The sequence below is a fragment of the Oncorhynchus masou genome, chromosome 27 (genome assembly GCF_036934945.1).
Source record: "Oncorhynchus masou masou isolate Uvic2021 chromosome 27, UVic_Omas_1.1, whole genome shotgun sequence".
NCBI lineage: Eukaryota > Metazoa > Chordata > Actinopteri > Salmoniformes > Salmonidae > Oncorhynchus > Oncorhynchus masou.
Window position 1 is genome coordinate 46,245,532 of NC_088238.1, and position 121,896 is coordinate 46,367,427.

Below are 121,896 nucleotides of genomic sequence, written 5' to 3' on the forward strand. Positions count from 1 at the left end.
CTCTATTTGTGTTGCTTGTTGACACAAAAGCAGAAGCATTACTATTATAATGAGATGGAGATAAAGGAGAAGAGAAATTAAGAGATAAAAAAAAGGACTTGGTCACTCGTTATTGCAAAACCACTTCCTATCACACTCACTCACTCCTAATGCTGCCTACTTGTAATTGTTGAATTCTAATACAAAACCTCATCCACTTCCCTCAGCCCTAGTTCACTATGTGTAAACAATATGGAGAAAACAATCCTTTCCAGAAGCTTATATTACACCTTATATTACAGCTTATCCCTTTCAGGACTGTGAGGTGGAGTCAACAGGTAGAGAGGGGAGGAAGCATGGTTTTCATAATGAAATCAAGCCCTGGACAAAAGAGAGAAGTAATTCTCTCAACAAAGAATTACAGAAGTGTTGTGGCTACAGGAGGAAGCAGTATGCCACCTGACAACAGAGCCAATAGAAAACGTGTGTTGTAATTGTTATTGCAAATGATGCTGTATGCCACCAAACATAACCGCGTGCTTAAGGACCCTTAGAAACAAATAAACACACCAAAGCCCCTGAGCAGTGTGTTCATGTGTGTGTGTGTTACCATTAACAGTGTCTCTAGCTCATTGAGGTAGATCTTCTCACTGTCCAGGACCGTTCTCAGGACCATGAGCCTCCTAACCAGCATCTCTTCCAGGGTACGCAGGACCTTAAAGGCAGAGAAAACACTCTGCTGTAAATGTGTGTGTGTGTGTGTGTGTGTGTGTGTGTGTGTGTGTGTGTGTGTGTGTGTGTGTGTGTGTGTGTGTGTGTGTGTGCGTGTGCGTGTGCGTGTGCGTGTGTGCGTGTGCGTGCGCACAGGTCTGACCAATAGGAGAGGAAGGCGCCATTTAAGGCGCCATAGGGCAATAACTCACGGGGGTGTCGGGCAGGTCCATGCTGTCTGTCTGGAGGGGGGAGAACACATCCTCCTCTGGAAACACATCATCCTCCAGTGGATCAGGCCCTGTACCATCTACAGCCTCCACTGAGATAGAGTAGAAACACACACATCATTTACACAGAAAGAAAACATGCATACAAACCCACATTTATGGCAAGACACACAGTAATGTACTTGCCTGGGATATGCTGTGTCTCAAGGTAATCCACTGCCTCCTTGAATAACTCCATTGCGCTGATATAACTGTAACAATATCCGTGGGTGTCTGGGTGAGGCAACTGGGAGTGTGTATCTACAGAGGCGAAATAAATAGAACACGCGTAAGCAAGCAGCCGTTAAACTTCCTGTTTCAGTGGAACAAAAAACGAGGGGGGGGGGGGGTGATAGCCTATCAGGACTGGAGTGAAACATTTGTGAAGCAGTATTGTCTGACATTGAACTGTCTGGTCCAATATCCAGTAGCCTAATTTGCCGAGTAAAAAAAAAAAAAAGACTACTTAAACTTTACACAGGATGAGAGCAGTGAGCACAACTTAGTTTGACGTCTCGACTCACCATGTTGGTTAACCATAATTTTGATTTTAACCATACTCTCGAATGCAGCACCTTGGACAGCACAGGCAGGAAACGGGCGGCATGCACACATGCAGCAGCAAGACTGTGACCCAGAAACACTTGTGATACTGATGACAAGAAAAACAATAATTTCAGCAGTAACTCGCTGCAATTGTAAAATTATAGTAAAACTACTGACATGCTTTTGCAGAATATGTTTTTTCTTATACACAATGATAGCCTATGGTTTAGATATAAAAGATGAATGTCACTGTGAACCAATTGCTTATTATAGGGACGGTAAAGGGGTTCTTTACTTATGCAACAGGGCCATCTTGTGGTCAACCTTGTGATTAACGTTTTTTTTTTATCTGATCAAGTTGATCTGGGCTACGTCATGCCTTGTTTTATGATTCTATTCACCGTTGCGTCGAAGTTACATTATGACATCACATAGCATCGTGAAGTTAAGTTCTCTGTCTTGTGATAACAATTCTAGAATGGCTGGTTACTGTCATGCGAACAGATACATTCAGAAGTCTATTTTATAGATTTTTAGATCCGGTTTCATTTGATTCTCTATCTTCAGAGCATCTTCTGGGAGATAAGGGGAAGAGAATATTGGATCATTCAAAATGCACTACCATCTATATAATTAAAGGGGCTTTATTGGCATGGGAAACATGTTAACATCGCCAAAGCAAGTGAAATAGGTAGTAAACAAAAGAGAAATAAACAATAAAAATGAACAGTAAACATCACACTCACAGAAGTTCCAAAAGAATAAAGACATTACAACTGTCATATTATGTATACAGTGCCTTGCGAAAGTATTCGGCCCCCTTGAACTTTGCCACATTTCAGGCTTCAAACATAAAGATATAAAACTGTATTTTTTTGTGAAGAATCAACAACAAGTGGGACACAATCATGAAGTGGAACGACATTTATTGGATATTTCAAACTTTTTTAACAAATCAAAAACTGAAAAATTGGGAGTGCAAAATTATTCAGCCCCCTTAAGTTAATACTTTGTAGCGCCACCTTTTGCTGCGATTACAGCTGTAAGTCGCTTGGGGTATGTCTCTATCAGTTTTGCACATCGAGAGACAGACATTTTTTCCCATTCCTCCTTGCAAAACAGCTCAAGCTCAGTGAGGTTGGATGGAGAGCATTTGTGAACAGCAGTTTTCAGTTCTTTCCACAGATTCTCGATTGGATTCAGGTCTGGACTTTGACTTGGCCATTCTAACACCTGGATATGTTTATTTTTGAACCATTCCATTGTAGATTTTGCTTTATGTTTTGGATCATTGTCTTGTTGGAAGACAAATCTCCGTCCCAGTCTCAGGTCTTTTGCAGACTCCATCAGGTTTTCTTCCAGAATGGTCCTGTATTTGGCTCCATCCATCTTCCCATCAATTTTAACCATCTTCCCTGTCCCTGCTGAAGAAAAGCAGGCCCAAACCATGATGCTGCCACCACCATGTTTGACAGTGAGTATGGTGTGTTCAGGGTGATGAGATGTGTTGCTTTTACGCCAAACATAACATTTTGCATTGTTGCCAAAAAGTTCAATTTTGGTTTCATCTGACCAGAGCACCTTCTTCCACATGTTTGGTGCGTCTCCCAGGTGGCTTGAGGCAAACTTTAAACAACACTTTTTATGGATACCTTTAAGAAATGGCTTTCTTCTTGCCACTCTTCCATAAAGGCCAGATTTGTGCAATATACGACTGATTGTTGTCCTATGAACAGAGTCTCCCACCTCAGCTGTAGATCTCTGCAGTTCATCCAGAGTGATCATGGGCTTCTTGGCTGCATCTCTGATCAATCTTCTCCTTGTATGAGCTGAAAGTTTAGAGGGCGGCCAGGTCTTGGTAGATTTGCAGTTGTCTGATACTCCTTCCATTTCAATATTATCGCTTGCACAGTGCTTATGATGTTTAAAGCTTGGGAAATCTTTTTGTATCCAAATCCGGCTTTAAACTTCTTCACAACAGTATCTCGGACCTGCCTGGTGTGTACCTTGTTCTTCATGATGCTCTCTGCGCTTTTAACAGACCTCTGAGACTATCACAGTGCAGGTGCATTTATACGGAGACTTGATTACACACAGGTGGATTGTATTTATCATCATTAGTCATTTAGGTCAACATTGGATCATTCAGAGATCCTCACTGAACTTCTGGAGAGAGTTTGCTGCACTGAAAGTAAAGGGGCTGAATAATTTTGCACGGCCAATCTTTCAGTTTTTGATTTGTTTAAAAAGTTTGAAATATCCAATAAATGTCGTTCCACTTCATGATTGTGTCTCACTTGTTGTTGATTCTTCACAAAAAAATACAGTTTTATATCTTTATGTTTGAAGCCTGAAATGTGGCAAAAGGTCGCAAAGTTCAAGGGGGCCGAATACTTTCGCAAGGCACTGTATATACAGTGTTGTAACGATGTGCAAAAGGGAAAATAAATCAACATAAATATGGGTTGTATTTACAGTGGTGTTTGTTCTTCACCGGTTGCCCTTTTCACCCAGTAGATATGGTAGTTTATCAAAATCGCCTTTGTTTTAGAATTCTTTGTGGATCTGTGTAATCTGAGGGAAATATGTGTCTCTAATATGGTCATACATTTGGCAAGAGGTTAGGAAGTGCAGCTAAGTTTCCACCTCATTTTGTGGGCACTGTGCACATAGCCTGTCTTCTCTTGAGAGCCAGGTCTGCCTTCGGCGGCCTTTCTCAATAGCAAGGCTATGCACACTGAGTCTGTACATATTCAAAGCTTTCCTTAAGTTTGGGTCAGTCACAGTGGTCAGGTATTCTGCCACTGTGTACTCTCTGTTTCGGGCCAAATAGCATTCTAGTTTGCTCTGTTTTTTTGTTAATTCTTTCCAATGTGTCAAGTAATTATCTTTTTGTTTTCTCATGATTTGGTTGGGTCTAAATGTGTTGTCCTGGAGCTCTGTGGGGTCTGTTTGTGTTTGTGAACAGAGCCCCAGGACCAGCTTGCTTAGGGTATTATTCTCCAGGTTCATCTCTCTGTAGGTGATGGCTTTGTTATGGAAGGTTTGGGAATCACTTCCTTTTAGGTGGTTATAGAATTTAACAGCTCTTTTCTGGATTTTGATCATTAGCGGGTATCGGCCTAATTCTGCTCTGTATGCATTATTTGGTGTTTTAAGTTGTACACTGAGGATATTTTTGCAGAATTCTGCATTCAGTCTCAATTTGTTGTTTGTCCTATTTTGTGAATTCTTGGTTGGTGAGCAGTCCCCAGACCTCACAACCATAAAGGGCAATGGGTTCCTATAACTGATTCAAGTATTTTTAGCCAGATCCTAATTGGTATGTTGAATTTTATGTTCCTTTTGATGCCTTGTCTCTCAGATCGTTCAGAGCTTTGTTACCTGTGGCGCTAATGTTTATGCCAATGTATGTATAGTTTTTGGGTGCTCTAGGGCAACGGTGTCTAGATGGAATTTGTATTTGTGGTCCTGGCGACTGGACCTTTTTTGGAACACCATAATTTTGGTCAGGGCCCAGGTATGGCAGAATATGTGCAGAAGATCTTGGTGCTGCTGTAGGCCCTCCTTGGTTGGTGATAGAAGCACCATATCATCAGCAAACAGTAGACATTTGACTTCAGATTCTAGTAGGGTGAGGCCAGGTGCTGCAGACTTTTTTAGTGCCCTCGCCAATTCGTTGATATCAATGTTGAAGAGGGTGGGGCTTAAGCTGCATCCCTGTCTCACCCCATGGGAAGAAATGTGTGTGTTTCTTGCAACCTCACACTTTTTGTTTGTGTACATGAATTTTATAATGTCGTATGTTTTCCCCAACACCACTTTCCATCAATTTGTATTTTTATTTATTTATTTTACCAGGCAAGTCAGTTAAGAACAAATTCTTATTTTCAATGACAGCCTAGGAACAGTGGGTTAACTGCCTGTTCAGGGGCAGAATGACAGATTTTTGCACCTTGTCAGCTCAGGGATTTGAACTTGCAACTTTTTGGTTACTAGTCCAATGCTCTAACCACAAGGCTACCCTGCCGTATAGCAGACCCTCATGCCAAATTGAGTCGAAGGCTTTTTTGAAATCAACAAAGCATGAGAAGACTTTGCCTTTGTTTTGTTTTGTTTGTTTGTCAATCAGTCTGCTGTTAATGATAATGCAGAGGATTTTCCCAAGGTTGCTGTTGACGCATATCCCACAGTAGTTAATGGGGTCAAATTTGTCTCCACTTTTGTGGATTGGGGTGATCAGTCCTTGGTTCCAAACATTGGGGTAGATTCCAGAGCTAAGGATGATGTTAATGTGTTTTATTATAGCCAATTGGAATTTGTTGTCTGTATGTTTTATCATTTCATTGACGATACCATCAACATCACATGCCTTTTTGGGTTGGAGGGTTTTTATTTTGTCCTGTAGTTCATTCAATGTAATTGGAGAATCCAGTGAGTTCTGGTAGTCTTTAATAGATGATTCTAAGATTTGCATTTGATCATGTATATGTTTTAGCTGTTTGTTCTTTGTTATAGATCCAAAAAGATTGGAGAAGTGGTTTACTCATACATCTCAACTTTGGATAGATCATTCTTTGTGTTGTTGTTTGCTTAGTGTTTTCCAATTCTCCCAGAAGTGGTTAGAGTCTATGGATTCTTCAATTACATTGAGCTGATTTCTGACCTGCTGTTCTTTTTCCGTAATGTATTTCTGAATTGTTTTAGTGATTCACCATAATGAAGGTATAGACTCAGGTTTTCTGGGTCTCTGTGTTTTTGGTTGGACAGGTTTCTCAATTTCTTTCTTAGGTTTTTGCATTCTACATCAAACCATTTGTCATTGTTGTTAATTTACTTCAGTTTTCTGTTTGAAAGTTTTAGATTTGATAGCGAAAGCTTAGAGGTCAAATATACTGTTAAGATGTTCTACTGCCAAGTTTACACCTTCACTATTACAGTGGAACATTTTGTCCAGGAATATGTCTAAAAGGGATTGAATTTGTTGTTGCCTAATTGTTTTTTGGTAAGTTTCTACACTGCATTCCTTCCATCAGTAGCATTTCTTAATATTACTCAGTTCCTTTGGCTTTGATGCCTCATGATTGAGTATTGCTCTGTTCATGTAGACCGTGATTTTGCTGTGGTCTGATATGGGTGTCAGTGGGCTGACTGTGAACACTCTGAGAGACTCTGGGTTGGGGTCAGTGACAAAGTAGTCGACAGTACTACTGCCAAGAGATGAACTACAGGTGTACCTACCGTAGGAGTCCCCTAGAAGCCTACCATTCACTATGTATATATCCAGAGTGTGACAGAACTGCAGGAGTTGTGACCAGCCACGGGAAATACTTGCGTTTACCCGCTGTATGGACACCAGAGTTTAGACACACTGTGTTTGGGAAAAAGTGGACTCCCGTTTTAAGTCCATAAGGAGTACGGTCTGTGTCTCGTGTATGTCCTCAGTGGGTATGGGGGGTTGTCAGGAGGGCTATCAGGGTGGATAACAGTGGGGGGGGGGGTGCTCAGAGGGGTAAGATCCCCTGGGCTTGGGGTTCTTCATTTAACTGTCGACGTAGTCAGGGTCTGGGGTGGACGGTTCTGCTGTGGTGTCAAGACTTTTGTCAGGAGCTGAGGCGAGCTGTTCTGCTGGCTTCTTTGTGGGGGTGGCCACCTCTCTAGTGGGTTGTTCTCTGTCACACGCCATCCCCTCTCCTCCAGAAGTCTAGCAGTCTGATCCTTTCCTCTAGTGCTCTGTTCTTCTCCTGCTCCTAATCTTTCTCCTCTAGATGTTGTCTCACCACAGTCCAGAGTGCAGATATGTCTCTCTCCACCTCCAGCTCTCCGGGTCTGGTTAAGGGGGTGTTGTTGTGCTGGACTGTTGTCTGGGTCTGTACTGACTGGAGTGTAATCACCTGCTGTTCCTGCTCCAACTTCCTTATTTCCAGCTGGGTAAACATATCCTTCATTTCAACAAGGGAGTAGTACACTGTGCTGGGAGGTTGACTTTCCTCTTGGGGTTTCTCATCTGTGTGGTTATATAATGAAGAGGTCTGGTCTGACCCGCTCGGGGTGGGGGTATCTTTCTCAAGGGAGAGCCTCTCCTGCTGAGCTAATTCTTTGATTAGGTGAAAGTCTAGCTGAAACTGTTTGAGGTTGCCCTGTACCAATACTGTTCCAGACTTATAGCAATTCATATTAGCTGACTCAGAGTCCTTGTTGTCTAGTATCCTGAGTTTCCACCCCTGGGCCGGCTGAGAGTCGGGCCACTCGGCTGAGAGTCAGACTTGGCTGACGTCATGTGGCCCTGGGCCCCCTTCAGCAGTATTACTTATGGCTAGGATGCGGGGACTGAGCTTGGGTCGATTCCGGTGTGAGTTATCTGGCCAAAATGTATTACTTGGCCCTCGGGCCATTAGGCCAACTCTCAGGCAGATGATTACACGGGCTGCTTTATATAATTAACATTTCGTTATTTCTTTTTCCATATTTTCTCATTGTTTCTGTGATTAAAAAAAAAAAAATCACATTTAAATGAAATTCCTGTCCTGTGTTGTATTTTAGTATTTTGATACTTGTGCAAGGCAATTGATAAGCATTAAAACTTTGTGATAGGAGCCTCCCGAGTTGCGCAGTGGTCTAAGACACTGCATCGTGTTGCTACAGATGCTGGTTCGAGACCCGTGTCGACTGCGAACGAGAGACCCATGGCGGCAGGGTAGCCTAGTGGTTAAAGTGTTGGACTATTAACTGAAAGGTTGCAAGTTCAAATCCCTGAGCTGACAAGGTACAAATCTGTTGTTCTGCCCCTGAACAGGCAATTAACCCACTGTTCCTAGGCTGTCATTGAAAATAAGAATTTGTTCTTAACTGACTTGCCTAGTAAAAGAAAGGTAAAAAAATTAAAATGGCGACGCACAATTGTCCCAGAGTTGTCTGAGTTAGGGGAGGGTTTGGCTGGCCGGGATGTCCTTGTCCCATCGTGCTGTAGATACTCCTGTGGTGGGCCAGGCGCATGCAAGCTGACATGGTCACCAGATGCATGGTGTTTCCTCCAACAATATTTTTTTTTTTGTGGATGGGTATTAATTTCAATGTATAAAATGTATAATAGTAATATTTAAAATGAGTAAATCGGTTCATTTTGTATACATTTATTTAAATTTGCATCGGGATGCTTCTGGGGGGATTCTGGTAAGATTCCTGCAAAGCCTGAATTCTGGGCAGTCATTCATTTTGATTCTGGACCGAGTCCGACACTCGATTCTGGGCTGATTCAATCAGTTCCGGCACCCAGGAAGCGGGCCGCTTCTGGGCCGATTCCTCATTGCTAGCTGGGAAGGCTCGACAGGTGCTCAAGATACGTGCTTTCAAGACCATAAATCACTATCATCTCTTTGCTACGAATGTATATTTTATAAGTCCAATAATATTCTGATACTCTGTGATAATATTTAATCTCCATCAAGTGCATACCTTGGCATCCAGGCCTTATTAGGCCAACTTGTAACCTAGCCTATTGATAGAAAGATGACTGATAGCTAAATGATGACAGATAGCTAAGATGATTCATTCGATGATATCCTTCAATCTCTCTCCTTTCTCTTAGGGCTGTTTTGCTGTGTGTGTATTTCAGAATTGGTCAAATACAGTCACACCATTGGAGAATCTGCCACGCCTTTGCCTCCACGGACCATCTCAGCAATTCTCAGCCGCAGTCCGCACACAGTGCACTTTCCCTAAACGGCCTGGAGGGGGTGGTATTGCTACACTCAGGTATGGCCCAAGCACCGAGCCATGGATTTCTATTCTCTCTCTCTCTTGTCTCTTCCTCTGCCTCTCTCTCACTCTCTTATTATTTCTGGGGTGTATTTTATTAGGGTCCCCATTAGCTGTTGCTAATGCAGCCGCTACTCATCCTGGGGTCTCTCTCTCTAACGTGAATGTCCTTGAGTGGCTTTCATCGTCTTCTTTACTCTTTTCTGTGGATGGATGACCAGCTTTTTACACTCACCAATCCTTTCACCTTAACCCTGTATAACGTTATGGGACACTCCCTTCCTAGCTCCTCAGAGTCATTTCTCGCTCTCTCTCGCTCTCTCTCGCTCTCTCCCTCCCTCTGTTTCCGGCTTTCCCTTCCCCCACTTTCTCTAAACACATACTCATTTCAAGAGAGAGTAAAGTCAACGATACAACACACCCATTTTACTCAAACTACACAGGAAATGGGAGAGGAAGGGGTTAAGGAATTCTACAAATGCACTCAAATTCAAAGCCCCTTGAGCCTTTGTGTGTGTGCGCATGTGTGTGTGTCTGCCTAAGTGCTTGTGTGTGTGTGTGTGTGTGTGTGTGTGTGTGTGTGTGTGTGTGTGTGTGTGTGTGTGTGTGTGTGTGTGTGTGTGTGTGTGTGTGTGTGTGTGTGTTACAAACGGTCTAATGTCCCCATAATGATGTTAGGGTGTATACACTAATGCACTAATGACGTAAACAGAGGAGATGGCTGTTAAATAAAATCTCCCATCTCTGCTCACATGAAAAGTTCAAATCAAATCAAATTGTATTTGTCACATGCTTTGTAAACAACAAGTGTAGGCTAACAGTGAAATGCTTACGGGCCCTTCCCAACAATGCAGAGAGAAATAAAATAGAGAAATAATAGAAAAGTAAAACACGTAATAATACAAGTAATAATGGATACATAATGAGGTCACATACACATATTTAGCAGATGTTATTGAGTGTGTGTGAATGCTTATGTTCCTAGCTCCAACTGTAATACTTAACAATACAACACAATACACGCAAATCCAACAAATAAAAAGAAAGGAATTAAGAAATATAGACATTACAATGAGGAATGTCAGAGCCAGGAATATAAATATACATGTAAAGTGCCTTCGGAAAATATTCAGACCCCTTGACTTTTTCTACATTTTGTTACGTTAAAGCCTTATTCTAAAAGGGATTAAATAAATAAAAAAATCCTCAGCAATCTACACACAATACCCCCTAATGAGAAAGTAAAAATAGTTGTACTTTTTCTTTGCTAATAAATTAAAATAAAAAACTGAAAAACTTTATGAACATAAGTATTTGCTATGAGACTTGAAATTGAGCTCAGGTGCATCCTGTTTCCATTGATCATCCTTGAGATGTTTCCACAACTTGATTGGAGTCCACCTGTGGTAAATTGATTGGACATGATTTGGAAAGGCACACACTTGTCTATATAAAGTCCCATTGTTGACAGTGCTGGTCATAACAAAACCAAGCCTTGAGGTCGACGGAATTGCCCACAGAGCTCAGAGACAGGATTGTGTCGAGGCACAGATCTGGGGAAGGGTACCAAAACGTTTCTGCAGCATTGAAGGTGGTGGCAGCATCATACTGTGGGTGTGTTTTTCAGCGACAGGGACTGGGAGACTAGTCAGGGTCGAAGCAAAGATGAACGGAGCAAAGTACAGAGAGATCCTTGATGAAACCTACACCAGAGCGCTCAGGACATCAGACTGTGGCAAGGTTCAACTTCCAACAGGACAAAACCCTAAGCACATAGCCAAGACAACGCATAAGTGGCTTCGGGACAAGCCTCTGAATTTCCTTGAGTGGCCCAGCCAGAGCCCGGACTTGAACTCGATTGAACATCTCTGGAGAGACCTGAAAATAGCTGTGCAGCAATGCTTCCCATCCAACCTGACAGAGCTTGAGAGAGCTTGCAGAGAAGAATGGGAGAAATTCCCCAAATACAGGTGTGCCAAGCCTGTAGCGTCATACCCAAGAAGACTCAAGGTTGTAATTGCTGCCAAATGTGCTTCAACAATGTACTGAGAAAAGGGTCTGAAAACGTATGTAAATGTAATGTTTCTAAAAACCTGTTTTGCTTTTTCATTATGGGGTATTGCGTGTAGTTTGATGAGGGAAAAAACTATTTAATCAGTTTTAGAATAGGGCTGTAACCTAACAAAATGTGGAAAAAGTCAAGGAGTCTGAATACTCCAAAGGCACTGTATGTGATGGTGTGTATAGATAGACAGTATGGACAGTATGTGAATAGAAAAGGTGTGTTCAGCAGTAGTTATATAGGATGAGTATAATACAGTATATACAGTTGATGTCAGAAGTTTACATACTCCTTAGCCAAATACATTTAAACTCAGTAAAAATTCCCTGTCTTAGGTCAGTTAGGATCACCACTTTATTTTAAGAATGTGAAATGTCAGAATAATAGTAGAGAGAATAATTTATTTCAGCTTTTATTTCTTTCATCACATTCCCAGTGGGTCAGAAGTTTACATATACTCAATTAGTATTTGATAGCACTGCCTTTAAATTGTTTTACTTGGGTCAAACGTTTCGGGTAGCTTTCCACAAGCTTCCCACACTAAGTTGGGTGAATTTTGGCCCATTCCTCCTGACAGAGCTGGTGTAACTGAGTCAGGTTTGTAGGTCTCCTTGCTCATACACGCTTTTTCAGTTCTGCCCACATATTTTCTATAGGATTGAGGTCATGGCTTTGTGATGCCCACTCCAATAACTTGAATTTGCTGGCCTTAAGCCACTTTGGAAGTATGCTTAGGGTCATTGTCCATTTGGAAGACCCATTTGAGACCAAGCTTTAACTTCCTGACTGATGTCTTGAGATGTTGCTTCAATATATCCACATCATTTTCCTGCCTCACGATGCCATCTATTTTGTGAAGTGCCCCAGTCCCTCCTGCAGCAAAGCACCCCCACAACATGATGCTGCCACCCCCGTGCTTCAAGGTTGGGATGCTGTTCTTCGGCTTGCAAGCCTCCCCCTTTTTCCTCCAACCATAACGATGGTCATTATGGCCAAACAGTTCTATTTTTGTTTCATCAGACCAGAGGACATTTCTCCAAAAAGTACAATCTTTGTCCCCATGTTCAGTTGAAAACCGTAGTCTGGCTTTTTTATGGCGGTTTTGGAGCAGTGGCTTCTTCCTTGCTGAGCGTCCTTTCAGGTTATGTCGATAGGTCTCTTTTTACTGTGGATATAGATACTTTGTACCTGTTTTCTCCAGCATCTTCACAAGGTCCTTTGCTGCTGTTCTGGGATTGATTTTCACTTTTCACACTAAAGTACGTTAATCTCTAGGAAACAGAACGAGTCTCCTTCCTGAGCGGTATGACTGATGCCTGGTCCTATGGTGTTTATACTTGCGTACTATTGTTTGTACAGATGAAAGTGGTACCTTCAGGCGTTTGGAAATTGCTCCCAAGGATGAACCAGACTTGTGGAGGTCTACAATTCTTTTCAAAGGTCTTGGCTGATTTATTTTGATTTTCCCATGATGTCAAGCAAAGAGGCACTGAGTTTGAAGGTGGGTCTTGAAAACCACCCACAGGTACACCTCCAATTGACTCAAATGATGTCAATTCGCCTATCAGAAGCTTCTAAAGCCATGACATCATTTTCTGGAATTTTCCAAGCTGTTTAAAGACACAGTCAACTTGGTGTATGTAAACTTCTGACCCACTGGGATTGTGATACAGTGAATTATAAGTGAAATAATCTGTCTGTAAACAATTGTTGGAAAAATTACTTGTGTCATGCACAAAGTAGATTGTCTTAACCGACAACTATAGTTTGTTAACAAGTCATTTGTGGAGTGGTTGAAAAACAAGTTTTATTGACTCCAACCTAAATGTATGTCAACTTCCGACTTCAACTGTATATATGAATTGGGTTAAACAGAATGTAAACATTATTAATGTGACCAGTGTTCAATGACTATGTACATTACATGGCCAAAAATAGGTGGACAGCTGCTTGTCAAATGTCTCATGCCAAAATCATGGGCATTAATATGGAGTTGGTTATCATTGTCTCTGATTGGGAACCATATTTAGGCAGCCATATTCTTTGAGTGTTTCGTGGGTGATTGTTCCTGTCTCTGTGTTTTCCACCAGATAGGGCTGTTTTCGGGTTGTTTGTTATTTTATTAGTTTAATCGTGTATAGTTTCCTTATCAAATAAAATGAATCACAACTACGCTGCATTTTGGTCCGCTCCTCCTTCCCACAACGAAAGCCGTGACATCAAGTACTATTTTGTTTTTCAAATGCTTTGTTTGATAGAGTCTGTCTGGAGTGTCAGGTGACAGGCACTTTTCGGGACTATTTCATTGGTTATATTATGCCAGGCAAACTCATTAGAGTGCAGCTAATGTTTTTGAAAGACAACAAATACTATTTTAACTCTGTCTGGTTAAACAATGACGACAACTGACAAGAAGAAATAGAGCAAATGTTGATACTTTTAACCTCAACAAAATGCAGACAGATTTATGATCATTTGGAGATGTGTGTTCTCTACTAACTCTCTTTCAGTTCCTAGTGCTGGCATCTTGCCAGGTTTCTCTCAGAAAACATTCATGAAATGAAGACTGCAACCAGACTCCATCCTTAGTGATCAAGAGCAAATTGCCCGCTGGGTACACCACACCCATTCAACATGGAAACTTGGGTCTTATTTGGTTGAGATGTTGATCAATAAGATTTCCACCATTATTCACCCACTCAAAAAGATAGCTAGAAGTTTGCTGAAATTCAAATGTTTCGAATGTTGGTTGTGCTTTCAACCATCTGAAAGCACAACCAAATTACAGTGGAAAAACAATGTTGGATATTTGGTTTAGTTGTCATCTAAATGTGTTATCACTGCGCTTTTAACCAATTAAAAGCACAAGTTAACGTGTTATCACTGTGCTTCATCAAATAGCAAAAACAAATGACCTGGATTTCAGTTGAGATGAAATCAAATCAATTGTTATTCATCACATGCTTCGTAAGTAAGAGGTGTGGACAAATAGTGAAATGCTTACTTACGGGCCCTTCCCAACAACGCAGAGTGAAAGAAAATAGATACATAAGTAAAACACGTAATAATAAAAGCGAAAATAGATACATAATGAGTAATGATAACTTGACTATATACAAGGGGTAACATGCAGGGAAACAAGGGGTAACATAACTAGGATTAAAGTCACTGACTGATAAAGAGAGAGAAGGAGCAATTGAAGATATGGCCAGTTGGAAATGATTTACAGATGGGCTTGAAGGAAGGGGGAGGGGAGAAAAAGAAGTTGAGGCAACAGATGAGAGCAAATTGCATGGGAAGGAAAGCAAGAGAACAGTTATGGTGAAAGGGGTCACCTGTGGGAGAGACTTCTGAGGAAGAGAGAGGAGAGAAAACAGCAGACATTTTTAGTCTGTTGTTATTTCAGCCTTTCCAATATTATCATCATCTCCATTTCAGAGGAGTTCCCTTCCTATTGCTTGCTAAAAATAAAATAAAGAGTGTTATTAGTCTTATTAGTGTTGTTTTAGTGTCTCCTTTATGCAACCAAATGAAATGGTGATTGCTGAATATGACGATGAAAACAAAAAGTTTGTTTGGTGAAAACAATTGGAAAATGGGACTGGAGTGAGGTGTGTTGGTAAGATATACCAAGCTGACACTCAACAAGTAGCAGTGAACCAAGCTGACACTCAACAAGTAGCAGTGAGCCAAGCTGACACTCAACAAGTAGCAGTGAACCAAGCCGACACTCAACAAGTAGCAGTGAGCCAAGCTGACACTCAACAAGTAGCAGTGAACCAAGCTGACACTCAACAAGTAGCAGTGAGCCAGGCTGACACTCAACAAGTAGCAGTGAACCAAGCTGACACTCAACAAGTAGCAGTGAACCAAGCTGACACTCAACAAGTAGCAGTGAACCAAGCTGACACTCAACAAGTAGCAGTGAGCCAAGCTGACACTCAACAAGTAGCAGTGAACCAAGCTGACACTCAACAAGTAGCAGTGAACCAAGCTGACACTCAACAAGTAGCAGTGAACCAAGCTGACACTCAACAAGTAGCAGTGAGCCAAGCTGACACTCAACAAGTAGCAGTGAACCAAGCCGACACTCAACAAGTAGCAGTGAGCCAAGCTGACACTCAACAAGTAGCTGTGAACCAAGCTGACACTCAACAAGTAGCAGTGAACCAAGCTGACACCCAACAGGTAGGAGTGAGCCAAGCTGACACTCAACAAGTAGCAGTGAACCAAGCTGACACCCAACAGGTAGGAGTGAGCCAAGCTGACACTCAACAAGTAGCAGTGAACCAAGCTGACACTCAACAGGTAGGAGTGAGCCAAGCTGACACCCAACAAGTAGGAGTGAACCAAGCTGACACTCAACAAGCTGTAACAAGTGAACCAAGCTGACACCCAACAGGTAGGAGTGAGCCAAGCTGACACTCAACAAGTAGCAGTGAACCAAGCTGACACCCAACAGGTAGGAGTGAGCCAAGCTGACACCCAACAATCAGGAGTGAGCCAAGCTGACACCCAACAATCAGGAGTGAGCCAAGCTGACACCCAACAATCAGGAGTGAGCCAAGCTGACACCCAACAATCAGGAGTGAGCCAAGCTGACACCAAACAGGTAGGAGTGAGCCAAGCTGACACCCAACAATCAGGAGTGAGCCAAGCTGACACCCAACAATCAGGAGTGAGCCAAGCTGACACCCAACAGGTAGGAGTGAGCCAAGCTGACACCCAACAGGTAGGAGTGAGCCAAGCTGACACCCAACAGGTAGGAGTGAGCCAAGCTGACACCCAACAGGTAGGAGTGAGCCAAGCTGACACCCAACAGGTAGGAGTGAGCCAAGCTGACACCCAACCAAGCTGACACCCAACAGGTAGGAGTGAGCCAAGCTGACACCCAACAGGTAGGAGTGAGCCAAGCTGACACCCAACAGGTAGGAGTGAGCCAAGCTGACACCCAACAATCAGGAGTGAGCCAAGCTGACACCCAACAGGTAGGAGTGAGCCAAGCTGACACCCAACAATCAGGAGTGAGCCAAGCTGACACCCAACAGGTAGGAGTGAGCCAAGCTGACACCCAACAATCAGGAGTGAGTGTGTTACCTATTTGTACTACTGTTGTATGCACAAATCAAATGTTATTGGTCACATACACATATTTAACAGGTGTTATTTTGGGTGTAGCGAAATGCTTGTGTGTGTGTGTGTGTGTGTGTGTGTGTGTGTGTGTGTGTGCGTGCGTGCGTGCGTCCAGCTCTCTACTGTCCCAGCGCTGCACTTCCAACATAATGGATGGAGAGAGCAAAAATAAATGAGAAACACAGTTTTGTCTTGATTGAAACTGTTGAAATCAATTGTTTGACACCTTGACCTTTTCAGTAAAGGGAGGTAGGTAAGTATTTACGATAGCCTGCTGTATGCTAAATGAATGGTTCACACTTTGGCCTCTTTGGAGTCACATGCAGTAGCGGTGCGTGGGTATGTTCACTGGGGAAGCATTGTAATAATTGTTTGTTTGCTCTATAACCTGTTAATTCATATGACTTGAGATTGTGATACAGTGACGGGAAAAAAGTATTTGATACCCTGCTGATTTTGTACGTTTGCCCACTGACAAAGAAACGATCCGTCTATAACTTTAAATGGTAGGTTTATTTGAACAGTGAGAGACAGAATAATGACAAAGAAATCCAAAAAACGCATGTCAAAAATGTTTTAAATTGATTTGCATTTTAATGAGGGAAACAAGTATTTGACCCCCTCTCAATCAGAAAGATTTCTGGCTCCCAGGTGTATTTTATACAGGTAACAAGCTGAGATTAGGAGCACACTCTTAAAGGGATTGAAACATAAGAACACTCAACTGAAAGGTGGTTGGCATTTGAATCACGGGTTACACATTTAGTCATTTGGCAGGCACACTTATCCAGAGCATTAATATTAAGGTAGCTAGGTAAGACAACCACATATCAGGACTAGGAAGAAAAGACAAGTGCACAAGAAGGGCAAGTACATGGTAAGCTGTTGAAAATGTTTTAAGCCTGACATGAACATTCAATGGTTATTCAGACATTAATGATGGTATAGCATTTCTCTCCTAAAGACACATCTGAAGTATACAGTACATTCAACACACAGTATGGTTGCTATAGATTGGAGTGGTATTATATGCATGGCCCTCATTCATGGACGTCACTATTCAGCCATGATAGCAAAATTATGGAAGTGTGTTCTTTTTCAAACAATAAAATGCAAAGAGTACGCCCCCATGTTAACCGTCACGCAAGATAAGGAACAAAAAGTTAAAGCACTTGCTCAACATTTCTGGTGAAATTGCACTTCTTGCTTGGCCATCTAGTTTACCACTCTCTTTTCTGGGTCCTAAGCCACGTGAAGCTGTTGGGTGACCATGTGAACCTGCTGGATGCCTGATGTGGTCCGTGTCTTAACCTCACGAGCCATCTGGCACCAGGCACAAGCATAGCAGCAACACACCAACCCGACGTCCACGCAGGTCGAACCCTGAGAGGGGGGAGAAAGAAGGAGAGATGGATAGAAAATGAAAGCAGAAGACAAGGACACGTCAAGAGGACAGAGTTAAAATGAGGATATGGATAGAGGACAGAGTTAAAAGGAGGATACGGATAGAGGACAGAGTTAAAAGGAGGATACGGATAGAGGACAGAGTCAAAAGGAGGATACGGATAGAGGACAGAGTTAAAAGGAGGATACGGATAGAGGACAGAGTTAAAAGGAGGATACGGATAGAGGACAGAGTTAAAAGGAGGATACGGATAGAGGACAGAGTTAAAAGGAGGATACGGGTAGAGGATAGAGTTAAAAGGAGGATACGGATAGAGGTGGAGAGAAGAATAGGGCGTATAGAAAGATTCAGAGGAAGAAGAAGAGAGATATGGTTGTAGTTAATTCCATATTTAGCGTTATATTTAAAGGGGAATCAACACTAAGAACAACAACATTTCCAAGCACACCAATGATATTTCTTCACACCTCAAACGTCTGATAGTTTCCAACACCATTTCCCCTCAGAAGGGTAAATGAGAGGTGCTGTGGGTACCACCCCCACCTGCCCCCGCACCCTCTGTTCACACTCACCCCCGCTTCCCTGCTTCCGTCTACCCTCTTTCTCAACCCATCCCACCCACTTTCCCCACCCACCCTTCCATCTCCCAGGGCTCGTACTGTACCTGGATGCCATAGCGTTCTCTCATGGAGGAGCGCATGCAGCAGGAGACAGCCATAAAGGCACATGGGTCCAGCAGGGGCATACAGGCACACCAGCCGTAGTGGGAGGCCGTCTGACACTGAAAACAGGGGAAGCACCAAGTGGCACAGCAACCTGGAGGGGGGGGGGGCACAATTCAAGGTCATCAGAGTATTATGTAATAAGTACGTACTACTTGATGATTCATATGCAGTAGATTACAATGTGTCATAACAAACTTTTGTTCCGAGTGAAAAATAGAGGAAAAACAATACAAAAATGTATGTAAATAAACTCATTTTCAACACATACAGTTGGAGTCGGAAGTTTACATACACTTAGGTTGAAGTCAATAAAACTTGTTTTCAACCACTCCACAAATTACTTGTTAACAAACTATAGTTTTGGCAAGTCGGTTAGGACATCTACTTTGTGCATGACACAAGTCATTTTTCCAACAATTGTTTACAGACAGATTATTTCACTTATAACTCGCTATATCACAATTCCAGTGGGACAGAAGTTTACATACACTAAGTTGACTGTGCCTTTGAAAAGCTTGGAAAATTCCAGAAAACGATGTCATGGCTTTAGAAGCTTCTGATTGGCTAATTGACATAATTTGAGTCAATTAGACGTGTACCTGTGGATGTATTTCAAGGCCCACCTTCAAAAGAAATCAGCAAAGACCTCAGAATTTGTTTTTTAGACCTCCACAAGTCTGATTCATCCATGGGAGCAATTTCCAAACGCCTGAAGGTACCACGTTTCTCTGTACAAACAATAGTACACAAGTATAAACACCATGGGACAAAGCAGCAGTCATACCGATCAGGATGGAGACTCGTTCTGTCCCTTAGAGATTAATGTACTTTGGTGAGAAAAGTGCAAATCAATCTCAGAACAACAACAAAGGACCTTGTGAAGATGCTGGAGGAAACCGGTACAAAAGTATCTATATCCAAGTAAAACGAGTCCTGTATTCGCATAACCTGTAAGGCCGCTCAGCAAGGAAGAAGCCACGGCTCCAAAACCGCCATAAAAAATCCAGACTACGGTTTGCAACTGCACTTGTGGACAAAGATCGTACTTGCTGGAGAAATGTCCTCTGGTCTGATGAAACAAAAATAGACCTGTTTGGCCATAATGACCATTGTTTTGTTTGGAGGAAAAAGGGAGAGGCTTGCAAGCCGAAGAACTCTATCCCAACCGTGAAGCACGGGGGTGGCAGCATCATGTTGTGGAGGTGCTTTGCTGCAAGAGGGACTGGTGCACTTCACAAAATAGATGGCATCGTGAGGCAGGACAATTATGTAGATATATTGAAGCAACATCTCAAGACATCAGTCAGGAAGTTAAAGCTTGGTCACAAATGGGTCTTCCAAATGGACGATGACCCCAAGCATACAGTGGGGCAAAAAAGTATTTTGTCAATACTTATTTTCCACCATAATTTGCAAATAAATGTATTAAAAATCCTACAATGTGATTTTCTGGAGAAAAAAAATCTCATTTTGTCTGTCATAGTATAAGTGCACCTATGATTAAAATTACAGGCCTCATCTTTTTAAGTGTGAGAACTTGCACAATTGGTGGCTGACTAAATACTTTTTTTGCCCCACTGTACTTCCAAAGTTGTGGCAAAATGGCAACAAAGTCAAGTTATTGGAGTAGCCATCACAAAGCCCTGACCTCGACCCTATAGAAATATTGTGGGCAGAACTGAAAAAGTGTGTGCGAGCAACGAGGCCTACAAACCTGACTCAGTTACAACAGCTCTGTCAGGAGGAATGGGCCAAAATCCACACAACTTATTGTGGGAAGCTTGTGGAAGGCTACCCGAAACATTTGACCCAAATTAAGCAATTTAAAAGCAATGCTACCAAATACTAATTCAGTATATGTAAACTTCTGACCCACTGGGAATGTGATGAAAGAAATAAAAGCTGAAATAAATCATTCTCTCTACTATTATTCTGACATTTCACATTCTTAACATAACGTGGACATCCTTTATAACCCAAGACAGGGAATTGTTACTCGGATTAAATGTCAGGAATTGTGAAAAACTGAGTTTAAATGTATTTGGCTAAGGTGTATGTAAACTTCTGACTTCAACTGTATATATTACCTCATCATAATTTCTTCTCTCGTTTCTCCCACTTCCTCCCACTCAGCCTCTCCCTCTTTCCCTCAGTCCCACCACTAAGTGCTGGGTATGGTTGAGACAGAGTGAGTCAGATCTCAACTCTCCCTCTCTTCTTCACTCTCCAGCTCTCTCGAGAGCTCTCAACAACTACAGATCAATAACGGAAAACCATCAACCATCAACCGACCAGTGGTGGAAAAAGTACCACATTTTCATACTTGTAAAGTAAAGAAACCTTAATAGAAAATGACTCAAGTAAAAGTGAGTCACCCAGTAAAATAAACTACTTAAAACTAAGTAAAAGTCTAAAAGTATTTGGTTTTAAATATACTTAATTATCAAAAGTAAACTCAGCAAAAAAAGAAACATCCCTTTTTCAGGACCCTGTCTTTCAAAGATAATTCGTAAAAATCCAAATAACTTCACAGATCTTCATTGTAAAGGGTTTAAACACTGTTTCTCATGCTTGTTCAATGAACCATACGCAATTAATGAACATGCACCTGTGGAACGGTCATTAACAGCTTACAAATGGTAAGCAATTAAGGTCACAGTTATGAAAACTTAGGACACTAAAGAGGCCTTTCTACTGACTCTGAAAAACACCAGAAGAAATATGCCCAGTGTTCCTGCTCATCTGTGTGAATGTGCCTTAGGCATGCTGCAAGGAGGCATGAGGACTGCAGATGTGGCCATAGCAATACATTGCAATGTCTGTACTGTGAGACGCCTAAGACAGCGCTACAGGGAGACAGGATGGACAGCTGATCGTCCTTACAGTGGCAGACCACGTATAACAACACCTGCACAGGATCTGTAAATCCGAACATCACACCTGCGGGACAGGTACAGGATGGCAATGACAACTGCCTGAGTTACACCAGGAATGCACAATCCCTCCATCAGTGCTCAGACTGTCCACAATAGGCTGAGAGAGGCTGGACTGAGGGCTTGTAGGCCTGTTGTAAGGCAGGTCCTCACCAGACATCACTGGCAACAACGTCACCTATGGGCACAAACCCACCGTCGCTGGACCAGACAGGACTGGCAAAAAGTGCTCTTCACTGACGAGTCGCAGTTTTGTCTCACCAGGTGTGGTGGTCGGATTCAAGTTTATCGTTGAAGGAATGAGCGTTACACCGAGGACTATACTCTGGAGCGGGATTGATTTGGAGGAGGATGTTCATGGTCATGGTCTGGAGAGGTGTGTCACAGCATCATCAGACGAAGCTTGCTGTCATTGTAGGCAATCTCAATGCTGTGTGTTACAGGGAAGACATCCTCCTCCCTCATGTGGTACCCTTCCTGCAGGCTCATCCTGACATGTCCCTCCAGCATGACAATGCCACCAGACATACTGCTCATTCTGTGCATGATTTCCTGTCATGTCAGTGTTCTGCCGTGGCCAGCGAAGAGCTCGAATCTCAATCCCATTGAGCATGTCTGGGACCTACCTGTTGGATTGGAGGGTGAGGGCTAGGGCCATTCCCCCCAGAAATGTCCGGGAACTTGCAGGTGCCTTGGTGGAAGAGTGGGGTAACATCTCACAGCAAGAACTGGCAAGTCTGGTGTAGTCCATGAAGAGGAGATGCACTGCCGTACTTAATGCAGCTGGTGGCCACACCAGATACTGATTTACTTTTGATTTTGACCCCCCCTTTGTTCAAGGACACATTATTCCATTTTTGTTAGTCACATGTCTGTGGAACTTGTTCAGTTTATGTATCTTGTTATGTTCATACAAATATTTACACATGTTAAGTTTGCTGAAAATAAACGCAGTTGAGAGTGACAGGACGTTTCTTCTTTTGCTGAGGTTAGATGTAATTGCTAAAATATACTTAAGTATCAAATGTAAAAGAAAAAGTAGAAATTATTTCAAATTCCTTATGTTAAGCAAACCTGACGGCACCATTTTCTTGTTTTATATTTCTTTCGTGATAGCCAGGGGCACACTCCACATTCAGACATAATTTACAAACTAAGCATGTGTGTTAGGTTAGTCCGCCAGATCAGGCAGTAGGGATGACCAGGGATGTTCTCTTGATAAGTGCGTGAAATTGGGCAATTTTCATGTCCTCCTATGCATTCAAAATGTACTTTTTGGTGTCAGGGAAATTGTACGGAGTAAAGATTTTTACTTTAGTACTTTACACTGCTGCAACCGACTAATGAATATACAATAATTGTAAGGCAGGGATGGCATCAAATGATTTCAGTTCTCTCCTGTTCACTGTCGCTGTTCATCAGGGCCGCAATAGGTGATACCAATATATCCGCCCCACGCAAAACTAGAATAGTCCCAGTAAGCAAAATTATGTTGAAAAGACGTAAAAAATACATACATTTGAAGTCGGAAGATTACATTAGCTTAGGTTGGAGTCATCAACCACTCCACACATTTCTTGTCAACAAACTATAGTTTTGGCAAGTCGGTAAGACAATCTACTTTGTGCATGACACAAGTCATTTTTCCAATAATTGATTACAGACAGATTATTTCACTTATAATTCACTGTATCACAATTCCAGTGGATCAGAAGTTTACATACACTAAATTGACTGTAACTTTAAACAGCTTGGAAAATTCCAGAAAATTATGTAATGGCTTTATAAGCTTCTGATAGGCTAATTGACATCATTTGAGTCAATTGGAGGTGTACCTGTGGATGTATTTCAAGGCCTACCTTCAAACTCTTTGCTTGACATCATGGGAAAATATTTTTTTGCCAAGACTTCAGAAAACAAATTGTTGACCTCCAGAAGTCTGGTTCATCCTTGGGAGCAATTTCCAAACGCCTGAAGGTACCACGTTCATCTGTACAACCAATAGTACGCAAGTACAAACAGCCATCATACTCAGGAAGGAGACACGTTCTGTCTCCTAGAGATTAACGTACTTTGGTGTGAAAAGTGCAAATCAATCCCAGAACCACAGCAATGGACCTTGTGAAGATGCTTGAGGAAACAGGTACAAAACTATCTATATCCACAGTAAAATGAGTCCTATATCGACATAACCTGAAAGGCCGCTCAGCAAGGAAGAAACCACGGCTCCAAAACCGCCATAAAAAAGCCAGACTACGGTTTGTAACTGCACTTGGGGACAAAGATTGTACTTTTTGGAGCCGTCTGATGGTCTGATGTAACAAAAATAGAAATGTTTGGCCATAATAACCATCGTTATGTTTGGAGGAAAAAGGGGGAGGCTTGCAACCCGAAGAACACCAGTACAACCGTGAAGCATGGGGGTGGCAGCATCATGTTATGGGGGTGCTTTGCTGCAGGAGTGACTTGAGCACTTCCAAAATAGATGGCATCATGAGGAGGGGAAATTATGTGGATATATTGAAGCAACATCAAGACATCAGCCAGGAAGTTAAAGCTTGGTTGCAAATGGGTCTTCCAAATGGACAATGACCCCAAGCTTACTTCCAATGTTGTGGCAAAATGGCATAAGAACGGTAAGTCATGGCTAATATAGCCGACAGCTATATATGTTATTACTTTACTTGTGTATCATATAAGCTAGCGTAATGTTAAATCAATGAGCCTCCACACAGTCAGTCAGTGCGGGAACGTGATCATTGCACCCAAGATTGAGCTACAGCTGGCTAGGCAGTTGGAAGCCTAAATCCTGCCTGATGTTCCTATAACAAGGTTGGGCGATTGTGGTTGGGCGATTGTGTACAAGCCTACATCGCCCGATTGCACACCATTGCGATCCTCGATAGTCGATCACTATTGGGGGGGAGGGGGTTCTTTGTCATGGCTACCCATGTATTTCCATGGATATATAAAGTTTATTTGGAAAATAATAAATCTATGGATATTTTTAAAGGCATTCATGATTTGCGTAAATGTAATATACTAACTATTACTCTTGTTAAAAAAATGAAATGGTATTACGTTTGGTGAAGAGCCCATTATGACTTGTTTAGGACTCGAAACTCAAAGTTAAAGACTTGAGACTTGACTTGATAGTTGACGGTCTTGACTTGAGACTTGACTCGGACTTGCCTGTCTTGACTTGGAACTTGAGTGCTAAGACTTGAGACTTACTTGTGACTTGTAAAACAATGACTTGGTCCCACCCCTGCAAAGCCCTGACCTCAATCCTATAGAAAATTTGTGAGCAGAACTTAAAAAGCGTGTACGAGCAAGGAGGCCTACAAATCTGACTCAGTTACAACAGCTCTGTCAGGAGGAATAGGCCAAAATTCACCCAACTTATTGTGGGAAGCTTGTGGAAGGCTACCCGAAACGTTTGAACCAAGTTAAACAATTTAAAAGCAATGCTACCAAATACTAATTGAGTGTATGTAAACTTCTGACCACTGGGAATGTGCTGAAAAAAATAAAAGCTGAAATAAATCATTCTCTCTACTATTATTCTGACATTTCACATTCTTAAAGTAAAGTGGTTATCCTAACTGACCTAAGACAGGGAATTTTTATTAGGATTAAATGTTAAGGTGTATGTAAACTTCTGACTTCAACTGTATTTTCCAGACCTTGAAGTTAGGTCCAATTCAGGATCTGAATGAAAGGTGAAATGGTATTTTCCGTATGATTTAAAATAAAAACTTTCCATGACATTGAAAATATGTATTTTCTGGATGTTGAAATCAGGCTAATTATTGGGTTCTGTATGAAAGTTGAAAATAAGTAATTTATAGACATCTATGTTTAGGCCAAATCAAGGCTGGTCCAGACCGGACAAAATCTGAACCAAACATAGACGTCTATGATAGACCAAAAACCAATGTCCATGGATGTGGAAATCAAGGCCGGTCCAGAACTGCATAAGAAAAAGACGTCCACAAGGCGTTGGTGTCAGTCTGTGCTTACTGAGATGTAGCCTGAATTGAATTGCATGAATTCCCATCTATGTGGTCAGTCTACCGTTTGGAAGACCCCAAAAACGACATCCAGACAGGACCAAAAAAACATGTCCCTAAGACATCAGCTTGTGATCACGTAGGCCCACAGTTTGTAAAACCTGCCATTGCGTTGACTTTATTAGTCCTGATTCCAGTGACTAGTCAATTTGGTCATTTAAGCTGTGAATATCAGCTACACAACTTTAGCAGGAGCCTATTTGCAATGTATTTACACAGCAGGAAATGCAGAAGTTTTTTATGTTTTGCTGTGATCAGCTTGTCAAAAATGGACAGATACAAACTTGAAACCACTGATCATGACAATGGCGTGAAACTCCTGGACAACAGTTGTGATTGTCCATTCCATATTGTCCATTTCACTTTTACCTGTCCTGTTTTTAGGATATGTTTGTTAACATGACAGCCCTCGTCAATCTGCTGCCATATCGCGTTTAATGAGCGGGCGGGCGGTGATGTTCATGTAAAATGTCTAAATGAAACAAACTCTGTCCCTCCCTGTAACGCTGAACATTCATTGACATTCCTGGAGCGCAGCCCCCCTTGGTCTCCATGGTTCCTGATGACGTCACCCCTTTAGCTCTGGCTTTGTGTTTGTAATTCTCCAATCGGGTTCTCCTTGACCCTCCAACCACCCCCATTTCCCTTCCAGTAAATGTTAAATTCGCACAGGAAAACACAGCTCAGACCCCTCCCCTGGTAGGCCTGCAGTTTTCTTTTTTCAATTGAACTATATAATGAATATGTATGCCTACTCTGAAATAATCTAAAAAAAAATGTAATAATAGAAATATACATTACAAAATAAAACATACACCTAGATCTGGGTGTGGAGATGAGCATATTATGGAAGTGACTCGATATGACTTACATGTGCCCATGTCAGAGCAGCAGTCAAACAGTCCTGTGCTCCATTGCCCTGAGCTCTGGGTGGTGGTTACAGTGGTAATCTGCTGCTGGACAGCCATAGCTACACCACAACACACCCAAGGAGGTAGGGAATGAGGAAAGGAGAGCGTGAGAGAGAGAGCGTGGGAGAGAGAGAGGGAAGTAAGACAGGAGGGAGGGAGAAAGGAAGGAAGGAAGGAAGGGAGGGAGGGAGGGGAGGAAGAGAAGAGCTTACATTTAGTGGGGAGAGAGATGTACTGGGCTGATAAGGGCTTTTAAATGCATGAAAGGATGTAGTTAGATATTATACATTTGCATGTTAAATGGTTAACTACTATCTTGAACAATAATAATTTCTAAGTTAAATCATGTTTATAGTAATGTATTTATTTAAAATACATGTTGTAACATTTCCAAAAATGTTTTGTTGTTGCTGCAAACAGCATGTGCCTGTATCAAATAATGTCGGACATTCATATTGAATAATACATTCATACGAAAAATAAAAACTATTGAAAAACAAAACGTGCTACTCATTTATATTGCTTATCTTGTCGAATCTTGAAAGTTTTGTAAATAAAATGCAACCAACCAGGAACACTTATTTTCTAAATAACTACTAAAGTTTATATCCATCTCTAATCCAATAGTTCCGGTTTCTAGTGGGAAAAGTGTAAACTCATCTCATTCGATGTAAACAAAAATACCTTAATAAGTCATGCAATATGAAAGAACGTACTCTATAATACATGAATATACATTTACGGAATTTGTAGTCTTACCTTTCTTAGTATTCAACTGCAGCCTGAGTAGAGAAAGGGTGGACACTGGTTGCAGCAGAGTGAACAACTGTGTGCAGCAGAGTGAACAACTGTGTGCAGCAGGCTATTCCAAAGAACCGATGAGCACATCTATAAGGTCAATGCGGAAAGCTGTAAGATCGGTTCCTGTTATAAAAGTTGACAAAGGTTACAATTTTGTCTCTGCCTAAATCCACCATATTGTAGCAAAAAACCTTCAGGAGTACTTTAATTATTGTGGGTCCAGTGACATTTTGATGTATATCAGGACGATATTATTTTGATATAATACTTACTCATATTATAATTGTTAGGGTCCTCCTCTTTATTGTCAGGACAAAAATATTTTCACGATTTCAGTAATATCTTCAAAATCAATAAATCAAAACAAGTTGTTGGGTTCATTTGACCTGATAAAGTTAAAATCATGTTGAAAAGTCATAAAACATACATTAAAAATGATAGTGTTGCTGCTTCCTGTTTTTATTTTTTATTGTTGGTTGAGTGTCAAAATACCGCTTTCAAGTATCCAAATTCATAATCAATATCCTGCAATAAGTCATGATATTTTGAAGACCAATACATAAAAGTTACTCGCTACACACACGTCACACTTGTGTTCAGATTACTTGTATTTTTCTAAATTAGTACCTTATAATATACACACGCACCAATATTTACCAAATGGTCACTCAAGACTGGAATTGATTAGCTTGTTCTACTGTAATCAATAGCGTGCTCAAATTAATCAGTCACATCAAAATGGTATATCAATCAATGGAACTGGGACCGTTTACGCTCTTCTAACAGACAAATCTTAATTATATACCACATATATGTCGATAGATGACAACTTGTCGTAGCCATTTATCAATGTAGAGTGCATTCAATTTAAGAATTATTGAGTCTATTGTGTTTTTGGGAACCTTCAATGCTGCAGAATTTTTTTTGGGGGGGTACCCTTCCCCACATCTGTGCCTCGACACAATCCTGTCTCGGAGCTCTATGGACAATTCCTTCGACCTCATGGCTTGGTTTTTGCTCTGACATGCAGCGTCAACTGTGGGACCTTATGCAGCAGGTGTGTACCTTTCCAAATCATGTACAATCAATGTAATTTACCACAGGTGGACTCCAATCAAGTTGTAGAAACCGCTCAAGGGTGATCAATGAAAACTGGATGCACCTGAGCTCAATTTCGAGTCTCAAAGAAAATGGTCTGAATACCAAATTCTGTGGGGTTCGTTTTTATCGTTATGGGGTATAACTTAATAATCAAATCCATGAAGTCCCACTACCGGCGCATATGACATAAACACAGCAAGCACCAAAAATATTGATATGTTTCAAGCCTTCGATTTTGTGAGATTGTAAAGACTATATACTTCAATACTAACGTCACCAATTTGAGGTAAAAAAAATAAAAAAAATGTGTACTTCCTATGCGGCAACTTTGGTTTTAGAAGTGGGGGGGGCTTCATAGTATTTATTTATCTGGTCTGATGACACCAAGATTGGATTATTTCGCCTGAATGCCAAGCGTCAGATCTGAAGGAAACCATCCCTATGGTGAAGCATGGTGGTGGCAGCATCATGCGTGTGGGGATGTTTTTCAGCGGCAGCGACTGTAACACTAATCACAATAGAGGGAAAGATGAACAGAGAAAAGCACAGAGAGATCCTTGATGAAAACCTGTTCCAGAGCGCTCAGGACTTCCAACAGGACAACAGCTAAGATAATGCAGGGGTGGCTTTGGGACAAGACTCTGAGTGGCCCAGCCAGAGCCCTGACTTGAACTCGATCGAACATCTCTGGAGAGACTTGAAAATAGCTGTGCCGCTGACGCTCTCCATCCATCCTGACAGAGCTTGACGGGATCTGCAGGGAAAAATGGGAGAAACTTCCCAAATACAGGTGTACCAAGCTTGTAGTGTCATAGCCAAGAAGACTTAAGGCTGTAATCACTGCCAAAGGTGCTTCAACAATGTACTGAGTAAAGGGTCTGAATACTTACGTAAATGTGATATTTCAGTTTTTGATTTTCAATAAATTAGCAAAAAATTCTAAAGAATACTGTTTTGCTTTGTCATTATGGGATATCAATTTTAGAATATAAGTTAACAAAATGTGTATTAAGTCAAGGGGTCTGAATACTTTCCCAATGCACTGTATAGTATGTGGTCGTAATTCTGCTAAAACTGCACTAGATGGCAACGTCCCAACTGTTTTAGGATCGTGCTTAAAAGAGCCTTGCACGTCACTTAACGTCACACATGTTCTTCCGCTGTTAGTCCTAATTTGAATTGAATTTAAAAAGTGACTGTATCGAATTTATTGTATTGGAATATTTATGTTTATTGATAAAGTAAATTATGTATGTGGTAACATAAAGGGCCTGTGCCCCTCAGAGTAAAAGTCCGATCCTGTATCAGAGCAGCACACGTTGGTGGAGACATGTTATTGTTTAGCATGAGTTTTGGTTATTTAGATACCCAAAAGCATAGTTTCCAGTTGAAGATGGGAAAAGTACTATATTGAAATGTGAGCATCAGGCACTGTGCACACTCGCTCACTTTGTGATTGACAAACAGCCAGACAGAGAAAGAGGAGGGGGCTGGGGGTGGGGGTGAGTAAGAGAGAGAATTCTCTCACTCAGACTAGACCATTGCATTGAATGTCTTGGAAGTACTCGGATTGATGAGATGATCACTCAATTTTTACACGTGTTGGAAACTATGAGAAGAAAGAGGCCACGATGAAAAAATCCAATACCCCAAATCCAGTATTAAAAGAGGGATAATGTCAATACCAAACGGGACCGTAGAAACGGGCGCAAAGGACTACACCTATGTACGGGTTTGTGCGTCGACCGTCTCCTTCATAATATTGGCGTTCTTCAACATCGTCATTAACTGGACTATAGTGCGCGAGGAGCGACTTCGGGGCCATGCGCGCTTTGTGTTAGTTTTTCATCTGTTGGTGTCAGCTCTGGTGTACTTTGGGATGTGCTCTGTTTTCTACCTCCAGATTTACCTCGGCGCCAGGCTGGTGGCATCCATCTGTGTGGCCATGGTAACTGTCCTAATCACCAGCGCGTCCAATATACTCCTGACTCTCACTGCTATGGCGCTGGACCGTTATTTTGCTGTCTGTCACCCTATGAAGTACAGTTCTGTCTGGCATTGGCCCTGGTTAGTTGGACTACTGACGTGGGGGCTCGCGCTGGTTATTCCCCTCACTCTGCTCCCCAAGACGGAGCTGGACGCAACTGGTCCAAATGGGGAATGTGGACGGGAACAGCTGAAGAAAGGTGAACTGAAAAAAATCTTGCTGATATCTGTGTGTACGATATTGATTCTGTACAGTTATGTAAGGATACTGTTTGAGGGGCGAAGGTTGGGGGTGATAAATCGACGCAATAGTGTCGGATGCAAGACCATCGCCCTGCACTTTACTCAACTCGCCGTGTACATCCTCCCCAACTTTGTGCTAATAGTTATCCAGAAACAAGAACACCTTCAGTCGGGGACCAAAGAACTGTCAGCGGTGGTGAGCTTTGCCTTCTTTAGTTTGGCGCAGTGCATAGCACCAATCGTCTACGGTTTGCGTAAAGAGGAACTCTTGGAGCAGGTGCATCGCCGGTTCCCTTGTTGTTCCCGCCACCTGAAAAGCGTTCTCGAGTGGACCGTGCGTGCCACGACGCCTCGTCTGCATCCACAGCCACGGTATGTGTTAAAATATTTGTGGTTAAGATAAATGCCAAAATGTGTTAGTCACTTTATGCACACTCATTTGTCGAGCCCAGTGACTTGGAGAATGATGAATGGATGAATACTGAAAGACATTATGCATGACTAAATACTCACTTGTGTAGGCCAACCAGAAACAGTACGGATTATTTAAAAAAACGTATTATTTTATACTGTATATTCTCTGACAGAGTTAAGAAATGTGATAGCTGTCATTTGCTGTGTTTACTGCTTCCCCTTTTTTTACTTCAGTTTTGGAAAATGTGGGATGTGAGACTACAGACAAAGCTATTCTTACCTTAGTTGAAAAAAATGAAACAATAATGTCTCTGACAAACATCACATGGCTTCGGAGACATCTTGTTTTACTCAGATGCATGTTTGGCTTATTTTCCACAGGGAAAGAACATTGACATCCCAGACACTCATCTCACTGGAGCCTCCACAGACACCAGTATAAGGGAAGAGGGAGCCCTCACTACTAACTCAACTACCCCTGTAACAGACCCATCAGTATGTCTCCAGTGCTCCATAGGCTGGGCTAAATACGTTTTGTACCAGACTGATACTGCCACCCAAATGCCATGGAGACGCTGGTGGAATGGAGGGTGTAGCAACTAGACATCGCAACACATTTGTGAGCATATTGTATATCCATACAGTGTGGATTCACCCTCTTTTGCTGATTCATTCATACAGTACTTGAATGGCTCAGTCGGTAGAGCATGGCGCTTGCAACGCCAAGCGTCGTGGGTTCGATTCCCGCTGGGGCCACCCATATGTAAAAGTAGTGGCCCCAGCCGACTTGTAAGTCGCTTTGGACAAAAGCGTCTGCTAAATGGGATATATTTATTATTATATTAATATCCAGCATCTGCACAAAGCTGTGAAAGTGCTTCTGTTCTACCCAGGATGTAGTGACTTTATAGGAATGGGTATCACTATGAACATACCGGCCCCAGACCTGTATTATGTTAACTGTACAGTGTCAGAGAAGAGTCCAACGAGGTTTTGACTAATTGGACTGAAAATATACCGTACAAAACAGTGGCACAGCCAGAGATTTGTTGGTGGGTGGGCCAAAAATATACACTACCGTTCAAAAGTTTGGGGTCACTTAGAAATGTCCTTGCCTTTGAAAGAAAAGGGAAAAAAATTGTCCATTAAAATAACCCGCAAAACACCAGTCTCAACGTCAACAGCGAAGTGGTGACACATAAGATGGGCAAAAGAACACAGACACTGAACTCTGCCCAGAAGGCCAGCATCCCGGACTCGCCTCTTCGCTGTTGACGTTGAGACTGGTGTTTTGCGGTTACTATTTAATGAAGCTGCCAGTTGAGGACTTGTGAGGCGTCTGTTTCTCAAACTAGACACTCTAATGTGCTTGTCCTCTTGCTCAGTTGTGCACCGGGGCCTCCCACTCCTCTTTCTATTCTTGTTAGAGACAGTTTGCACTGTTCTGTGAAGGAAGTAGTAGACAGTGTTGTGTAGCTAGCTAACACAACATAGTTAGCTAACACAACGTGCCATTGGAACACAGGAGTGATGGTTGCTGATAATGGGCCTCTGTACTCCCATGTAGATATTCCATAACAAATCAGCCATTTCCAGCTACAATAGTCATTTACAACATTAACAATGTCTACACTTTATTTCTGATGAATTTGATGTTATTTTAATGGACAAAAAATGTGATTTCTAAGTGACCCCAAACTTTTGAACAGTAGTGTATATATTTTTCCTACAATAGAGGAAAATGTGTAGTTTTATAGCTCATTTCATTCTATTCTACACATTTTGCCATGAGGCTTAGAGAAATTTTATAGCTAATTGAAGCAACAAGCTAATTGAAGCAACAACGAAAAAAATAGGTGTGTTGATTGTGATAAAGGCACTGGATTATGAGCTGTCTGGTGTGCTAAATGAAGAAATGAAATAAACCGTGACATGGTGTATATATAGCCATAGAAGCACAGTGACATTATGCCTCAATGCAGTCATATTCGTGGCTTATTGGGGATGTAGCTTTCAGTTAGTTATTTTTGGCAACCCACCCCGTGAGTGAATGTCATTCCAGTGAATCTGTTTTTATATTTCATCAAATCTGACTAAATCAGTGTTTGCTATGAATTGTATCTTATGGTGTTTGCAAGTTTAGGTAAAAAGACAAATAAATGTCCCGTTTGGAAACCAGACAAGTAAAGAGCATTTTTTGCTCAATCTCATTGGGTGGGTGTGGCTCCCCTGCGCCAACTCCGCTCGTACAAATCCCCCAGAAGACTCCAGAATTGACTGCATGAGCATTGTGCAATTTAGCCTATTATGCAAAAGTTGATTCCTTTCATGATAATTGAAGCAGCAATTACTTTTTTTTTGTGAGATAAAGTCAAGACAATACGTACTACTTGAAATGAAAAGACTCCAATTAATTCAAGCAGAAGCCAGATTGAACATTATTGCCTACCCCCACCATATGGACCCGTGACAGATTTTCAGTAATACAAGAGTTAATACTGTGAATAGCATGTGATCTGGAGCAGTAGCAGCTCTGCGGTTGAGCTCGCGTCACTTCAGGTTGTCAGATTTGGCGCTCACTGTACACTCAGACAAGGGGAAATTCTCAACGGCAAACCGCAAGAGTTCCTCATTACTGGCGCAGCAGACAGCCTACATGCAAAAACACAACCAAACTATGATTCGTAGTGCACATTCACAGAGGATGAAGCAGGGGACAATGTTTGGCATCGACACATTATCAGTCTTCACACACCACAACTCATTCCTGTAATTGCCTGGTTAGGTTCAGTAAACGAGGATGTTGATGAGGTGAAACTAAGATTAAGGTTCAGATGAGTGGACTGGAGGGGTTTACCTGCTCAGACCCACATTACACAAGGTTTTAATCCTGGACTATAAAGTGCTTTTAATGAAGACTTGTCTCAACATGTTTTTTTTGTTTAGGTTAAGTGTTAGTTTGAGAGAAAGGCCAAGTACACTAACAGAATTACACTGTTATGAATACTTTGGGTACCACCAGGTGGCATAAGGTATAGATGAATCGCACTGTTCTGCACTCTGTTCTGGGCAGCCTTCTCCAATTCATTCCACCCCACGCTGGATCTTTTGTTGTCTTCTTCTAGCTCTCGCCTCCAGGTGTTTCATGGCCGCCCTCTTTTCCGTTTCACATGTGGGGAAACATAATACATAACAAAGGGTAGCATTTATCAAACAAACAACTTTTAAAAGGGCAGTTCAAGTGACTATACTTCAGTTAGACATTGTATTTATTTTGTCAACACATCACAATATCTCCTCTAAGCCCCCTGGTGCAGTGCACTGGCCAAGCCTAGAGAAAATAAGCAAGACAGCTCAATTTGCAGAAATGTTCCAATGCTACATTCTGGTGCAGACAGACAGAAGACAGAGATTTCCTTCCAAACCTTGAACATTACAGAGGCGTCTACCATCATGCGACTGCTATGAGAACAGACACTGGCCAAATGTGTGTGTGTGGTTTCAAAAATACCTGACAATTCTCCAATGAGTCAGTTTAAACTATTATCTTCACTTAATATGTATGTAGTACGCACCTGATAACAATACTAAATATTGTTGTTCCTTGCAATCAAAATATTTAAAAACAGCATTGAAATGAGCACTGTAAGGCTAGCAGACATTCTGGGGGTAGAACGGGGCAGATAAGGGCCATGTAAGAATCCTGCGATGGCATCAGAAACTATGTAGCAAAATGTCCATAAAATCTCGATGCAGAAGACAACTAGGAAAGCTGCTGTTACTGCCAATATTACTCGGCAACGTGCAATCATTGGACAATACACTAGACGAGGTATGATCACGAATATCCTACCGACGTGACATCAAAAACTGTAATATCCTATGCTTCACGGAATCGTGGCTGAATGACGACATGGTTATTCACAGCTTGCGGGATACACGCTGCACCGGCAGGATAGAACAGCACACTCCGGTAAGACGAGGGGGGGGGGAGGGGTCTGTCAATATTTGTAAACAACAGCTGGTGCACCAAATCTAAGGAAGTCTCTGGATTTTGCTCGCCTGAAGGATAGTATATTGTGATAAACTGCAGGCCACACTACTTGTCTAGAGAGTTCTCAGCTATACTTTTCGTGGCTGTTTATTTACCACCACAGACAGATGCTGGCACTAAAACCACACTCAGTCATCTGTATAAGGAAATAAGCAAACAGGAAACCACTCATCAAGAGGCGGCGCTCCTAGTGGTCGGAGACTTTAATGCAGGGGACCTGATCACCGACAACGACAAGACAGCCTATAGGAAGGAGGTCAGAGACCTGGCCGGGTGGTGCCAGAATAACAACCTATCCCTCAACGTAACCAAGACTAAGGAGATGATTGTGGACTACAGGAAAAGGAGCACCGAGCACGTCCCCATTCTCATCGGCAGGGCTGCAGTGGAGCAGGTTGAGAGCTTCAAATTCCTTGGTGTCCACATCAACAACAAACTAGATTGGTCCAAACACCCCAAGAGTCGTGAAGAGGGCACGACAAAGCCTATTCCCCCTCAGGAAACTAAAAAGATTTGGCATGGGTCCAGAGATCCTCAAAAGGTTCTACAGCTGCAACATCGAGAGCATCCTGAACGTTTGCATCACTGCCTGGTACGGCAATTGCTCAGCCTCCGACCGCAAGGCACTTCAGAGGGTAGTGCGTAAGGCCCAGTACATCACTGGGGCAAAGCTGCCTGCCATCCAGGACCTCTACACCAGGCGGTGTCAGAGGAAGGCCCTAAAAATTGTTAAAGACCCCAGCCACCCCAGTCTCTACTACTGCATGGCAAGCGGTACCGGAGTGCCAAGTCTAGGACAAAAAGGCTTCTCAACAGTTTTTACCCCCAAGCCATAAGACTCCTGAACAGGTAACCAAATGGTTACCCAGACTTTTTGCATTGTGTTCCCCCCCCCAACCCTTGTTTTACGCTGCTGCTACTCTCTCACACACACACACACACACACACACACACACACACACACACACACACACACACACACTTTTTATTTCGCACCATTGGTTAGAGCCTGTAAGTAAGCATTTCATTGTTGTATTCGGCGCACGTGACAAATACACTTTGATTTGATTAGATTAGACCCTATTACAGTTTATTGAGCTAATATTAATTTTAGCTGAGGAAACGACTGCACTTTGGTCATAGTAATGGTAGATGTGAAGGAATGACATTACCAGCACATTAACTCCACAGAAAACATTTCCTGTTTAAGAAACTATGAAAGTCATTTGAATTTCTAGCTAACGTGTAGTTCTTTCTCGAAATCAAGTCACAAAGAGGTACTGCACAGCATTTTGCGATTTGTTTCCAAGGCAAAGATTTTATAACTTAACGGGTTAAGTTGTTGCATGCACCGTGTGAATTAATATGGACTGAAACTAAGCAGGACTAACCAATCACACAAAAAGGCATGAAGATATACATAGAAGCTCAGCTTTCAATACATCAATGAATCTAAACAAAATAGCCTTCATTTTAAATTATCCATAGAATGGCTATGGGAGGAATGCTTAAAGTCTCTGTGTCTCATTGACTTAAATAATTCTATAAACATAAGTTAACACAGTCAGCTTACTGGCGATGCGGAGAGTGCATTTGATAAACAGATCATCTTGCTTGCAGTGTTACACTAGGCTAAACAATCATATATGTATCATAGAACGATCGTGTTGACATCACGTACATATGAGCTTTAACATTCATGGTGCATTTAGGAGCTCCAACATCAAGTTCCAGAATTGGATTACAGATTCAAGACACATTGACAGTACTGTCATTGCGTTGGCCAATTAATAATAACAAGTATACATTTCTCAGGATGGAATCGGGTGTCATATTCAGTCCCTTGGCACTATATGGAGGATGATATAACGGATATAAAATGCACAGAGCAGAGGTGAAAGTGAAGAAGAGAAGGAAGTCAGAGGTGGAGGTCGGAATGTAAGAGAAACAGAGTGCGGCTGTAGTTAAAGAGTGAGTGGAAAGGGGAGATGGAAAGAGTTGGGAGTGAGAAAGAGAGGAGGGAGAGCTAAGAACAGGGATGAGAGGGGGCATTTAGAAGCCCAGAGCCAGAGGGGAGACCGCTCCTCCGTTTTCCTCCACGACTGTAGAGATGGCCCTCAAGTTCTTGAAGATCTGCTCGGCATTGCGGGTGCGCAGAGTCTTGATGTTCTGCATAATCCTCTCACGGGCCTGGGAAAGGGAGGAGAGAAAGTGGAAAGAAGAAGAGGAGAATGTTAAATGAGCACGATGAGAAACAGAGAAGGCAAGAGGAGTACTTGTCTTTATCTATAATCAGACAGAACATTGCACCTGCACATCTCAAAATACCAGTTCTCACACAACATCTTCTCATGCTGGGCAGAGGGATAGCCCTGACTCAGGGAAGATGACACCCTGGGAGAGGAAAGAAGGGAAGGGGATAACCTAGTCAGTTGCACAACTGAATGCATTCAATCAAAATGTGTCTTCCACATTTAACCCAACACCTCTGAATCAGAGGGGTTGGGTTAAACCGAAGTCCACCAAACAAACATGCACAGTGTGATGACGAACGTGTGAGGTACAGAGACAGAGATTGCGTATGTGTGTAGCAGTGTACTAATTTATACCGAGACAGGACGACCACTATGGCGTACAGGTCAATGGCACTGGCAGCAAGTCTCTTCAGCACAAACAGCGCATCTGTACCAACAACAGTCAAACACCCTTCTGATTGACACAATCACACAACAACCATGTTCACCACTGCAGGCCATCCAAGCCACTGTCCTAGCAGCACCTATCCAGTCACGTGGACAGCGCTCTTAGTCACTCAACTAGGATCCTCCTGCCATGTGCCCCAATCTGCCTTCCGACACATAGAGACAGAAGGATGGAGGAACAATGCATGATGTTCGTAATATATGAGAGAGAGAGAGAGAGAGAGTGGCCTGCTTGGTGTGTTCTCCAGCCAAGAGTCTTCTGTAGGCGTTTTAGCTGGTTATCAGCATTCTTTACACACACAAACCAACAAGTCAACATTTCAAGTTGAATCTAAGCTAAGCTACTACTAATATTCTTACTGCGTGAAGCTCAATTTAACAACCTAGACATCTTTATTTATGGAACTATCCCATGAACAGTGAACGGTTTGGCCAGTTGGATGTAGAACCAACAAGTTTTATTTTTTTATTTAACTAGGCAAGTCAGTTAAGAACAAATTCTTATTTTCAATGACGGCCTAGGAACAGTGGGTTAACTGCCTGTTCAGGGGCAGAACGACAGATTTGTACCTTGTCAGCTCGAGGGTTTGAACTTGTAACCGTCCGGTTACTAGTCCAATGCTCTAACGCTCTAACCACTAGGCTACCCTGCCGCCCCAATATGATGCAACAGAGCCTCCGTTTGCAGTGAGTATGTTGTTGTCGCTGACAGTATCACTCTGAGAAGACACAGTGAACTGAGAGGAAGCAGAAGAGGAACTATCGCTGCTCTGAAAGTAGACTGAGTGGTACATACTGTAGTGTCTATTGGCTTCGTGTTCACACTGGCCAGATGTACCATGTTATTAGAAACTGGTTACCAGCATAATTGATATACCACGGCTGTCAGCCAATCAGCATTCAGGGTCGAACCACCCAGTTTTATATTCTACTAATACTAAACTGAGCTGCTGTATTCCTGATTAGTGGTCAACAGTACAGTGCAGTACAATAACTTAGAGATGATGACCTACAGCAGTTGTCACAAGCTCCAGTACAAGGGAGCTACCTGGCTTGCAGGCTTTTGTTTCCAGTCCATCAATAATACACTTTATCGATTAGGCTTAGTTGAAGATTGTGTATTAGTGCTGGGCTGGAATAAAAGCCTGCACACACAGGGTCTTTCCTGGACCAGGGATGGTGAGCAGATTAATGATCTGTTTTTATTACATTTTTATTTAACCAGGTTAGCAATTGAGAACACATTCTCTCTTACAATAACGACCTGATCAAGATAGGGCAAACATTTTGCTTGGTATAATTTGGGCTGTACCTTTTATTCTATGAGCTGGGGCCAAGAGGTTTTAAATACATACCTTTACAGTCTGTGACCTACATTTTAGAACAGCAAGGCTCGTCTCTTGCTGCTGTATCATCTTCAACAATCTTTCACAACTTTTTCCTAGGAACTTGTATGTCATTTTCAGCAATGTTTCCATGATGCCTAACAGCAGTGCCTTGTTTCAACATGACAAGGTTTCTGACGTGTGCGTTGCTGTTTATTCGGGTGGGTCTAATCCTGGAGGCTGATGTGTTAAAAATGCATTCCAGACGGTGTCTATTCCACAAGTTATCACCAGGCTAAATCTTTGACATTGTTGGCTAGCTCCTCTGAACAACAGCCTCATAACAACGGAGCATATTTTCTATGCCAGGGGAAATCGTGCCTCATTAGCTCATTGTTATGGATGTATACAAATAAATGTCACTTGAAAACAGCTTAAACAAATGAAGCTACTGTTGTTATTCTGTCTGCACTGTTTGAAGTGACTGTAAGTTAGCCATAGTTGGCTAGCTAGCAAGCAAGGGATAAGAACGTTGCCAGCCACTGGGTTGCATCCATAGATACAGAACAAAAAGACTGGACAACTGGGTCTCGTCTCTGGCAACCAAACTAATAGAGCGAACGACCAGCTGGCTTGGGTAGCAACCCTTGAGCTGTGTTTGAATACCCATACTAACATACTGTATACTACATATTTAATTCATATACATATTATATACTATTAGTTCATTTTAGTATACTGTAAACAAACAGTATCGTTTCAGTTGAGTGTACTAAAGCTTCACCTGTCTACCTGAAGTTGATGCTATTTCTATGCTACCTCTTGCTAGCTTGTTAGCATAACAAATGACTACCGAAACATTTTACGATTTCGGTTCTGCTCGTAAATTCAATCTGGATTGCCACAGAAATAATGTGGTTGTGTTTATGAAGGCATTGGTTAACATTAGGATATGGTTTGTATTTATTTAACTAGGCAAGTAAATTAATAACAAGTTATTATTTACAATGATGGCCTACACTGGCCAAACCCAGACCACGCTGGGCCAATTGCATGCTGCCCTATGGGACTCCCAATCATGGCAGGTTGTGATACAGCTTGGATTCAAACCAGAGAGTCTGTAGTGATGCCTCAAGCACTGAGATGCAGTGCCTTATACCGCTGCGCCACTCGTTTATGTTACTGTAGGCTACATTTACAAAATATGAATAATACGAAAATAATAATATATATATTAAAAATAAACAAATAATACAAATCTAAACTTCAATTTATTTTATTTGTGGAGTGCCTTTATTACAATTATGAAAAAGAAAGCATGTGTTGGAACACGTAACAGCTTATTTTTATAACAAAAATACCCCTACCATGGTCAAGACACATTGTCAAATTATGAAAAACATCAGCAGCCTAAACATCATTATAAACGCCAAGTGGCCTTGATAAATAGTAAAACTCAGCAATAATGGAATTATAATTAAATTTAAGTGTCCATATGACAGCAGTCAAAAATAGTCAATTATTGTGAGCTGGTGCTTGTTTGCGTCTTCACGAAATGGCATCAGTTGGGTTTCATTTAGCTGTTATCCCTTCTAAACAGTTGACACGTTGTAACTTTCACTTTCTTGACACATCTTTGTTTTGTAGTGCGTAAATAGTCTCCGGTTTTCTCATTTCATTATTGTGACCCAGTCGCCTTGTTTTTCTTCAGCAAGGTTGCAACTGCTGTGCAGGTTACTTATTTTGCGTAGAGAGGAAGCTCCCATCTCACTTGTTCATGTTCATGGTGCAAGCCAGACTTGTTTTCTTTGCAAGCAATGCCATTGACAGTGAAGTGAATAAATTGTCTATGGTGACATTTCTCCCCTTGCCAACATAAGATGCATGATCACTACATTCTCCTACAATCGCTCAGCTGCTGCGGATATTTTTCCAGATATTGAAAGCCTTTAAGCATGTATAATTACGCACGCTCTCACTGTGTAGCATACTCCAAGTAGGCCAGAGTAGACTGATAAGACTGCTTTGAGTAGGTGGACTGATATAGGGTACATAACATTTGATGATTATAATTAGTGAATCAATACAATAGAATGTCCAGCCCTGTTCTTCATTCACAGTTGGTTGTTGCATACAGTAAATTAGGCATCGTTTGCTTCTCCTCGCTCATCAACTCACCCCATCATCCTTTACTTAATTGATTTATTCTGTTTTGTGTGAAATTAGTTTCGGTATAGTTTCAGGGTCAGTTTCAGGGCAATTATCGGGGTGATTATTAGCTGGACACAGCACTTTCAACTGTCAGAAGGATCAGAACAGACCCTACTGTCAAGGAGGAGGGGAAACTGGGGGAAAGCAATTTTTTAAATGACATGCCCTCCTAAAACTAGTTCTAACTCCATTTCTGTGTGATATTAAGATTCTATCACTAACCATGTGTTATACTGTATAGTCTTCTTTAGAAAAAGTAAAGGACAGAGGGTGACATGACTTAAATAATGGCAATCCCCAAAACATGTAACCAAAACCCAGTATTCAAGCCTGTCTCTCAAGATGTGATGTTTCTTATTGTTCACAATCCTCTTTCTCTGACAAAGCGAGACTAAGTATAAGCTTCCTCAATTTGTGACAATGAACAATAGTATTTGTGTCACTCAATTCAACCTTTTATAGATTTTGGGGTATTTCTTTTGGAAACCCCAATAGGTAGAAGTCAAAGCACAATGGTGGCAAGGAGAACTACTCTATTACTGTGGGTTAAGAACACATGAATATATCGTGAGGACTTTTTGCAGACTTTTTTCTTTAGTCAGATCCCTCTCATGCTCATTAGGACCTGTCTCCCTCAGGCGGACCATGCTGTCAACGGGATCCAGTTTGACAACAAGATCCACATCTATAGAGCAATCCAGGAAAAGGTGGCCCACATGGCCATGATGTACTGTCACAGAGGACAGGCCACCGCACACACAACACACAACACACACACCCTCTAATTTTCATTGGCTAGCAACTAACACTGTTGTGGTCCATGCAGTCCAGATTGACACTGCCATCCGTAAAATCTTCTGCCTCTGTACATATTCAACCCTATCCATTGGACAACAATGTCTGCCATCTTGTTTCTCTGTGTTTGTCTGTGATCTTCCTTATTATGTGGAAGTCTAGCTGTCAACAGGGGAAGTGGAAATGGCTGTGTCAGAGTTAACATTTAGGGGGACAATTTACTGCCTTCTTTAGAAATGAATGATCCTGTGGTGTGTGTGCATGTTGACACTTTCTCTCTCTATTTAACAGTAAATAGTGTGGACAGTTACTGATGAGTGAATTCAGTTCATGGGAGGCATGGGCTTCATGAAAGTGCGATGTCTTGCCAATTCTGAGCTCACTCATAGGTTATATTTGTGGTTAACCCTAGAACCGCTAAAGCAGTCAATTTGACTGCACACAATGTATTTTTTTTATTTGGGGCATTTCATCAGTGCATTTAGCAACAGAGGAAGCAAAGGCAGACTCGAGACCTTAACCAAGTGCTTTGTGTTGGGGTGAGCTGCAACCACCACCCATGCATGAGCTGTGAGCTGAAGGATTGCCTCTCAAAACAGACAAACAACCACGATTCCCATCTAGAACGGGGGCTAGAAGTAGCAAAATAACCAAATTACCGAAAAAGACCCACCACAGAATACACTTTCACTACAATGTCTTTGTTTATGGTAACTAGGGTGTTTGCTTGATTGCATATCATTTTTGCAGTTGTACTGTGTACTGTTCGTTAGTAACATGATTGTCTGCTGTTTTTCGCCACATTTTCACAGCTCCTGCAAATGAATAATCTGAAATAATGAAATAACAAATACATAAATGTAATCACGCTGCACCCTAAAGCTTCCACAGGATATGGCACTGTAGAACCAGTGCCAACCTGTACAATGTATGGTGGGGAAATTCCATCCCACCCACTACAAAGGAAACAAGAGTGACAAAAGGATGGATGGAGGCAGCAGACTGAAGAGAAGATACTAAAATATGTGTTAGTTTACCAACAAAGTGACAGACTGAGAGGAAATGAAAGAGAAAGCATTTCTGCTGAATGGAAGCTAAGTCAAATTCTACCAATTGACAAAATATCATGTCACAATATTTTTCACATTTTTGACAGTTTGACAGGTATTTTATGTTTTAATAAAATAATATGCTTTATGAGTAGATAATGACCCTAGAGTAGAAACAGAAATTAAAAGTTATTTAAATTGGTCTTTCTCCATTCTGAATGTTTTATATTGTTCAATCCAACTTCAAACAAAAATTATTTTCAGCATTTTCATCCATTTCTGCATTTTTGTTATAATTTCCAGACTGTGCTCCACAGAGCTGCATAATACAGTCCAAAAATCTATGCCTAAATAATTGGTGAAGTGTTGGAATCATGGAAACAAAATGATTAATCTAATTCTATAGTTGGAATATAGTGGGCAGCACCTTTAATACATTCTTTGACATGACAATAAATTAATAAACCAGGGAGGAATTCTTGACAGGGTAGGAAGCAAAGTGTTGGTCAGTGTTTCCAGGGACGCTAATCTGATGTTACATCACATGTTTTCTTATCACTTGTAGCTATCTAGCTAACATATTCATGATTCACCTATTACGCTCTGATTTGGAAGATACCGCACAAACAACATTCTTATGTAGGCCTACACCAGCACTGGCACCAGGCTGTATAGAGCCCCACAATGGAGACATCATAGTACCCATAAAACCTAGCAGTGAAACAGGGAAATGGTTCCAATCGTTTTTCCACCTTTCATTCAAATAAGGGCTGTGTTTTGAGTAAACTTACCCTAGTGTGACATTTTGATAACCATGTAAAAGGTGACTTTTATCAATATATTCAACTTCATTTACTCTCATATTTGAAAACACTCATTAGCATCAAAGTAGACATCATGAAGACTACACATCCCTGCGAGCTCCTGCACGTCATCCCGAGCTGACACCTTTGCTCACAATTATTGTGTCAATTTAAAACCTGCACAAGACAGTTCAAATGTTAATTACAAATGTTGCTAACATTAGATAGCTAATCCAGAGATACGTACCTTTGCCTCGATTTGACAGTCTTGTCCAGATCATCATGGCATTTGTAGTTCTTTATGACAGCGACATTAGCAGCTAATTAGCATTTAATTTTGGGTGGATAAATACAGGCGAATATGTTGATTAAAAGTCACCTTGTTCTAGAGAAATTTACACGGTTGCCGAAATGTCACGCCAGGATAAGCCTACATGAAAAAGTTTGCTATGACTTAGTACATTTAGCAAGCTAGCTAGCCAGTTATCTAGCGAATAGCTTTTGCAGCTAACAATTTATTTTAGCTAGAACTTGCTAAGAAAAGAAAGACTAGCTGACAGTAGTTTGCAGACAGTAACTAAAAGTGTAATTATAGAATGCTTGTAGAAAGCAGCATCGTTCTCACAAACATCTTTCTGCATTTGACCATGGAGACAGCAGAATGAACGGCAAGAAAGCACTCTTAACTCCGTGGTTGAGCAACTGCTCTCTCCTTGAGTGACATGGCTTGGTGTGCGAAGCAGCATTCAGCAGGAGGAGAGAGAGAAAGACAACTCAAGTAAACCGTAACGTTGGACATTACACGCTCCAGAATTGCATATCACATTTAACAAAACAAACAATACCGTCTAGAAGGTAAAGTAAAAATCAAAACCGGTTCTTTTATCAATACTGAAATAGTAAAATAAGGCAAATGCCCAGACCCACATGGGTGGGTTCCAATCTTAAACCATAAGACCTAAAAGAAAGGTGGGGGAGTCACATGTCCATATTATTTGCTCTACACTAGTCCAATGTGTTTAAACTAGTGGTCAACCTAGTGAGTACAAGTGTAAAATCAGGGGTGGGTTGGTGGGTGGTTTAACTCAAGTCAAAACTCATTATTACTGATAACTTACAGCCTTGCTGATGACTCCCTTCATGGTGCTGAAGAGGGCAGTGGCCATGCCCGAAGCGCCCATTGTTCAGGATTCATAGCCACCTTCACCGCCACGCACCTCGCCAAGAACGCAGTCGGAGAACACCTCCGCCATGTTGGACGCCTTGATGCTCATCTTCTTCTCTGGGGGACCACTGGGAAGGATTAGAAGGAGGAGAAGAAGATGAGGACAGGGGTAGAGAGGGCTCAGGGATGGCGGGCAAGGTTGGAAGAAAGAACAGAGGATTTGTGAGAAAAAAAAACAGATTTTCCACTTGAAAAGGTCAGTATAACACATTCATCTCCTTATCTCTTAACCATCTATCCCATCCCATCCCATCCCTTGCTAACTGTATGCCCCACCCATCTAACTATTTACTGTGTCATTCCTCCAAAGCTCCTCTCCACCTGATCTTGTCCTTCATCTCTCCCGCCTTTTCATCTTTCACCGGGGTCTTGGCGAATACTGTGAAGATCTCAACCTGGCCCCCATTGTTATGAGGGACAGTAAGACAGGCGAAATGTAAAACATTGATGCCCGGGATGAATGTGAATGTATAATGAACAATCTAGACTAGTGTGATCCAGATCTTGCCTCCATTGAACGTAAATTATTCTCCGTAGGGCAAGTGTACTGCTATTGTCTTAATAGAAGTGGCGTCAGAACCACTGGCCGGCTCAGTCAGACAGAACGCTGCTATTCTATCTCCCACACACACACACACACGGAGGAAAGCACAACATTTATCAGACCCACACACAGGCCCTATTTGATCCACAACACCATACATAGGTTAAGCCAGTCTGAAGAATAGTAGTTGAACGGGATTAACTAAGCATTCACACCAGTCTTTCTCCCCCAAATAATTCTAGCTCTAGCTGTCATGAAAGAGAAGTAGATACTCATTCACTGTTGATGGCTTCCACTGTTTATTTAATGCCACGTTTCAACCTATAAGGTCTTAGGCTGGTTCTTACCTGTGGCTAGTTTGGGCAGGTACTTTTCTTTCTGGGCAGGGTTGCCATACAGCAGGATGGCCTTAATTCCAACCCCCAGGTCATCCATGCCCACAATCTCCACCAGCCTGGCATACCGGTGGAGGAGACAGGATTCATGATGTCAGTGGATCACACAACATCAACTTGGTTTAGAGCTGGGGTCTCAAAGTCTGCTCCTAGAGAGCTACTCTGCGTGCAGGTTTCTGTTCAAGCCTGTAGCATAGCAAGTACTGTAGCATAGCATCTGAGTCATCTGACCACTTCTGTATTGAGCGAGTCACTGGTACTTCCCGCCCTGTGGCGGGCCGGGCGCAGTGTGTGCTAACCAGGTCGCCAGGTGTTGGATGCGCGCTGTGTTAAAGAAGCAGTGCGACTTGGTTGAGTTGTATTTCGGAGGACGCATGACTTTCGACCTTTGTCTCTCTGTAGCGATGAGACAAGATGTTAACTGCTAACGATTGGATACCATGAAATTGGGGAGAAAAGGGGGTCAAAAAATAAGAAACAAATCTTCCAAGAATGTGCTTTATGTTCTGGTCTCATGAGGATTTTGGAGTCATTGAAAGGGTTGTAATCTACATTTCATGGCGGGGAAACGCCAGTAAGTAGCTGCACCATTCTCCTTTCACCACTTTGCTGCTGTCATTGCAATAACTTGATGAACTTCCAAATGGTGACGTGGGTAGTGCCAAGAGTCACCAAACATGTTCGATGCCAGCCCTCCTCTCCGTTGTTGGTCTTTGCCAAGCCTTGCAGGACAGCATCGTAGCATTTCCATAATTCTGAAAATAAAAAAAGAGACAGAAGCAGATTAGCAACCATGTAATTGGCCTTTGGCATGCTGTCATCAATAATAAGAATAATAAAGCCGTTAGTAAGTGGCTGTTCCACTGGATGTAATAAGAATAGTCGCTCTGGATAAAGCTAAATGACTTAAATGTAAATGTAATTAGTGTTCATTTGAAGGCGTGTCCACATACCTTTGTATATACAGTTGTGGCCAAAAGTTAAGAATGACACAAATATTAATTTCACAAAGTTTGCTGCTTCAGTGTCTTTAGATATGTTTTGTCAGATGTTACTATGGAATGCTGAAGTATGAGCATTTCATAAATGTCAAAGACTTTTATTGACAATTACATGAAGTTGATGCAAAGAATCAATATTTGCAGTGTTGACCCTTCTTTTTTAAGACCTCTGCAATCCGCTCTGGCATACAGAAAAGAGGTCCATACAGAAATTTGCCAAGACCGGTGTTGAAGAACTTGACTGGCCTGCACAGAGCCCTGACCTCAACCCCATCAAGCACCTTTGGGATGAATTGGAACCAGTGATGGCTGGTGACTTGAAAAATTGAGGAGGATGGCAAACCGACAGTATAGGCACGGAACGCACAGAAATTACTAAGTGTATTTCAAAACTCGTCAAAGACTAATTATTTTAACCTAAAGCATTTAATAAAGACATTTATAGTATAATATTATGAGGAATAGGAATGAGAGGGCTACTTACACAGTGTTGGAAAGGGATCACAGCAGTGATTGAATGAGGCGTGAATTGAGGTGTTCAGAGACTTGACCACTGCAGGACAGGATTTGACTGGGAAGACAAAATACTATAACACAACACACTACACAGTTTGACAAAAGAGCTAAGAATGAGTTAGTCCAAGCAAGGAGTAAAATCATTGATGCGTAATAATGTGATTGTGTTTGTGTATGTGATTGACTCTACAAACAGTAATGAGACAAATTTGATAGGAGTACTCACAGTGCTTTGAGGGGAAACTTGCAATGTGTCAGTGGATGAGCAGGCGCACGAGATGAGGCTTCAGTTCATGTCGGGAGAAAGTTGACAATGGTAGTGGAGTGGATTAGTCATCACCTCTTAAATCAGGGAACACGAGGGGACTTAGCTGTAAAAAATGTAAAACATTTATTTAAAAAAATTATTATTTTTATTTCACCACCTTTATTTAACCAGGTAGGCTAGTTGAGAACAAGTTCTCATCTACAACTGTGACCTGGCCAATATAAAGCAAAGCAGTGCGACAAACAACAACACAGTTGTTTCACATGGAATAAACAAACATACAGTCAATAATACAATAGAGAAAGTCTGAGGAAGTTGGATGGGCTATTTACAGATTGGCTATGTACAGGTGCAGTGATCTGTGAGCTGCCCTGACAGCTGGTGCTTAAAGATAGTGAGGGAGATATGAGTCTCCAGCTTTAGTGATTTTTGCAGTTCGTTCCAGTCATTGGCAGCAGAGAAGTGGAAGGAAAGGCGGCCGAAGGAGGAATTGGCTTTGGGGGTGATCAGTGAAATATACCTGTTGGAGAGCTTGCTCCAGGTGCGTGCTGCTCTGGTGACCAGTGAGCTGAGATAAAGTGGGGCCTTACCTAGCAACGACTGATAGATGACCTGGAGCCAGTGGGTTTGGCAACAAATATGAAGCGAGGGCCAGCATGAGTGAAGGATGCTTTGTTGCGAAATAGGAAGCCGATTCTAGATTTAATTTTGGATTGGAGATGCTTAATGTGAGTCTGGAAGAAGAGTTTACAGTCTAACCAGACACCTAGGTATTTGTAGTTGTCCACATATTCTAAGTCAGAAGCGTCCAAAGTAGTGATGCTGGACTCTGGATTCTGTGGAGAAACCGTACCCATTACATGAGGAAAACTGTTGTAATGAACACTTATGAGTATGGTGGGCTGAATTTTCTGGACATTACTACCTTAAATAATACTTTTAAGATCAATTGGATAAAATAATTTAGATAAAACAATTAAAAATTCCTGAAGAAGACTTAATTTTAAGATCCAACTTTTATGTGGAATTTTATTCCTCATCATGTCTTTTCTACTTTTGGTGGCCTTAACTTCATGTTGGTTTGCAATTAAAATATTGACAAAGTTCCAGTGAGACTTTGCTTTTCATCAGCAGGTTTTCTTGTCATGGTCCTTAATTTACAAGCATCGTTTTTCTCCACACAGATATTATATATGGACTAATCGGGATATATTGTATAAAAATACTTATTTGTTTTTAGAATATTGGTTCCGAAATATTATCCTATTGGTGAGCCAACTTGTAAATGCAGAGTTTTTTAAAACTTGGTTATAAGGAATTCTTATCACTTTACAAGGTCTGTCGTGGATAATTGCAAGATTATGTTATAATGCTTGTAAGATTATATTATAATCTTTGTATTACATTATAATAGTTGTTACATTCGACAGAATAGAGTATTGTGTGTGTGTTCGACTGAGGATGGGCCTCTATGAGATAGCACAGACAGAGGAGATTTAGGATTTCTTTGGGTAATAAAGCCTAAAGAACATTCCAGATAGTAAAGGTAATGTTTTTGTGCTATACCGTACCAGGGTGAGACAGGTTCCAGTTTGGAGTAGGAGGGGCCAGACACTGGTCTTTACAATGAGAACTGTTGACACATCAGTAACTGTCTGCTATGTTTTATAGATATCTTTCATACAAATCTTAACCTTTGTGAACTGTTCCTATGATCTGTGGTTCATCATGTAAGTTGAGAGGGGTGTATCTGGCTATAAAAGATCTTTGTACTTTTCTAAGGTTCATTAGAAATGGTGCATCATTGAAAGTGAAAAAGGCTATTTCAAAACACTTTTTAAAAATATGTAGTTTAAGTGTAACTCTGACTGGTGTGTGAAGTTTGTAACTTTATTCTCATTTGGTAAAGCAGAAAAGGGCCACCACAGGTCCCTGTAACACCTAAAGATTTTGCAATTGTTTCAGATGCCATTCCCTCATGTGTTGCTTTGTTATTCAGGGTCGTGTCAAGACCTGACCCTCAGAGCATACCTTCCATTAACCCTGTTGACTCATCAGTAGGGAAGATTTGTTTCTCTTTGGTGTTTTCAACAACAGAGCAATACAAACCTTGTTTCAGTAGGAGGTTGTATCTATACCTTATGTAATGCCTTATTGGAATGGTTTGATTGATATTATCTTTTGGAAAAAAGCTTGGATGTTGCCACACACTTACCTACTTATTAACAAAATTAAGGAATTTTCCTTTAAAATTGTTCATAAATATTATCCTGCCAACCACTTTGTGAAGAAGTTTAAGGAAAACACAAACTCAAATTGTACCTTTTGTAATGATCATCCAGAAACAGTGTTGGTTTTTGGCATTGCAGACAGCCCTATCTTTAACAGGTTTTAATTAAAATTAAAAATAAGTTAGGGATCTTGAGTCCCATTTGGGAACTTTCCTCCCACGTTCATTAGCTTTTGGAATGTCATTTTCACAAATGTAAATTTACAAACAAAAACAAAAACTATATTTTAAAAAATGAAATTTAACAAAAACACATTATACAAGTCCATGTATGTCAAATGAAAGATAAACACCTTGTTTATCTACCCAGCAAGTCAGATTTCTAAAATATTTAACCTCTTAAAACATAGCACATTTATTTTGTCAAACCACCACCGTTTTAGACAAGATAATTTGTCATAGCCAAGATTGAACAAAATATGCAATCAACAAACTCAGGATTAAAAAAGAATAATTCACTAACCTTTTGAAATCTTCATCAGATGACAGTAGATGGCATAACATGTTACAAGTACATTTATGTTTTTTTTTAATAATATGGCTATATATATATCCATAAATCTCTGTTTACAATGACAGCATTATTTTCAGAAAAATTGCTACTCAAATGTCCTGAGAAATGAAATTGGTGCGCAAAAGTCACCTGGCAGATAGACAAGCAATACACATCATAAACTTTAACTAAATATGCATGTTTCTACATATATATAGTTCCGGCAGAAGATACACTTCTTCTAAATGCAATTGCTGTGTTACATTTATTTTTAACGTTACAGAATGCGCATTTGGTATCACTAGGCTATAATATGAAAACATCGGCTCTTCAAAGAAATGATAGCATTATGGTTATCTCTATCTTGGAGTCCTAAACAGAAACCCAAATTTAACACATAAATATTCAATTTCTATTTGCATGTTTTTCCATCAGAAGACCTGGAAGGAATTATATTTTACGATTTTCAAAACAGCGTTTAGCTAATTGTGAAGTCGGATGATGAGTTTCGGTTATCAAACATTGGCATAGCTCAAATGAAATGCAGCCAAAAGTCAAGTGGATGCGCACCAAAACGTCGAAATTACATATTATATGTCGACTAAACTTGTCAAACTATGTTCATAACCAAGCTTTAGCATGTTATAAAGGTGCACAACAATCCTGAGGACGAACAGAAACACAAGCATCGTTTAATCAATCTTGGAAGAGAGAGATCACCCGAGGAGAGCGCGCATGAATGTGACTTTTTTTTCGCGTGACCGAAAGGTTTCGGGCCGCCAAAACTCTCGTGAGCGTGTGGTTCTCACAATGAGAAGCCCCATTGAAAGCAGACATCGCGCTGAAGACATAGAAACTGTTCCCAGGTCTGTAGGTGCTTGGGAAGGGTGGGGGCTATAACGTCAAAGTTGGCCCAACTTTTATGATGACAAGAGAGAGTTTGGGAGAATGACTGCCCTGAGAGTTCTGCTTTACATACAGACATAATTTAAACGGTTTTAGAAACTTTAGAGTGTTTTCTATTCAATAATATTTTTTATATGCATATATTAGCAATTTTTGACAGATTTCTTTTCTGTTTAATATGGGCACGCAATTACTCCAAAGGGGGCAGCAGACAGCCCTATCTTTAACAGGTTGGTCCATGTGTAATGTGATATTGCACCCCCTAGCCCAATTGTCCTTTGTGTATTATTTATATATACTTGTGTTCCCACATGTACTTCCTGTATTGATTACCGTAACACGTTCAGGTCAATTTTGCAGGACTTTACATGCATTTAATTTATAAAGTATAAAGTGTTACATATTCAAAGACAGTTTTCTGGGTTTTCACATTATAAACAAGTCTTATTTTAGACAGAAAAACGTGTCCAAGCACTTGTTTCTCATTATCGTCGTGTTTTTTTCCCAGTTCCTGTAAAAAGTACAATTCCTGTAAAAAAAGAGAAAGTTTTTTACCCATAATACATTACTAAGAGAAGATCAAAGATGGCATCAAGGTAAGCGAGTCTTCTCTCTTTTATTATGTTTTAATTTGATAATTGTCCTCTTACACACCATTTATCCATTTTAGATTACCATAACGGTGTAATATTTATGTTTGAGAATAATTCTTGAAAATATTTACAGTATAACAGATTAGAAAGAGCATGAATTGATGATGTAAGTTTTTTAGCTGAGTCATAATGGCTTGGTTAGCTAAATTTGCTATTGGCCTTCTCATTACCGTAATGCTCATTTATCAATACCATGCCATATGGTTGTCTGTTACAGTAATTCAAAGTTCAGTTACGGTAATGATAGAAACTGTTTCTGATGCATGCACAATGTAACTCCATCATACTATGTGCGCAACAGATACACTGCTAACCAAACAACAGTTCAAGGTGCATGCACACTTGAATTAAAGGGCAACCGCACTGCAATTATTTACTTTTTTCATGTTTTTCCCAGACCTAGAAAAAATGGTCTCCTGATGGGGTTTAAGCATTGTTAGCACATCCAATTTTGTTGTTATTTTATTAGAAGTGTGATTTTGAGAGCAAAAACCTGAAGGAAAAAAAAAAGAAAAAAATAATTTTTTAAAATAATTTTTCAAAGGCACATTACAATTAAAAATCCAAAGTTTATCTGTTGTTTTTAGAACACCAAAAGTGGTGTTCGGTCAACAGATGTCCCCATCCTAGACCATATGTTTTGTAAATCCGGCTCAGCTATAACAATGCAAACAATTCAAAATGAATAAAAAATAATTTCCAGACTTGTGGTGTTTATCTTTTCCACTGACCACTAAACTTATTGGTGTTCTATTAGATTGTAATCTGTCATGGTCCAAGCATATTGATTCTATTGTTGTAAAGATGGGAGAGGTTTGACTGTGATAACGAGATGGTCTGCTTTTTTTAACATCACATGCAAGTCCTGCAAGCTCTGGTTTTGTCACATCTTGACTATTGCCCAGAACAGAGCAGCACATCTGCCCCTCAAAAGTCAATAACATGCAAGTCAGTCTCTCCTGGTTCAGAATGAAGGAGAGATTGACTGCATCCCTGATGGTCTTTGTAAGATGTGCTGAAAGTACCAAATTGTCTGTTTGGCCAGTTAACACATAGCTAAAAACCTATACCTACCCCACAATACATGTAACTAGGGGGTCTCGTCACAGTCCCCAAGTCCAGAACAGAGGCTGGGAGATGCACAGCACTGTATAGAGAAATGACTACATGGAATTATCTTCCACCTCAGGTAACTTAGGAAATCAAAATCCGTTTTAAAAACAGATAAAACAAACCCTCAAGGAACAATGCGGACTGAGAGAGACACACATAAACCCAGACATTCTTATAATTAGACTTTTTTTATTTTCTCCTTTTCACAAGATGAATACAAACCCCAAGCCAGCTGTATGTCTCAACGCCAACAGGAAAAGATCAACACCATATAATTTCCAGGTCTTATTTGGTGCTTATCCTTTTCATTCATTGTGGGGTTTTTGCATATAGGTGTGTCTACACAATAAATGGCATGGGATGTGGATTTAAATGGATAGTTAAATAAACCAACATGTAATTTGTGTTAATTTTATTTAACCCTTATTTTACCAGTTAAATTGACTGTAGTCATTCTCATTTATAGCAATGACCTGGGGAATAATTACAGGGGAGAGGGGTGATGAATGAGCCAATTGGAAGCTGGGGATGATTAGGTCGCCAGATTGGGAATTTAGTCAGAACACCAGGGTTAAAACCCTTACTCTTAAGATAAGTGCCATGGGATCTTTAGTGATCACAGAGAGTCAGGACACCTATTTAACATCCCATCTGAAAGACAGCACCCTACACAAAGCAATGTCCCCAATCACTGCCCCAGGGCATTGGGATATATATTTTTTTAGACAAGAGGAATGAGTGCATCCTACTGGCCCTCCGACACCACTTCCAACAGTATCTGGGTCTCCAGAGACTGACCAGGACCAACCCTGCTTAGCTTCCGAGGCAAGCCAGCAGTGGGGTACAGGGTAGTATTCTGCTTGCTTCCTTACCCTGTAAGCAGTCTATTAACAAGAGAACACAGCAATCCTTGCTTGGGTTTTGTTTACCTGGTCACGGTCTCCATCTTTTTAACATTGATAGCACAAAACCAATTTAACTGACTATCTGTGATATTAGCATATTTCACATTTCATGTCCAAATCATCTTAAACTAACTGTATTGAGCTAGACAATCAATTTTTGGCACTGGGATGATTTGGACATGGAATGTGAAAATGCTTATAAAAATTAGGGATATCCACTTGCAGTGGTTTTGTGCTATAAACCAAAGCATGGACTGCTGTCTTGCCTTGTCCATTGACTGCTTACAGGGTAAGGAATCCAATGTACGTTTGTAATTTCGGGGTGATCTATCCCTTTAAGTCTACTTTTGAGACATAATACTACTTTTGAGATGTGCAAACATGTGCCAAAATTTACATTTTTTGAGTGTAATGCCCCTTTAGTGGACGTGCAATAATCTAGAAACGTGCAATAATCACAGAAATCCAGCGCTGCTTGAGCAGCACAGAAGAAAGGAAAGAGAGAGGTATAGAGAGAGGAAAAATTGCAGTCATGAGTGGTTTCAGAGTTGGAGTGCTGATCTATGATCGATTGCAGAGCTCCCACTCCGGACACTCTTAAGCAGTGCAGTTAGGGTCCTCGGGGGAAAAACTCATTTCTGTGCCTGAAAGAAGAACACACAAAAAATAAGCCCAAAATGCACCACTAAAATGAGTCAAATCACATTTCCTATATCTCTTTTCCACTCAATCAATCTAAACACATTTACATTTGAATCATATAGCGGTCACTACTATCCAGAGTGACTTGGTGTTAGTGCATTCATCTTATGATAGCTACAGTAGGTGGGACAACCACACATCTCGGTCAGAGTAAGTACATTTTTTCTCAATAAAGTAGCTATCAGCAGTCAGTGCTAGCAGAGTGCTAGCTGAGGGGGAAAAAGTCAAGTGCGAGTTCACAAAAGGAAAGTGATTTCGTATTAAAAATATACACTGCTCAAAAATATAAAGGGAACACTAAAATAACACATCCTAGATCTGAATGAATTAAATATTCTCATTAAATACTTTTTTCTTTACATAGTTGAATGTGCTGACAACAAAATCACACAAAAATTATCAATGGAAATCAAATTTATCAACCCATGGAGGTCTGGATTTGGAGTCGCACTCAAAATTAAAGTGGAAAACCACACTACAGGCTGATCCAACTTTGATGTAATGTCCTTAAAACAAGTCAAAATGAGGCTCAGTAGTGTGTGTGGCCTCCACGTGCCTGTATGACCTCCCTACAACGCCTGGGCATGCTCCTGATGAGGTGGCGGATGGTCTCCTGAGGGATCTCCTCCCAGACCTGGACTAAAGCATCCGCCAACTCCTGGACAGTCTGTGGTACAACGTGGCGTTGGTGGATGGAGCGAGACATGATGTCCCAGATGTGCTCAATTGGATTCAGGTCTGGGGAACGGGCGGGCCAGTCCATAGCATCAATGCCTTCCTCTTGCACGAACTGCTGACACACTCCAGCCACATGAGGTCTAGCATTGTCTTGCATTAGGAGGAACCCAGGGCCAACCGCACCAGCATATGGTCTCACAAGGGGTCTGAGGATCTCATCTCGGTACCTAATGGCAGTCAGGCTAACTCTGGCGAGCACATGGAGGGCTGTGCGGCCCCCCAAAGAAACCCACACCATGACTGACCCACCGCCAAACAGGTCATGCTGGAGGATGTTGCAGGCAGCAGAACGTTCTCCACGGCGTCTCCAGACCCTGTCACAAGCTCAGTGTGAACCTGCTTTCATCTGTGAAGAGCACAGGGCACCAGTGGCGAATTTGCTAATCTTGGTGTTCTCTGGCAAATGCCAAACGTCCTGCACGGTGTTGGGCTGTAAGCACAACCCCCACCTGTGGACGTTGGGCCCTCATACCACCTTCATGGAGTCTGTTTCTGACCGTTTGAGCAGACATGCACATTTGTGGTCTGCTGGAGGTCATTTTGCAGGGCGCTGGCAGTGCTCCTCCTGCTCCTCCTTGCACAAAGGTGGAGGTAGCGGTCCTGCTGCTGGGTTGTTGCCCTCCTACGGCCTCCTCCACTTCTTCTGATGTACTGGCCTGTCTCATAGTAGCGCCTCCATGCTCTGGACACTACGCTGATATACACAGCAAACCTTCTTGCCACAGCTCGCATTGATGTGCCATCCTGGATGAGCTGCACTACCTGAGCCACTTGTGTGGGTTGTTGACTCCGTCTCATGCTACCACTAGAGTGAAAGCACCGCCAGCATTCAAAAGTGACCAAAACATCAGCCAGGATGCATAGGAACTGAGAAGTGGTCTGTGGTCACCACCTGCAAAACCACTCCTTGATTGGGGGTGTCTTGCTAATTGCCTATAATTTCAACCTGTTGTCTTTTCCATTTGCACAACAGCATGTGAAATTTATTGTCAATCAGTGTTGCTTCCTAAGTGGAAAGTTTTCACAGAAGTGTGATTGACTTGGAGTTACATTGTGTTGTTTAAGTGTTCCCTTTATTTTTTTGAGCAGTGTATATTTTGGGGGGGCGCTGTGGGATTATTTACGATACTATTTGAAGATGTAGCATTCCAGACATTTTTAGAAGATGGGCAGGGACTCTATTAAGACGACATATACTATTATACAGACTACTGGTGTATATATATATATATATTATTTTATTTGATGACGGGAACATGGTGGTATGGTAACACAATTACAGGACAGGTGGTGAGGGTAGGTAACAACATCTCCTCCCCACTGATCCTCAACACTGGGGCCCCACAAGGGTGCGTTCTGAGCCCTCTCCTGTACTCCCTGTTCACCAACGACTGCGTGGCCACGCACGCAGATGATTGTGGACTTCAGGAAACAGCAGAGGGAACACCCCCCTATCCACATCGATGGAACAGTAGTGGAGAGAGTAGCAAGTTTTAAGTTCATCGGCATACACATCACAGACAAACTGAATTGGTCCACTCACACAGACAGCATCGTGAAGAAGGCGCAGCAGCGCCTCTTCAACCTCAGGAGGCTGAAAAAATTGGGCTTGTCACCAAAAGCACTCACAAACTTCTACAGGTGCACAATCGAGAGCATCCTGGCGGGCTGTATCACCGCCTGGTAAGTCAACTGCTCCGCCCTCAACCGTAAGGCTCTCCAGAGGGTAGTGAGGTCTGCACAACGCATCACAGGGGGCAAACTACCTGCCCTCCAGGACACCTACACCACCCGATGTTACAGGAAGGCCATAAAGATCATCAAGGACATCAACCACCCGAGCCACTGCCTGTTCACCCCGCTATCATCCAGAAGGCGAGGTCAGTACAGGTGCATCAAAGCTGGGACCGAGAGACTGAAAAACAGCTTCTATCTCAAGGCCATCAGACTGTTAAACAGCCACCACTAACATTGAGTGGCTGCTGCCAACACACTGACACTGACTCAACTCCAGCCACTTTAATAATGGGAATTGATGGGAAATGATGTAAATATATCACTAGCCACTTTAAACAATGCTACCTTATATAATGTTACTTACCCTACATTATTCATCTCATATGCATACGTATATACTGTACTCTATATCATCGACTGCATCCTTATGTAATACATGTATCACTAGCCACTTTAACTATGCCACTTTGTTTACATACTCATCTCATATGTATATACTGTACTCGATACCATCTACTGTATCTTGCCTATGCTGCTCTGTACCATCACTCATTCATATATCCTTATGTACATATTCTTTATTCCCTTACACTGTGTATAAGACAGTAGTTTAGGAATTGTTAGTTAGATTACTTGTTGGTTATTACTGCATTGTCGGAACTAGAAGCACAAGCATTTCGCTACACTCGCATTAACATCTGCTAACCATGTGTATGTGACAAATAAAATTTGATTTGATTTGATTTTCACTGTCTGTGTTCTGAAAGAGGGAGAGAATGTAGAGAAAGAGGAGAAAGTACCATAGATTTCCTCTTCACTCCAGTCGCTGCCTCCCTCCCCACACCATTTCGTATAGACTGCTTTAAGCTTGACTCTGTACTGGCATCTCTGGTCATATGAAACCTTCCCTGGTACATGTTCCAATTGTATTTCCTTACCCTGGAAGAAACATACACAGAACCATGAGTGGAACTCAAAGTGTACTATTTGACTGACACACCCATGCACGCACACACACGCACACACACAGCAGATGTCCAAAGCCCTTTATTCTAACACATTCAGTAGGTCTGTAAAAACAATGCAAATACTGTCCAGTGACTAAAGCTCTATTTTTATTGTTGTAATTCGCATACGTGACTGGTGTCATGTTGACAATAGCAGAACGCCCAACCCCTCATCTGACACATATTCTGTCTGCAGCCAGCTAATCTTTAGGCCTCATTATCTGTGTATGTGTTTATGGATCATTAAGTATTATTACAAAACACAGGTTCGTAAAAGTTCCCTGTTGCAAAATAGATTTTTATCTCCGTGAGACTAACCTGTATAACAATGGCAGGACTGAGTGGCGTGCAGTGCCTTTGGAAAGTATTCAGACCCCTGGACTTTTTAGACATTTTGTTACGTTACAGCCTTATTCTAAAATTGATTAAATTGTTTTATTTCCCCTCATCAATCTACACACACTACCCTATAATGACAAAGAAAAATTTGGTTTTTAGAAAAAAAAACTTCAATATTACATTCACATAAGTATTTAGACCCTTTACTCAGTACTTTGTTGAAGGACCTTTGACAGCGATTACAGCATCGAGTCAAATCAAAATCAAACTTTGTCACATGCCCTGAATACAACAGTGAAATGCTTACTTACAAGCCCTTAACCAACAGTGCAGTTCAAGAAAGAGTTGAGAAAATATTTACCAAATAAACTAAAGTAAAAAATAATAACAAGTAATACAATAAAATAACGAGGCTATATTCACGGGGTACTGGTAACGAGTCAATGTGCGGTGGTACAGGTTAGTGGAGGTAATTTGTACATGTAGGTATGCTTGAAGTTCATAGATAATAAACAGCGAGAAGCTGTAGTGTAAATGGGGGTGTCAATGTAAATAATCTGGTGGCCATTTGAGTAATTGTTCAGCAGTCTTATGGTTTGAAGCTGTTAAGAAGCCTTTTGGTCCTAGACCTGTTACTCCGGTATTGCTTGCCTTGCAGTAGCAGAGAAAACAGTCTATGACATTGGTGGCAGGAAGCTTGGCCCCAGTGATGTACTGGGCCGCACGCACTACCCTCTTTAGTGCCTTATGGTCAGATACCGAGCAGTTACCATACCAGGTGGTGATGCAACCAGTCAGGATGCTCTCTATTGGTGCAGCTGTAGAACTTTTTGAGGATCTGGGGACCCATGCTAAATCTTTTCAGTCTCCTGAGGGGAAAAAGGTGTTGTCGTGCCCTCTTCACTTGGTCTTGGTGTGTTTGGACCTTGATAGTTTGTTCGTGATGTGGACACCAAGGAACTTGAAACTCTTGACCCACTCCACTACAGCCCCGTCGATGTTAATGGGGGCCTACTCGGTCTGCCTTTTCCTGTAGTCCACAATCAACTCCTTTGTCTTGCTCACATTGAAGGAGAGGTTGTTGTCCTGGCACCACATTACAAGGTCTCTGACCTACCTACAGACTGTCTCATCGTTGTTGGTGATCAGGCCTACCACTGGTGTCGTCAGCAAACTTAATGATGGTGTTGGAGTCGTGTTTGGCCACACAGTCGTGGGTGAACAGGGAGTACAGGATGGGACTAAGCACACACACCTGAGGAGCCCCAGTGTTGAGGATCAGCGTAGCAGACATGTTGTTGCCTACCCTTAACACCTGGGGGTCCTTAGCTTAGCGATGAGCACTATGGTGTTAAACGCTGAGCTGTAGTCAATGAACAGCACTCACATAAGTGTTCCTTTTGTACAGGTGGGAAAGGGCAGTGTGGAGTGTGATTGAGATTGCGTCATCTGCAGATCTGTTGGGGGTGGTATGCGAATTGGAGTGGGTCTAGGGTATCTGGGAGGATGCTGTTGATGTGAACCATGATCCGCCTTTCAAAGCACTTCACGGATACCGACGTGAGTGCTACGAGGTGGTAATCATTTAGGCAGGTTACCTTCGCTTCCTTGGGCACAGGGACTATGGTGGTCTGCTTGAAACATGTAGGTATTACAGACTCGGCCAGGGAGAATTTGAAAATGTCAGTGAAGACACTTGCCAGTTGGTCTACACATGCTTTGAGTACACGTCCTGGTAATCCATCTGGCCCCACAGCTGTGTGAATGTTAACCTGTTTAAAGGTCTTGCTCACATCGGTTACCGAGTTATCCCACAGTCGTCCAGAACAGCTGGTGGTCTCATGCATGCTTCAGTGTTGCTTGCCTCGAAGCAAGCAGAAAAGGCATTTAAAAAGAAAGGAGGACCAAGGCACTCTCCATATAATTAATTAAAATGCCTTTATTTGTATGGCATGTTTAAAAGAAACAAAGTTTACATGAAGAGTGCCTTGGTCCTCCTCTCTTTTTGATGACCAATTTACCACTTTTACCAAAGAGCACCTTCTAGCTACCAAAATGTACTATTGTGTACCTTAGTAGCGCTTCCCTTCCTCATCTTTCTACTAGAAAAGGCATTTAGCTCATCTGGTATGCTCGTGTCACTGGGCAGCTCATGGCTGGGTTTCCCTTTGTAATCCGTAATAGTTTTCAAGCCCTGCCATATACGATGAGCATCAGAGCCGGTGTAGTAAGATTCAATCTTAATCCTGTATTGACGCTTTGCTTGTTTGATGGTTCGTCTGAAGGAATAGCGGGATTTCTGATAAACATCCGGAATAGTGTCCTGCTCCTTGAAAGTGTTAGCTCTAGGCTTTAGCTCGACGCGGATGTTGCCTGTAATCCATGGCTTCTGGTTGGGATATGTACGTACGGTCACTGTGGGGACGATGTCGTCGATTCACTTATTGATGAAGCCAATGACTGAGGTGGTATACTCAATGCCATTTGATGAATCTGTAACATATTCTGGTCTGTGCTAGCAAAACAGTCCTGTAGCGTAGCATCCCCGTCAGCCGACCACTTCCGTATTGAGCGAGTCACTGGTACTTCCTGCTTTAGTCTTGTTGGATATGATGCTAGAAGCTTGGCACACCTGTATTTGGGGAGTTTCTCATATTCATCTCTGCAGATCCTCTCAAGCTCTGTCAGGTTGAATGGGGAGCATTGCTGCACAGATATTTTCAGGTTTATCCAGAAATGTTAGATCGGGTTCAAGTCTGGGCTCTGGCAGGGCCGCTCAAGGGCATCCAGAGACTTGTCTCGATTCCACTCCTGCATTGTGTTGGCTGTGTGCTTAGGGTTGTTGTCCTGTTGGAAGGTGAACCTTCGCCCCAGTCTGAGGTCCTGGGCGCTCTGGAGCAGGTTTTCATCAAGGTTCTCTCAGTAATTTGCGTCGATCCTAACTAGTCTCCCAGTCCCTGCCGCAGAAAAACATCCCACAGCATGATGCTGCTACCACCATGCTTCACCGTAGGCATGGTGCCAGGTTTCCTCCAGATGTGACGCTTAGCATTCATATCAAAGAGTTCATTCTTGGTTTCATCAGACCAGAGAATCTTGTTTCTCATGGTCTGAGAGTCTTTGGGTGCCTTTTGGTGAACTCCAAGCAGGCTGTCATGTGCCTTTCACTGAGGAGTGGCTTCCGTCCGGCTACTCTACCATAAAGGCCTGACTGGTGGAGTGCTGCAAAGATGGTTGTCCTTCTGGAAAGTTCTCCCATCTCTAGATAGGAACTCTAGAGCTCTGTCAGAGTGATCATCAGGTTCTTGATCACCTCCCTGACCAAGGCCCTCCCCCGATTGCTCAGTTTGGCTGGGTGGCCAGCTCTAGGAAGAGTCTTGGTGTTTACAAACATATTCCATTTAAGAATGAGGGAGGCCACTGTGTTCTTGTGGACCTTCAATGCTGCAGACATGTTTTGGTACTCTTCCCCAGAGCTGTGCCTCGACACAGTCCTGTCTCGGAGCTCTCGGAGCTCTACGCACATTCCTTCGAAGTTATGGCTTTGTTTTTGCTCTTAACTGTGGGACCTTATATAGACAGGTGTGTGCATTTCCAAATCATGTCCAAATAATTTAATTTACAGCAGTTGGAGTCCAATCAGGTTGTCGAAACATCTCAAGGATGATCAATGGAAACAGGATGTACCTTATCTTAATTTTGAGTCTCATAGCAAAGGGGCTGAATACTTATGTAAATAAGGTATCTGTTTTTATTTTTGTTAATTTGCAAAAATGTCGAAACCTTCTTTCTCTTTGTCATTATGGGTTATTGTGTGTAGTTTGTTTTCATGGATATATAAAGGGTGACATAAATAAATAAAAATATCCACACATCCAGGGCTTACCAGAGACTCTTGACACTTGTTGTATTTTAAGATGAAATTCCAGCAGTGGACAGCGCCTATGTCCGGAGTGTCCCAGCTCAGGATGAGATTCCTACCTTCCTCTGTGATCTTCACCTTAGGGGCCGGGGGCTTGACTGAAGGGAATCAGACATATAGTATAACATTAGATAAATGAGAGTATTATTAATAAACAGTATTGCATACTTGAGAGAATAGTCGTATCATATAATTACTCACTGGTTGGTCTACTTTCATAAAGATATAGCTTTTTTTATATTTTGACGACTGTCACGAACGTCGTCTTGAAAATGACCGGACCAAGGTGCAGCGTGGTCAGCGTACATTTTTCTTTATTTTTAAACGTCGCCAACAAAACAATAAACAAAAACGAACATGAAGCTCCGTAAGGCTATACATGAATTAAACGAAGACAACAACCCACAAATGAGAAAAGGCTGCCGAAGTATGATTCCCAATCAGAGACAATAATAGACAGCTGTCCCTGATTGAAAATCATACCCTGCCAAAAACAAAGAACCAGAAAGCATAGACTTTCCCACCCGAGTCACTGACCAAACAAACAGAGAATAAAAGGATCTTGACGGTTAGGGCGTGACAAACAACATTTGTACTGACTTCACTTCCTGAGGTAAATGTGTTTTGAATGTTTTTCAGATCATACCATGAGGATATTGTAAACATTTGTTTTTAACTGTTAAAAAATGTGGTATGGAGTTATTCTTACCATGATATCTAGGAAGCACCAGGAAGTTATTCTGTACAGATAAGCCATCGAGAGTCCCATTGACCTTGAAGTAGACGTCATATTGAAGGAAGGATCCTCTCAGGTGACATCCTGTCCTCTGACCATCTCTGTACTGGTACTCACTGCATGCTGCTATGTGGGAGGGACCAAGGTACCTGAAACATAAGGGATGAGAGGGATGACAATCTGTCACTGCTCAGTTAAACCGACACAGCTCAACTGACAAATATTCAGTGTTCCAGGAGTTATTTTACCAGTTCTGTTGTTATCCGTTGAATTGGGTAGGGATGTATTAGGGGATTTTGACAGGAAGTAGAATAGTTCTCACCCATAGTAGAGCTGGAGGTCTGAGGCCTGATTGGCTGGGAGCCAGCTGCAGTTCATGGCCTTAGAGGAGTAGAGGGAACACTGGAAGTTCTTCACCAACTCTGTTATAAATAAATAAATATATATATATACTGTAGTCTGTTCTCTCTCAAATATATATATATATATTTGAGAGAGAGAGAGAGAGAGAGAACAGACTCATGGCAGACTACAAAAATAGGATCTGACAAAGAGAGAGATGGAGATTTAAATGTTGACCTATTAAGGTTTTCCATCCAGCATAGCCTTAAGCTGTGTGGCTGTTTGCTCACCCCTTTGTTCAATATTTGATTGGATGTACAGTACCTACCGTAAACTAGAATTAAATGCAAGGGAATTTCAAACATGTAAAACAATATTAAATCGCAGCACATTGTTCATATTACAGTAGACACATTGGATACAGTTCAGAGGGGTTCACCTGTCCCAATTCATAAAGGGAAAACTCCTTCCACTTAAGCCAACTTTTCACTCAGTCATGCAATGATTTCAGAGGGAGACTAAGTGAAAATTCAAAGTTAGGATTTGCCCCAGTGATTGTTACCTACCTGTGGGTTTAGTGATGGATTTGCTGACAGGTTTGCTTATGGTTCTACCTGTACAGTGTTTGGGGTTTGTTTGCACTGTGTAATTCACTGCATCTTCTGTAGAGAGTCTATACTCTTTATACAACTTGAAAGTTGTCTCTACTTTGGGTCTCCTCTGCAAAGAAAAATGTTATTTGTAATTTCAAATTCAGTGTTTTATCTTAGATTAATATGGTGTATATTAATTTGGCCGACAGGTTAACATCACTTCATAGCAGATGTTTCTCATACTTTAAGATGTTATAATTTATAAAGTAGCTATAAGAAAAGTTTTGAAATTGGTGAATAAATATTTTACTTGGCTTTTGATATAAATTTAATTGCGATTCATATTTTGCATTTGATTGTTTTCTATTATATGCGTGAATATGTGTCCCCATTCAGTCTATGCGTGCAAACCAGTCTGTAGTTAAATAAATTCAAATTAATATTTGTATTAAAATAAATGTCCCTTTCGTTGGCCCGGGTGAAACAGTCGACTCACCTCTCCGATCGTTGTAGTGATCATGTAGTTCACCTTGCACGGCGCGTATACATTATTTGGTGCGTTCCACGACAGCTTTATACGGAATTCAGACTCCCACGTCAATGACAGGTTGAGCGGCTCAGGGAGAGCTGAAGAGGTGACAAGAGACGAGCAGTGTAAACTACTCTGTATGGCAATGTGATGACCGACTGCTATATATATTGATCCACAAATCTGTTTGGAGTATGCCCTACTTAGAATTTCTGAACAATATGACTTACGGGGGCAAAGTAACAACAACAAGCATAACCCATATGCTTTATAGTTAGGCTACATCAAAAAGAATAGGCAAATAATCATAGCCCGTGTCAAATTAACGTTACAATGGATGCAGATTTGGCTCGGGAATCCAACATGTACTTTCATTTTAAAAGGCTTTCCTACTGAAAATGATTAAACAACTTCTGCCACATACAGTAGGAAAGGTAATGTAAAGTTCACACAATTGCATTACCTTTCTCAGCTGCAATCTCTGTTGAGACGAAACTAATAAAGTATTGTAGAACCAAGATACATTTCAAATGTTTCAAAATCATGTTGTCCTGCATGGAATTCCAAAGGTAAGGATCTCAGAATTGTCAAGCAGTGGTCTCCCAAACTGAGAACAATGCAACTGCCTCAGATCTGATTGGTCACAGGACAGTGATTGATGTCTCGATCACAGTCTTATGAATTTTGTCTTGCTGCTTTTTGCTCTACGTCTTGCTTGTCCTATGTTGCTATTGTCTATATTGTAATTGTTTTTAATAACCTGCCCAGGGACTGAGGTTGAAAATTAGCCGGCTGGCTAAAACCGGCACTTTTCCTGAAACGTTGATTAATGTGCACCGTCCCTGTAAAAATAAAAATAAACTCAAACTCAGAGGTTATAAAAAGATCCGGAGTACTGCTGGTAATTTGTTCTACCTGAAAAGTGATGAATATATATACTGCTGGGAATAGGGCAGGGCAGTGTGTGTGTGTGCAACCAGACATGTTGATTCTTGCCAAAGCAGGATTCATGCAGATTAATCTCAAGTCATTATCTTGTTGTCGGAAAACCAGCTGGTTGCCACATCAACACTAGCTAACCTTTCCAGCAAGCCCTTCACAGCGAGGTGGCTTCTTACAGGCAGAAGGCAAGTTCTTAACTGACTTTTAAAGATGGAATCCTTAATGCCTTTACAAAAAAAGATTGCAGTTTTGAAACTGCCATAAAAGTGCAGTAACTGAAGTCAACTATTGTATTTTGGACATCAAGGTAAAGAAGGTTTGAAGTTGGATATTCAACGGATATTCGCGCTTTCAAATGTAGTTTGAAAGCTATTGACTTGAGCCACAGGCTCCAAATTAGTGTCATTATGTTGGAAAGATTGCGCAGGACATTGCACAGGTCTATTTTCACGATTTGGACATTAATTCACTTTCCAAAGCTAATAAACATGTGGAAATGTGAGCAGCATTTTTTATTCCTAGTTGAATTAGTTAGGGAGCGTGAACAAGGTACAAACTCTTTTTACATTTGAATTTCAATAGCTCCTTGGTCATGTGACCTACTTGACCCAAACAAGGTTCAGAATGTCCACTGACTAGACCTTCATATCACACACTCTGATGCTTGTCTACTTTCATCTCATGCTATTAGACTTAAATCTGGAAGCTTTGCAGGCCTTCATTTCACATGGGTGTTAAACGTTTAAGTTAAATGTTCCAGCCTCTCAATAATTATCTTTCACATGGACACTGAAAAGATCCGCAAATGGCTGTATGTGGAATGGATCAAGGACAAGAGGTGTTCGAACAGAGGTGCATAAATTAAGGGGCACAGGTAGGCATCATGAAAAATAATGTTTCATATGCTCTTTTTAAATCACAGTAATAGGCAGTGATTTGTTAGAGTGAGCTTGATAAGGTGAAATAATTATTTTCATAGTATCACTTTCATATACTGTATATTAAGACAGATCCTTCTACGTTGAGTATTAGAACACAGTTTACATAACCTGATAATGACTTGATTTGAGTGCATTCACAACAAGCCACCTGCAGACAACTTACAAAATGCAACAGTGCATTTGAGGGTCGTTTTTCTGATGAAAATAGTTATTTGATGCATGGCCTACTATTTCTAACTGGAAAAATACATTCCTACGTCTTGTGAGTAAAGTCCTTTTTCCAAAATTGATTTAGGTACATGTTTGTGAAGAGGTATGAGGGTTGTGATATGGGTCATTTAATAGCAAAACCATTTAAGGGATCAATACATTTCTACATTGCTTCCCCAGTACTGGCATGAACCATCAGGCCAAGTGTTTTTGGTTGACCCTGCTGGACAGAAAGAGAAGGAGGAATGGGAACACGCTGCATTCAAATTCAGGTCTTAGTTATTCCATTGTACTGGATCTAATACATATTAGCATTTTACCTACATTCATGAGTGTAATATTGTTTTGACATACTGTGAAAAACTCTTGGCTGCTGGCTGTGTCACTTTCAGACATGCGCAGACCAGACTGAAAGGGGAAGGGTAGCTCTTGACTTGAACCACAGGGTTCTCTGTAAAGAGAACCCCTAACAAAAGGCACAGACACACCCCTTGACTTTCAATTGGCACCGTTGACCGGTATGTATATTCTCTCCTTATTGGCACTTTAGTCAGACTGTGCACCACAGAGCAAGAGGTATGAGGAGAGACATCCTCCTTTGTATTTATAGGAACAAATATTTCCTTACACTTTGGATCCTATTCTTGGACAGTTAGAAGACACAATGCAACATTTATTTTTTATTTTTTACTAATTACTGTCCATGAGTAACCTCAAACTTGTTGCCACTTTATTGGCCCAAACACCCACAGACCCACTCAATTCTACCAGTAACGAGTCTCTCATGCCCCTATGAACGGGGGAGAGGGCAATAGCTTTTAATCGAAACCAGTCCTTTTATACAGGAGTACACTAACCCTTAATTGGGGCTCTTTTGACACACAGTAGCAGTTTCCCAGATAAGAAGTCAAGAAGATCAAAAAGTAGATCGTTGTAAGGGTGTATTACATACTGTGCTGCCACATTGTCATATCCATTCTGGATTCTGAGTGGCAAAATCAGTCAAAAAATGCCTCTATGTACAGTGCCTTGCGAAAGTATTCGGCCCCCTTGAACTTTGCGACCTTTTGCCACATTTCAGGCTTCAAACATAAAGATATAAAACTGTATTTTTTTGTGAAGAATCAACAACAAGTGGGACACAATCATGAAGTGGAATGACATTTATTGGATATTTCAAACTTTTTTAACAAATCAAAAACTGAAAAATTGGGCGTGCAAAATTATTCAGCCCCTTTACTTTCAGTGCAGCAAACTCTCTCCAGAAGTTCAGTGAGGATCTCTGAATGATCCAATGTTGACCTAAATGACTAATGATGATAAATACAATCCACCTGTATGTAATCAAGTCTCCGTATAAATGCACCTGCACTGTGATAGTCTCAGAGGTCCGTTAAAAGCGCAGAGACAGAGAACATCATGAAGAACAAGGAACACACCAGGCAGGTCCGAGATACTGTTGTGAAGAAGTTTAAAGCCGGATTTGGATACAAAAAGATTTCCCAAGCTTTAAACATCCCAAGGAGCACTGTGCAAGCAATAATATTGAAATGGAAGGAGTATCAGACCACTGCAAATCTACCAAGACCTGGCCGTCCCTCTAAACTTTCAGCTCATACAAGGAGAAGACTGATCAGAGATGCAGCCAAGAGGCCCATGATCACTCTGGATGAACTGCAGAGATCTACAGCTGAGGTGGGAGACTCTGTCCATAGGACAACAATCAGTCGTATATTGCACAAATCTGGCCTTTATGGAAGAGTGGCAAGAAGAAAGCCATTTCTTAAAGATATCCAAAAAAAGTGTCGTTTAAAGTTTGCCACAAGCCACCTGGGAGACACACCAAACATGTGGAAGAAGGTGCTCTGGTCAGATGAAACCAAAATTGAACTTTTTGGCAACAATGCAAAATGTTATGTTTGGCGTAAAAGCAACACATCTCATCACCCTGAACACACCATACCCACTGTCAAACATGGTGGTGGCAGCATCATGGTTTGGGCCTGCTTTTCTTCAGCAGGGAAGATGGTTAAAATTGATGGGAAGATGGATGGAGCCAAATACAGGACCATTCTGGAAGAAAACCTGATGGAGTCTGCAAAAGACCTGAGACTGGGATGGAGATTTGTCTTCCAACAAGACAATGTTCCAAAACATAAAGCAAAATCTACAATGGAATGGTTCAAAAATAAACATATCCAGGTGTTAGAATGGCCAAGTCAAAGTCCAGACCTGAATCCAATCGAGAATCTGTGGAAAGAACTGAAAACTGCTGTTCACAAATGCTCTGCATCCAACCTCACTGAGCTTGAGCTGTTTTGCAAGGAGGAATGGGAAGAAATTTCAGTCTCTCGATGTGCAAAACTGATAGACATACCCCAAGCGACTTACAGCTGTAATCGCAGCAAAAGGTGGCGCTACAAAGTAGTAACTTAAGGGGGCTGAATAAATTTGCACGCCCAATTTTTCAGTTTTTGATTTGTTAAAAAGGTTTGAAATATCCAATAAATGGTCGTTCCACTCCATGATTGTGTCCCACTTGTTGATTCTTCACAAAAAAATACAGTTTTATATCTTTATGTTTGAAGCCTGAAATGTGGCAAAAGGTCGCAAAGTTCAAGGGGGCCGAATACTTTCGCAAGGCACTCTATGTGTATACATTTTCCCCCAAGACAGAACTGCCAAAGGGGGTGGAGTTGCAATCTACTGCAGAGTTCTGTCATGCTATCCAGGTCTGTGCCCAAACAGTTTGAGCTTCTACTTTTCCAGAAGTAAGTCTCTCACTGTTGCAGCTTGTTTACAGAGCCCGGGACACCATATGTGAATTCATTACCCCCCATTTATCGTCAGAGTTTGTACTGTTAGGTGACCTAAACTGGGATATGCTTAACACACCGTCCATCCTACAATCTAAGATAACTGCCCTCAATCTCACCCAAATTATCATGGAACCCTCCAGGTACAACTTCAAATCTGTAAACTCAGGCACCCTCATAGATATCATCCTGACCAACCTGTCCTCTAAATATACATCTGCTGTCTTCAACCAGGATCTCAGCGATCACGGTCTCAATGCCTACGTCCGTAATGGGTCCGCGGTCAAACGACCACCCCTCATCACAGTCAAACACTCCCTAAAACACTTCAGCGAGTAGGCCTTTCTAATCGACCTGACCCGGGTATCCTGGAAGGATATTGACCTCATTCCGTCAGTAAAGGATGCCTGGTTATTCTTTAAAAGTGCTTTCTCACCATCTTAAATAAGCGTGCCCCATTCAAAAAATGTAGAACCAGGAACAGACATGGCCCTTGGTTCACTCCAGACCTGACTGCCCTTGACCAGCACAAAAACATCCTGTGGCGTACTGCATTAGCATCAAATAGCCCCCGCGATATGCAACTTTTCAGGGAAGTTAGGAACTTATCGGCAGACTCAACAGCCTTGGTTTCTCAAATGACTGCCTTGCCTGGTTCAAGGGTAGCCTTGTTCAAAGGTAGCCTAGTGGTTAGAGCGTTGGACTAGTAACCGGAAGGTTGCAAGTTCAAACCCCCGAGCTGACAAGGTACAAATCTGTCGTTCTGCCCCTGAACAGGCAGTTAACCCACTGTTCCTAGGCCGTCATTGAAAATAAGAATTTGTTCTTAACTGACTTGCCTAGTTAAATAAAGGTAAAATACATAAATAAAATTGGAGGGCATGTTGTCCGGGCCTCTGGCAGTCTCTATTGGGGTGCCACAGGGTTAGATTCTAGGGCCGACCCTCTTCTCTGTATACATCAATGATGTCGCTCTTGCTGCTGGTGAGTCTCTGCTCCACCTCTACGCAGACAACACCATTTTGTATACTTCTTTACCTCTGTGGACACTGGGTTAACAACCCTCCAGACAAGCTTCAATGACATACAACTCTCCTTCCGTGGCCTCCAATTGCTCTTAAATACAAGTAAAACTAAATGCATGCTCTTCAACCGATCGCTGCCTGCACCTGCACACCTGTCCAGCATCACTACACTGGACGGTTCTGACTTAGAATATGTGGACAACTATAAATACCTAGGTGTCTGGTTAGACTGTAAACTCTCCTTCCAGACTCACATCAAACATCTCCAATCCAAAGTTAAATCTAAAATTGGCTTCCGATTTTGCAAAAGTATCCTTCACTCATGCTGCCAAAAATACCTCGTAAAACTGACCATCATGCCGATCTTCAACTTCAATGTCATTTACAAAATAGCCTCCAACACCCTACTCAATAAATTGGATGCAGTCTATCACAGTGCCATCCGTTTTGTCACCAAAGCCCCATATACTACCCACCACTGCGACCTGTACACTCTCGTTGGCTGGCCCTCGCTTCATACTCGTCACCAAACCCACTGGCTCCAGGTCATCTACAAGACCCTGCTAGGTAAAGTCCCCCCTTATCTCAGGTTGTTGGTCAACATAGCAGCACCCACCTGTAGCACGAGCTCCAGCAGGTCTCTCGCTCTGGTCACCCCCCAAAACCAATTCTTCCTTTGGCCGCCTCTCCTTCCAGTTCTCTGCTGCCAATGACTGGAATGAACTACAAAAATCTCTGAAACTGGAGACTCATATCTCCCTCACTAGGTTTAAGCACCAGCTGTCAGAGTAGCTCACAGATTACTGCACATAGCCCATCTATAATTTAGCCCAAACAACTACCTCTTCCCCTACTGTATGCATTTATTTTGCTCCTTTGCACCCCATTATTTTTTATTTCTACTCTGCATATTCTTCCACTGCAAATCTACTATTCCAGTGTTTCACTTGCTATATTGTATTTACTTCGCCACCATGGCCTTTTTTGCCTTTACCTCCCTTATCTCACCTCATTTGCTCACATTGTATATAGACTTACTTTTCTACTGTATGTTTATTTTACTCCATGTGTTACTCTGTTGTTGTATGCGTCGAACTGCTTTGCTTTATCTTGGCCAGGACGCAATTGTAAATGAGAACATGTTCTCAAATTGCCTACCTGGTTAAATAAAGGTGAATTAAAAATAAATAAGTCTGGTTCTTAGCTGTGCCTAGTTTGGGCAGGTACTTCTCTTTCTGGGCAGGGTTGCCATACAGCAGGATGCCCTTGAAGACGATGAACACCCAGGGTGATGCCAACGCACAGGTCGTGCATTGGGAGGGAACTACTTGAATTTGCCCAATAACTTCAAATGAAAAATGTGAGTTTCTAACGGTTTCTGTTGCAAAACGCTAGAAACTCACGTTTTTAGTCTGAAATTCTGACTAATGAATACACCCCGGACTTTGGCAGCACAAGAAAGTCTGGTTTCCTTATTTCAAAGTGGGAAGAGTCAAGAAAAGAAATGCATTTTCTTTGAAGAAGTTATCATAGCGCCATCTACTGTTCTGGAAAGTTGGTGGACATTAATATTTCTCTAAAATCCATTTTACATTCACAAGATATTGTAAAAAAAAAAAAAAAAGTATTTCATTTTCAGTCTATTACAAATTTATTCTAAAATACAGAAGCAAAAAGTGACAATAATGAAATAAAACAAGAAGGACACCAAGGTGACACTGCTATACTTCATTTAGCACCTTTATGGTTCGGTTATACATCATCGTTGTCATCTTCTATATATTCCTTCGTACAAAATGGATGCTAATGTGTGTCATTAACATACAAAATATGAGGCAAGAGGATGAGGGGGAATCACAGTTATTTGAAGAGAAAACTCATGATTCAATCCCAAAAGTACAGTTTTTGGTGTGCCTTCGTCAGCCTGAAGTACCATTTCTTATGCCACATAGTCCTAGACATGGTTACAGTACATGGTACCCATTCTTGTCATTTGAGGTCTTTATCCTCTGATTGCCAGACAGAAGTTTGTCTGTCATTGTTTGACCTATAGCTTCACAAGTTCACTATTCTATACTATTGCATTTGCATGGAAGTTATTATAGATATATACAAAGGCAAAAATAATACAATAAAAACTAGTTGGCACACAAGTTCATGAAAAAAATGGGCTTGATGAGACATAATACATTTCATACATGTCTTTTAGGAGGCTAATGGCTGAAAATAAGGCACTTATGAGTCACGTGATACAGCCCCAAATGCCATCATCAACACATGATGATCAATTTCACCTATAAAAGAGGAAGTGGCGCCCTCTACTGTCCGAGTCCTCTCAGTACACTTGGCGACAGCTCATTTGGCCAGTCCGTTACTTCAGTCGTTTCAATGAACCACCACTACAGTTACTCACACCCACCCAGTCAGCCAAACGCTATTAACTAAATGTTGGAGATAGGAACACAAGCGTTTCACTTCAACCGCAATCACAAATGCTAAATATGTGTATGTGACCAATAGAATTTGATTTTGAAATCAGTGATTTCAGAAGCAGAACTAAACCAATACACACACACACACGTTTTAAATAAAACGAGAAGAGTTGCTTTTCTGACATGGAGAGTCCAGTAGCATGTTTCGGAGTTGCAAGTCAAGATGTATGCCAGTATATTCAGAAAAGGGAAACCAGACATGATGCATTTCATGTCTTTTATGATACTGTGCCAAAATATCTCTAACTCACTGTTGAACCCTGTTCTTACCATTTATGAAATGAGTGACACCAATCTACTAGGTCCTAATCAGACCACAAGTTAATTACCAGCATAGACTAGAATATTCAGTCCCCAAAGAGTGAAACTCCTAAACCTCACATCAATAGTCACTCACTTCACACGCACGTCATCAGACTACATGACATCCACAAAGAACTCGCTGGGGTTGCCCATGGCTAGGTGGAAGGACTGGCGCGAGGCCGTCAGCTCGGGGGGAACAGAGCCCAGGTCACGGGTTGGGGGGGCCCCGGGTGGTCCTCCAGGGACAGAAGGGCCCATGCCCGGGTGCATGGGGACCGAGGGGTGCTGCTGGGTGTACTGGTGGGGGTGTCCCATGTTTGGGGGTCCCATGTGTGGGTGTGGGTGCTGGGGCACCATCATCACCATCATAGGGTTGTAGGGCATGGGCATCCCCGGGGGATAGGGCGACATGTGGGGGGGCGGTGGCATGCGGTGATGATGATGCGAGCGCTGTGAGGAGTGGCTGTGCTCGCTAGGCGTGGCTGAGCCGTGGCCCCGCCTCAGGCTGCTGCGGACTGAGTATTCTGATTCACTGCCGCTGCCCGAGCGAGAGTCCCCCCCTTCCCCTCCTCCAGAGGGGGACTTTTCTCCTCCTCCCGCCGTACTGCCTTGACCCCCCTTACTGCCTCGTCGCCTCTCACCCCCTCGCTCCGCGTTGACCCACTGCTCCGGCTCCCTAGGGGGACAAACACAGGGGTTACAACCGATTACAACTGCCAGCGCTCACACATTTATGGTTATTTCTTTAGTTTCCATTATGCTGTCACAATTTGGACATTGGCCACCAATGTGACACCCTCCCCGGACATCTTTCACTCCTTCCCTACCTCCCCCTTGGTCTTACCTTCACTGTGCTGACTGGCTGTGCCCGTGCTGCCTGGAGCGAAGCTGTAGCTGGACAGCTCGTGGTAGGGTGGGGGCTGGCTGGAGTAGGGGTGGGGGTGGGGGTACTGGAAGGAAGGGAAGGAGTGTAGCAGGGGCCAAGGCGTGGCCCCCGGGAGGGGCAAGGGGGCCAGGGTGTCCTGGTCAGAGGCCCCGCTGGAGCCGTCGTTGTCAATCAGGGACAGGTTGGCCATGTCTGAGGGGGACGGGGAGGGGAGAAGTAATGGGGAGGGGGCAAGGAGAGAGAGAGTTCAACTTTAACTGGTTGAAGAACTAATTTGGGCAAAGGGTTTGAATAAGCTCTTAAGAATATATAGGCATTAAACCTTTCAACAAATAAATTCATTCAAACAAAAAAATCCAGGCAATCAAAATGATTTTTCTTCAGCACAAGTGCCCCCCTGGTACTCACAGTTCTCACAGTCGCTGAAGTCTCCGAAGATGTAGTAACACTGTTCTGAGAAGGTGATCTTGTTGACCGTGTGGCGGATGAAGCCGGCCTTCAGCAGGTTGCTGGCGTACTTCCTGGCCTCGCGGCGGTCCTGGAAGCCCTCGATGTGGTGGTACAGCCACTCCACCACATCAGAACCTGGAGACACACACACGACAGAGACGGACAGACAGACATGAGAGAGATGGACAGCGAGAGAGGATGAGGAAAGAATGTCATTAGTTTGATCCCTTTAAATGTTTCCTTTTTATCTTGATACAGAGGCCTGACTATGGCCCCATGCTCTAACTCACCCAGGAAGGCATTGGGGATGGTGATCTTGAGCCACATCCTGTCTCTGACCTCCAGGCCAGACTCTGGGGAGGCCATAGCCTTAGCCACCGACGCCATGTCAGAGTGCAGGGACAGGTTGAAGTCATCAAAACCTGGAGAGATAGAGAAGGAGTAAGAGATCCAGAAGAGAAAAAGAGAGGGGGAGATAGAAATAAAGAAAATGAGGAAGATAGATGGAGAAATAAAAGGAGAGAAAGTGGGGTAGGTTTGAGGAGAGAGTATAAACTCAGCAAAAAAAGAAACGTCAATTTTTCAGGACCCTGTCTTTCAAAGATAATGCGTAAAAATCCAAATAACTTCACAGATCTTCATTGTAAAGGGTTTAAACACTGTTTCTCATGCTTGCTCAATGAACATGCACCTGTGGAATGGCCGTTAAGACACTAACAGCTTACAGACGGTAAGCAATTAAGGTCAGAGTTATGAAAACTTAAAACACTAAACAGGCCTTTCTACTGACTCTGAAAAATACCAAATGTCAGATGCCCAGGGTCCCTGCTCATCTGCGTGAACGTGCCTTAGGCATGCTGCAAGGAGGCATGAGGACTGCAGATGTGGCCAGAGCAATAAATTCCAATGTGAGATGTAGCTGATCGTCCTCACAGTGGCAAACCACGTGTAACAACACTTGCACAGGATCGGTATATCCGAACATCACACCTTTGGGACAGGTACAGGATGGCAACAACAACGTCCCGAGTTACACCAGGAACGCACAATCCCTCCATCAGTGCTCAGACTGTCTGCAATAGGCTGAGAGAGGCTGGACTGCGGGCTTGTAGGCCTGTTGTAAGGCAGATCCACACCAGACATCACCGGCAACAATATAGTCTTATGGGCACAAACCCTCCGTCGCTGGACCAGACAGGACTGGCAAAAAGTCTGGGACCTGTTGGATCAGAGGGTGAGGGCTAGGGCCATTCCCTCCAGAAATGTTGGTGGAAGAGTGGGGTAACATCTCACAGCAAGAACTGGCAAATCTGGTGCAGTCCATGAGGAGGAGATGCACTGCCGTACTTAATGCAGCTGGTGGCCACACCAGATACTGACTTACCTTTGACCCTCCTTTTGTTCAGGGGAACATTATTCAATTTCTGTTAGTCACATGTCTGTGGAGTTTGTTTAGTTTATGTCTCAGTTGTTGAATATTATGTTCATACAAATATTTACACGTTAAGTTTGCTGAAAACAAACGCAGTTGACAATGAGAGGATGTTTCTTTTTCTGCTGAGTTTAGAAAAGGAAGGGTAAAAAGACAGCCATCATTGACCCTATAAAAAAGCTGAAGACTAGAAGAGAAAGACAGATGTGGCCGGTGCTTCCTGTGCCAAGGTCGGGTATAAAACGCCCGGCACGCGACAAAGGAATGGATAGACCACAATAAAAATAAAAGATAGAGACGGAGGAGGGCAGAAATGAGAGAAACAGAGAGGAAAACAAAGTAAGAGAGAGTAGACTGGGGGTCAGTCAAGTGGAGAGAGAAAGAGCAAGAAGGTAAATGTTTAAAAGAGTGAGAAAGTTGAAAAGAGAGCGGTAATATGTAGAGAGGAGCCAAAGAGAGAGAGAAAAAAGAAAGAGCGTGCGGTACTCACGTTCTGTCTCAGTGACAGTGGTGGTGGTGATGGTGCTGAGAGCAGAGCTGCCGGTGTAGGGAGGGTAGGCCCCCGCCAGGGCTACCGAATGGCTCACCCATGCTGCTGGGTCTATGGGCCGGATCGGCTCATCTACAGCGAGACGGGGGAGGTACACGAGATCTCAAAAATGTAATTTCTTTGGCATTTCATAGGATAGAGTATTGATGGCCCTACTATAAACGGTATACAAAAGATTAGGGACAGCTGCGCTTTCCATGACAGACTGACCAGGTGAAAGCTAAGATCCCTTATTGATGTCACTTGTTAAATTGTCCTCAATCAGTGTAGATTAAGGGGATGAAACAGGTTAAAGAACGAGTTTTAAGCCTGGAGACAATTGAGACATGGATTGTGTATGTGCACCATTCAGAGGTTGACGGGACAAGAAAATATTTAAGTGCCAGGCGCACCGGTTTGAGTGTGTCAGAACTGCAACTCTGCTGGGTTTTTCATGCTCAACAGTTTCCTGTGTGCATCAAGAATGGTCCACCACCCAAAGGACATCCAGCCAACTTGACATCTGTGGGAAGCATTGGAGTCAACATGAGCCAGCATCCCTGTGGAACACTTTCGACACCTTGCGGGGTCCACGCCCCGAGAAATGTAGAATGTTCGAGGGCAAAAAGAGGTGCAACTCAATATTAGGAAGGTGTTCCTAATGTTATGTACACCCAGTGTCAAAGATCAGAGAGACAGAGTAGCTGTACAACTCTGTGGTAGAGACGAGGCGTGCAGGCTGCTACTCACTGCGGGGGAGGGTGAAGTAGCCCTGAGGTGAAGGGTCCCAGCACTTAGCAACTGTCAGGATGATGGGCCTGAGGGAGAGACAGAAGGACAGGTCATTATTGTGTGTCAACTGGCATTTCCCCATTGAACGCAGGCAAAAGGGCTGGACCGTGTAAATGTACTGATGTCCTTAGGTCTGAAACGCACCCCGGTTTGTGCACGATCTCCCTCAGCACGCGCACCGCGTCGTCATTGCTCATGTTCTCAAAGTTGATGTCGTTCACCTTGAGGAGAAAGAGTCCGTAGATATGAACGGTCCAACTCGAGAACAAATACCTCATGTAATCAATTACCAGTTATATATATATATATATATACACACACAGTTCCTTGCGAAAGTATTCGGCCCCCTTGAACTTTGCGACCTTTTGTCACATTTCAGGCTTCAAACAAAGATATAAAACTGTATTTTTTTGTGAAGAATCAACAACAAGTGGGACACAATCATAAAGTGGAACGACATTTATTGGATATTTCAAACTTTTTTAACAAATCAAAAACTGAAAAATTGGGTGTGCAAAATTATTCAGCCCCTTTAATTTCAGTGCAGCAAACTCTTACCAGAAGTTCAGTGAGGATCTCTGAATGATCCAATGTTGACCTAAATGACTAATGATGATAAATACAATCCACCTGTATGTAATCAAGTCTCCGTATAAATGCACCTGCACTGTGATAGTCTCAGAGGTCCGTTAAAAGCGCAGAGAGCATCATGAAGAACAAGGAACACACCAGGCAGGTCCGAGATACTGTTGTGAAGAAGTTTAAAGCCAGATTTGGATACAAAAAGATTTCCCAAGCTTTAAACATCCCAAGGAGCACTGTGCAAGCAATAATATTGAAATGGAAGTAGTATCAGACCACTGCAAATCTACCAAGACCTGGCCGTCCCTCTAAACTTTCAGCTCATACAAGGAGAAGCCTGATCAGAGATGCAGCCAAGAGGCCCATGATCACTCTGGATGAACTGCAGAGATCTACAGCTGAGGTGGGAGACTTTGTCCATAGGACAACAATCAGTCGTATATTGCACAAATCTGGCCTTTATGGAAGAGTGGCAAGAAGAAAGCCATTTCTTAAAGATATCCATAAAAAGTGTTGTTTAAAGTTTGCCACAAGCCACCTGGGAGACACACCAAACATGTGGAAGAAGGTGCTCTGGTCAGATGAAACCAATATTGAACTCTTTGGCAACAATGCAAAACGTTATGTTTGGCGTAAAAGCAACACAGCTCATCACCCTGAACACACACCATCCCCACTGTCAAACATGGTGGTGGCAGCATCATGGTTTGGGCCTGCTTTTCTTCAGCAGGGAAGATGGTTAAAATTGATGGGAAGATGGATGGAGCCAAATACAGGACCATTCTGGAAGAAAACCTGATGGAGTCTGCAAAAGACCTGAGACTGGGACGGAGATTTGTCTTCCAACAAGACAATGATCCAAAACATAAAGCAAAATCTACAATGGAATGGTTCAAAAATAAACATATCCAGGTGTTAGAATGGCCAAGTCAAAGTCCAGACCTGAATCCAATCGAGAATCTGTGGAAAGAACTGAAAACTGCTGTTCACAAATGCTCTCCATCCAACCTCACTGAGCTTGAGCTGTTTTGCAAGGAGGAATGGGAAAAATTTCAGTCTCTCGATGTGCAAAACTGATAGAGACATACCCCAAGCGACTTACAGCTGTAATCGCAGCAAAAGGTGGCGCTACAAAGTATTAACTTAAGGGGGCTGAATACTTTTGCACGCCCAATTTTTCAGTTTTTGATTTGTTAAAAAAGTTTGAAATATCCAATAAATGTCATTCCACTTCATGATTGTGTCCCACTTGTTGTTGATTCTTCACAAAAAAATACAGTTTTATATCTTTATGTTTGAAGCCTGAAATGTGGCAAAAGGTCGCAAAGTTCAAGGGGGCCGAATACTTTCGCAAGGCACTGTATATATATGGCTATCCTAGTTACCCCGGTCAGTCACACACACACCTGAAGAAGCATGTCCCCGGGTTCGATGCGTCCGTCGGCAGCCACCGCCCCTCCCTTCATGATGGAACCGATATAGATGCCCCCATCCCCTCTCTCGTTGCTCTGGCCCACGATGCTGATGCCTAGGAAGTTATACTTCTCTGTGGGAGGGAAGAGGATATCAGTTATTTCATCTCAAACTTGTAGGAAGAAAGTTCCCTGAGATAAAGAACCTCAGAGGTGGTGGTAAGTGTTGGTGAAGAAAAAAAACCAAAAGTGACAGCAAGTGAAGAGAGAAGGATAGAGACGTGACAGGAGGAGAGAGGGGAGGAAGTGATAGTGAGACATGGAGTTCAGGTCACAAGGCAGAAATGTGGAGGGGAGGATGTCTATAGCCTGGTAAAGCAGACTGAGCGCTTAAGTTCTGTTTCACTTCACAGAACGTGAGCTATTGCAAAGACCAGGCAGGTTTCACCCGGCTATTTCCAGAACGACTGGAGGTTTTTCCAAAAATGGACACGCATAGTACTGGTTAGGTGGTCTAAAATAAAGTGAAAAAGCTTGACAGTCAAAGAGAGGGTCAGAGAGATGGGTGGAAGACATGAGAAGGGGAGTGGTGTCGGGGAACAGAGGGCGAAACGTTGCTGACCCATGTTGAGCGTGACGGTGATGATGTTTAGAGACATGGTGGAGTCCGTCACGCTGCTGAACGACGACGCCTGGGACAAGAACAGGGAAAACGCAATCAATTCCAACGCAGAATGGGACATTTCTGACTTAAACGGTTTATGTCGCAAACTTAAGTCAAAAATTAAGAGAGGGAGGAAGAATTCATTACCCTTTCTAGCCTGGGCGGGCGCTGTTTCTTGCGCCTGCGGTGGCGTTTGAGCAGCCTGGACGCCGTGCTCTGCTCTGTGGAGCTGCTGAACCGGCTCATGGTGTCGTCATCCTCAGAGTCACAGAAACTGGTGGTGTCCAGCTCGCTGCTCATCACCGTGGTAGCGCTCTCATAGCCCGCTAGGTGGTGCTCCATGCGGCTCTGGCCGTTCATCCTAGGCCCTGACGCACCAGAGATCAAGAGAGCGACAGATAGGAGAGCAGGGGGAGAAGAGGAAGAGATAGAGGGTTAACTATGGATTTCATGTTTATTCATGTTATCAATGTCAATTGCTATTAGCACTAGAACAAGAGTTGCGTTCAGTAGACAAAACATTTTGCCCAATAAGAAACGCTCTGTCATTTTCCATTGTAAAATGTTCCATTACAGTGCCCTACTGAACATGACCCAGTGCCGTTCCATCATGGTTCGTCAATAGTTACCACAGCCTCAGTCATAAACCCTGCATATTTAAAAATGGTATATTTAAAAAAAAATCGATTTTAAACCTTAACCACACTGCTAACCTTATGCCTAAACTTAAATTAGGACCAAAAATAACAACCTTGTTTTCATGATTTTTTATGATTTAGCCATTCTGACTTTGTGGCTGGTTCTATTAGCCATTTTGACTTTGTGGCTGTTCTATCTAGTGGAAACCATCATGTGACAAAGAGCAGGCGGTGCAGAGTGCTCACCATGTTGCTCCATGGCCTCCCTGTGTCTGGGTCTCTCTCTCCTGAAGGACACCACAGACTCTGTTTCTGTCTGGTCATCCAGGTTCTCCACACTGCCTGCTGCATTGGGACTGCATAGGGGAGAGGGTTAAAGTAGGGAAAGCTCTGGAAAATACATTATTAATAAAACACAAATAGCAGCGCACACCTAATGTCTAATAATATAGGCCACAACACAGATCGTATTACGACCTATGAGGACAATGTGTATGAATAGGAAGCAATGGATTAAGCCTAGTATTTGAAATCTTCATTTTTAAGAACTTTGAGCGATTACTTTAGTCTGCCTTGAGTGCTAGATGGGCGGGTTTGTACTTTGGGGCATTCCACTGGTCCCATTACACCAGGAAAACTCTATATAGTGCAGCTAATGATTTTAAATACCATCTGAACCCAGGTTTACAGTGTATTATAACCTAGACAGACAATAACTAGAACCTGTTCCCAGACCAGGTGTTTACTGTCAATAGGTGGCACAGGCACAGATCATGTTCAAATGGGCCGTTGTATTTAACAGTAGGTAACATGATAGCTGGAGTGACTGAGGTATTCTGTCATAGAATACGTTAGATACAGTACGAGATACATTAGAGTAGCACACTGATTATTTGGGACTGTGGGAGAGGATGTGCGCTCATACTGGAACGATGGGGGTCTGGAGTCACCGATGCCCCCGGTCCTCTCGACAGGTGGGGGTGGGAGAGGAGGAGGGGGTGAGGGCGGGGGCCGTACTTCTGCTGGGGGTGGAGGAAGGACTGGTGGTACTGGCTCTGCTGCTCCCGGCGTGTCTGATGAAACCAACTGAGGAGAGCGGGAGGAACAGAGATTTGGAAGGGTTGGACAGAGGAGGGAAAGAGGGGAAAAGGAGTTGAAAGGCGATGATAAAAAAAATGTACAAAATAAAATAAAACATTTAAAATGAAAATAAAACAGTTGGAAGAACAGGAATTATTATTTTAGTTTTTGTTGTTAGTCAATTTTTTAGGTTGTTAACTTTGTTTTTTACTCAAAGGGCCTTCAACGGGCCGCCAGTTGCCAATCCCTGACCTTGCGCAAGGCATCCAATTACCTACTCCCTACAGACCCAACATACTCCTACACAGACCAGTCTGCCTGGAGAGGGGCTAAAAAGCTAACAAACTGTCTTTCAACAAAGATTCTGGGTTTCTATACATTTCAATTTCTCTATGACAAAGGAGACTGAACAAAGCATCCATTCAAATGTGTTCTAGTTTCATGGATACAGTTCTGTCCTGAACCTTCCCCTGAAAACCAGTTTGCAGTTTTGATTGAATATCCCCTCTAAGGTGTCAGAGACACAGTGCCACAGAACACTTTTCCCCCTTTCTTTTCTTTAAGCTCTCTACCTTCCCTCGTTCTTCTCAATGGCTGTTTGACTATAGAGCAGTCATCCCTCTGGGACCCTCCATCCTATCATGTGTCAGTCCCTATGGCCTCCTCTCTTTGTCCAACCCTTTTAATCCCGCTCTCTCTCCTTTCTTCTCCTTCATATGCACTTGGCAGATGTTTTCCTCCCAACCGGGACAAGTCACAATGTTTTGTCTGCAGGACTCATATCCTGCATGTTCTTTAGGGTAGGTAATATGATCATAAGTGAGGACATTTGAGGTTGTAGTTACATTCACAGACCAAGGTGTTCATGATAGTGGGTTTTTGTCAGTGCCCTTTCAGTAGTTAAAGCAGGGTCATAGCCACAGAGGTCGGTAGAGAAATGGCCGCCACGTTGGCACCAAACGTTCCATGACAATAACGTTCTAATTGGCATTCTTAGAAGATCATGTAATGGTCTTGGAACTTGACGCCAATGTGGAGATCGTTCTAAACTCTGAAACTCAGACTGAGTTTGCCAGAGTCTGTAGCCTACATCTCTGGCTCTGGTTCAAAGCTCACTTTGAGCAGTTTATGATACATTTGAACTGCTCGGTCCAACTCAGCAATATTCCGACTTGGGAACTTGACTTTTACAATTCGGTCCTGGAAAAATAGTTGGGAGCGATTCAGGAATTCCCCCTCTGTCTCCCTTCTACTGCTGCCCTTTCACTGGTCCAAGATAGCTGTGGACCGTCTACCTCTACCAGTTTGCCCTTACCCATGACACCACTCGTCCGTTGAAGCAGGGGAGCTTGGCACTGTCGTCTGAGATCTCTTCCTTCACCACCCTTAAAAGAAGAAGAAAAAAAAGAGATGAGGCTAAGTGAAAACACAGAGACAAACACATACTGTAAGAGCCATACACAGAGACCGACGTAAAGAGCAACACGAGGACACCGCTGCGTTCGTTTCCCAATGACTCAGCGTCCTTACCGAACCACAACGGAGATAGATACACACTCCCTACAACTACATCTGAAACTCTCACGGACCAGCCATTGTTTCTTGAGACTTAGAAATCCACCCCTTCTTTTCCTCTGTATCCACTTAAGCAACGTCAGTGAGACAGAGTCTGCTGTGTAATATTTGTCTGTCTGAGCCACTATGTTATTACTGCAGTACTTAGGACCTGAGCTTGACATGAGTACTGTGTAGAGGAAACGTTTAACTGACTGCCTAAAGACTTACAGCTAAGCGTTTTCATCTTTATTTGCCTCTACGCCTGATGTTTTGTTGGCCAGTGTGTGTGTGTGTGTGTGTGTGTGTGTGTGTGTGTGTGTGTGTGTGTGTGTGGGGGGGTGTAGTATGGTCAGCTCTGCCCCACTCTGGGGTTTTGTAAGCAGCTGTTGAGGGTTGGTTTTATGGGTGAGTGTGAGCAGCTGTTGTGAGTGTGAGCAGCACAGGGACAGATTGTTGTGGGCACCGGGGAGGCATGTCACAGGCTGGAGGCGGGCCTTGTGTGACAGTGCTGGAGTGTGTGAATGTGAGAACCCGTCTTTACCCCCTATCATGCCCTCTTTCTCATCTCTCGCTCTCAGTCTCTTTCAATCCTTTCAGTTGCCCTCTTTCTCTTGCCCTCGGTCTATCCTGTTCTTTCTTGCTAAGAGGTCAGACTCAGATTGCATCCAGAAAGGGACAGATGCAACATTCTATCCCTAACAGGGTAATAGTCTGCATACCTCACCATTCCAAAAAAAAATGACCTCCCTCAAACTATTTCACCAACTCACTTGAAAATGTCTCAAACAAACACATCTTGGAAATTCAGAATCCCCTTGGAATCCTAAAACCTGACATTCTTGCCCAGCACCTCCCTCCTAGCCGTTACTTCTTTGCCTCGCACATCCCAAGCAAACATGTTCTCTCCCATCTACTAATCTCTCGCACAGCACACCCAAAACCACCATTCACTTCGACTACCCCGACCCCTCCCCCTGCTCCCCACCCCACTCTCTTCCTGTTGATTCTGCCACGGCCAGACACCAAGCAAATGGCCTCTGTCCAACCCCTGGTCCCCGATCTGGTCTGCTCTGTTCCACACTGCTCAGCTCTGCTCTGACTGCCACACACAGCCTGTCAGCTGGCTCGCACTCCAGGAAACAAAACACAAACAGAACAGGCAAACACACCAATGCTTTAGTTACTTTACTGAGGCTTCAGGCTGACGAGCTCTGTTTTGATTGGGCAGCTGACTCCTTTGAGCTGGGTTTAAATGTAGCCTACTTGTAACTGACTCTCTTGAGATGTTTCAAAATGTTGCGGTTGTGGTAGAAGTAGACTTAGGTCTAACAAACCCAGGAGTCAGACACTTCCAACGGCTTGACTACAACTCACATTTTTATAAATGGATTTAACCTTTATTTAACAAGGCAAGTCAGTTAATAAATTCTTATTTACAATGAGGGCCAACCCCGGCCGAACCCTAACGACGATAGAACCAATTGTGCGCCACCATATGGGACACCCAATCACGGCCGGTTGTAATACAGCCTGGAATCAAATCAGGGTCTGTAGTAACATCTCTAGCACTGAGATGTAGTGCCTTAGACCGCTGTGCCACCCGGGAGCCCCACTAATGAAGCAGGAGCATTTGATTGTTTTAGTGCCCGTTTTAATAACATAACATGTCTTGGTTTCGCGTTCAGTAACATCCGAGAGAGACATCAAAGTACGTTTTACTAACTTTACAAAACTTCAGCAGTTTAACTGCAAGTAATGAGTTTAACAGAAGCCCTAGGTCTCATCAGTCAAACTCCACCACAAACATGCATTCCATGCAACCTAGGGAAATGCACAACTGACAGGCAGCCACCAAAGAAAGATTAATTGCGAGAGCAGACAGCTCTTTCAGTCTGGAGGATTTAAATGGGAGAAAAGAAGGAGAGGGAGGAGAAAGGGAGGTATACAGGGGTTGCAGCCAGCCAAGCTAGGGTGTTAGGGGAGACAAAAACTTGGCCCAGTTCCCAAAAGGGAAGAAAAGCTGAGGATTTCACAAGCTCACAGAGAGAGAGAGAGATGGGAATTAGTGATGAGAACAGCCTGGGTAACAGACAGGGTGAGAAGGGTTTTTCATTGTGGTGTCCAATGTAAAGACAGTATTTATGCCAGAAGTTATGCTTTGACCCATATTTGGATACTAGTATGTTTGCCTGGTCTTAGCTATGAGAGATCAGGAGGGGTATGATGGATAGAGAGATGGTTTGGCTTTCTTTGTGCAGTCATTGACCCCCCACATCCCCTACCTCTTTGATAGGTGACAGTCATACACAAAATTGGGTAACGTTATGAGACATTGTGCTTATTGAATTCAATTAAATACTATTATAATAGCCTAACAGGCCAACCAAATGTGTCACCTTGTTGCAATAACTGTCTAAAGATAAAATCACAAATCCCTATTCCAAACATTAGATCGGTGGTTCTTAAACCTCTTGATACTACCCATCCCGGATCCGGGATCGTGAATACAGCCTCAGGCTCATTAGCATAACGCAACGTTAACGATTTCTGAAAATCGCAAATGAAATGAAAATAATATGCCTGCTCTCAAGCTTAGCCTTTTCTTAACAACACTGTCATCTCAGATTTTCAAAATATGCTTTTGAACCATAGCAAATCAAGCATTTGTGTAAGAGTATTGCAAGCTAGCTTAGCATTTTGCGTAGCATTTAGCACGCAACATTTTCACAAAAACCAGATAACCAAATAAATAAAATAATTTACCTTTGAAGAGCTTCGGATGTTTTCAATGAGGAGACTCTCAGTGACATAGCAAATGTTCAGTTTTTCCTGAAAGAATCTTTGTGTAGGAGAAATCGCTCCGTTTTGTACATCACATTTGGCTACCGAAACGAACCGAAAATTCAGTCACCAAAACGTCAAACTTTTTCCAAATTAACTCCATAATATCGACCGAAACATGGCAAACGTTGTTTAGAATCAATCCTCAAGGTGTTTTTTCACATATCTCTTCATTGATATGCCGTTCGTGGAAGCCTGCTTTCCCCTCAGAATCCCATGGAAAAATACCAGCAGCTGAAAATGACGCACCAATTTCGACGGAGGACACCGGGCGGACACCTGGAAAATGTAGTCTCTTATGGTCAATCTTCCAATGATATGCCTACAAATACGTCACAATGCTGCAGACACCTTGGGGAAACGATAGATAGGGCAGGCTCATTCCTCTCGCATTCACAGCCATATAAGGAGACAATGGAAAACAGAGCCTCAAAAATCCTGTTCATTTCCTGGTTGCCGTTTCATCTTGGTTTTGCCTGTAGCTCCTGTTCTAGGGCACCCACAGACAATATCTTTGCAGTTCTGGAAAATTCAGAGTGTTTTCTTTCCAAAGCTATCAATTATATGCATAGTCGAGGATCTTTTTGTGACAAAATATCTTGTTTAAAACGGAAACGTTTTTCATCCAAAAATTAAATTGCGCCCCCAGAGTTTCAAGAGGGTTCTTAACCTTGGAGGTACTGAACCCCAACAGTTTCATATGCGCATTCACCGAACCCTTCTTAATTGGAAAAATAAATGATTTTTTTCAAATTCAAAACATAGGTATATATTTTACTGGTGCACAAAATGAACATCACTGTGTTCAACATCACTGTGTTCAAAGAACAAAATCATCAAAACATGATTTTCACACAAAAACATAATAATGAATATTTACTGCAAATCAGTGTGACTTCTGCTGTTGCCTTCCAGACACCAGTTCAGAAATGTGTGGCTTCACCTTGGCAAGTGCCACTCATGTCATTTTCGCAACAAAGTCTGTTCCTTTTCTTCGTTTTTATGTCCAGCATCCTCGAAAAGGACTCTCTTGTAGGGAAGTATCCGTCGAGAGACTTTGCAAGCTCATCTAAGTGCGTGGCAATTGCTTGCTTCAGTTCCGCGGGTACAGAAATGTCTCCGATTCCAGATACATCTTCGATCTTACTTACACAGTCGTCCAGCAGGGGAAAGTTTGTGAAGTTATCGTTCTCTGTTCGTCGTTTCCATAACGGTAGCATTTTTTGAAAAGCCTTCAGGTTTTCCTCCGCTTCGATGATATTGACACCACCACCCTGCATCTTTTGATTGAGATGATTGAGCGCTGCGAAGATATCAGCCATGTACGCTAAAATGAGAATGAACTCAGAATTTGACGCAATCTGCATGACAATGTTGGTGCTCTTGCAAAAACAGGGCTAATTCCACACGCACGGCAAAAATCACGATTCAGCACCTGTCCCCGGGATAAACACCGAACGTTAGAATGGTACAGAAGTAAATCGAATTCAGAGCCCATTTCTTTACACAGCTCACTGAAGATGCGGTGCCTCGGAGCACTAGTTCGCACATTCCACTACAATTTTTAATACTTCTGCCAGTTTTGGAGGCAAGGTTTTTGTTGCCAACGCATGCCTGTGCAGAATACAATGCTTAACAATGACGTGTGGTGCATTGGCTTTCACTAGCGCACCAAAACCAGACTTTCTTCCCAGCATGACTGGAGCTCCATCCAAACAAACTGCAGAAACCATATCCCACAAAAGATTGTTGTCTTTGAAGAAGTCATCCACAAGTTTCTTCACATCGGTTGCCTTAGTTGTTGTAAGAGGATTACAAAATAAATAAAAAATCTTCCTTTATCACGCCGTCTTTCACATAGCGCACGAATACAGCAAGCTGGCTTAGATTGGAAATGTCTGTGGTCTCGTCGAGTTGAAGGCTGAATTTTGCCGGGCTTGAAATCAGATCTGCAACTACTTGAGCCAAGATGTCTTTGCTCATGTCCTCTATTCTGTCGCTGATGGTGTCGTTTGAAAGAGGAATTTGGGATAACTTAACTTCAGCCTCTTTTCCCAGCATGATATTCACCATCTTCAACACAGCTGGTTTTATGAGTGTTTCACCAATGGTGTGTGCTTTGTGATCAGGTAAGCAACTTCGTACGATGCTGTGAGGATCGGTTTGTTGATGGGTACAAAGCAGAGAACAGGCAGAGTAGCCTTTTCATCGAATCTGGCTCTCTTCACCTTGAATTCAGCGAGCGTGGTGTTCTTGTATTTTCCATCTCCGTGCAGCTTAAGGAAGTATTCTCTTAGTTTTGCCGGTGCTAGACTAGAATTGCTCAACTTGGCATTGCAAATCATGCAGTTAGGACGCTGACTCCCATCACGTTCCGTTCTACATGTGAATCCATATTGTACATATTCGTCCGACCACTTTCTTTTTTTGCTCGACATAGTAAGTATGAAGGGATTAAAATATTAAGTAAGAAATCACAAGACGTACCATTACGACAGTCACAAGTCGACTACTGAGCGCACTAAAATCCCTGCAGCACAGATAGGCCAAGCGATGTAGCGTGATCACCTGCAGCCAATGATGGCCAAGCGGGGTGTGTCATCACGAATCATATGAGTCGGATGTTTGTCTTGACCTCTGCCGAACCCCTGAGACTGACTCACCGAACCCCTGGGGTTCGATCGAACCCAGGTTAAGAACCACTGCATTAGATCAACACAAGCGTTTCCCCGTTCTCATGACACTTATTTTCTCCCACTAGCCAATTTTCTAACTAATTGGCGACAGATTTTCACGAGAAAATTCTAAAATCTACATACATAAAATATGCACATTTTCCCACCAGAGACGCGTTTCCATCAAATGCACTTGTTGTGGATAAGTCTGTGCGTGCAGACGTAGTACACATAAAATGTGTTATCCCATGTACCGAATAAAATAATAATAAGTAAAACGGGTTTCCATTGCATTTTCAACTCTACTGATGGTTTTGGCACAGAAAAATGTTGCGTTAACCTCTCTGGCCCACCCGGGATGCAACCGCACCCCCTGCCAACAATAAATGCAAATGCGCTACGCCAAATGCTAATAGCACTCGTTAAAACTCAAACGTTCATTAAAATTCACATGCAGGGTAGTCAATTCAAGCTACACTCATTGTGAATCTAGCCAACGAGTCAGATTTGTAAAATGCTTTTCGGCGAAAGCATGAGTAGCTATTATCTGATAGCAGGCAACACGCCGAAATACCAGAAGGGGACGTAAACAAAGGAATTAGCGTAGCCGGCGCTACACAAAACGCAGAAATAAAATATAAAACATTCATTACCTTTGACGAGATTCTTTGTTGGCACTCCTATATGTCCCATAAACATCACAATTGGGTCTTTTTTAGATTAAATCGGTCCTTGTGTACCCAAAATGTCAATTTATGAAGACCGTCAGATCCAGTAAAAACACATTTTTTAAACGCAACGTTATTTTTTTTTAAATTAAAAAAGTTGCCTATAAACTTTGACAAAACACTTCAAACTACTTCTGTAATCCAACTTTAGGTATTAGTAAACATTAATAAACGATCAAATTGATCACGGAGTGATCTGTATTCAATAGGCAGAAGTTTGGGAAACGAAGTCAACTTTTCCGGTTCCATTGTTTACAGCTGTGGACTTGACAACCGGATGTGGCTATTACTCAGATGAACAATGATTTAGTTGAATCGAAATCACAACACTGGCGACATCGTGTGGAAGCTATAGGAACTGTATCCTCAGGCTTAAGTATTTTTCCTTCCAATAGACAATACATGGACTGGCGGATTGATTTGTTCTTCGTCGATTTAGTGACCAGGTTTTCTGGCGATTTTGACCACGGAACTCGTTCTGTTATAGTCACAGACACCATTGAACCAGTTCTAGAAACTTCAGAGTTTTCTATGCACACATACTAATCATATGCATATACTATATTCCTGGCATGAGTAGCAGGACGTTGAAATGTTGCGCGATTTTTAACAGAATGTTGAAAAAAGTAGCCCGATCCCTAAGAGGTTTTAAGTAGCAAATTTGCCAACTCTGGTTTTGGCATGTGAACTCTAGCCAACAGCTCGCAGATAGTGCAGGTATAGCCTGCATGAGATTATTATGGACAGAATAGCAACAACATTTGCCCAACATCAATAATAATATGCCACCAGAATAAGCTCCTTGATAATTATTGGAAAGGGACACCCTGTGAAGTTAACGGCATGCTTTATCCAAGTCGTAGTGGGAGGACTACACAACATGTCATCACGTTACTCCAATTTTACTTCAATATGATGGTTATTACATCCATATATGCATATAAAAGCATTTCCAGCTACATTTCTCCCATAATTACATTTTACAGACACAAAAAGATCCCACCTTGTCTAGCGTATATATAGTTTACAGACAAATGTTCTGTTTCCGTCAGGTCTGCTGTGGTATTTTTTTTATCCGACATGTACTTTACTCGCATAAAAAGGTTGGATGGAAACCTGGTTACTAACCACTAACCAGGTTTCCATCCAACCTTTCGCTGTGAGTAAAGTACATGCCGGATAAAAAGAAATACCACAACAGACCTGACGGAAACAGAACATTTTTAAGTAAACTTTCCAAAACAAAATACACCAGACAAGGTGGACTCAATTTGGGTCTGGAAAATTAATTATGCGATAAAATGTCGCTGGAAACCCTTTTATGCACATGTAATAATAACCATCATATCGGAGTCCATTTGGGAGTCACGCAATAACGTGTGGTTCCTACTAAGACTTGTAGGGAAAGCATGCCGTTTATTAGGCTACTGATTAAATAAGTTATGATGAACTTCACAGGGTGCTGAAAGTGCAAGGTGATGAACTTGATGCTCCTTTCTAATAAATATTGAGGGTCTTATTCTGGTGACATGATCAAATGCCGTTTGACAAATCAAAACAATCTTGCCCTTCTGTCCATAATAATCTCATGTAGGCTATGCCTGCGAGCTGTTGGCTAGAGCGCATGTGCCAATACTAGAGTGGGCACACTCGCTATATAACACAAACATTTTATAAAGGAAGCGGATCCTTTGTTTGGATCACCAACCAGGACATTGGATCTAATCAAAAAGGCCGACTCAAAACAACGTTGCTGCAGAAGAGTTAGACGGAGCAGCCTCCTGGTCAGACTTCGAACGCATGCACACCACCCACCGTTTCTGAGTATATTACTCGCCAATGTCCAGTCTCTAGACAACAAGGTAGACAATTAGGGCATATGCTGCCTACCAGAGACATCAGAGATTGTAATGTTCTCTGTTTCACGGAAACATGGCTCTCTCGGGATATGTTGTCAGAGTCGGTACAGCTACCGGGTTTCTTCATGCATTGCGCCGGCAGAAATAAACATCTCTCTGGGAAGAAGAAGGGCGGGGGTGAAGGCTTCATGATTAATGACTCGTGGTGTAATCATAACAACACACAGGAACTCAGGTCCTTTTCTTCACCAGACCTAGAATTCCATACAACCAAATGCAGACCATATTATCTCCCAAGAGAATTCTCATCGGTTATCGTCACAGCCGCGTATATTCCCCCTCAAGTGTATACCACAACAACCCTCAAGAAACTTCACTGGACTTTATATAAACTGGAAACCATATATCCTGAGGATGCATTTATTGTAGCTGGGGATTTTAACAAAGCAAATTTGAGAACAAGGCTACCTAAATTCTATCAGCACATTTTTTGTAGCATTCGCGTGGGAAATACACTGGACCACTGTTGCTCTAACTTCCTTGATGCATACAAGGCAAATCCGACCACGACTTAATTTAGCTCCTAACGTCCTATAGATAGAAACTCAAACAGGATGTTCCCTTGACAAGAAATATTCAATGCTCGTCTAACCAATCGGAATCCACGCGTCAAGATTGTTTTGATCACTCAGACTGGGAAATCTTCCGGGCAGCCTCAAAGAATAACATTGATTTATAAGCTGATTCGGTGAGTGAGTTTATAAGGAAGTGCATTGGAGATGTTGTACCCTCTATGACTATTAAAACCTACCCTAACCAGAAATCTTGGATAGATGACGGCATTCGCACAAACGTGAAAGCACGAAACACCGCATTTAACCATGGAAAGATGACTGGGAATATGGCTGAACATAAACAGTGTACTTATTCCCTCCGTAAGGCAATCAAACAAGTGAAATGTCATTATAGGGACAAAGTGAAGTCGCAATTCAATGGCTCAGACACGAGATGTATGTGGCAGGGTCCACATGCAATTACGGACTACAAAAAGAAAACCAGCCAAGTCACGGACACCGACCTCTTGCTTCCAGACAAACTAAACACCTTCTTTGCCTGCTTTAAGGATAATACAATGCCACCGACACGGCCCGCTACCAAGGACTGCGGGCTCCCCCTCTCCTTCTCCGTGGCCGACGTGAGTAAGACATTTAAATGTGTCAACACTCGCAGGGCTGCTGTCCCCAGACGGCATCCCTATCCGCATCCTCAGAGCATGCGCAGACCAGCTGGTTGGTGTGTTCACGTACATATTCAATTGCTCCCTATCCCAGTCTGCTGTCCCTACATGCTTCAAGATGGCCACAATTGTTCCTGTACCCAAAAAGACAAAGGTAACTGAACTAAATGACTATCGCCCCGTAGCACTCACTTCTGTCATCATGAAGTGCTTTTGAGAGACTAGTCAAGGATCATATCACCTCCAGCTTACCTTCCACCCTAGACCAACTTCAGTTTGCATACCACCCCAACAGTTCCAGACGATAAAAATCGCCATCACACTGCCCTATCCCATCTCGACAAGAGGAATACCCATGTAAGAATGCTGTTCATTGAGTACAGCTCAGCATTCAACACCATAGTACCCTCCAAGCTCATCATTAAGCTTAAGGCCCTGAATCTCAAACCCACCTTGTGCAATTGAGTCCTGGACTATCTGATGGGCCACCCCCAGGTGGTGAGGGTAGGAAACAACATCTCCACTTCACTGATCCTCAACACTGGGGCCCCATAAGGGTGTGTGCTAAGCCCCCTCCTGTACTCCCTGTTCACCCATGACTGCGTGGCCATGCACGCCTCCAACTCAATCATCATGATTGCAGATGACAACGGTAGTGGGCTTGATTACCAACAACAACGAGACAGCCTACAGGGAGGAGGTGAGGGTACTGAGTGTGGTGTCAGAAAACAACCTCTCACTCAACATCAACAAAACGAAGGAGATGATCGTTGACTTCAGGAAACAGCAGAGGGAGAACCCCCCTATCAACGGGACAGCTGTAGAGAAAGGAGAATGTTTTATGTTCCTTGGCGTACACATCACGGATAAACTGAAATGGTCCATCTACACAAACAGTGTGGTGAAGAAGGCGCAACAATGCCTCTTCAACCTCAGGAGGCTGCAGAAATATGGCTTGTCACCTAAAACCCTCAAACTTTTACAGGTGCACAATTGAGAGCATCTTGTCGTGCTCTATCGCCGCCTGGTACGGCAACGCACCGCCCTCAATCGCAGGGCTCTCCAGAGGTTGGTGTGGTCTGCACAACGCATCATGTTGTCACAGGAAGGCCAAAAAGAACATCAATGACAACAACCACCAGAGCCACTACCTGTTCACCCCGCTACCATCCAGAAGGTGAGGTCAGTACAGGTGCATCAAAGCTGGGACTGAAAGACTGAAAAACAGCTCTCAAGGCCATCAGACTGTTAAACAGCCATCACTAACAGAGAGGCTTCTGCCTATAGACAGACTTGAATCATTGTTCACTTGAAATAATGCAACTTTAATTATGTTTACATATCTTAAACTACTCATCTCATATGTATATACACTATTTTATACCAGCTAATGCATTTTGCTCATGCCGCTTGGTCATCTCTCATCCATATATTTTTACATGTACATATTCTTATTCCATCCATTTAGATTTGTGTGTATTAGGTAGTTGCTATGGATTTGTTAGATTACTTGTTAGATATTGCTGCACTGTCAGAACTAGAAGCACAAGCATTTCACTACACTCGCATTTACATCTGCTAGCCATGTGTAATTTCATTTGAAATGTTTGAGAAAACCATCAGTAGAGTTGAAAATGCAATGGAATCCCATTTAATGTGTTTTTTTTGTTTTGTTACATGGGACATTGAGAAAAGTGCAATTGCGACCTGCAATTCAGTGCGTTCCTGCATGTGGGCATTCCAGCATCTGCAGGAACACCTATTTATACTTCTATTGAACCATTTTTAAGATGCGGGGGAGTTCCAGTACAGTAGGTGGTGTTAATGCACAATAACGTTGGATGCCAGCCACCAATAAACCCCACAGAAGGGGTGGGGCCGACAACAGCTGCTGGCTAGCCGTACACCGGTAAACAGTGTCCTTCGTCCCTGCATTTCTGTCAACGATGCCGAGGGCAGGTGTTCGGCAGGCGGGAGCGAAGGACATTGTGTGCTAGCTTAGCCAACTAGTCCAGTACACAACAGGCGGGAGGCGACACTGTGTGCTCGTTAGTTAATTAACACACGGTGTCCCTAACTAGCAAGCTCGCGAGTTAGCTAACACACAGTGTCGCCACAGCCCTCCGCCCTCGGTTTTCTCCAGTGCACAGCATGCGAGAGTGACACTGCGTGCTAGCACACAGTGTCGCTAATTAACAAGATAGCTAGAACACGGTGTATCACCCATCCTCCCACCAGCTGTGCTAGCGGAAGGCGGGGTGACAACGTGTCCTTAGCCCCCACCTGGCAGGCACTGTTTTCCCACAGTTCTGCTAACAACAGTAAGGGCAGGGGTTCGGCAGGCGGTAGCGACCAGCTGGCTAGCAAGGCATACTCCGGGGGCGGGCACAAAAACCCCCAGATAGTTTTATTTCCCTTTTGAACCGGGGGAGGGGGGATGGAGCAATGGGGTACTGGGGGGGGGGGGGGGTCATGAAGTAACTATTTGGATGCTCGAGGGGGTGGGGCAGGAACGCCCCGAATTGCACACCATTGAATTTTCATGTGCACAATGTCATCACGCACAGCCTTTAATCTGCTGCAACAGGTCAATTTGATAAAAACATATCTGGTGGGAAAATGCGCATGTTTTTTAATGCGGTTTTATTCATATTCGCATTTAAATCTGTAAACATAGTTACTGAATGACACCTTTCATTTGCAACATTGGATCATGCAAGTTGATCCAGTAAAATGGTTACCAGTTAACTTAACTATTGTAACTAACGTTAATAAAGTGTAGCAACAGTTCGCCCTTTGTGTCTTTGGGAGTATAGTCAAAGATAAATAGACTTTACAACAATGTATCTAACCAACTACTGGACTCGGATTGGTTTTCTTTATTATCATAATTTGCCTGAAACCCACTACACGGCACCGCACAATCATGCATCACTGGCTCTCACTTACCCGAAGTCCTGGTCCATAGACTTAAAGAAGAATTTGTAGTTGGGCTTGTTCAAGACCTGTTTAAAATCCAACAAAGTGATATTTTCGGCAGGAATCTGAATCTTCACCAAATACGGCGTCTCCTCCTCGTCGATGTGGTATATTATTTTGGTTTCCGCCATTTCACCAGCAACTTTTTTTCAGCTGTACCACACAAACTATGGAAGAGAAAGGTACCTAGTTAGCTAACACTAGCTATGCTAACGGGAGAAGGGGGTGAGGAGAAGTGCTCTTACAACACTAGCCAGCAGTGAGTTTGCCCTGGACAGAACTAATACAAAAGTTTAACATCTACTTATATCACGAACATATCACCTTAGTTTATATCCCCCAAAGAAAAATATATAATTCCCTAACGCCGAAGGGGTTAAAAACCACGCACACGCTACATTCACAAGATCCGCTACCCACAATTTCTCCCCCAACAAAAACATATGGGGGGGTCTAAAACTTTTCTCTCGATTATTACAAGCCAACGCGGCGTATGACGTCAGGTATGCTCACTTTACGTTTTCGCTCAACGTGCCACGGTCTGTGTATCCAATGGTCTGTAGAAATATTCCAGGAATTTTATTCCACAACATAATTCATCTTCATGATAATAACGTTATGCTAAACACACACACACACACACATGTGGAAGTCCAAACATGAAACAGATATGAAATTATTTTAATAAATAGCCAAGGACTGTAGTACAATGTAATAATAACAACTCCATGAATGCCCATCTTCACAGTTGAGAACTATTACACCACTAGAGGGAACTCTAAATCAGTGCATAGCAGAAAACAGAGCTGTATACAGAATTTTCTGAACAACATTAGCGCTATTTACATCAGCTAAATCTGATTATGAGGCTGTATACATCAACTTTGATCTTGTAAGCATATTTGTATTTTACAGTTTCAAGGCTGTTTGAGGTAGGCCTATAGTTCATTCTGGATCGAGGCCATATTCAAACATTTTGACAATACACATTTCCTTACTTTAGAAAGTAATCAAGGAAAGAAGAAAGGATGCATGTAAAAGTGTTCATCCTCCCCTCATTTGCAGAAGAAGCTTGGCCCGAACACTACCGCCACTATGCAGGTCACCCCAAACAACACCCAGAAGACCACGGCTAGCAGCTGCACACATACCAGGGTCCTCCTGTGGTGCTGCAGCACCTCCACCTCATCAACCAATCTTCCACCTCTGCTGTGGGGCCTATCGCTGGGGTGCATCTGCTCCACCCGGAGGCTCACTGTGGGCAGGATGATGAAGCGAGGATCCCTGCTGGCCTCCAGGGAGAGGACCACACTCTGAGTGACTGTGGCCAGTCGGGTGGCCACCGATGTGGGCATGCGGAAGGCCATGGGCGGCAGCTGGGCCAGGATGCGGGAGTTGCAGGGCAAGGTGAGGGGGTCACCTGTCTCCAGCGTGGTGGGGTGGCGGCAAAGGGGGCAGGAGATGGCAGGACTGGGAGGGCTCTGGGGGTTCGAGGGGTCAGTTGGATACGGGGACAACTGGATCCTCTGGAGGCACTCGGTGCAAAAGACATGGAGGCACTCCAGCATGCGAGGACACTTGCTGCTCTGGTTGTACTCCTGGTAGCAGATGGGACACTCCACATCTGTGGACTCCCCCAGGCTGGGGGTGGCTGCTGAGACTGGGTGCCCCTGGAAGAGCACTGGTTCCGGGGGCTCAGCCATGGTGAGTGAGAGGGTGAGATTGAGGTGGGAATGGGAGTGGAAGGGGGGGGGGGTTCAGGGTTAGACTGTTGTAGGGACTGTCAGATGTTCTCTTGTATGTCTGCAGAACCTGGAGGGAGATACGATATGATCAAATATTGATTATATTCTTATATGTGCAGTATACGTGTTCCTATAGTATAGGCCATTTCATCCTGTTTCAGTATGTGTGTAACATGGAGAAAATCAAATGGGCCTATATGGGGTTAAAACGTTAAATCAATGTAAAGCCTGCCCCTTAGTCCCTAGCAGTGGGGAGCTGAGGAAATAGGTTGCAAGTTCAAACCCCCGAGCTGACAAGGTACAAATCTGTCGTTCTACCCCTGAACAGGCAGTTAACCCACTGTTCCTAGGCCGTCATTAAAAATAAGAATTTGTTTTGAACTGACTTGCCTAGTTAAATAATGGTAAAAAAAAAAATTAAAAATTTTTTTTTTAAAGGCGGAAAAGTGAAAGTAGAGAAACAAAGGAGGACAGGAGCTGTGGATGGAAGTGATTACCGGGGCCTACACACACATACTCTCTCTCTCTCGTTGTGTTTGAGGTATTTCTTGCTGCAGGCTAGGTAACATTATAATGGTGTTGCGCTAACAACACCAACGCAAAGTTCATACAATGCAGAAGAACAGCCTCAGGCCTACTGAGTTTGAATAGTATAGTTGACTAGTGAAATATAAATTTGTTTCAAGTAAACTGCCAATGATCTAATCTCTGAGCGTTGTTCCACTGCTGCATAACAGGGCCAATGAACCAAAATATGCAATTCAAGTGTAGCATACATTATGGCAAAGGAGTATACCCACTGTATTGTACTCATCTGATATTTCCTCGGGCGTTTATGTGTTTACCTCATTAAGATCACAGTGTACTTTCATAAACAGTGCTATTCTAGTCCCAACCCTCCACTCACACGGGACAGAGCAAGGCAAGCCTGACTCAAGAGAGCAGTTGCCTAGCAGTAGGGATCTATTTTGTATTGGGCCACAGGAGCAGAGATGGTAAGAAACACATTTACAACTGGAATTCATCTAGCTGTACATGTAATAAGATCAAAGTAATGAAGTTATAGCTTTGATTTTGTTAAATAACCTCAATAGATATTCCACACAAATTTGGTCAACATTTACACTGTGTAATTTGGTTGACAATAATTCTAATGACTTGTTCCAATTCCTAGACATGCACAGACACAAATGACATAGAATGGCAAACATTAGGGCTGTCAGAGTTAATCAGTTAACTCATGTTACCTTTTTGTAATTTTAGTACATGCATTTTTTAAAATCATTATTATACCGGTAATCGAATTGTCTGAAAGCATTCAAAATACATTGAAAACATACCAAATACATCATCTTTGCCAGTGTTTCCCAACCGGGAGTACGGGTCCCCTTAGGGGTAGGTGGGCAGTCCCCAGGGGGTATTTGGTAGAAGAAAAAATATTGGGAAAAATATTACCAAAAATATATATTCAATTGATTAAAATGTTATTACGCAGGAAAACATTTACTGCGGTCACTGGTGTGAAATATGTAGTTATTTTATATTTTTAGGCCTACTTTTTGACTTTACTGGCCTCTGCCTGCCTGCCGGTTGGCTCAATGTTTGATCCTCTGCTCGCGCCAAGTGCTCGTGATCCTTTGCTCCAAGGGCTATAATGCCTGCTGCTGTTATCCTGACAGAAACTACGAATGGTAAGACAGAAGTAGATGCACTGAAGACGTTACAGTTGTCAAACAACACAGTGTGTCGTAGGATCTATGACATGGGTGTTGATATTGTTGATCAATTGGTGGGGAAAAAATAAGCTTTTTTTCTGCAGTTGGACGAATCGACTAATGTCAATGGGGAAGCCCAGTTGATTTCGTTTTTGTGATGCAGATACATTTCGGTAATGAATGTGCACATTCTGTTCTGCAAGAAGCTAACGGGGAGAAGTACAGTTGGGGCTGTGTTTAATGTCATTGACAGCTTTTTCACAGAGCACGATCTGGATTTGAAATCCTGTGTTTGTGTGGGCACGGGATCGTGCTGCATCAATGCCTGGGAGAGGGAAATTATTAAAGTTAATTGGCCACACAAAGAAGGTAAATCCCACTGTATCGTTCACAGAGAGGCATTGGCCAGCAAGATAATGAGTCATGAGATGCATGATGTTTTGAATGATGCAGTGAACATGATTCACTTTATAATGTCCAGGCCTCTGAATCACCAAATGTTTGAAAGGCTCTGTGATGACAGTGGGACTGTGCACCAGCAGCTACTGCTTCATAGCGACGACCACTGTTGTCTCTACCGAGGGAAATCACAACAGAGGCTTTTTGGCTGTGTGCTGAAGTAAGTGATTTTCTGTCTGAGCGCTCACACCCCTTGTGGAACACAGACTGGGGTGTCCTCCTTGCCTATCTTGCTGAAATGTTAAGCAAACTGAACAACCTGAATCTAACCCTGTGAGGTAAAGACGAGGGGGAAGTGAGGGTGACATAATATATATCAATATTTTTTTATCTAGTCAGATAAACACTCCAAACAGCCTATCCGACCGCTCGGAGGCATCCGCATGGTCCTAAAGCACACCGTGGCCTCGTTTTGTATGACATTCCAATGATAATACTGGGGAGGACAAAAATGCAATTTCATAATGTCCCTAGTGAAAGTTGCGCTCCTGGTAAAGACACACATTCTAAACATGCATGACAAAGTCTGTGGATTCATGAAGAAGATCAAACTCTGGGAGAGGAACTGTGAAGCTGGGGCTAAAAGTCGTTTCCAGCAGCATGACACCAAACCTTTTACAGTGCTCCTATGGTGCAAATAGTACGCTCACATTTATCCAAACTCAACAGTGAGTTCAACTCCTACTTCCCTGACATTGAAAACAAGTCTGCCAAACTTCACTGGGTGCATAAACCCACATTTTGTCAAATTTACACCTATGAATCTATGAATCACTCCGGTCGCACAAGCATGAGGGGGTACTACAGGCAGGTCAAAGTGTTTTAGGGTACAGTACCCAAAAAGGTTGGGAACCACTGATCTATGCAACTAAAAATAACAATGCAATGTAAAAATAAGATTGAGGTTAAAGTGTGCTTTCTCAATTTACCTAATTTAGCTAACCGTTACTTTAGACAAAATTAAGACAACAATATTTGTGTAATGTTTTTTGTATGAAAAATCTTAAACTACAGCTTCATTTGAGCATGTCGGGGTGGCAGGTAGCCTAGTGGTTAGAGCGTTGGGCCAGTAACCGAAAGATCGAATCCCCGAGCTGACAAGGTAAAAATCTGCCCTTCGGCCCCAGAACAAGGCAGTTAACCCACTGTTCCTAGGCCGTCATTGTAAATAAGAATTTGCTCTTAACTGACTTGCCTTGTTAAATAAAAAAGTTCAGAATTTGTGATAAACCACGATTAATCACAGCAAATCCTGCGATTCACTTAAATAAATGTTGCTATAGTTTGAAAGCACAACAAATAATACATAGGCCTACTTTATGGTGTCAGATAACGGTTAAGATAGCCTGTGTATTAATATATTGCTACTTTATCTATGTATGTCAGTTGATATCAAAACACCATGGGAGTGAAACTCACTGACACTTCATCACTATGTAGTGTGGGAAGAAGATAAGGCAGACTTACCTCCTCACACACACAGTCACACACCCCTCGGATCACGGCTCCGTACCACTAAGCCATAATACATATCTTCCTCCTTTTCTGTCCACCACGTACAGTAAACATCTAATCTACCTCTCTCCCTCTTATCTTTGCTGGCTCGCTTACTCTCCCTTTCTATTCTTCACCCTGTATCTCCTCTCCTCCCTTGCTCTACCCATCCCTTGACATCTTCTCATCTCTCCTACTGGGCCCAGGGTTGTTTCCTGGTTGCCCTGACATTAATTAATTAATCTCCAGGTGATGTGTTGGTAACTAGTAACCAGGGACACGTAATAGGTTGTAGCCACCTCCTCTAACCCTGACACTTCTCACTGTCCTGACAGTACAGCATTTGTATTTACATTGTCTTTGTCAATGTACAGGTTATTTAGAATGACAGCATAAGACATACTGTTATGAGTCAAATTGCTGTGGATGTCAATTAAGAGGGGAATTCATTTGTTTATGATTTTGGTATCAGTTCAAAAAGCAGCAACCTGATAAATAGTTGAGTTACTGATGCTGGTCTAATGGAACTCACATAATGTCTTACCTTCTATCTGTATGTCTGTAAGACCCTCAGAAACCGATTGCATATGTTAACATCCTCTGTGAATTATCTACAGAAAAACATGTCTCTGATCATACATGTACTGTATGCAGCCAAATAAGGTCCTGATACAGATGCAAGAAGTTTGGTCGGCAGTTGGTCTCCCGAGTGGCGCAGCGGTCTAAGGCACTGCATCTCAGTGTTGGAGGTATCACTACAGACCCTGGTTCGATTCCAGGCTGTATCACAAACGGCCGTGATTGGGAGTCCCATAGGGCGGCACACAATTGGTCCGGGTTAGGGTTTGGCCAGGGTAGGCTGTCATTGTAAATAAGAAGTTGTTCTTAACTGACTTGCCTAGTTAAATAAAGGTTAAATAAATAAATAAAATAGGTAGCCAAAAACAGGACATGAACAGATCACCCTTTGCCCATTTCACAAATATTGTCTGTGCACGCGCACTGTTTTATGATTTCTGTGTGTGAATATGTGTTACAATTATACATTAATATTTACACACTATTCACATATACATATTAATATACAGTCTGACCCATAATTATTGGCATCCTTGATAAAAAAATACTGTATAATATGAACAATACATATTGGATGCTCAAAAAAAGAAAAGGGAAATATTATTTTTAGAGTAAGCGATTTTGTTTAACAAGCAATACAAAAAAAAATCCCTGAAAGATTGACATTTTAGTAATTTAGAAAACAATTATCCAGAGCGACTTACAGTTAGTGCATCCATCTTAAGATAACTAGGTAAGAACCACATATCACAGTCATAGTAAGTACATTTTTCCTAAATAAAGAAGTTATCAGCAGTGCTAGTAGAAAATGCAAGGTTTATTTAATTTTGGGGACGAGAGGGGGGGGATAAGACTGCGATGTCTTATTTAAGGTACTCTTTGACGAGGTAGTATTTCAGACATTTTTGGATAATGGATGGGGACTCTTCTGTCGTAGCATCAGGGGGAAGCTGGTTACACCATTAGGGTGCCAGGACAGAGAAGAGCTTTTACTGGGCTGAGCGGGAGCTGACCTCCCGCAGGGAGACAAGAGGTGGCAGAACTGAGTGTTCAGGTTGGGATGTAGGGTTTGAGCACAACCTGAAGTTCGGGAGGGGCAGTTCTCCTTGCTGCTCCATAGGCAAGCACCATGGTATTGTAGTGGATGCGAGCTTCGACTGGAAGCCAGTGGAGAGTGGGGTGACATGGGAGAACTCGGGAAGGTTGAACACCAGGCGGGCTTCGGCATTCTGGGTAAGTTGCAAGACCTGATATGACGAGTGCCTGGATTTGGACCCGCGCTGCTTCTGTGTGAGGAAAGGTCGTCCTCTGCGGATGAACCTGCAGGAGTGAGTCACTGTTTCGATGTTTGCAGATCCTAGTCACGCCAAGGTTCTTTGCACTCTGGGTGGTTGACACTGTGGAGCTGTCGACTGTGATGAAGAGATCTTGGAGCGGGCAGGTCTTCCCCAAGAGGAAGAGCAGCTCCGTCTTGTCGAGGTTGAGCTTAAGGTGGTGGGCTGACATCAAAGCTGAGGTATCTGCCAGGCACGCAGAGATGCGTGTCGCCACCTGGATGTCAGAAGGGGGAATGAGAAAAGTAGTTGAGTCATCTGCATGGCAATGATAGGAGAGACCATGGAACTTGTTTATTGTCACATACACCAGATAGGTGCAATGAAATGTGTTGTTGACTAAACATCAAGATATGATAAACAGATATGATGATTTGTATGTCAGTGTGTGTGCTTGTAGAGTCAGTATAAATGTGTGTGCATATGATGTGTTTGTGAGCAAATTAAGCACGTGTGTGTTAGAGTGTCAGTGTGCGTGAGTGTGTAAAGTCCTGTGTGTGTGCAAAATGTAATACAAAGGTCAGCTTAGATAGTCTGTGTAGCCATTCTGTTAGCTATTTAGCAGTCTTATAGCTTGGAGATAGAAGCTGTTCAGGAGCCTGTTTGTGTCAGACTTTATGCACTGGTACAGCTTACCACGCAGAAGCAGAGAACAGTCTATGCAGGGGTATTCAAACTCTTACCCTATGAGGTCCGGGGGCCTGCTTGTTTTCTGTTCTACCTGATAATAAATTGTACACGCCTGGTGTTACAGGTCTAAATCAGTTCCTGATTAGAGGGAACAATGACAAAATGGTGTGGAACTGGCTTCGAGGTCCAGAGTTGAGTATGATGGGTCTATGGCTTGGGTGGCTTTAATGATTTTCCAGGCCTTCCTTTCATACTGCTTTACATAGAGGTCCTGGATGGTAGGGAGATCGGCCCTGTGATGTACTACCACCCTCTGTAGCAGTGATACAGCCAGTCAAAATGCTCTCAATGGTGCAACTATAAAACTTATTGAGGATTTGAGGACCCATGCTGAACCTTTTCAACAGACTGTGTGTGTGGACCATTGTAAATCCAAGGTGATTATCTAGGTGGGTGAGGACAGTGTGGAGAGCAAGGGTGTCTAGGATTATGAAGTTGATGTACGCTATAACCAGCCTTTCAAAGCACTTCATTATTACAGGTGTGAGTGCTACAGGGCAGCAGTTATTGTTTCATGAAGCTATAATGTTCTTGGGAACAGTAATGATGGGGTAACCTTAAGACTTGGGGATTACAGACTGGGTAAATGAAAGGTTGAAAATGACTGTGAATATGCCTGTCAGCTGTTCTGCGCATGCTCTGAGATCACACTCTGGAATACCGTCCGGCCCGAGGCCTTGCGAATGTTGACCAGATTAAAGACCTTACATCGGCCTTGGAGAGCGAGATCACCCAGTCCTCTGGGTCAGTAGGGTCCCTCACGCACGGCACGGTGTTGTTATTGTCGAAGTGTGCATAAAAATGTATTGACTTCAACTGGTAGAGAGGTATCATTGGGCAGATCACGGCTGGGTCTTCCTTTGGCCCCTGTCCTCAGCCGTAGTTTCAGGGTTGTCTGAGATAGCCCTGGGTGCGGTAGCCATGTCCTTTAGTTTAATGCCAACCTCAGTCTTAATCCAGGGCTTTTGATTGGGAAAGCAGCAAACCTTCACGCTGATGCATTTCCTAATGAAGCCGGTGACGAAGGTCGTAAGCTTGTTGATTTTATCAGCAGAGACTCTGAACATATTCCAGTCAGCCCTAGCAAAGATGTCCTGTAGCATAATCTCTGATTCTGATGACCATTTCTCAACAGAGCGAGTCATGGGTACTTCCTGTTTGAGCTTCTGCTTGTAAACAGGAAGCAGGAGTACGGAGTCATGATATCATTTGCTGAAAGGGGGGGGGGGACCTTGTATGCTTGCTTGTGGGTAGAGTAACAGTTTCTAGTAAACTCTAGCAAAGCAGTCCTGTAGCACAATCTCTGATTCTGATGACCATTTCTCAAAGGAGCGAGTCACGGGTACTTCCTGTTTTGAACTTCTGCTTGTAACCAGGAAGCAGGAGTACGGAGTCATAATCTAATTTACCAAATGGGGGATGAGGGAGAGCCTTGTGTGCTTGATTGTGGTAGAGTAACAGTGGTCTTTATCGCCCCTGAGGGCGAAGGAGACGTGTTGATGAAAATAGGGCATCACGTGTCTTAATGACGAATAATTAAAATCGACATCAACAAGAAAAGCAGCCTCCGCGTCGCAAGTTTTCCTGCTTGTTTATAGTCTCTTACAGTTTGTTAAGTTCCAGATTGTTATTTTTCTTGTCCTGAGGTGAAATGTATACAACAGTCACGATAACAGCTGAAAACTCCCTCGAGAGGTAGATTTGGTATTGGACCATCAGGTATTCCAAGACGGGTGAACAATGGGTCGAGAGTTCCACTACGCTCTAGTCAGCACACCATTTGTTGTTGATGAAGAGGCAGACCACTCTTCATTTCCCTAACTCCACTGACCTGTCCACTCACTGAAAGGGGAATCGATTGAGTTGGATAGCCATGGGGGGTATCTTGTCCAAAAGCCATGTTTGAGAAAAGCAATGTTTTTTTAAATCCATTTTTTTAAAGCTAAACTTGGTTTTTGCCTGATTAACCTCTGGTGGCAGAGCATTCCATGATGACATGGCTCTATACAGAACTGAGCAGCGCGTTCAATCAGTTTTTGGTCTGGGTACAGTGAAGAAACCCAAGGTGGCGTGTTTGGTGATGTATGACAGTTCATGAGGTCGTATCTTATCGAGTCATCATACTGTACGTGCAAGACTGGATGTTGCAATCTTTCACTCACTATAGGATGACTCACTTTCAAAATAGACATGAACCCATGTGGGTGTTATTTCAAATGAAGGAATCTCGGTACTTCCCATGACAAAGGTCAAACAGTTTGTCATTTGGTTATTTTATGGGGTTGAACTGGAAATAGGAAAGGGAATAAGAAAGAGAATGTAAAGGAAAGTAAAGTGTACAGTTTGTGAGAATCTCCATTGAAATGTTTTCTGGTCAAGGAATAGGCTTTATCTGGGTCCGGGAAACCGGCCCAATGCCTCTTTTTCTGTTCAGTACAAGTTCTAAACGGTTTTGTTCTTAACATAACTACATACAGGATCCCTTTTTACAGTAAGTACATCTACAGGTGTTAAGCACAGAGGAAAATGGTTCCCGGAGGACACAACACATCAAGGAGTACAGTCTAGATTATTTCAGATGTCTCATCCTTCCCAAGATCCTGTTACTCTTGGCTTTGACTGTAGGAGGAGGAGGAAATCTCCATGAAAAGAGTTCCCGGGTCACCTGATAGGTCCAGGGCTTTGTCTGGAGCATTTACCGTGGAGGCAGAAGACTGTTGTCACGTCTTTGACCCAACAACACCCCGGAGAGTGTCAGAAAGAGGGAGCTGCTGGGATTTCTGGGAAGGGAAAAGCCATAGGAGGGATTACAGAGGGCGAACAGAAACATATACAATAGTATCTGTTGTTGTGTTTTCATAACAGATTCTTGCAGAGCACGTGGTATAACTATCCGCTTGTTTAATATCAAAGTTGTATTAAGCTGATCAAGGGCATATCAAATGAGGTGGAAATCAAAGGGTATCTGAGCCAGTCTGACTAATAAAGAGTAGACAACAGTGAGACATATGGGTCGTACGTGTCCGATGTGGGTTTATGTATGATTTATGGTATTAGCAAATAGGCTATGGGATAGCATAGGAAGTTGTGTCAGTCTGATCTCCTGGCAGTCATGGCTTAGTCTAGGTATCAGTCTTTTTAGCTAACATTCCACTCCCCACTCCTGTCTTTGGGAAATGACAGGTAGTGGCAAGGAGTTTAATGTAATAGCTGAACAGAGACAGCAACCAGGCTCGTCATGGCTCAGTCCTGTTCTGTCCAGTTTGGTGCAGTTACAAAGTAGTCTGATGTCATCAAGAAAAAGCCCAGAGGGATTTTACCAAGGGATCTGGAATTCTATAAAGACTTTCACTAGTATCCTCACTGGTCTCTCCTCTCCCCGCAGACAAAGACATACAGACTAATGCACAGACAGGGGCCAGCTTGATGCAGAATAATATCAAAATCACTGTATTTCACAAGACAGGAAACCCTGACTCAAGCACTTTGTCTTACATTTATGGTTCTCTATTATATCTGGGAAATGTTTGTGATAATATCAGACAGACAATGGCCAAACTGTAGCAGAATGGCCCACTAACCTTATTATATATACAGTATAAAGTAAGTGTGGATAAAGAGTGGGAGAAGGGTTATGGCTCAACAATGTGAGGGTTGTCACAAGTTAACATAGCCACAAAGTCATAATTATGACTAAACTCTTGCCCATTTCTACCATTTACCTTCTTAAAATGTGATTGTGAACCCTAACCACACTGCTAACCTTATGCCGGTGTAGTTAACTTGGCTTTGCGGCTGTGTTAACAGTTAACAAGTGATGACCCTATGTGGGAGTTGCCTCTCTCTTTGATGACATCACTGTATTTTAAAAGATTAGTCATCTGTTAACAGTATGTTTGGCAAGCTGTCAAGTGAGATCCCTACCTCCAACGCACTTCCCCCTCTAAAAATCAAAACACACTGTAGCCTCATAATTCAGATAGTTCATTCTCGTTGAATGAAACAGCACCCAAAGAGAAACAAAAATGTGTTCAGAACATGAGTGCGGAATTTGTTACAGAAGCTACAACACGGATCGTCGGTGTCCTCGTGAGTTACAGTGTAACCACATCTTTTGTGAGAGCTGTATCGTGACTCTTTCTCGACCCTCGGTATGTGAAGTGGAATCCAGGAAGGAATGTTCGCGGCAGGACAAGACAATTGTTTGCCCACTGTGCCGGTACACAACGTCGGTCTCGGGTAAAGTGAGGGCAGCGCTTCGGGTAGACGAAGGTATTCTTGAGCGCATGGTGTCATCTGGCGTACTAAGCATGACAGACGACGAGGAGGATCGTGAAGATGATGAGACTTCTCATGAGAACTCAGCCGAGGAAAGGGACTCCTCTTCGGATTCCGTAGTTGGAAGGTTCCGCCGTTCGCTGAGGCGCGTCTGGGGCAAATTAACTCGGAATAATGACCAACGGAGAGCGGGTAAATTGCTCTACTCTATTGCAGTACTGTAATTTAGTTTTCACAATAATAAAACACGACTACTCATATTCAATTAGTTTCTATTAATAGCCTATGGTTACTGTTATGGCATTTTCACTACTTAAGTTGTTATATTCTATACCTACCCAAAGAAGCATAGCGGGATTGCCTGCGCTGCAGAGGTCTGTGTGTGTCCGCTAATACAGGACTATTAAAGGCCCAGTGCACTACTTTTGTGAAATATATACAGTACCAATCAACAGTTTAGACACACCTACTCATTCCAGGGTTTTCTTTATTTTTAGTCCTTCAAGACTGTAAAAGCATTCCTCATGAAGCTGGTTGAGAGAATGCCAAGAGTGTGCAAAGCTGTCATCAAGGCAGCTTTGGGTGGCTACTTTGAAGAATCTCAAATATAAAATATCTTTGGATTTGTTTAACACTGTTTTGGTTACTAATTGATTCCATATGTGTAATTTCATAGTTTGTTTAAACTATTATTCTACAATGTAGAAAATAGTAAAAAATAAAGAAGAAACATTGAATGGGTAGGTGTCCAAACTTTTGACTGGTACTCTATATACAGTGGCTTGAGAAAGTATTCACCCCCCTTGGCATTTTTCCTATTTTGTTGCCTGACAACCTAGAATTAAAATATATTTTTTGGGGGGGTTGTATCATTTGATTTACACAACATGCCTACCACTTTGTAGATGCAACATGTTTTATTATCAAACGAACAAGAAATAAGACAAACAAACTACTTGAGCATGCATAACTATTTACCCAATACTCTGTAGAGCCACCCTTTGCAGCAGTTACAGCCACAAGTCTCTTGGGGTATGTCTCTATAAGCTTGGCACATCTAGCCACTGGGATTTTTGCCCATTCTTCAAGGCAAAACTGCTCCAGCTCCTTCAAGTTGGATGGGTTCCACTGGTGTACATCAATCTTTAAGTCATACCACAGATTCTCACTTGGATGGAGGTCAAGGCTTTGACTAGGCCATTCCAAGACAATTTCAAGACCTTATATTTAGCGCCATCCATCATTCCTTCAATTCAGACCAGTTTCTCAGTCTCTGTCGATGAAAAAACATACCCACAGCATGATGCTGCCACCACCATGCTTCACTGCGGGGATGATGTTCTCGGGGTGATGAGAGGTGTTGGGTTTGCGCCACACATAGCGTTTTCCTTGGTGGCCAAAACGCTCAATGTTAGTCTCATCTGACCAGCGTACCTTCTTTCATATGTTTGGGGAGTCTCCCACATGCCTTTTGGAAAACACCAAATGTGTTTCCTTATTATTTTATTTTTTTAAGCAATGGCTTTTTTTCTGGCCACTCTTCCGTAAAGCCCAGCTCTGTGGAGTGTATGGCTTAAAGTGATCCTATGGACAGATACTCCAATCTGTGGAGCTTTCCAGCTTTGGTGGGCGGCCCTCTCTTGGCAAGTTTGTTGTGGTGCCATATTCTTTCCATATTTTAATAATGGATTTAATGGTGTTCCATGGGATGTTCAAAGTTTCGGATATTTTTTATAACCCAACCCTGATCTGTACTTCTCCACAACTTTGTCCCTGACCTGTTTGGAGAGCTCCTTGGCCTTCATGGTGCCACTTGCTTGGCGGTTCCCCTTGCTTTGTGGTGTTGCAGAGTCTGGGGCCTTTCAGAACAGGTGTGTGTATATACTGAGATCATGTGACACTTAGATTGCACACAGCTGGACTTTATTTAACTAATTATGTGAATTCTGAAGGTAATTGGTTGCACCAGATCTTATTTAGGGGCTTCATGAATATGAATACTTTAGCAAGGCACTGTATATATCTGTTTTTTTCTGCAGATTTTGTTTTACTTCCCGTGGCTATGCAAAGAAGCCTACTATTTATAGTTTTTTTTCATAGGCCTACATATTTATTCTCCCCTTACAGATTGTATGACTGATGAGGACCTACGAGACCTTGCCATGATGTCATGCTACATCATTTGATGAGGACTTCGTTGGAAAAAAGTAATCAGCTGCTGCTGCACCTGATTGATCAGAGAGAGGGTGTTGCTGTCCATGAGCCAACGCTACAGTATTTAGAATGCAGAAGACTGGCGGGTCCAGTTGGAAGTTGGAGCATGCAGGAATATAGCCTCTTCGCACCGGGAGACCTATACACGTTGATCTCCCGTTGCTGAAGTTGACATCCCTTACCCCAAATAACATATTTACCAGCCCTCTGGTTTATTTACGAGAAACTTTACCCGTCACTGAGGCAATTCTATAATCCTGTTTGCGAAAATACTTCCCTAACCTGCTTCGAAAAGTCATTTCCAGTCGTAGCTGTATCCAAAGTGGGTGGCTATACAATGTTTGAACTATGGTAAAAATTGTATGAATATACATTTTTCTGAAGCTCACTCCCTAGTCCCCATACAGCCTACTAGTTTGCCGTGATTTTACCATGTGATCCTAGATGGCAGCACACCATTAGGAAGATAGGATGTGAATTTGGTTAATTTGAGGAAAGTTGGATATAAATGTTTTTTTTTTCTCCACACATTGTAAAAATACATTTGGTCAATTTGTGGAAAGTTGGATATAAAAGTAGTTTTTTTCTCCACACATTGTAAGAATAAACTAGCAGGAATATAGCTTTGTTTACACAGGCAGCCCAATTCTTTTAAACTAATTGGTCTTTTAACCAATCACATCAGATCTTTTCCAGAGCTGATCTGATTAGTCAAAATAGCCATTATTGGGTAAACAAAATATCAGAATTGGGCTTCCTGTGTAAATGCAGCCTATGTATTCTATATTAGCCAACTAGGCCTAAATGTCGATTTCTTCTCACTTGCATGTCATAATTTGGTGGTGACCAAACATAAACACAATGGTAAAACAGACTTGTAAAGGCTGAAAATGACAAGACCATATAGGCTTTTCTCTGAAGCCAGTTGGCTACCAAATGAAATGTTTTTGTATGAAATTGTCTTTGGTGCTTTGAAGTAGCCTATTTTATTTAACCTTTATTTAACTTGGCAAGTCAGTTAAGAACAAATTATTTTTTACAAAGATGGCCTACCCCAGCCAAAACCTATGACTTCCCATTTCCAAAGATCAGAATAAGTATTTAATATTGTTGGTGCTAAGTTCACAAGCACAAACTTAATATCATTCAATATGTAATTCAGTGTATTTACTTCATTCACTTTCATTGATTGTGCACTTTTTTAGGCCTATGTTTTGTTGTAATAAAATAATATAGGCATACCAATATTACTGTCTTGTTTGTTCATTTTCATCTATTGCCTTGATAAATATGTTGCAGCAGTAACGGATGCTTCCTTTTACCCTGAGAATAAGTTAATCATTTAGTTGAATAAAGGATACAGTTATGAACTTCTGCTCGGTTTACCATTATTATGAATATAAGACAGTTTAAGCTCATACCATATAGGCCTATCCAATAATCAACCATCCAATTAGCAACAGATTTTCATGCGAATATTCAACAATCGCATAAAAACATTATGCACATTTTCCCACCAGAGATATTTCGGTCAAATTGACTTGTTGCAAATAAAAAGATGTGCGTGATAAAGTACTGCACATTTATTTTATTTATTTATTTCACCTTTATTTAACCAGGTGGGCTAGTTGAGAACAAGTTCTCATTTACAACTGCGACCTGGCCAAGATAAAGCATAGCAGTGTGAACAGGCAACAACACAGAGTTACACATGGAGTAAACAATAAACAAGTCAATAACACAGTAGAAAGAAAAAGGAGTCTATATACATTGTGTACAAAAGGCATGAGGAGGTAGGCGGATAATTACAATTTTGCAGATTAACACGGGAGTGATGAATGATCAGATTGTCATGTGCAGGTAGAGATCCTGGTGTGCAAAAGAGCAGAAAAGTAAATAAATATAAACAGTATGTGGATGAGGTAGGTAAATTGGGTGGGCTATTTACGGATGGACTATGTACAGCTGTAGCGATCGGTTAGCTGCTCAGATAGCAGATGTTTAAAGTTGGTGAGGCAGATAAAAGTCTCCAACTTCAGCGGTTTTTGCAATTCGTTCCAGTCACAGGCAGCAGAGAACTGGAAGGAAAGGCGGCCAAATGAGGTGATGGCTTTAGGGATGATCAGTGAGATACACCTGCTGGTGCGCGTGCTACGGGTGGGTGTTGCCATTGTGACCAGTGAACTGAGATAAGGCGGAGCTTTACCTAGCATGGACTTGTAGATGACATGGAGCCAGTGGATCTGGCAACGAATATGTAGCGAGGGCCAGCCGACTAGAGCATACAGGTCGCTGTGGTGGGTGGTATAAGGTGCTTTAGTAACAAAACGGATGGCATTGTGATAAACTGCATCCAGTTTGCTGAGTAGAGTATTGGAAGCTATTTTGTAGATGAATGCAAATAGAAATGTAACAAATAGAGCTAACTTGATTCCCTGGCCTATTCTAAGGCTTTTACCTTCAAATCTTTGTTTGTTAGTTACAATCTACTACTCTCTGATTGAGCTGTGTTGTCTGCATTTCTGTCTTTTGGTTGGTAGGTGGATGGTCAGCAAAGGTGTCAAGGACTCTTAAGACTTGTTCAGATTGTAAGTGAAAAAAATTGCATATCTGACTCGAATCTGTTCTTTTTCATGCAGTCTGAACAGCCAAAAAGCACATGGAATCGGATATTTCAAGCCACCTTCCTAAGTGTTTTGAAGTCCGATACACATCTGATTCCTGGCCATGCACTCGTCTGAACTGTCAAATCTGATTTATTTGCCCCGAAGTTTCTTTTAAACTGTTATTTGGCAGATCTTGTTGTTTGCTAGCTACTCTGTTGATAGTTTGACAAGGACATGTGGTCGCTAACTAACTTCATTGTTTACAAATGAGTGAATGTGCTAGAAAGCTAAACAGCTACTTAGGTAGCTAGTTGGCTAGCCAAAATGTACTTGTTTTGAAAGTTAGATCATCTTGTCCTTTGAGGCTTTTGAAGTGTTCGAACACTATGATTTTGAACATTCAAAGCAACTGGAAAATGTCTATGGCAGGCATTGTCACCTTAACTGCTACATAATGTTTGAGTGATAGGAACTAAGCACAAGCACCACCACCAATCAGTCTACGCTACTGCATATATATATATCCCATTTAGCAGACGCTTTTGTCCAAAGCGACTTACAAGTCGGCTGGGGCCACTACTTTTACATATGGGTGGTCCCAGCGGGAATCGAACCCACGACGCTTGGCGTTGCAAGCGCCATGCTCTACCGACTGAGCCACACAGGACCCCCACACCCGTCATTACTAGGACAATTAGCGTAGCCATGTCAGCAAATGACTGCTGTCTGAAAGGACACACGTCCGATTTGGTCACTTGTAACTTTCTGTTGGAACAGACGGTAGTCCAAAACGGATTTGAAAAACAAGACTGATTTGAGCATTAAGGCCTGCAGTGTGAACAAGGCTTAAGGGATCATAGTTCTCACCTAGTCAGTCTATGTCATGGATAGAGCATGTGTTCCTAATGTTTTGTAAACTCAGCATATATAAAATACAGGAAAATCACGTTTCTGACTGCAATGGGCCTTTACTCAAGTAGCATCAACATCTCAACAGACTATTTCCCAACCCTTTGTATTGTGATAGAATTGAGAAATTGAATTATATTTAAGTAACATAACTGATGTCACTAACCTAATGAAAGTTACTGATATCATTAACATTTATATATCGAAAAGTGACAATTTTCTCATGTTAGTCAGTGCACTAATGTAATACAACTTTATTTTGTCCTACAGACTTCTGTTTGTGTGTCTGGTAATAGCTGCTGTAGATGTTAGTTGTTTAGCTCCATCAAGTGGTGAGAGAGAGAAAAAGTACAGTATTATGCTTATTTACATTTTTTATTTTACCTTTATTTAACTAGGCAAGTCAGTTAATTAAGAACAAATTTATATTTTCAATGTTGGCCTAGGAACAGTGGGTTAACTGCCTTGTTCAGGGGCAGAACGATTTTGGTTACTAGTCCAACGCTCCAACCACGAGGCTACCTGTTGCCCCTTATCTCTTGTGATGATTTAGTTAATAACTTTAATAGCAAGGACAACCATTGATGCCATAGCTCCAGTAAAGTTGAGGAAGGACACATCCAAATGGAGAGCCCCTTGGATGAGTGAGGAAACTAATCAATTAAAGAGACATTGTAGAAAGGCAGAGCGGAAGTGTAGAAAGTCAAAGTTGCAGGACCATTATGATATTCTGAGAGAGCAACAGTGATGTAAAAATACTTTAAAGTACTACTTAAGTTGTTTTTTGAGGTATCAGTACTTTACTATTTATATCTTTTGCTAATTTTCACTTTTACTTCACTACATTCCTAAAGAAAATAATGTCCTCTTTTCCCTGACACACAAAAGTACATTTTGACAGGAACATTGTCCAACTCACACACTTATCAAGAGAACATCCCTGGTCATTCTTGCTGCCAGGGGCACACTGGCGGACTCACTAAACACAAATGCTTCATTTGTAAATTACAGTATGTCTTGAGTGATGGAGTGTTCCCATGGCTACATAGTATGACAAAAAAAGAACATTGTGCTATCTGGTTTGCTTAAAATAAGGAATTGGAAATGGTTTACACTTTTACTGTTGATACTTAAGTACATTTTAGCAATTCCATTTACTTTGAATACTTACTGTAAGTATATTTAAAATCAAATAGTTTTAGACTTTTACTCAAGTAGTATTTTACTGGCTGACTTCCACTTTTACTTAAGCCATTTTCTATTAAGGTATCTTTACTTTTACTCAAGTATGACAATTGAGTACTTTTTCCACCACTGGAGAGCAACTGGGCATATATAACAAGGCAATTAAACTGAACAAAAATATAAATGCAACAATTTCAAAGATTTTACTGAGTTACAGTTCATATAAGGAAATCAGTCAATTGAAATACATTCCTTAGACCCTAATCTATGGATTTCACATGACTGGGAATACAGATATGCATCTGTTGGTCACAGATACCTTAAAGAAACATGGGGGCGTTGATCAGAAAACCACAATTTGCAACATGCAGCGCGACACATCTCCTTCGCATAGAGTTGATCAGGCTGTTGATTGTGGCCTGTGGAATGTTGTCCCACTCCTCTTCAATGGCTGTGCGAAGTTGCTGGATATTGGCGGGAACTGGAACACGCTGTCGTACCCGTAAATCCAGAGCATCCCAAACATGCTCAATGCATGACATGTCTGGTTAGTATGCAGGCCATAGAAGAACTGGGAAATGTTCCGCTTCCAGGAATTGTATAGAGATGCAACATGGGGCCATGCATTATCATGCTGAAACATGGGGTGATTGAATGGCACGACAATGGGCCTCAGGATCTTTTTGTCTGTAACGTATGCCTGCCCATACCATAACCCCACCGCCACCATGGGGCACTCTGTTCACAACGTTGAAATCAGCAAACTGCTCGCCCACAGGATGCCATGTCAGCAGTCGTGAGGCCAGTTGGACGTATTTCTGTGATCTTTTCTTTCAGCTCGTAAAACATGGTTCCAACACTTTACATGTTGCATTTATATTTTTGTTAAGTATGGAAATGCCAGATGGGCTCATTTTTGTAACTTGATCTCTATTAATCAGAATAATTTGAGATTGCTCTTCTCGACCATTGATGCCCTGATAAATCCTACCCCCGCAAACCTACAGTTGAAGTTGGAAGTTTACATACACTTAGGTTAAAAATTCCATGTCTTAGGTCAGTTAGAATCACCACTTTATTTTATGAATGTGAAATGTCAGAATAATAGTACAGAGAATGATTTATTTCAGCTTTTATTTCGTCCCAGTGGGTCAGAAGTTTACATTCACTCAATTAGTATTTTGTAGCATTGCCTTTAAATTGTTGAACTTGGGTCAAACGTTTCAGGTAGCCTTCCACAAGCTTCCCACAATAAGTTGGATGAATTTTGGCCCATTCCTCCTGACAGAGCTGGTGTAAGGTTTGTAGGCCTCCATGCCTTTTCAGTTCTGACCACACATTTTCTATGGGAATGAGGTCAGGCCACTCCAATACCTTGACTTTGTTGTCCTTAAGCCATTTTGCAAAAACTTTGGAAGCATGCTTGGGGTCATTGTCCATTTGGAAGACCCATTTGCGACCAAGCTTTAACTTCCTGACTGATGTCTTGAGATTTTGCTTCAATATATCCACATCCTTTTCTTTCCTCATGATGCCATCTATTTTATGAAGTGTACCAGTACCTTTTGCAGCAAAGCACCCACACAACATGATGCTGCCACCCCCATGCTTAACGGTTGGGATGGTATTCTTCGACTTGCAAGCATCCCCCTTTTTCCTCCAAACATAATGATGGTCATTATGGCCAAATAGTTCTATTTTTGTTTTCTCCAAAAAGTACGATCTTTGTCCCCATGTTCAGTTGCAAACTGTAGTCTGGCTTTTTTATGGCAGTTTTGGAGCATTGGCTTCTTCCTTGCTGAGCGGCCTTTCAAGTTATGTCGATGTAGGAGTCGTTTTACTGTGGATATAGATACTTTTGTACCTACCTGTTTCCTCCAGCATCTTCACAAGGTCCTTTGCTATTGTTCTGGGATTGATTTGCACTTTTCGCACCAACGTACGTTCATCTCTAGGAGACAGAACGCGTCTCCATCCTGAGCAGTATGACGGCTGTGTGGTCCCATGGTGTTTATACTTGCGTACTATTGTTTGTACAGATGAACGTGGTACCTCCAGGCATTTGGAAATTGCTCCCAAGGATGATCCAGACTTGTGGAGGTCTACAATTTTTTTCTGAAGTCTTGGCTGATTTTTTTAGATTATTCCATGATGTCAAGCAAAGAGGCACTGAGTTTGAAGGTAGGCTTTGAAATACATCCGCAGGTACACCTCCAATTGACTCAAATTATGTCAATTATTATTATTATTATTATTATTATGTCAATCAGAAGCTTCTAAAGCCATGACATCATTTCCTGGAATTTTCCGAGCTGTTAAAAGGCACAGTCAATTTAGTGTATGTAAACGTCTGACCCACTGGAATTGTGATACAGTGAATTATAAGTGAAATAATCTGTCTGTAAACAATTGTTGGAAAAATTACTTATGTCATGCACAAAGTAGATGTCCTAACCGACTTGCCAAAACTTTAGTTTGTTAACAAGAAATGTGTGGAGTGGTTGAAAACAAGTTTTAATGATTCCAACCAAACTGTAAACTTCTGACTTCAACTGTATTTAAAGGTCAAGAGTTTTTGTCACCCTTGGTGAACATAACTCAGATAATACATATCACATGTGGCGTTCCACAAGGTTCAATTTTGTTTCCGGTACTGTTTACTGTTTAGTATATATATATATATGCGTCGCGGAAGTTAGAATAACAATGATCTAGGGTTTTGCCAGCCCGGGTTGCACAATCGATGTGCTGATAGAATTTAGGAAGCCTTGTTTTCAGATTAGCCTTGTTAAAATCCATAGCTACAATAAATGCAGCCTCAGGATATGTGGTTTCCAGTTTACATAGAGTTGAATGAAGTTCTTTTAGGGCCGTTGATGTGTCTGCTTGGTGGGAATATACACAACTGAGCATATATACACAAGAGAATTCGCTTAAGGCATACACCCCCGCCTTTCTTCTTACCAGAGAGATGCTTGTTTCTGTCGACGCGATGCGTGAAGAAACCAGGTGGATGCACTGACTCTGATAGCGTGTCTCAAGTAAGCCATGTTTCCGTGAAAAAAAGAACGTTACAGTCCCTGATGTCTCTCTGGAAGACCCAAGAAAGCCATTGATCAACTGCAAAACATTCAGAATGCTGCAGCACGGGTACTGACCAAGACCAGATGGAGAGCACACATTACATGGGTTTTAAGATCTCTGCACTGGCTGCCTGTGAATTTTATAATTAATTTTAAGATTCTTCTATTGATTTTAAATCAATCCATGATTGTGCACCCCAATACATGTCAGACATGCTTTTAAGTAATGTGCCCAGTAGGTCCCTCAGGTCCTCTGATACTGGCCTTTTAACTATCCTAAAGCCCAGGACCAAGAGGCATGGAGAGGCAGCCTTTACTTATTATCCCCCCAGCCTCTGGAATAGCTTTGCTTTTCCTTATGGTGCTTTTTGTTCAGTTTGTGTAATTCTTTTCTTTTTTTACCATATGTTTGTTGTGCAGTAAATATTTCAGCTTTTATTTGGTTTTTATAGATTTTTTTCCTGTTAAGCACACTGCATCTCCTTCCATGCCTGAAATGTGCTGTATAAATAAAGCTTGATTTGATTTAATTCTCATGCTTATCTTATTGCATAAAAATTGAGCAAAGGTTGTTTTGGGTCATTTAGACCTATGTCCATAAAGTTCAAATAGTTTTTGTTTGTCTTATAGACCTAAATACACAAGAGTTGGGCAAATGTTTAACAATATCCAGGCACACAGGGTTATTGTTCTGATTGTGTCCTTACGTGATTTGTGTTTATCAAATTGTCAATGCTTGACCTCAAGATATCTTGTGACATGAAATCGTTTACCTTGACCAGATATGATGGTTTAGGCTATGTGTTTGAAAACATCAACAAGCTCAATGAACTTCCATATCTGCCTTATCTTACTTTATTAGTGACCTATAAACAAAAATTAAATGTCATGTAAGGACAAAAAACTCTGGGCACTACTTATAACACATTGCCCATTTAATTCAGCAAGGCAATTAATACCATAACTTGATAATCACTAATGTGTTGATTGAGGTTTTAGTATTCAGACATTTATAATGAACACTTAAACGTGTTTTATGAAACTTAATTTTCATAAAACACGTTTAAGTGTTCATTAATAAATGTCTGAATACTAAAAAAAAATCTTATTCATTTCTCTGTAGTCATAAGCAGGAGAAAAGTACAGGAAAAAGGATGTCCTCTTGGCACAGAGGAGCTCAGACGCTGGAGGCCTCTCTACAACCCCAGCCACAGCCTGAGACTTAGCCCTAGTCAACCGGTCCCCAACCGTCTCCAAACTGGCCAGGCTCAGAGGATCTTTAGCCTGAGATCAGGAATCCAACCTGGGACCAACAACATTGTGGCCAACCAGAGAGGGTCCCCCTGATGGAGAGTAGTATTAGCCCCCCCAACAGTCATTCTAGGAGATTTCCCAAATAGACTGTCCATTACCGTACCTACCCTTATAGCCTAGGTAGCCCAATTGTCCCCAGAACCTGGGGTGCCTCTGCTACCTTTCAGTCGGTCAAAAACCCTGTGATACAAAGTAGCCATGTTGCCCCTAGTAGTTTGCAACCTGTCAAGGTCAGATTTGGCTCTCCTGTCGTTGAACACACCCCCATCCCAGCACAACAGGCTGAAAACCCTGGAAGCAACAATGATAAACCCAAGTACAGAAACATTCTGTTTTCCTACCTCTTTAGGGGAATCCCAACCCACTTCTAGCACCTCTGAAACCACTCATAAGGGCACTAGTGAAGGAGTGAAGACCATCAGTTGACTTGGTGCCTCCTCTTCTACCCAAAGTGAAGGAAACCCCAGTGTTCATGGGCCGGGAAGATCCACATATGTCGCAAGGGGGCTATGGCTACATAGGCTCTCAATTGTACCCTATATCCTTTAAGTCTGCAAATGGACGACAGGAACAAGTGCACCCACCAACTTTGAGCCAATCAGCTTTTTTTTAAAGTAGATACTACAGTATCAGTGAAGCCCAACATACTACTAGTATCACCAAACCCTTCCATAATTGACAGTGCTAGCTTTGCCCAAAGTGGAGGTAGCCCTATATGCTATTCCCCTGGTAAAGTGGTAGATACTCAGGCTAGAAGTGCTTTCAGCAGAATTCAATCTCATAGTAGGTTTGGTTCTTTCCTTAACGCAGTAACTCCCACTGCAACTCAACCCACCCAAGTCCCTCTGAGCCTGCAGAGAGAAAAACTGCACCTTATAGTCCTGCCCGTGGCCAGTCAAAACGGAGGAGCCAGAGGTAAGAACGGAGGAGCCAGAGGTCACAAAACGGAGGAGCCAGAGGACACAAAATGGAGGAGCCAGAAGTTACACAACGGAGCCGCCAGAAGTCATACAATGGAGCCGCCAGAGGTCACACAACGGAGGAGCCAGAGGTCACACAACGGAGGAGCCAAAGATCAGAACGGAGAAGCCACATGCTGTTACAAACCTGAAAGATCCACAAACGTCAACACACACTTTGGGTTCAGATGGTTCCAATATCAAGCTCCCAAGACAACAATGGCTCCCATCGTGAGTGAAGAAAACAACCCTCTGCTGCTATCAGACCTTCAATCAACACAAACACTGCAAAGTCAAAGTACTGGCTGAAGATAAACCATGGTACACCTAGGGACATGAAAATGGGTTTTGTCAGTAGGTATCCATATTCAAAAAGTATGGCTTTGACCCAAGGAATAGAGTAGCTTCCACTACAGCTTCCCCCGCCCAATCGATACTCTAGTCCCAAGGACATTCAAATCAGGCCCACGAGGAGTCCGCAACTTATGTCCGCAGAAGATAACCTTGTCTCTAGCAATACAGACTCCGCACATGGTGAAAATTAACATAGAGAAGTGCAACCTACTCCTAAAGTGGTAAGGTCTGACACCGACCACAGCTCCTACTTCAGGTCTCAGGCAATTCAAGAACTTCAGAGGGTCTCTGCTCAAAGGGGTTCAATGCACCTCTCTGCAGTTCTGCTTCACTACAGATGGAGGGCACTAATGCTGCAATCCAGAATGTGCCTATCACTGAAACTTCCATCTCCAGTGTGGTCCAACAATCTTCTGATACTTCTGTTCGAAGCAGCCTGCATTCCCCCAGCAATTTCATGTCTTCTTCAGAAGTGCAGACTACTACCTCCGATATGCCTCGCTCTACCCAGAGAGTCAGTAGGCCTTGGTTTCTCAGCTACACACCTTGCAAGGATAACAATGCTAAAACTGCCATGTTTCCAAGGGATTCAAACCAGCCACAACCCAACCACCATTTCCCCAGAGTGAGTCTAAATAACATCCAGCCAAGCTCTGGTCTTCCCAGCAACAATGATGTCCATGTCAGTTCTACCACTGGAGAGGCTAAACCGGGTCCAATACGTTCAGCCCCTTTCAAGACTAAATTCGAAAAGTTGATTCTGGAATTTACAGAAGGCCCAAAGGTTCTTGGTCCAAACCCAAACAGAATGAAGGTGATCTGGACATAAAGCTCCCAGGCTAAACTAGGTCCTTAGGCAGCCATGTTGGATCTTCAGCTGCTGAAATCCAGCCCACCTCCACTAGTACAACAGCCGATCAGAGCCAAAGTAGTGCTCTATCTCACAAAACTGTTGATGATCACTC

General features: G+C 42.3%; 6 protein-coding genes, 2 long non-coding RNA genes and 1 pseudogene across 12 annotated transcripts in view; 2 read left to right on the plus strand and 7 right to left on the minus strand.

Moving 5' to 3' along the window:
- The window catches only part of si:dkey-33c9.6 (active breakpoint cluster region-related protein), a 15,336-nt gene extending 14,098 nt beyond the window's left edge, over positions 1 to 1,238 (minus strand). For 2 of the 3 annotated variants that reach the window (XM_064940494.1, XM_064940493.1), the window contains exons 1-3: positions 1,107 to 1,238; positions 903 to 1,012; positions 590 to 694 (exon numbers count right to left, since the gene is read on the minus strand). In XM_064940494.1, coding sequence (XP_064796566.1) covers positions 590 to 694; positions 903 to 1,012; positions 1,107 to 1,158 — 267 coding nt within the window. In that variant the 5' untranslated portion in view covers positions 1,159 to 1,238. Of the gene's footprint in view, positions 209 to 589; positions 695 to 902; positions 1,013 to 1,106 lie in introns of those variants that run through there. The other variant, XM_064940495.1, reaches the window with a different exon arrangement.
- Positions 1,239 to 16,952: 15,714 nt separating this feature from the next.
- LOC135516313 (cornifelin homolog A-like) lies at positions 16,953 to 27,373 on the minus strand. The gene is made up of 4 exons (XM_064940496.1): positions 27,265 to 27,373; positions 26,466 to 26,564; positions 18,528 to 18,679; positions 16,953 to 17,841 (listed from the first exon to the last, which is right to left on the minus strand). Exons 2-4 carry the CDS (start codon positions 26,560 to 26,562, stop codon positions 17,701 to 17,703), a joined length of 390 nt encoding a protein of 129 aa, XP_064796568.1. The 5' UTR covers positions 26,563 to 26,564; positions 27,265 to 27,373; the 3' UTR covers positions 16,953 to 17,700.
- A 2,561-nt stretch (positions 27,374 to 29,934) lies between these two features.
- zgc:194312 (uncharacterized protein LOC794943 homolog) lies at positions 29,935 to 33,968 on the plus strand. The gene is made up of 2 exons (XM_064940497.1): positions 29,935 to 31,008; positions 31,432 to 33,968. The coding sequence occupies exons 1-2, from the start codon at positions 30,083 to 30,085 to the stop codon at positions 31,490 to 31,492; spliced, it is 987 nt and encodes a 328-aa protein (XP_064796569.1). The 5' UTR covers positions 29,935 to 30,082; the 3' UTR covers positions 31,493 to 33,968.
- A 12,514-nt stretch (positions 33,969 to 46,482) lies between these two features.
- LOC135515371 (uncharacterized) lies at positions 46,483 to 48,027 on the minus strand. The gene is made up of 3 exons (XR_010451801.1): positions 47,897 to 48,027; positions 47,639 to 47,725; positions 46,483 to 46,908 (listed from the first exon to the last, which is right to left on the minus strand). It is a non-coding gene; the product is annotated as an uncharacterized LOC135515371 (long non-coding RNA).
- Positions 48,028 to 53,566: 5,539 nt separating this feature from the next.
- Positions 53,567 to 65,849, minus strand: LOC135516315 (interleukin-13 receptor subunit alpha-2-like). Its single transcript, XM_064940498.1, has 8 exons — positions 65,407 to 65,849; positions 64,911 to 65,041; positions 64,388 to 64,541; positions 63,802 to 63,901; positions 63,453 to 63,628; positions 62,708 to 62,841; positions 58,276 to 58,414; positions 53,567 to 54,942 (listed from the first exon to the last, which is right to left on the minus strand). The coding sequence occupies exons 1-8, from the start codon at positions 65,498 to 65,500 to the stop codon at positions 54,896 to 54,898; spliced, it is 975 nt and encodes a 324-aa protein (XP_064796570.1). The 5' UTR covers positions 65,501 to 65,849; the 3' UTR covers positions 53,567 to 54,895.
- A 6,750-nt stretch (positions 65,850 to 72,599) lies between these two features.
- Positions 72,600 to 96,480, minus strand: LOC135516316 (segment polarity protein dishevelled homolog DVL-2-like; annotated as a pseudogene).
- Positions 96,481 to 97,068: 588 nt separating this feature from the next.
- LOC135515511 (RING finger protein 223-like) lies at positions 97,069 to 97,716 on the minus strand. Its single transcript, XM_064939134.1, has one exon. The coding sequence runs from the start codon at positions 97,714 to 97,716 to the stop codon at positions 97,069 to 97,071; it is 648 nt and encodes a 215-aa protein (XP_064795206.1).
- A 4,710-nt stretch (positions 97,717 to 102,426) lies between these two features.
- LOC135516318 (uncharacterized) lies at positions 102,427 to 108,716 on the minus strand. 3 transcript variants are annotated; one of them, XR_010451920.1, is made up of 3 exons: positions 108,646 to 108,716; positions 106,729 to 106,809; positions 102,427 to 103,556 (listed from the first exon to the last, which is right to left on the minus strand). It is a non-coding gene; the product is annotated as an uncharacterized LOC135516318 (long non-coding RNA). The 3 variants fall into 3 exon arrangements; XR_010451921.1 differs by having other exon boundaries at positions 106,695 to 106,809; XR_010451919.1 differs by lacking the exon at positions 102,427 to 103,556 and having other exon boundaries at positions 106,282 to 106,809.
- Positions 107,933 to 111,836, plus strand: LOC135516317 (RING finger protein 227-like). The gene is made up of 2 exons (XM_064940499.1): positions 107,933 to 108,499; positions 110,435 to 111,836. Exons 1-2 carry the CDS (start codon positions 108,055 to 108,057, stop codon positions 110,491 to 110,493), a joined length of 504 nt encoding a protein of 167 aa, XP_064796571.1. The 5' UTR covers positions 107,933 to 108,054; the 3' UTR covers positions 110,494 to 111,836.
- The last annotated feature ends 10,060 nt before the right edge of the window (positions 111,837 to 121,896 follow it).

What these genes read in the sequence shown, in the direction of transcription:
- LOC135516315 (XM_064940498.1), bottom strand. Translation starts at nt 65,500, where the DNA reads ATGCAGGACAACATGATTTTGAAACATTTGAAATGTATCTTGGTTCTA. An exon ending in GGTGCTTCCTAGATATCATG is followed by an intron (nt 62,842 to 63,452) that starts GTAAGAATAACT and finishes GATTCCCTTCAG; the next exon opens with TCAAGCCCCCGGCCCCTAAG. An exon ending in ACAAGTGTCAAGAGTCTCTG is followed by an intron (nt 58,415 to 62,707) that starts GTAAGCCCTGGA and finishes TGTTTCTTCCAG; the next exon opens with GGTAAGGAAATACAATTGGA.
- zgc:194312 (XM_064940497.1), top strand. Translation starts at nt 30,083, where the DNA reads ATGTCAATACCAAACGGGACCGTAGAAACGGGCGCAAAGGACTACACC. An exon ending in CGTCTGCATCCACAGCCACG is followed by an intron (nt 31,009 to 31,431) that starts GTATGTGTTAAA and finishes TATTTTCCACAG; the next exon opens with GGAAAGAACATTGACATCCC.
- LOC135515511 (XM_064939134.1), bottom strand. Translation starts at nt 97,716, where the DNA reads ATGGCTGAGCCCCCGGAACCAGTGCTCTTCCAGGGGCACCCAGTCTCA.
- LOC135516317 (XM_064940499.1), top strand. Translation starts at nt 108,055, where the DNA reads ATGTGTTCAGAACATGAGTGCGGAATTTGTTACAGAAGCTACAACACG. An exon ending in TAATGACCAACGGAGAGCGG is followed by an intron (nt 108,500 to 110,434) that starts GTAAATTGCTCT and finishes CTCCCCTTACAG; the next exon opens with ATTGTATGACTGATGAGGAC.
- LOC135516313 (XM_064940496.1), bottom strand. Translation starts at nt 26,562, where the DNA reads ATGGCTGTCCAGCAGCAGATTACCACTGTAACCACCACCCAGAGCTCA. An exon ending in CTGCTCTGACATGGGCACAT is followed by an intron (nt 18,680 to 26,465) that starts GTAAGTCATATC and finishes CCCCCCCTCCAG; the next exon opens with GTTGCTGTGCCACTTGGTGC. An exon ending in GAGAACGCTATGGCATCCAG is followed by an intron (nt 17,842 to 18,527) that starts GTACAGTACGAG and finishes CCCCCCTCTCAG; the next exon opens with GGTTCGACCTGCGTGGACGT.